The 144,179-nt window shown below is 43.6% G+C and overlaps 4 protein-coding genes across 4 annotated transcripts; all 4 read right to left on the bottom strand.

Moving 5' to 3' along the window:
* Positions 1-10,006: 10,006 nt before the first annotated feature.
* Positions 10,007-11,182, bottom strand: TENT5D (terminal nucleotidyltransferase 5D). The gene has a single exon (XM_070951831.1). It carries the CDS (start codon positions 11,180-11,182, stop codon positions 10,007-10,009), a length of 1,176 nt encoding a protein of 391 aa, XP_070807932.1.
* A 34,717-nt stretch (positions 11,183-45,899) lies between these two features.
* On the bottom strand, positions 45,900-51,677 carry LOC139322876 (DNA excision repair protein ERCC-6-like). Its single transcript, XM_070952123.1, has 2 exons — positions 48,928-51,677; positions 45,900-47,898 (listed from the first exon to the last, which is right to left on the bottom strand). The coding sequence occupies exons 1-2, from the start codon at positions 51,480-51,482 to the stop codon at positions 45,900-45,902; spliced, it is 4,554 nt and encodes a 1,517-aa protein (XP_070808224.1). The 5' UTR covers positions 51,483-51,677.
* Positions 51,678-63,615: 11,938 nt separating this feature from the next.
* On the bottom strand, positions 63,616-96,989 carry LOC139322875 (uncharacterized). Its single transcript, XM_070952122.1, has 7 exons — positions 96,940-96,989; positions 87,054-90,174; positions 81,762-86,306; positions 78,234-81,014; positions 74,706-77,486; positions 71,770-73,958; positions 63,616-64,009 (listed from the first exon to the last, which is right to left on the bottom strand). The coding sequence occupies exons 1-7, from the start codon at positions 96,987-96,989 to the stop codon at positions 63,616-63,618; spliced, it is 15,861 nt and encodes a 5,286-aa protein (XP_070808223.1).
* A 13,867-nt stretch (positions 96,990-110,856) lies between these two features.
* Positions 110,857-135,090, bottom strand: LOC139322873 (uncharacterized). The gene is made up of 8 exons (XM_070952121.1): positions 135,041-135,090; positions 125,094-127,969; positions 123,612-124,610; positions 122,860-123,128; positions 120,635-122,109; positions 115,093-115,519; positions 111,891-112,782; positions 110,857-111,485 (listed from the first exon to the last, which is right to left on the bottom strand). Exons 1-8 carry the CDS (start codon positions 135,088-135,090, stop codon positions 110,857-110,859), a joined length of 7,617 nt encoding a protein of 2,538 aa, XP_070808222.1.
* Positions 135,091-144,179: the final 9,089 nt, after the last annotated feature.

Below are 144,179 nucleotides of genomic sequence, written 5' to 3'. Positions count from 1 at the left end.
GAGGAAGTTTTGGAAAAAAATACAAAAATGGATCCAAGAAATATTAAATGAGGATATCAACTTTCTGCCTGAAATTTATCTCCTGGGAGTGCTAAAACAAACATTTGTTAAGGATAAGAAATATTTGATTATTCATATTGTCACAGCCGCTAGACTCTCCTATGCCAGATATTGGAAAGAGAAAAGAGGTCCAACTGAGGAACAGATAGTCAATAAGGTACTGGACTGCACAGAAATGTGCAGATTAACATATGTGTTAAACGGAAAGGAGGATTCAGAATTTTACACGATTTGGGATCTGTGGTATAGGTGGTTGGAAAAGAAATGCAAAAGTTAATACTCATGACGAACAATGTACAACTACTAATTAATCCTATATATTATTGTATCTTAATTTAACTGTAATTAATTTTATAAGAATTTTCGTATAAATTGTATAATATTTAGATAATTGATTAGATACCGCACTTGTAAATATATAATATGACTACACGTTGCCGAACCGTAAAGTTTGAATTGTAATATATTCTTTATTCAATAAAATTTCATTAAAAAAAAAAAGGAAGGAAGGAAGGAAGGAAGGAAGGAAGGAAGGAAGGAAGGAGCTAAGGGAAGAGAGGGGAAGGGGGAGGAGAGGAGAGGAAGCAATATTTAGAAACCAGAGGAAATGAGAAAATATAGCTAAAAGTCTACATTTAGAAAGAAAGAAGACACTTAGATTAAAAGCAGATCATTTATTTAATGAACGTTCCCCAAATACCCAAAGGCACTAGTCAACATGTAGACTAATGACCTACAAATAGACATGATCAATACAATTATTTTAGCATTGCCAGTTGTTGTTGGTTTGTTTTTTTTTTGCACAACTTGAGATGGCACATCAAGTGAATTACATCTTTACAAATACAATTCCATTCCCAGAACACCACCACACCAGTGTCTGATAGTAAGACTAGAAAACATGCTGATGAAACGAGAAATTCTGAGCAGGAGGTACAATTCTGGTCAGATTGAATATGCATCCAATGCTTTACAGTATTTCAGTGCATACTTTCTCAGCAATTCTTGATTTAGTACAGACTCTGGCCAAATTTAAGCAAGGACACATCTACACGGCAAGTTCTCAAGCTCTCTCACGCAATAAAAAAGCACAGTGATAGGATTTTCCAGCCTTCCAAATTAATGTTATAGCATTCAACTAGAGATTCCAGAAAAGAAGAAGCTAATTCTGTCAGCGTACTTCCCCATGCCCAATTTTTTTTTAAAAAAAATGTTCAAAATTCTTTCTAGAATGATTTCTAAGAAGCTATTTGGAAAAGGATTTGCATGTATATTCTCGTAATTTGATCCATTTCCTCTAGTGTGCCCAATTATGGATATAGACAGAATTACAAGGCATTCAAAAAAGAAACCAGTATCCTTACTCAAGGGTAAGCCTTATGGATATCCGTACAGTAATATTGTTAAGAAAGCTTTGGTCAGGCACGAAAAAACCAGGTTCACACATGAAGGTCCAATTAAACTGATTTACTGCTAAAACGCCTATGGATAGGAAACTTTTCAACTCACGGTTAGCACCTACTTGGAAGAGTCAGTGGAATTCAAGGGGGATTGGATTTAATTCACTTGTGGCTACGTAAGGATTCCAGGCTGGTGCCTCTTTTAACTCCACCCCCCCCCCAGGTTCTGCTACTCCTTCTCCTCGGCTTTGATAGTTTGATGTTTTTTTAAAAAAAAAATCAGGATCCTTTTGAGTCAAAAAGGATTTTTAAAAGATGAAATATTAAAACCAAAATTGAAATTTTGAAACCTTGACATTAAAAACCCTCCACAGCCAAAAACTCAGACATTAGATTTGGAATCATAGTCAGTTTTTTTTTTGCACGAGTTGTCCTGGAATATATATGGTTGCAGGTCATCCAAGCCTGGCCAGGATGGAAGAAAAGGGATCCTTCCTATTGCATTGGAAGAATTCAGTGAGTTGACGTGGAAGGACTATTACCTTAATGAGAGCCTTAAAGAAATGCTGATAAGATGGTTCCTAATTTCTATTTCCCAATGGAAAAATTATCCAATAACCTTTTATAAAATAAAAATCCCTGAATCATTTGCATTGCAAAACCTCTGTGAAATTTGCAAGGAAGCTCTACATTCCAATAGCTTCCAGAATGCATAGGAACTCATGTTTTACAAGAGTTGAAAAGTTTCTTCATTGACTTCAGGGTCAATCTCTGTTTCTCCTTGTGTCTATTAAGTTCTTCTCCATCACACTGAATGTGAAGCCCTTGAGTGTATAAGAAGCCACCTTATAATGCAAGACTGGCCCAAGCCCTACCTCATGGACTGCAGATGACACGGTATACTTCTGCAGTTCCCACAGTCCAAGTCCCAGAATTGCAACTTGGTGGTAAGTCACAGAATAAGGATGGCACAATTTTTTTAATTGATTTTCAATGGGAAATCAAACAAAATATATATATTTAAGCCATATCTTTCAAAAAGTGAAACGGGGAAAGCAGAACCAACATTCTGACCTTCCAGTCTCTAGCTGACATCACCTCATCACTGGTCCATCCTCTTTGGCCCTTAGCCACCAAGTACAGTATTCATTAAGTATTATGGACTCTGCTCACAAAAATGTTCTCTGCATTCCAGTGAAGAAGACCAGCATGTCCTCCAGGCTGTGCTGAATTATAACTCCAGCCGGTACATGCAATAATGCAGGACACAAGGAGATGTTTTTGCCATATCTGGAGGGACAAATGCTCTATCAACCCATGCTGTGCTCTAACCATAAGGTCTCAGGAAGAAGCCCTTCCCACCTTATGCTACCTGATCTCCAAAAAATAAAAAAAAAAAAAATAACTGGTGATGCTCAAATACCCTCCAGATGCAAATCAGGGACTTTTGAGCTATACACAAGAGCAATTTTTCTCAATCTCAGCAACTTGGAGATGTACGGACTTCAGTTCCCATAATTCCTACAACCTCTTGCCGGTTGGAGGAATTCTGGAAGTTGACTAAGGAATTCTGGAGGTTGCTAAGGTTGATCAACACTGCACAAAAGGGTTGCCTTGTTTGCATAACAGTTCCTTGAAAGTGCTTGTTGAACTTGAGACAAGGTAGGTGGTCCACAATGGCAGGATAGTTGTGTGCATGTAGCTTGTCTACTTTTATATTTAAAAACAGAAAACAAAAACAGCCCATTCTTTGTTGGGTCACTAGAACACAACAGACAAATCATTCTGATTGCGAACGACTCTACGACTTTTTAAAAACTCATTGTGTGATAAAACAATCAACATCTTAAATAGTATAAATGTCACAAAGTACATGAAAATACCATAAAATATCTGTCTCCAATCTCTGACAATTATAACAAAAGATCTTAATAAGGATTTCTATTTTTTTTAATATATTTATCCCTCTATATATTTATATTAAGAAAGCACTTAGACCTTTGCACGCATGACCTCACAACATTAGGTTACTTGAAGCTGTAAACTTTGTGAAAGTTTTCTGAAAACAGTGGATCAAAACCAGGCATTCTAAAAAAGGAGTCATTTAGACAGATTCCAACACCATTGACCGAATAAGAGTTTACATAAACATTTAACAAAACGTACAGATATTTGCAACAAAAAAAAAATAATAATCAACGAAATCTTGTAGATAAGATTTATATCTGGAGGTAATAACATCGGAATCTGGTTATTACATTCGTTGGGTGGGGTGTCCCTCCTCAGATATCAAAGAGAAAGCTGACACCAAGTCAATTCACCACACACATAATGTAATATTGTCAGAAAGGCGATCACAACAGTGCCATCAAATTAGGACTTGGAGACAGATGTCCAAGCAGAACATGCAAAGAGGAAACTGATGCACAACCACAGGATCACACAGATAATCTATACGGGTAAATTCCAAACTCAAGAATTAATCTAAGTGAGCCTCTGATCCTTCCCAAGAAGAGGTGCGAGTGACATCAATGATCCTCACACTTTAAAAAAGTCGATAGGTACTGTAGGATAGTCATGCACAGTAGCTTCACAGTATATATATATACATCTCTGGATGGAAACCCCGCCTCTAACATTACATTATATGGGTGGTGGAGGATAGAAAAGTCATTCAATGTTCTGCAACACAAACAGGTTTGTTAGTCTATGAATCAGGGGTGAAATCTCTGAAGTCTGCTACTGGTTCTGTGAATCTGCTACTGAGCGTGCTTTGCATGCATGCACGCCTGAGGTGCACCTGCGCAGTGCTAAAAAAGGAACATTTTGAAGCCTTCTGAGTCTGCAAAGGTAAATAGAACAGTGAGGGGGGGAAATCCCCTGTGCCACGCAATTTAGATTAGCTAGAAATCAGGAAATCCGATGATTCTAGCTAACATAAATCGCACGTCACAGCTGATCGTCACCCAGCTGATCATCGGAAATACCGGTTCGTCCGAACTGGTAGCATTTTTTACTACCGGTTCGGGAGAACTGGTCTGAACCGGTAGCATTTCACCCCTGCTATGAATGTATGAACCAAGAGATAGATAAGGTGCATCAGCTGGAATTTAGTGTAGAGAGCCATGGAGGCATTGAAGGCAAAGAGTGAGGGAAGGTAAAACACAAACAGACTTAGAAGTCTCTGTTCATATAGTCTCTCTGTTAAGTTAGTTTCTTGATCTGATCTTTCCCATAGGACTGACACACTTATATAGTGTATACTTCATAGCAGTGAAATATTATGCCCCTTTCTAGGCTTACACATAAGGTCCTTTATATCAAATCCAATTGTTTATTCGCCTAGTTTAGGACTATCTGACTAGGAACAACTGTCCAAGGTATCTTGCAGATGACTTTGCTACTTCTACTTCTTATTATTATCCAGTCTTGTTAACTTCTTTTGGGAGCGAGCGAATAAGTGCTGCATGATGAAACTCCATGTTTTGATACATGCAGAGGCTTCCTCAGTGCTTGAGTGTCTAGTTTGCAAGCATTAGATTCAACTCATGGCATCTCCTTAGCAGAAGACCTCCTATCCACCACTCGGGAAAGACTCTGCAGTCAATTTAGATAATGCCAAATTGAGCTGAATGGACCAATGATCTGATTCAGCATAAATCTTCTTTTCTTTGTTCCAATTTTAGGATGTTCTGTATACGCAATTAACTTGGGCACATGGAAAGACTGGTGATGTTCCATCCAGCATATGTCCTGGAACACATCTATCATGTACAGTAAGTTATTACTGAATATTTTTTTTTCTTTAACAGCAGCCACCGCACTCGGTATAATCTAAGTGTACAACTATGAGATTGTACAACTTTCATCGATTGGAATTGAGATTTTATAAGGGCTGTTCTCACCCTTATCTCTCCAAGACCAAAAGAGTCACATTTTTTTGCCTTGTATTTGACAAGCTCACAAGAGAAAATTGAACATGTACATTTCCTCTGGTGGCTGCATTTCAAAAATGAACAAAAACAAGAATCAACACTGCTGAAAGCATTCCTAAATCTATTGGAGCTTTTAATCAATAAAATCTTTTAGATATAAAAATATTCTGCTCAGTTTGATTTCTATATATATATACATCCCAAATAATTTCTCTCTGGAGACGGTCAACTGCTACCTTTATGTAAGAAATACAAGAATATATCAAGAGATTCAATTTATACCTGAGACTACTTTTTTTTTTGTTTTTTTGCATATTGATGTTCTTCAAACTCTTTAATGGTTCAAACCCATGTAGTGTAACTTCTCATCAAAATGAACTGAATCATTGTTTCCATTGGGTTCTATGGAGCGCAATTCAAAACCTGCTGGTACAGTTGGATAAACTAAAAACATAACGACAGTATAAAGATACAAAACGAAACCCAGTTAAAGGAATAACTGATAGAAAGCGAGGCAATGTGGTTTGGCAAACACCAGCAGGTCTTATGTTGTTGTTGACATACATACTGATTCTCAAAGACATAACAATGCATATACGTACACCGTAATACTAAAAGGCACACCTTGTCTTGGCTACGCTTTCTTTTCTAAGTCAAGTGTCAAAAAGCAAAAATGGAATATAGGACATCATCAGAATGTTACCCAGTAAAGTACATGTATTAGGAAGATGTATCAGCTGCAGCTGAGGAAAACCATCCAGATCGTTGATGTTTTGTTTGCCTCAACTTTACAAATTTAAGACTGGTTTAATACTTGTTCCTTTCTCCCAGGAGAATGGTCTTCTGATTTTGCAAGAACATTTAAAGAACAGGTGAAGATGTCAAATTATCAAGGGGTTTTAGTATTTTTTTGGTCCAGGGGGAAAAAGTCCCTTCCGATTTTCATATTTCTGGTGCATCCAAGCTAGCCAAAACTGATGGTGAAAAAAAAAAATGTAAAGGGATTATTAAGGGTTTTTCTCCGCTTGCTATTTCATGGAGAAAATTGCAATATGATCCTTCTGATTCGTATCACAGATACGAATATCACGAGTATCACAGAGAAGGAAAATAAAGGTAGTCCTTGACTTACAACCACTCATTTAGTGACTGTTCAAAGTTACAATGGCACTGACCAAAGTGACTTACAGCTGGTCCTCACCTTTGCAAGCCATACAACCTCCCCACGGTCAAGGGATCAAAATTCAGGCACTTGGCAATCGACACGTACCGTATTTGCGACGGTTGCAGCTTCCTGGGGGTCACGTGATTACTGTGTGATCATGTGATCACTGACTTTCCCAGTTGGCTTCTGACAAGCAGAGTCAATGGAGGGAGCCAGATTTCCTTAAAGCCTGTGTGATTCATTTAATTGCAGTGATTTGCTTAGTATCCATGGCAAAAAAGGTCATAAAATTGAGTGTGATTCACTTCAGCCACATTATTTAGCAACAGCAATGTTTATCTCAATTGTGGTCATAAGTCGAGGATGTACCTGTAGACCTTTAGTTTCAGGCAAAGTAACCTAACAAGACCAAGGACTAAAGGTAAATTTTGGGAGATTAAGAAATAGGATGTCCTTGCCTGTGTGTTTTTTTTTTCAAAATAAAACCATCTGCCTTCTGAAAATAAAGCTTTCATTACTGTACATTACTAGGTTTTGATAAACACCTCCTCCTTTTTTCTATAAAAGTTATTAAGGGATGGCGGTCATTGCAATTTGCGCCTGGGAAATCTGCAAATTGTTTTGGCAAGCAAGTTATTTCTAGGGCCCATCCTGAGTGATGCTATTGTTCTTCTTTTGAAACCACGGTCAATAAAATATTTAAACCAGGGTTCAGCTCAGTGTTATGGAAAACACACTGTGCAAATCAACTCTTGGCGTGTATTTAAATGTACCGAAAAAAAATATGGGGAACACATTTAAAAACCCAGAGTTGGCAATGATAGGCTTCCCCTAAAGTTGAATGACAGAATATATGATTTGCTGAAAATATCTACTGATTTTTTCTCTTTCCCGGTTAAGTTCCATGAAAATACGGTGGGAGCAGGCACTTTGGCACACGAAAACTCTTTTCTTGTCTCATTTGGAAAAAAGACATGTTTTTAAAACAATGACAAGAAAAATGTGACCAGACAGACAATATTTGGTGTGTCTGCCTTTACTGAATGCAGCTCTTGAGGAGAAGAGGAGATTCAAGGGATCAGCTGTTTCTTAAAAGGTTCTAATTCACCCACTATCGCTCCAGTTAATATTTGGTGTGAATTTCAGAATTAGGCATTATAAAAGCCCCACACTTTTTTTGAATTTTGGAAAGGGTGCCTCTATTTCTGATCAAAATCCGCTTCTGTGTCTTTTATCCAACATTCTATCCAGTGGTGGGATTCAGCCGGTTCGTACCATTTCGGGAGAACCGGTTGTTAACTTTCTGAGCAGTTTGGTGAACTGATTGTTGGAAGAAATCATTAGGGCAGAGAACCGGTTGTTAAATTATTTGAATCCCACCACTGATTCTATCCCATTCTGTGCCAGAATATACCTTTGAAAGTGTGTGTGCGCATATATTGTATATATACAAATACTTTGCTACTCCAAATACGAGGAGATGCTTCCTCCTAAATAAAATTCATGTGGCATATTTCAACTGCCAAGGACCGCATGATGGCCTATGGGTACCCACATAAATTCAAGTCGGAATCTAAATTACAATCAGTCTCAGAGAGGTGAAGTTTTTCTTCCTATAGAAACATTCTTCAAGTGGAGGGCGGGGGGGACATGATTTCATGGCCACTGCTGAAGACAAAGTAGGACAAGAATTGAACAGGACTATTCTCTTTCAGTGAAGAGTGTGCCTTCTATCTAAAACATCTTGCTCCATCCAACACACCAAAGGAAACATCAACATTCACCAATTGCATCCAGTCAAGGAGAAAACAAGGACTTGTTTTCTCTCTTAGCTTTACAAAATACAGAAGAAGAGATGGGGAAGTGACCTTGGAGATCTTCTAGCCCAAAGTCCTGCTCAAGCATGAGACCTTAAACCAAAGGTCTTCAAACTTGGCAGCTTTAAGACTTGTGGACTTCAACTCCCAGAATTCTCCATAGCATAGCTGGCTGGAGAATTCTGGGAGTTGAAGTCCACAAGTCTTAAAGCTGCCAAGTTTGAAGACCTCTGCCTTAAACCATTCCTGACCAATGGCCGTCCAATCTCTTCTTATAAACCTCCAGCCATGGACCACCTACAACTTCTGGAGACACGTTTTATACCTTTGGTGTCTGAAGTCTGTGCTTGGGAATAAACATGAAATGACTCTCATTCTGTCTAGCTCAGTGCTACGGTTGTCTCTTGGCCCTATCCTTCATTGCCACATGATTCTGAGGTATGCTTGTATCGAGGTCATACTTAAACATGGAATGTGCATAGGCTTATGTGCATGTGATGTGGTAGTTCTCATGCATGGTGTTGTTGGGGCAATGGATGCCACAAGCTGCAATTTTGTATGGGTGGCCTTTGAAAGGGAGAAATTGATAACTTAAATCTCAGTGAAATGGGTTGTGGAACCCCTAGTCCTCATCCAGCAGATACTTCAATTGAGCAATGCTAGACCTTTATCTAATTCAATTAACATCCTGACTTCCAATTACAATTAATATACGGAAGGGCAACTTCTATCTTCTCACAGTTTAGAATTAAAGAGCTGGAATTCCTTCCACAAACCATGGCAGAGGTTCTAAAAATGCTCAGAAGCATTCTTTCACTCTTCAAGTTTTGTTAGAAATCATGCTGGTCACCTAGTCTCTATGAAACATCTAGAATCTTTCCTAACCTGGGCATCGCCAGATATCTGAACCATCCCCCAAAATTCCCAGATAACATGATCATTGCTGAGAGAACTCTGGGAGTTGAAGTTCACAAATCTGGAGGCCACTTTGGAGAAAGCTATATCTATACCAGATTTCTCCAATTGGGTGCCTAGGAAAATTAAATCCAATGTTGGGCTTTAATTCACAAAAATCCCAACCAGAAATGTTTGACGTTCTGGGAAATGTAACCAAACATCATCAGAAAGGTACCAACTTGAAGAAAGCTGCTTCCATAGTGAACTCTCATGGATGTTGCACTTTTCTTCAGGCATAGCATCATCTCCCATCCCCTTGTGACACTTGTAATACCTTATCGCCGGCTACCCTTTTCTAGCCTTGGTCAACTATTGCAATAAAGAGAAAAGAACACAAATTGGTACATGGAAAAAAAACCAAAGAGAACATCATTTTACGGCACTAGCTGAGTATGCAACGTGTAGTTAATCAAAACGCAACATCCCTGATATACAAGTCAATCTTTCCCAAGCTGCCTGAAGGTTATTTCAAGATCTGGACCGATGAATAGATGTTTGCCATGACACACATGTACGGGTGGGTACACACCCCAAAAGATGTCCCGCTAATCAAAAGTGGTGGGAAAATTTGCTTTAACGAGGGCTTTATTTCGAAGAGAACTGTTGGGTGGAGCAAGGGCAAAGGAAGAGTTGATTGAGCAGTGATGTAAGGCAAGGAGGTTTCGTGAACGGCTACACCATACCACTTTGCATGTGTATGTGGAAGGAATAGGGCTGGTAGATAATAGACGGTTGTCCATGAGCGATATAGTAATTGCTGAAGTTCCTGTCGCTGATATAAGGGGCAGGCTGGTAGTAGCAGGTTACATTGGCTACATTGGGGATGATGTTCTGCTCTCCAAGTACTTTGAGAGCCAGGATTGTAATCATATTTAGTGTTTGCCTTCGTTCGTGGCCCATAAGGCAGACTGTGCTTTCGTTGACAACTCCACGCAAGGTCATCAGGTAGTCATACTTGCTCTTCTCTTCCCCAATGAAGTGATTGCGCAGGTAAGACTCAATCTTCCGCTGTTGCTCAGCTACATCTGGAAAGTCGATGAAGAACCGAGAACACATGTAACGTTCCAATGACTTAATCTCTACTTCATCCGCTGGCTTAAAGTCCCGGACCAGAAGATTGCTGTATTTCAAAAGACCTCCTCCACGGATCTCTTCCGGGTTCCTTGTAGCAATGAGTTTGTATTTCAAGTGGTCCATAGCTTCCTCAAAGTCTCCGTACATGCTCTCAGCAACGACAGACAGCTCTGCATCTTCCGTTAGTTTGCCATTCTCATCGCTGTAGACATCCAACACAGTGTCGAGGATGATCTGAAATGAATCTACGCTGAACTCAAACTGCCGCCGCAGAGAGTTGACGAACTTGAGCTCCACATTTTTGCCACTGTTGTTGGACAAGGAGATGAGGCTCCAGCGGTCATGATCTGTGGATACTTTCACCATCTTCTGAACATAAGCCTCCTTCATGGTCTGTGCTGTGATTTTTTCCTTGTTGACACCTTTCGGTAAAAAATCCAAGAGGCAATTCAAGACAGCTTCCTTCACAACTTGAAATTCATGCGCACTTGGAAGCTCCACGCCAAAAATGATGTCCAGGTCTTTGTAGCTGGTGCCATTTTGCTTAACTAGGATGTGACTAGCCGTGGATCCATTCAAGCGAATGTCATGGACAATGATCTGTTTCTTTATCAGTTGCTCTTTGACAACATGAATGATGTCTTTTGGCTTTACCTCTAAAGTTGGAAAATTCCCTCTTCCATGAATGGGGATCACCTCAGTCAGCACTTGATCCAGTATTTTAATCTGTTCCCAGGTGAGATAACTGAATCTGTGATCTAAACCCTCAGTCATCCTGAAATCAGGTGGTCAACTAAGAAGAAAGCACAAAAAGAGGAAGAATCAGGAACAGCTTAAAAGTTCATAAATTTGGCAGTGTGATTGCATGATAAAAACTCAAGTTAGAATTGATTGACTGATCAATTGATTGATCTGGAGCTGGGGAAGAATTTACAGCTTCAATAATTCCACTGGCCAAGGAGATATTGACTCCATGCACACCTTCAAGATTTGCATAGGGGCCATTCTCCTCAACTTCAAAACATTTATGAAGGGTTTTAATGCAAATTTGTATGTGCATGTAGCTTTTTGCTGGACCGAGAACCTTGAATGGTCACTGTTTTGAACCTGGCTTGAGAAAACTCTGTGTATAAAGTATAGACATAGATACCCAACTTAGACACCTGCGCTAGGCTACTAAATGTTGTCCTAGTGTGCCTTTTACCCAGAATGTGTGCAGAATTTTGAATAAACTATTCAAAAACTAAACTATTCCCTATTCCCTATCTCCTGATCTTCTTAGGACTAAAACTTTGTTGCTTGTATCTTACGATTGATTTACTTAGTATCCTAGTATGATTTATGGCCAGGGGGGCTTTTTAACAGGTTCGCCTGATATGCCAGTTGCGTCCCTTTCTAGATCGGGACTCCCTACGCATGGTCACTCAAGCACTCGTCACTTCCCGTCTGGACTACTGCAATGCTCTCTACATGGGGCTCCCCTTGGGGTGCACCCGGAGGCTCCAGTTGGTCCAGAATGCAGCCGCGCGGGGGATTATGGGAGTGACGGGGAGCTCCCATGTGACACCTCTCCTGAGCGAGCTGCACTGGCTTCCTGTGGTCTTCAGGGTGCGCTTCAAGGTGTTTGTGACCACCTTTAAAGTGCTCCATGCCTTAGGGCCGGGGTATTTACGAGACCACCTTCTGCCACCAATAGCCTCCCACTGGCCAGTACGCTCCCACAGAGAGGGACTCCTCAGGGTGCCGTCGGCCAGACAATGTTGGCTGGCGACCCCCAGGGGGAGGGCCTTCTCTGTGGCGGCACCGGCCCTCTGGAACGACCTACCCCCAGAGATACGCACGATACCAGACCTCCGGACTTTTCAGCGGACCCTGAAAACACATCTTTTTCACCTAGCCAGGCTGGCTTGATCCCATCCCTTCGATTTTAATTTGTAATTGGTTTTAACCCGGGTTGTTTTAAATGGATAGCCAAAATTATTTAATGTTTTTTAAATTGCTTTTAAATTTTATATGTTATGTTTTATCATGGCTGTTCACTGCTCTGAGTCCTGTTGGAGAAGGGCGGTATACAAATTAAATAAAAATAAAAAATAAATAAAATAAATAAATGTTGATTGCTTATTTAGTATCCACGACTAGCAGTAAGTGTTGTATCTAATGTTTTATGATGAATGTATTTTTACAATGACCATGATAATGATCTATCACTATTGTATGTACACTGAGAGCTTATGCACCGGAGATAAATTCCTGGTGTGTCTAATCACACTTAGCCAATAAAGAATTCTAATAATTCTAATTCTAATTCTACTAATTCTCATTCTCATAATTCTAATTCTAATAATTCTAATTCTAAATGTCCCAGGAGATGGTATGGCTCTTAGCTTTTTGTTGCAGTTTGAAGTAGAACAATTGCCTACCCACAAAAGCACACTGTTAATATATAGCATTTCTATTTTATTTTTTTCCCCCATCACCTGATTCAAGCAGCATACCAGTTGACGAGTTCTTGCATGCTCATTTATCTTAATTTGCTTGCTCCTATTAAATGTGTTGCTGGAGTGGGAATTTCAGATTCCTTTTTTTCCCCCCCTTGATAGCTTTACTGCTGTTTTTTGTGTGTGTTCTATTCTGAATCATACCATTAGCTCGGTTGGACTAATAAAAACACACAATTTACCACTTAGAGGAGCATTAAACCAAGCCAACCACAGGGTGTACTTAACAACCCCATGTTGACATAAGGCACTTCCACACTTACTCTGTGTGCTGCCAGTTTCACCACCCAAACACTCAACTGAGTTCTGCTACTGCAATTTGAAGCCTCGATAAATGCTGGTGGGGCCAGCTACTGCCCCCCACCCCACACAATTAGAACAGAAACAGAAGCCGACCCTAGTTGTGGGTTTTTTTTTTTCATTTTTGCAATGTTAGCTTTCCACAACAAGGGATAGAAACTTTCAGTAAAAAGAGGCAAACCAACCACTGTCAGAGTAACAGTAAAGAAATTCCTGTTTAGCTAGAAACAGCAGCAGAAGAAGAAGGAGGAGGAGGAGGAGGAGGAGGAGGAGGAGGAGGAGGAGGAGGAGGAGGAGGAGGAGAAGAAGAAGAAGAAGAAGAAGAAGAAGAAGAAGAAGAAGAAGAAGAAGAAGAAGAAGAAGAAGAAGAAGAAGAAGAAGAAGAAAACACACAGAGAGAAATCTCAGAAATAGATGCTTCAGATGGCCAAAATCGAGCCATCTCAATTTCAGAGAAGCACTGCGAAATTATCATGGTAATACTTTCTCTGGAGGAGAAAATGAGTTGATTGACTTTGAAATTAATCAAGTAACACCCCCCCCCCGAGACAGGGGTTTAATATACAGTAATACAAATATTAGAAAAAGAACCAAAGAAGAAAGAATAATGAATAAATAAGAAAGAAAATAGAAAATAATGAGGAGGAGGAGGAGGGAGGAGGAGGAGGAAAGAAAGAAGGAAGGTAGGAAGGAAAGGAGGGAGGGAGGGAAGGAGGGAGGGAAGGAAGAAGGGAGGGAAAGAGGGAAGGAAGGAATGAAAGAAGGAAGAAAGAAGGCAAGGAAGAAAGAAGAGAGGGAGGGAGAGAAGGTAGGAGGGAGGGAGGAAAGGAAGGAAGGAAGGAAGGAAAGAAGGAAAGAAGGACAGAGAGAGGGAGGGAGGGAAGGAAAGAAGGCAGGAGGGAAGGAAGAAAGGAAGGAAGGAAGGAAAGAAGGAAGAAAGACAGGGCAAGGAAGAAAGAAGAGAGGGAGGGATGGAAGGAAGGAAGGAAAGAAGGAAGGAAGGACAGAGAGAGGGAGGGAGGGAAGGAAAGAAGGAAGGAAGGAATATTATAAAAAAGCAATTTCCAGTTAATTAACATCAATTAGAAATGCATTTATATTTTACTTTTTCTTTTAAGGTGACATAGCAATTTCTTTCTTTCCATAACCTATTGTCTGTTTTCAAGGAAAAGAATATCATCAAAAATGCTCCTTTAGGCATAGCCAAGAGCTTCAACAGGTTATGGTATTTAAACCAGACTTTTCCTGCTTTGCAAAGGAAGATCCAAAGCAAGGAATTACTTTTTTCCCCTGAGAGATAAAAGCGTCAAGATGCTGTGAGAAGCCAGGCTACCTGAAAAGCAGATAGCTTCTGGGCTGAGGGTCTTCTGCCCTTTTAAGACCCCTCCCCAAACCGGTCTAGCTGCCCAGGACTGAGAAGCTATAAAAGCAGAGCAGAAAAACATCTGGGTGTTGTGGAGTAGAAGGGAAGTTGTTTCCATGACTATGAAAATAGAGAACTGGAAGCAACCTGGGGTTAAGAGACGGTGGTAGTTTACTACCAGTAGCAGCAAAAGCAGTGGTAGACCTGGGGAAAGGAACTGGGATTGCTACCCAAATCCTCTGGGGATTTGGGAGCTGAGAGTTCACTGAATTTGGATATTGACAAAGGAACCTGTGACAGATGCCTATCTCAACCTTCTATTACATTCTGATTTATGTCCATAAGAAACATGATTTTGAATGCACAGGCAGAGGCTCTTTGTTCTTAAGCCAAGCGATGAAGCTCCTACAACTTCTGATGATATGAGTCAGAAAGCATAATACACTTTCAGTACCAACTTTCTCTATTCCGATAGTCTCCCTTGTGTGTTTTAACTACAGTTCCCAGAATTCTTCTTTAACTATGCTGGTGTTGGGAAACTGACAGCTAGGTTGGAAGGAAGGGTCAAGTGAGGACCTAGCTTAGAACCTTGCACAGCCTCAAGAGGCATAAGCTTGACCTCCCCCAGGACCCATGAAGCCTATCTGCTTGTTGTCAGAGTTTGTTGCAGGACACACACAATCAGACACACAATTAAATGAACTGCAGGATTCATCTACGTAAGAAAATGCCTTTATATAAAATACCATTGTAGGTTTTCCCACATTGTGGGAAGAGAAGAGAAATAGAAAGCACAAACACAGCACAAAATGGAGAAGGCAAAATGGAGGAGAGAGAAGCTAGTCCCTTCCAGCTTATATACAGAACAGTTAAGCCATGCCCAGGCTCCAAACTGACTCTTATGGCCCCATACAACAAATGCTATGTTTCAGTTACCAAACAGCCCTCATTGGCTAACCTGTTACTATCCCTATTCCAGTTCATGAATATCCCAGGGGAAAGCAAGGAGTCTGGAAAAATCCTTGTAACTTAGGTAGAAGACAGTAAAATTGGGGTGCTTTAGGTCTTTATGAGTGCCTCTGTTTACTTGCATCTGCTGTAGAACCTTCTAAGTAGCCATCAATTTAATGGATGTTATGCTATGTAGTGGGAAGAATCTGAAATGGCTAGATATACATATCAACTGATCATTGATAATTTAGCTCAAATTATATTAGCCCCGCAGTACACTGAGTGAAAATTGAGGGAACAAATGAGCCAACAAGGGATCATTCCAGAGGGATTTATCTCTTGGTCGTCTTTCAAAGTTACTCCTGTGCTTTATTTACTCTTTGTATCCCTTGTTTTTTAAAAGGGATGCGGTGGCTCAGTGGCTAAGATGCTGAGTTTGTTGATCGAAAGCTTGGCAGTTCAGCGGTTCGAATCCCTAGTGCTGCGTAATGGGGTGAGCTCCCGTAACTTGTCCCAGCTTCTGCCAACCTATCAGTTCGAAAGCATGTAAAAAATACAAGTAGAAAAATAGGGACCACCTTTGGTGGGAAGGTAATAGCGTTCCGTGAGCCTTTGGCATTTAGTCATGCCAGCCACATGACCACAGAAACGTCTTTGGACAGTGTGGCTCTTTGGATTTGAAACGGAGATGAGCACTGCCCCCTAGAGTCGGGAACGACTAGCACATATGTGAGAGGGGAACCTTTACCTTTACCTATCCCTCGTTTTAGCAGTCATTTGAAGCAAAAGATTTAAGTTAACTAATCTGTCCTTCTCTCGAAGGAGGAGGAAAAAAAAGAAAAAATGGCAAAATAAAAATTAAAAATCAGTTTCTGAATGTTGCCAACAGAACATTTGGGAGGCATTGTTTTCCTGGACATTTATGATGGCTTGCTATAAAATTAAATGTTCCAATGTTGTGATTTTAAATCTGAACTCTATGAATGTAATTAAGTGAAAATTACACAGCTGTGTAATTAAAAGTAATTATATCAGTTAAATACACCATCAAACATGGCAGGCAAGCAGTTTTTAATTTTTTTAAAAAAAATCAGTTATGATTATAAGTTTGTTCATTTCTGCTCAAGAGATCATCTGACTAGTAACAGTGGGCAATTTTTGCTCATTTATCCAATAAAGAGCTTGTGATTTGGCAATGTTTGTTATACTTCTAAAAACGGATTTATTGCCTGGTCAGTTTTTCTAGGCTTGCCACCTCTCTGATCAAAAGACCATACCAAGTATGAACTGGTGCAGGGGTGAAATGTAAAATTAGTTACTACCGGTTCTGTGGGCATGGCTTGATAAGGTGTATGTGTGTGTGTGTGTGTGTAATGTGACTGGGTGGGCGTGGTCAACTTTTTAAAAAAAAACTTTTCAAAGCATTTTTTCTAATGCTTTGAAAAGCCTCTGCTGATCAGGCAACTCAGCTGGGATCATCAGAGAGGATTTTTAAAGCATTTTTTAAACTACCTCTTCGGCCAAGAGGTTGCAGGAAAAAATGCTTTGAAAAGCCTCTGACGATCCCAGCTGAGCCATGTGATCATCAGAGGCTTTTTTTTTTACTTTTAAAAGCATTTTTTCATCAGAAGAGGTTGTAGAAAAAATGCTTTTAAAAGTAAAATTAAAAAAAAAAAAGCCTCTGATGATAGTGCGGCTAAGCTGGGCATGTGGGGGGGGGGGCAGGGATTTTTGCTACCGGTTCTCCGAACCACCTGCCGCCATTGCTACCCGATTGGGCGATCCAGTCTGAACCGGGAGCATTTCATCCCTGAACTGGTGTTATAGTGTCTCGTTACATAAAATGAGGAATTTGTCATTCTTTGGGTGGAGTAACATAGTGGTGGCTGGAATTGTGGGACTGGGGAGAACAATGGAAGAATTAATGGACTCCTTTATTTATTTAGCGTATGGCATATCATACATGATATGCATGTATGATATGTATGATTTTTATTTTCCTGGCTCCAAGATCACCATAGATGGGGACTACAGCTAAGAAATTAAAAGATGCTTGCTCCTGGGGAGGAAAGCTATGGTAAATCTAAACAGCATACTAAAAGCAGAGATATCAACCTGTCAAGAAAAGTGTGTGTAGTCAAGGCTATGGTTTTCCTGGTTGCAATGTAGGACTGTGAAAGTTGGACCATAAGGAAGGCTGAGCATCAAAGAATTGAGGGCTTTGGTGCTGGAGAAGACTCCTGCGAGTCCCTTGGACTGCAAGGCGATCAAACCGGTCAGTCCTAGAGGAGATCAACCCTGACTGCTCTTTAGAAGGCCAGATCCTGAAGATGAAACTCAAAAACTTTGGCCACCTAATGAGAAGGATGGACTCACTGGAGAAGAGCCTAATGCTGGGAACGATTGAGGGCAAAAGAAGAAGGGGACGACAGAGAACGAGGTGGCTGGATGGAGTCACTGAAGCAGTCGGCGTGAGCTTAAATGGACTCCAGAGGATGGTAGAGGACAGGAAGGCCTGGAAGAACATTGTCCATGGTGTCGCAATGGGTCAGACACGACTTCGCAACTAACAACAACAACAACAACATATCATACATGAACTGGCTATCTATCTATCTATCTATCTATCTATCTATCTATCTATCTATCCATCCATCCATCCATCCATCCATCCATCCATCCATCCATCCATCCATCTATCTATCTATCTATCTATCTATCGTATCTATCTATCTATTTAGCTATCTATCATCTATCGAGAGATGGGGCCACGGCCATCTGGGAGTGATGTGCGGACTTCGGAACCTCCAGAGTCGGACAACAGAGAGGCAGAGGAATAGGAGGAGCCTGTTCCTAGTGCACGCATGCAAAGAACTGCCAGAAGGCAAGAGCAGCTAAAGCAAAAAGGATGACTCGGGAATAAGGCCAGGAGATGATTGGCCCCTCCCATAAGGCTTAAAAGAGCAGCAAAGGCACTTGGGCTCTTTGTAGGAAAGCAATGTTGCTAAATCTGTTTTCCAGTCGGCGTCTCTTGTTTCTGAACTTCGTGGGGCTTTGCCAAGAAAGGCCTTTGCAGGGTGCCAAAGAAGATAAAGATTTGTGATAAGCCCGAAGGACTTTTTCTGAAGGTCTTGTTTTGGAATTAATTTGGACTAAGCTGGGAATGGCACTTCATTTATATGTCTTCCTATGTCTGGGCGTTCAGCAACTCATTTGGCTTTCCGTTGGGAATTGGGCAGATGTTGTGTTAGTGGGAACTCCTTTGATTATCTGAGATACTTTGATGGATTCCAGAATTTGGCATTTAGCCTTAGAACAAGAAATACATCTCAATGAATCTAACGTCCTGCCCAGTGGTGAAATCTGAAACTGGTTTGCTACCAGTTCGCTGGACGCACATGCGCACCAACCACATGCTGCATCCACATGTGCAGTGTGCACCAAAAGGAGGCTTGGGAAGGTAAGTAGAACAGTGGGGGGGGAGATCAGCTGTGCAGCTGTGCAACGCAGGATTTCCTACTTTCTAGCAAAACTAAACCCCACTGCACAGCTGATTGTCGGAAATACCGGTTCAGAGGAGTAGCATTTCACCCCCTGCCCCTGCCCCATGTGGGACTCTGAATTAAAATAGCCCCATCAAATAAGAGCATAGACTTGACTGGAACGCATAACATTTCTCTGGGAAATTGAAATGGAAAATCTTGATTGTATTCGTCAACCGGTTCAATTTGCAAAATGGACGGCACTCTGAAATCGAACACCTCCCAGTTATGGGAGGCAAGGTCTGCAGCCTTGCCTCCCACAACCGAGGCCCACATCTGCCTTGTCCTACAGTCTAGGATGACTGAAAAAACAGCTTTTGATTTTCTACCACATGGTGCCTCCTGTGGACTCGAAGGCTATGATCATCTCTACCTTCACTTATCTTTTCTCAAGGTTAGCATATCCAGTTCTTTTGGTCTCATGGTTTCCTGTCTCCTTATCATCCTTTTTGCCCTTCTTTTGCCTTCTGGTTTTTCTCCATCTGTGGTGCTCAGCATTGGTGAAATGCAGGTAGGATTTGATCAATGCAGAACAAAATGGAATTATTACTTCTCAACGGTGAAGCTTAAAATTATATTCACCCTTTTCTGCAGCCATGTTCCATTGTTGATACTCATTTAATCTGATCAGCAAATTCACACACACACATACACACACCTACAGAGAGAGATATCAGCAAGTTCAGAGAGAGAGAGAGAGGGAGAGAAAGAGAGAGAGAGGGAAGAGAGGGAGGAGAGAGAGAGAGAAAGAGAGAGAGAGGGAAGAGAGAAAGAGACAGGGGGAGAAAGAAAGAGAGAGAGAGAGAGAATGTAAGCAAAAATGTTATGGCGAATACTGGCATTATTTTCAATATTAACTGTTGTGGAACACATATTTTTTTTGTTGAATGTGATATAGATAGATAGATAGATAGATAGATAGATAGATAGATAGATATAGACACACACACACACACACACACACACATATATATATATATATGCATCCTGCCTTTATTATTTATACAAATAACTCAAGGTAGTGAATACACACAATATTCCTTCCTCTTCCCTACAACAACAGCCTAATGAAGTGAGTTGGGGTGAGAAAGAAGGACTGATGCAAAGTCAGCCAGGCCAACTTTCATGCCTAAGGCAGAACTAGAACTCACAGTCTCCTGGTGATTGGCCCAAAGTCACCCAGCTAGTTTTCATGCCTAAGGCAAGATATAACTCACAATCTCCTGGCTTCTAGTTGCTGCCTTAACCACTAGATCACACTGACTCATGCCCTGTTTGAGGACTTTTTAAGGGCTATTACAGGTCAAAGATGCTTGTAGCTGGCTGAGGAGAAGCCAAAGCTTAGAAGTAGAAGGCTGCTTGGTATACAGAACTTTATATACAGTGATCCAGCTTAGATTCCTGGCATCTCCAAGCATCTGGAAAAACTGCAGCCTGGAACCTCATCCTTCAAAATATCTGATGAATTGTCGTGCACATTAAAATATCTCTTTCCCCAGACATTGACTCATTCATCAATCTGTCTTTTACACTCACGCACCTTGTTCAAATTTTGCTTCTAAAATTAAGTTAAAGCTTAGATTGGTTCCTAGCTGACAGAAAACAGAGATGAAGAAAAGGGTAGATGACTTATAGAGAAACCCCTGGAAGGAGATGCAGCTGCCATGGAAACCAGAGATAATGGAGCAAATTCTGAAGCCTTAGATAGGCATAGATGTAATCAAAGGGCTGCCTGCCTTATGAGTCACAAAATAGAAGAACATCGGACTGCATGCTGGAGGATTTTAGGGAAAAAAATTGATCCTCTGTTTGCTAAAATTCAGGATACACAAAGCAAAAGAGAAAAGACCCACACTGACTTTTAAAAAATAGTGACAGATATTTCATTTAAAATATGGCAGACCAAATCAAAATTTGATCAAACCCAGTCCTACTGGAGGAATTCTAAACATCCACTCTGGAGACCGAGAAAAACAAACTTGATGGGACTTAGTTGATTTAGGATAATGCTGATGTCTATCATAGCATCCATTTGGAAATATTATTGCTCTGGGTTGAATAGTCTGATTACATTCCATCCAGCTATTTCTTCTACTTACTTACTTACTTACAAGAAAACCACCTTCAAAATCAAGTTAAACCAGTCTTCAAATGAAATGGGTGAATATTGTATGTAAAATTGCAACATCCCCCAAAACCTCTGGGTAATTGTCAGTAAAAATGCCCAGGAATATGTATGCAATCTGTGATTGATATAGTTTCGTATAAAGGTAAAGGTTCCCCTCACATATATTTGCTAGTCGTTCCCGACTCTAGGGGGCAGTGCTCATCTCTGTTTCAAAGCCGAAGAGCCAGCGCTGTCCAAAGACGTTTCCATGATCATGTGGCTGGCATGACTAAACCGCAAAGGCACACGGAACACTGTTACCTTCCCACCAAAGATGGTCTCTATTTTTCTACTTGCATTTTTTAAGTGCTTTCGAACTGCTAGGTTGGCAGAAGCTGGGACAAGTAACGGGTGCTCACGCCATTAAGCGGCACTAGGGGTTCGAACCGCTGAACTGCCGATCTTTCGATCGACAAGCTCAGCGTCTTAGCCACTGAGCCACTGCATCCCTTACAAAATTTTCGTATAAGCATTGATAAGAGCCATGGTGGTGCAGTGGTTAGAATGCAGAATTGCAGGCTAATTTTGCCGACTGCCAGCAGTTCGATTCTGACCAGCCCAAGGTTGATTCAGCCTTCCATCCTTCCGAGGTTGGTAAAATGAAGACCCAGATGGTTGAAGGCAATATGCTGACTCTGTAAACCGCTTAGAGAGTGTTGTAAAGCACTATGAAGTGGTATACAAATCTAAGTGCTATTGCTATTGCTATTGTCATTGCTATTCCGCTCAAAGACTCATCAAGAGTCAGAGAATGCAAGCCGTCAATTTGCATGTAAAAGACTCTAGCTGGGGAAAAAAATGCAGGTTTTTGAAAAAAAAAAAATCTAATTTGCTTGAAAAATCTAATTTGTTTAGTTTATTTGATTTGATTCGTATACCGCCCTACTCCCGAAGGACTCAGGGCGGTGAACAGCCAAACAATAAAATACATAGATACAAAAAATTTAAAAAACCAGATTTTGTTTGAAAAAAAATAAACAAATTCATTTGCACATTGGAATGTGAATCAATGAATTATTGCCCTTTGGCCACTAAACAAAAATGCAATCACATCACAATTGGAGCATCATACTTAAAATAAAAGTCAGCTTAATGCACTCAGCTGAGATGCATCTACAATAATTGGGCGCTTATCTTAATAACAACATAAAAGAACTTGGCAGCCATTTTACTTACATCCGAAGTCATATCTGCAAGACAGTTGAATTACATAAAATACTGTAAATAATTTCTTCCTGGGAACCTCAAAAGTAGCTGAACTATATATTCCTTTGATGTGGCTATATAAAGGACATGGGATAGGAGAACTCATGTCACAGTTTCGATGACACTCCAAAACTGTGAAAAGATCTGATGGTGATATGCAACTTTGTGAACGGAGCTCCTCACATCATCGCATCACACGAGTAAGAAATGGAAAAAATAGAAGGAGCTAAGAGGAAGAGGACATGCAATAAAAATGAGCCAATCTCTTCTAATAGGGACTCTCAAGAACTGCTCCCATTAAGCTAATGTCAACAACTACAATGACAGCCTTTATAATGCTACCTTATCTCAAGATAATGCATGGTTTGCTACTGTAATCTTTTCATGCTATTAGCATTCTAGTCATCTCATCAAACACTTAATAAGTAACCCATAACCATATGCTACTTTTACTTTTAGTAAAATCTGGGGGAAATGAGAGGAGGTATACAACGCCCCAACTTTCAGCTTAAAAACAATTCTATTTTCTAAGGATTGACCAGGAAAGATTCCCCACCCTGTCCCTCAATCTCTGTACATTAGTTGGTATGCTGGTGCAAACAATTGGCTCACAGGGAACCAAGTCTTTAATCTTGTCATTGATTTTTTTTAAAATTTGGAGCTTTAGCAGGGATATTGTTCTGTCTGTTGTGATGCCTTGATTGTGGAATGCTCCTTCCATCTTTTTCCACTTAATTGGGAGTCACTTTTAACGGCTTTAGATGCCAGAAGAGAAAGGCTGAACTGTATATGTTAGATGCTATATTGGCTAGAGAGAGAACACAAATATTTAGTGTTCAGGACCTTGGACAGTTCCACACAGGTAAGTGGGGAGCTCTGTCTGATGCTACCCAGGTTAGGAAGGGCAGAGATGGGAATATTCTAGAATCTAATATATCATAATCATAATCATAAGTTTATTTTGTCAAGCATATATAAGATAACAGGTAAAAGTATAAACATAATTTGAATACATGAAAAGAGTAAGTAAAAAGGAATATTAGGACAGGGACGGTAGGCACACTGGTGCACTTATGCACGCCCCTTATAGACCTCTTAGGAATGGGGTGAGGGTAGAGTGTCTCACAAGGCCCCACTCTCTCGGGCAGATAGAGCTGGAAGATATCTAATGAGGAAATCCATCTCTTGCTGCATCAGCTTAATGGCTTCTCCTATGTGTGATAGATTGATCGATCGATTGATCAATTGAAATCAATTGATTAAATCTGGTGTGGTTCTTTAGGGTATTTCACAGTGCTAGTTCAGAATATAAGATTTATTATTTTTTTTTGATAGATCATTAATGGCTCAGAATGCAGGATTGTTTTTCTTGATAGACTATTGAGACTATAAGATAAGAGTTAAGGCTGTTATGACTGTTGTTCTAAATCATCTGTAAATAAATCCATGAGCTACATTGCTCTGGTGAATTCTTCATTTTTTTTCTTTTGCTTTCCAAATGACAGACAATGATGATTTTATGAAATGCAAATACAGTACTTTTGTTTTTCTCAATTATTTGGTATGATTCTGGGCTGATGGCCAAGGCATATTGGTATAGAAAAAGGCATACCTAGTTGTGATAGTTTAATTCATCTTTAGAGTAGAGTAGAGTAGAGTAGAGTAGAGTAGAGTAGAGTAGAGTAGAATAGAATAGAATAGAATAGAATAGAATAGAATAGAATAGAATAGAATAGAATAGAATAGATTAGAACAGAACAGAACAGAACAGAACAGAATGGAATAGAACAGGAATAAGAATAGAATAGAATAGAACAGGAATAAGAATAGAATAGAATAGAAATAATAATAAGAATAGGATAGGATAGGATAGGATAGATAGGATAGAATTCTTTATTGGCCAAGTATGATTGGACACACAAGAAATTTGTCTCTGGTGCATAAGCTCTCAGAGTACATACAAACAACAAAGTGATATAATCATATCGGAGAAGGTAATAGAAAAGATGAGAAGGATAATAGTAATACAGCCCTACTACATGGGTAAATATCCTTAGGCATAAGACAGTACTGTGGTAATTAGGTATTCAGCAGAATGATGGCATGGGGGGAAAATTGTCTCTGTATATAGTTTGTTTTGGCATGCAGTGTCCTATAGCGCCATCCCGAGAGGCAGAGTTGAAATAATTTCCAGGATATGAGAGGGTCCTGTACGGGGGTGAAATGCTCCCGGTTCAGACCGGATCGCCTGATCCGGTAGCGATGGAGGCCGGTGGTTCGGAGAACTGGTAGCAAAAATTCTACTCATTGCCCAGCTGAATTCCCCCCATTGCCCAGCTGAGCCACGCAATCATCAGAGGCTTTTTTTTATTTTTAAAAGCATTTTTTCTACAACCTCTTCGGCCGAAGAGGTTATAGGAAAAATGCTTTTAAAAGTAAAAACAAAGCCTCTGCCAATCAGGCAAGTCAGCTGGGATCGTCAGAGGCTTTAAAAGCATTTTTTAACAACCTCTTCAGCTGAAGAGGTTGTAGAAAAAATGGTTTTAAAAGTTTTTTTTTTTTTAAAAAAAAAAAGTTGGCCACGCTAATTCAGTCATATTACCCCCACCACCACCAAGCCACGCCCACAGAACCGGTAGTAACAAAATTTACATTTCACCACTGGTTCTGTAGATATTTTCTTAGTCTTCTTTCTGACTTGTGCAGTGTACAGGTCCTCAATGGAAGGCAGTCAAAGAGTCATTTGCTTTTACCCAAGTGAAATGACTCTTTCCCACTTTTAATAAGATTAGTTCAGTAGAAAATCTGGTTTATGAGACACCACGAGAAGGGGATGGACTGTGTTTGATTGTTCAGCTCTGTCTCATAGGTCAGGAATCTATAAGGAACGATGTTCTTTATTGGACCTGATAGATAGGTTGCTGTGGAATACACTTGTAATTTTTTTCCCTAGATTAAAAAAAATCTCATGTCCCTTGAACGTTTGCACTCTCTCACTTGTTGCAAGATAATATCACCCATTACTCTTACTACTACAGGTGATCCACTTTGTCAATATATAATTTCTAGGAAGAAGAGAGCATTTGAAAAAACTTACGAAGGTTGGATTCTTGCCAAGCATGCACTTCTGCAGAATTAATGTGATGATTCACTGGATTTGTTGGCAAAAATACAAATGGTCATCTTGCCACAGATAAACCTCCCATGAACCTCCCAAGGAAATGCTGTGGAATAAAAACAGACAAATAATAGAGAACTTTGTTATATAATGTCAGCCGGGTCACAGAATAAATCTAATGTTAGAATTATTAAATCCTGTATTCACAACATCTCCTTAAGAGACAAGAACTTAGGACAGTCATGATTCGTTAAACTTATATCCAGGGGTGGGCTTCAAAAATGTTAGCAAGGGGTTCTCTGCCTGGTTGCTGGGTGGGCGTGGCCATGGTGGGCGTGGCCTAGTCAGCCTCCTGCACCATGCGGGGGAGGGCTTTTTGCCCTCCCTGGGCTCCGGAGGCTTTCTTTGAGCCTCCGGGAGGGCAAAAACGGCCTCCCCAGGCACCGGAGGCCATCTGGAGACCAGAAACGGGCCTGTTTCCAGCCTTCCCAAACTTCCGGTAGGCCCATTTTTCACCCTCCCTGAGTCTCTGTGCGTGCTCTGCACTTATGTATCCAAAACAGGCTGCATGGGGACTCCTGGGAGGGGTGTGGTGGGCGGGGCTAACCAGGAGTGGGATTTGGGGATTCTCCGAACTGCACAGAATCTTAGCTAGAGGTTCTCCTGAAACCCTGCGAGCCCCCAGCAGCCCACCCCTGCTTATATCCATTTCCTTCAGCAGCTCAGGGTAATGAAAATTACATTCCCTGCTCCACATTTTCCCCACAACAGCCCATGAGGCAAGTTGGGCTGAGAGAGAGTGTGATCGGTCCAAAGTGTTTAAGGATCAAAAATCAGAATTGCTGAAACCAAATATGTTGTCAACCCCAAGACAGAAACAGGTATAATTAAAGCTTAAGATGGAAGACCAGAACAATCATATTCAAGAGCTTTACAGACTGGGTGGGGAAGACTGGTGGGCAATATTAACCCATGAGCTGGGCTACTATATCTGCAGTAGACAGAGTTCATATACCCAGTTGGACCATTGGCATACCATCCTATCAAAAAAAAATGTTCTCTACCTTTGCTTGAAAAGTTATACAAAGAAACCCCAGTAACTTTGTTTCCAGTTTTGACTGGAGCTGGTAAGTCATTTGGATGCTGCACTTCTTAAAGGAAATCCAAGGAAAATAATATGGATAACAGATAAAAGGTAAAGGTAAAGGTTCCCCTCGCACATATGTGCTAGTCGTTCCTGATTCTAGGGGGCAGTGCTCATCTCCGTTTCAAAGCCGAAGAGCCAGCGCTGTCCAATGACATCTCCATGGTCATGTGGCCGGCATGACTCAACGCCAAAGGCGCACGGAACGCTGTTACCTTCCCACCAAAGTGGTCCCTATTTTTTCTACTTGCATTTTTGACGTGCTTTCGAACTGCTAGGTTGGCAGAAGCTGGGACAAGTAATGGGAGCTCACCCTGTTACGCAGCACTAGGGATTCGAACCACTGAACTGCCAACCTTTCGATCGACAAGCTCAGCGTCTTAGCCACTGAGCCACTGCATTCCCTGACAGATAGTCATGACTAACTCAAATTTCACTACTTTTGATGAGTCTACTTATTCCAGACTAAGGCTGGCTTCAATACTATTGGTCAAAACCCAACGTTTTGGATTGTTTAGACTAATGTTTCGATGTTGCAAGGATGCCAATGTGCACCCTTGCCAGTAGAGACATGAATGACCCCATCCCAACCAATTGGCCAGTTTAGGAAAATCTTTCTTGACAAAAACCTCTTCATTTAATAGAGTTTAACAACTCTAGAAAGTGCTGGGAGCCGAACAAATAAAAAGCAAAATGACAAGATGTTCATAAATGAAGCTATCAGGGCCGAGGCGGGTGGCCAGGAAGGAACAAAGCATCCAATTTTTCTAAGTTAATGAGAGGAAAGGATATGGGGAAGGAAGTTTGCTTCAATTACATCCAGAAAAATATGAAAGGAAGGAGGCTTTCTTGACAGAAAGCCTTGGTCTGAGGCCATTCATAAAACTGCAGTCATTCATTACATGTAATAGTTGAGTTTGAAAGAACTGGACAAGTCCTTAAAATTGAATTAAGAAGGTTCAGGATGACATCTGCAAGCTTTTCTTATGTTCCTAACAATAGACCAATGATATGTTTTCTAACGATGCACTGTTTAATTTCCTTCTTTCTGCAAAACGAGCTCTTGCATTGTGAAAAGAAATGGGGGAAAAGGGGGAAAAAAAACAACCAATCCACAGGTCTGATTCACAGAATAGATTAAACCTCAGTGGCTTAAATGAAAGTGATTAAACAAACATCCACCAGAACAAAAAGGTTTCATAACCTGCTTTCTAAAACTATGTAGATGTGGTCAATCAAGATATTTATTTACAATAAAGGTATTTAAGAAGAAGGCAAGGGCAAAACACTTCTGAAATCTTGCCAAGAGAACTGCAGGAACTTGTCCTGGCAGTCATCAACAACACTGACTTAAAGGCACACACAATAATATTGAAGCCAGCCTTACCCTGGAGTAAGTCGACTCCTCAACAGTAGTGACATTTGAGTTAGTCACGACTATCTGTTACCATTATTATTTTCCTTGGATTTCCTTTAAAAAGTGCAAGACGGCATCCAAATGATTTATCAGCTCCAGTCAAAACTGGAAACAAAGCTATTGGTTTTTGCAGTATAACTTTTCAACACAACACAACACAAACATACACAGACACACACACACACACACACATGAGACCCCAAATTGAAACGAATTTCATCTGGATAGTTTTTGATTCATGTAGAAAAGCAGTTTTTACACAGCCCCCTCGCCTCCCAGAATACACCCTGTTCTCCTACATTTGCGTTATTGCCCAAGATCTAAAACTGAGTTTGTTTGTAAAAACAAACCCTAGATTGGCATTTGAGGTTTGCTTTCAAGCCAACTTGGTACACAGAGATAAAACAAAGGATGCTGGGTTGCACCCCAACTTTGTGTTCTACTACTGCTCCAGCATGCTGTTGCCCAACTCCAGCTGTGATAGAAAATACAGGAGCTTAAGAGAATCCGATGGCTTCTTCCAAAGGATAGCTCTCGTGCTGATTCATTGCAGCTTTGGGCTACCGACTCCTTGGGGAGAAAAAATGTACATGTACAAAGGTACAAAGAACAAACCCAGGGAATAAATGGAAAAGGATTGTGTTAGAGAGACAGGCTGTAATAGTTACCCCTGCTTTTGACCTCCTGAAGTTCTAAGCTCCGGACTGCAAATGGTTAGACAACTACAATCAATCAGTGACCGGGCAGGTGGAATGAATAATACATCTGATCCAGCTCAAACTGCTTCTGATTGCTTGAAGGGGGTGGGTGGGTGGGCGGAGAGCAAATCCCTCAGACCAATGATTCATTCAGGAAATTCTCCTGTCACCAGAGTGTCATTGAGACAGTTGGCTGGGATCATTAGGAGGTGAAATTTGAAAGGAAAATCATCTCGCGGTGACAGCAAAGTTAATCATCCAAGTTTTTTTTAAAAAGGAGGAAAGGGGATAAGAGGAGGAGGAGGAGGAGGACAGATCCATAACTGGATATTCAGTGGTTCCCAGTCATACTTTCCCATTGCTTTGTTGCCTCTCCCAGCCCAACCAATTCCTCTTGTGGAGTAAGGTAAAAGGTAAAGGTTCCCCTTGCACATATGTGCTACTCGTTCCTGACTCTAGGGGGCGGTGCTCATCTCCGTTTCAAAGCTGAAGAGCCAACGCTGTCCAAAGACGTCTCCGTGGTCATGTGGCCGGCATGACTCAATGCCAAAGGCGCACGGAACGCTGTTACCTTCCCACCAAAGGTGGTCCCTATTTTTCTACTTGCATTTTTTACATGCTTTCGAACTGCTAGGTTGGCAGAAGTTGGAACAAGTAACAGGAGCTCACCCCGTTACATGGCACTAGGGATTCGAACCGCTGAACTGCCGACCTTTCGATCAACAAGCTCAGCGTCTTAGCCACTGAGCCACCGCATCCCTGTCTTGTGGAGTAGAACTTCTCAATGTGAGCCTCTCCACCAGACACGAGGGGGGTTAGCTGAATGAAATCACAGGAGTTCTCTCCCTCACTGCTCTTCCCCTCTCACGTGGGCAGACACTCGCCTCTGGGGGGGAAAATGAGCTGTGGATCATATATACATGATCCTAGAGAAGAAAGAAAGCACACCATTTATTGACAGCATCCCATAATAGTCAGATATTGGGAATGTGACTGAAAATGGTCTGGACCCTCGAGGGGTTTTGGGGATTGGTAGAAACTTGTCTAGCCCAGGTTTTGTTCTCCACTAAGAGGAAAGTAAATGAATTTTACTAACAGGACACAAATACTACATTCAGTCTTTGGGGCCTCTGAAGAAATGATCTTCTCATCAAACGTGGGGATTTTTCCTGTCGGACCAGGCTGAAACAAATCAGAGCAGATGGCATACACACCCCCTATGCCTCACATGGTTTTATGATTTTTTTAAAAAACTGAGACACTCGTTAATCCACGGATGACACCGAAGGAATCCAACAAGGTTCACAATAATAAAATAAGAAAAACTCAACAAGTTCCCATAGAATCCTGGAAATTCAGAGAGCTGCGTTGCTTCGTTGAGCCCCCAAATGGCTTTTAAAGGAAAGACAGCTGAAGACTTTGAGTGCTCTATCGATTATAGAGCAGTAAAGAGTATATTTGTACCTACTTTTAACGACTGACATTCTACAATGGGATTGTAGAATACTAAGGGATTATATTCAGAGATTAAAACTTGTAAGCAGAAAAATTGCTATTGCCTCCAACCAAGTTGTAGTTCTCATACAGAGTCTAACTTCAAGGAATTCATAAAGGCAGGATGCTTAATAGAAAATAGTTGTCTGGATACCCTACAAACAGGAGCACAAAGCCTACACCACCTACACAAGGCCACAGACACTGGTTAGATCCTCTCATGTCTTTCCCCAGTTTGTGAGTTCCATGGAATTCAGTTCCCACTAATATCCATCAGTATAACCAATGGTTAGGATACTAAGAGATAAATACATTCTTAGAGCAATAAGTAAACAACGCCTGTTGTAACCTAGAGAAAACTCAGGCTTTCCATAGGTTGCAACTGGCTTTGTGTACTTATTAACTGGCTTTGTGTACTTATAACTCAGGTTTTCTCTAGCAGTTAAAGAGGTTTTTATTTTAAAAAATAACAATCATCTAAAATGCCACCATTTAATGACTTCTATAATCAGGACAGCTTGCTTGACCTAAAGCAAAGCAATAATAGGAACAACAATAGACACATATTGTTCTATCTGAATGGAAATTCTTATCAGGATGATTTTCCTCATCATGTATGGGTATTATAATGAACCTGTAGCACATATAAGAAAGTCACAGAAATGGAAGACATAAATCTAAAATATTTCTATTTGGTGGTGTAAAAGTTCCAACCCCCAACCTCCATTTAGTATAACAACATGCTTTGGTTTTAACTTCTGTTCTTCCCCTTCCCCAATCTCACTCATTTTAGTGAATCTCTAGAAAACTAGAAGTCTCTAGATCAGTGTTTCTCAACCTTGGTAGCTTGAAGATGGGTGGACTTCAACTCCCAGAATCCCCCAGCTGGCTGGGGGATTCTGGGAGTTGAAGTCCACCCATCTTCAAGCTACCAAGGTTGAGAAACACTGATCTAGAGACTTTTGTGAGATTACAACATTCAGAGTTTAGCAAGGCAGGCCTTTCCTGCTAGTAGTATATTGCATTTTTCCGCCAAATTCAGATTCAGATTAACAGAGTTGGAAGGGACCTTGTAGGTCATCTAGTCCAACCTTCCACCCAAGCAAGAGATCCTACATCATTTCTGACAGATGGCTGTCCAGTCTCTTCTTGAAAGCTTCCAGTGCTTTCATGGATATTGGATATCTATGGATAAATATTGAAGGCAAGGCTCTGGGGAGGTCCAGAAATAATAGTAACAATATCCACGGATGGAAACCATACCAGGAAATGTTCCTGAGCTCCATCACACTCTAGTTGCACTGTTCCCTCCGGATCAAGAGAATTTCCAACAATGTCTTGCATGGATTTCAAATTAGGCTGTTCAACCTAACAATTTGCTGACCTCGGGTTCAAAGCCTGAAGGCAAAGTGGGGCGGGGGGGGGGGGTGTAGAGAGAAAACCAAATACTTCTCAACCAATAAAGTTGGCTATAGAAAGGGGTCTTGAAGTTTCAGCTGGGACCTAAGGGAGATAAACCTTCTTGGCCAAGATCTGGAGAAGACTAGACTCAAAACTCTTGAGTTTCATGCGAGGGGTCCTTATATTTGATCGTGAAGCGTCGGACCACTATGTTGAACTTCATCTTGGTCAATCTCCCTGGTCTCCAGAATGCCATCCCAATACAAGGACCCCTTACTCAAGAGTTTTGAATGTCGTCTTCTCTACCAACCACGTAGATCGCAATAATAATAACAACAACAGCAGGAATTCTCATAGCAAAAAACAAAAAATCGATGCTGCGAAATGCTGGAGATGTTCTCTCACTCCAAGGTCTCCTGTCTCTCCCGCCTGCTCCTCTGCCCGAAGAGCAAAGTACTCACCGGGACGGCCTCGTAGAAGCGTCAGCTTAAGGTCCCCCCTCTCCCCGCTGGCGTCCCCCAAGCCTGCCGGCGAGGGGGTGGGGAGACGCGCCCCTCACTGCCCTTCTCTTCCCTCCGTTTCCTCCCAGAAATGGATGGCTCAGCCCCGAGCTGGTAAGGACGCCGTGGGGAGAGCAACGATCGCAAGGTACCCCAGGACCCGCCAGTCCCCCCCCCAAGAGACGAGGGGGAAATGGGGGCCAGGAAGGGAGACCCGACAGCCGGGATCGGGAAGGGAGGGAGGGGGAAGAGAAGCGCGGAGTGGCGGCGGCGCTGAGGCTGCTGTCCTCCTCCACGGTGGTGCTGAAATGCGCCCCGACCCTCCCGCTGGCTCGCCCGCTCGCCCGCCTCCCCGCGGCTCAGCCCTTGTAGCGTAAAAGAGTGCCCATGGCAACCCCGCGTCACACAGTTTGAGGTGGGGCTGCCGGACAGGGCTTCCACGCCGCCCTGCGCCCCGGCGGAGAGGGGCGCAGGCGTGGGGTGGGGTGGGGTGAGGGTAACCTCTCCCCACGCGTCCCGGCCGGCAGCCCTTCGCCCGTCCTGGGGTTCAAAAGCGCCAGCGCCCTTCCCAAACACGATCGCAGGCAACTTTCTTTCAGGGGGAGGGGTGGGTGGGTGGGTGGCTGGGAATCTCCCCCTTCCCCCCTTCAAAGTCGGCTTGTTTGAAGCCAGCTGGTAGGGCACGTTGTTTACCAAGCCTGGCTTTTTTTTTTAAAAAAATTAAATTATTTTTATTTATTTTTATATGCCGCCCTTCTCCGGAGACTCAGGGCGGCTTACAATGCGTTAAGCAATAGCCTTCATACTTTTGTATATTTTATACAAAGTCGGCTTATTGCCCCCACAAACCGGGTCCTCATTTTACCCACCTTAGAAAGGATGGAAGGCTGAGTCGACCTTGAGCCTGGTGAGAATTGAACTCGCAGTAATTGCAGGCAGCTGGATGTTAAATGCTGCCTTAGTAGGAGGCATTAGCCTCCTACGCCACTCAGGCTTTGCGGGAGGCGCTCCCACTCCCCTATTTTAAATGAAAGGTAGGCTTGGAGTCTCCGACCGTCTGGCCCGATTGAGCCCCCCGGAGCCATCCAAGCCGACCCCGTTCCCATCACAGCCGGGGGGGGGGGTTCGATGGAGAAACCAACGCTGGGAAGAAACGACGTTTGATAAATATAGGTGACACCCTCAGCGCTGTGGAGAGAGAACGACGCCTTAATAAGCAGGCTTAGAGGAGGATTGTCAGTTCCAGAAATTGACAAATCACGCGGGGTAAACATGCCAGATAGCTCAGTCTTTCCTTTTTCTGCTTTGCATATTCGGGGACTTTTCCCCTGTACTTTATTATTATGCCAGCAGAGGCTGCTTGCCGCCTTGCCAAGATTCAATTTTGAGAATGAAGTCTGAGAATGCAGCCCTAAGCAGAGAATCGCTCAATTCACATTCGCTTGTAGTGCTCTGAGATTTAGACCAGGTTCACACATGACACCAGTGTATATAGTATGCTTAACTATGGTTTGGACTAAAGTAAACCACTGCATTGCACAACATATTAACCTGTGAAAACATGGTTTGCAAATTACAGTGGCTGGCTCCCCATAGCTAGTAAGGGAAAGTCAAATGAACCATATCCTTACTCAGTGGTGAAATGCAAATTTTTTTACTACCGGTTTTGTGGACGTGGCTTGATGGGTGTGACTTGACTTGGTGTGGAGGACGTGGCAGGGGAAGGATACTGCAAAATCTCCATTCCCACCCCACTCCAGAGGAAGGATACTGCAAAATCTCCATTCCCACCCCACTACTGGGGCCACCCAAAGGTGGTATTTGCCGGTTCGCCGAACTGCTCAAAATTTCTGCTACCGGTTCTCCAGAACCTGTCAGAACCTGTCAGAACCTGCTGGATTCCCCCCCATCCCGGTCCTTGCTTAATGCAGTGTGTGAATCTACAGCCTCAAATTTAAATTCAGGAGAAATATCTCTTTTATTAGGCCTGTTTTGTGTCTTCAGGGAACTTAAGCAGAACAAATGAACCATGTGTATTGGTGGTATTTCAAACCCCACCCCCCAAAGTTTTTGGTATCAATAACATAATACTCAGGTTGCTAACTTGTTTAAGGAGAATTGGACAATGGGTCAACTCTAACATGAATGGTTCAATGACAAGGCACACAGGAGCCTTGTCTCACTCAGCCCTTGAATTCTTCAGTTGTCTCTAAGGCCACAAGGGCATCTCACAATGCCTTGGCCCACCTGCTCCTGAAGAGCTGCCATCAATTCTAAGAGAGGAAAAACAATGATGTATTCAATGTATTGGGAATAATAGTATGAACTGTGCCAAATTAATTTTTAATTTAAAATTAATTCTAGGTTCTACCATATCTCACGACCTAAAATGGACACCCAACATCAAAAATGTCATCAAAAAAGCAGGAAGCTCAAACTGCCCAAGGAGCTGCTGATCCAGTTCTACAGAGGAATGATTGAGTCTGTCATCTGCACCTCCATAACTGTCTGGCTTGGTTCTGCAACCCAACAGGACAGACACAGACTTCAGAGAATAATTGGAACTGCAGAAAAAACAATTACTACCAACCTGCCTTCCATGGAGGACCTGTGTACTGCACGAGTCAAAAAGAGGGCTGTAAAAATATTTACAGACCCCTCGCATCCTGGACATAAACTGTTTCAACTCCTACACTCAAAATGATGCTATAGAGAACTGCATACCAGAACAACTAGACACAAGGACAGTTTTTTCCTGAACACTATTACTCTGCCAAACAAATAATTCCCTCAACACTGTCAAACTATTCATTAAATCTGCATTACTATTAATCTTCTCATTGTTCCTATCACCCATCTCCTCCCACTTATGATTGAATGACTGTAACTTTGTTGCTGGTATCCTTACGATTTATATTGACTGTTTCCCTATGATTATCATTAAGTGTTGTATCCTTTTATTCTTGATGAATGTATTTTATTCTCCTTATGTAGACTGAGAGCATATGCACCAAGACAAATTCCTTGTGTGTCCAATCACACTTGACCAATAAATAATTCTATTCTATTCTATTCTATTCTATTCTATTCTATTCTATTCTATTCTATTCTATTCTATTCTATTCTATTCTAATTTGTAATTCAGTGTTTGCCAGACCCATTTTTTTTGCAAGTTTTGTCCCTGATGGCACCATTTAAAGGCCAGCCATGGCTCTTTGCTCAGGAACTCTAGGCTTGAAAAAACTGGGATACAGGAACCAATTCGGGTATTTTTAAGAACAACAAAATAAACACGAGCAATTTAGATTCTAGGTTTAACAAACAGAAAGGCAACTCCACCCAATTTGGTAATTCCCATTTTGCGACTAATAATAGATATTGACTAAGTAGAAAATGATAGTATTTCAGCTCTTAACACATCCAGAGACCAGAAAGAGGAAGCTTGAGCTGTAGGATAAATTTTGAAGCTGTCCTGAAGACATACAGGTTTATCTGGGAAGGGATCACAGCTCTGAGTTAAGATAGAGTCCATATGACTTATTATTACAGCAAGAAACCTCTGTGCATCTCTATGTATTCAATGAATCTTCTAGAGTAGGGGTCTCCAACCTTGGCAACTTTAAGACTTGTGGACTTCAACTCTCAGAATTCCTCAGCCAGCTTTGCTTGAAGTCCACAAGTCTTAAAGTTGCCAAGGTTGGAGACCCCTGTTCTATGGAGTTCAGCTCCATAAAGAGGCACACATCAAATAAAATCTTAAAATTGTAAGTACCATATTTTTCAGAGTATAAGATGCACCTTAGTTTTGGGGGAGGAAAATAAGAAAAAAGCTGATTGGTGGGTGGATCGGCCTCTCAGAATACCCTCAATCAGCTGTTCCCAGAGGTGAATTTTAGCAACAGGTTTATTGGTTGTGAGCTCTGTGCCTTGCTTTTTTTTCTGCCTCTGAAACTTCTGAAACAGAGGTTCAGAAAAAAAAGGCTTTTTTCCTAAAGCTTCTTTCAGAGGGTTTTATTCTGAAGGATTATCTGTACTCTGTTCAATCTCCTTTCTTTGGTATTGGTATGTAGATTAACCTCTTCAGTTGGTTATTGTGTCATTCTCCAGATTTCTTAGCATAGTTTGGTTAGAACCTTTACTGATTCTTCTTTTGTTGCTTGCCATATTATTTTAGATAAAAGCCTTTCAGAGGCTTTTTTTCCTGAAGCTTCGTTTCTGGGGCTTTTTTTCTGAAGCTTCTTTCAGAGGCTTCTTTCAGCCTCTGAAATCTCCGTTTGTGAGGCTGGGCGGGGCTGCATTCAGAATATAAGACACACCCAGATTTTCACCCTCTTTTTTGGGGGAAAAAGGTTCGTCTTATACTCCAAAAAATATGGTCTCTCTTAAGGTCAGCTAATCTTACTCACTGCTCAATGCAGGACTCCAAATTAAAAGGAAGTGATTGTCCAATCTTCACTTAAACGTATTTCAAGAAAGGGGAGTCCACCACCTCTCTGGGAATTACATTTCACTGTCAAATGGTCCTTACTGTTCAAAATATTTTTTTTTCTCAATGCAGGGAGTTCTTGACTTAACGCCCATTCGGTTAGTGACCATTGGAAGTTACAACACTGAAAAAAGTGACGTATGACCATTTTTCACACTTATGACCATTGCAGCCTCCTCATGGTCAACTGATAGAAAATCGGATGCTTAGGGGCAACTGGCATATATTTATGACAGTTGCAGTGTCCGAGGGTCATGGGATCAACTTTTGCAACCTTCTGACAAGCAAAGTTAATGGGGAAGACAGATTCACTTATCAGCCAGGTTACAAACTTAACAGCTGCAGTGATTCACTGAACAACTGTGTAGCACAATAGGTTATAAAATGGGGCAAAATTCACTTAATCACTGTTTTGCTTAGCAACAGAAATTTTGGGCCGAGTTGTGGTCATAAGTCAAGAACTATCAGTATTCATCTGTCCTATAGCTTTTGTTCCAATATAGGAATCTATCCTATATCTTGAGATCATTATTCTCTATCTATCCTGTTCTCTGGGATGACAAAGAATAAGCATCATTCCCCACCTGCCTCTTTGTGGTGAACTTTTAAGAATCTCAAGTGCTACAATATTTTATTTCAGGTTTTTGCTTCTCAAGGCTAGGCATTTGCCTTCTTCAGTGTCTTCACAGGAGTTCCTGGTGATCCCCTGCTGGGGATCGCTGAACCTATTGGTTTGTGATCTAATAATGCTTGAAATGAAAGATGCAAACTTTTAAGTTAGAAATTTCTTTAAGGCATTGGATGGCTCAAAGAAGAAAAAAAAGAGAACTACTTGGTCTGAAACAGTGGTTCCCAACGTGGGGCCCAATTTGATTTTTAATGGGGGCAATTCGAAAATGAGCTATTATCTGAATTTTTGAAAGCCTGCTAATCGTTCTTATATATTTCTGATGAAACAGCTGTGTTTCATTTACCTATTGTTGTCTTTGTTAAAGTGCATTTTCTAGGGCCTTGTCTGAAAAAGATATCCCAGCTGGGGAAAGGGGGAGCAACTGCCAGTCAATCAGATGTGTTCCCACTAAGGATCAAGGGACTGGCTGAGTTTCTCTCGCTCTTTCCTGTGGGCTTTCCTGCTGGGTGGTTGTAGGGACAGTTGCTCGGGGGGTGGGGGGGAAGATGGGGATGGGGACGGGACAGAGTGGGTGGCTGCTAGAGGAAGCCCAGCAGTGAGGATACAGAACCTGGACCCAAGTTTAAGTAAGAAATTGTTATTTATTTATTTATTTAATTCATTCATTCATTCATTCATTCATTCATTCATTCATTCATTCATTTATCAAATTTCTATACCGCCTTACTCCCGGAGGACTCAGGGTGGTGAACAGCCAAGATAAAATACAGATAATACAAACATTCAAAGTCCATTAAAATTATTAAATATTTTGGCCAAAAAACAAATTTAAAACACCCAATTTATAAAACAAATTAAAATATTTAAAAATTTAAAAGAGGAGAGTTAGGCCAGGCTAGCCTGCTGAAATAAAAATGTTTTGAGAGCACAACGAAACGTGCGCAGATCCGGGATCCTCCGTATCTCTTGGGGGAGCTCGTTCCAGATGGTAGGTGCCCCCACAGAGAAGGCTCTCCCCCTGGGGGCTACCAGTCGACACTGTTTGGCCGACGGCACCCTGAGAAGCCCCTCTCTATGGGAGCATACTGGTCGGTGAGAGGCTACTGGTGGCAGAAGGCGGTATCGTAAATACCCCGGTCCGATGGCATGGAGCGCTCTAAAGGTGGTAACCAAAACCTTGATTACCTTGAGTTAGATTTACAGTTATTTTTAGTCTGTGTTTTCCCAGGCTGTGTTTTACAAGACTTTTCCTCTCAGAGAAATCTGGGGCTGGGCCACGCATGCGTAGGCCTTGCCAGGCCTATGTGATTCACCTCCACCTACTGAACTACCAAAGCACTAAACTGCAGTTTCAAACCGAGTGGGTGAGTGGGGGGGGGGGTGTCATAGGTTACAACCCCCCTTTCGTTCATGACAATCTTATTATTCATAAATTAGTTCACTTTTTGAATAGTAAGAATTATACGTCACGAGGGGAGGGCATCAGGATTTTAGAGATGTTTAGGTGGGGCATGGCCAAAAAAGGGTTGGGAACCACTGGTCTAAAACCAGTGGTGGGATTCAGCCAGTTCGCACCAATTCGGGAGAACCGGTTGTTAACTTTCTGTGCAGTTTGGCAAACTGGTTATTGGAAGAAATCATTAGGGCAGAGAACCGGTTGTTAAATTACTTGAATCCCACCACTGTCTAAAACTAGGGTCATTCCAAGCTTTAAGAAAAAAATGAGCAGGATGCTGTTTTCCCCAATTCACTGAAGTAGGATTCACACAGCATTAAAGATGTGATGTAGCAGTTCATAAACCGCTAAAATTCCAGAAGGCATAGCAAGGCATATTTTAATGTTAATATTTCTTGTTAAAAAGCTTTCACCTTTTTGCTTTTCCGTCTCAGTAATAAAAGGAAAATGAATGAGCCAATAACAGAATAAATAGTTGAAAGTCCCTGTCGGGGTTCCAAGTAACACTCCCAACGAAAGAAGACTCCGAGGCTTGAAGTTCCTCAAAGTTCCATTTTATTAGAGATGTCCTATTGGCACATCTGGGAAAACCCGAATCTGAAAGCTTCCAGGTTTCCCCCCCTCCCCAAAGAAAAGTCCAAGTCCCTGCCCAACACCCACAAGTCCATCACATGGTCCAATCAAAACACCGTCCCAACTGGAGATGCCTCCCAGTTCCATCCTTCCAGATGCAGGGCAAGATGTCCTTGACTCTCTGAGAAAGGAATGCTATTATGACTACATATCACCCTGGCTCCATACAATCCCCCCTCCCAGTTTCCCACAGTAGTAAATGAGGCAGGCATGAAGATCCAACAAAAAAACAAACTCTGAATTATAGCTTGACAAACTCTGAATTATAGCTTGATAAACTCCAAATTATAGCTTGATAAACAAACTCTGAATTATAGCTTGATAAACTCCAAATTATAGCTTGATAAACAAACTCTGAATTATAGCTTGATAAACTCCAAATTACATCTTGATAAAGAAAATCTGAATTATCGCTTGATAAGCAAACACTGAATTATAGCTTGATTAACAAACTCCAACATTGGAATGTAGTTTTTGAATGGAAATTGAATTTTTAGGTTCCATCTATCAAACTAAGAGAAAAAAAAAAGACTTACTTAAGATGTAAGTTTCAATCCACTTGCTCTTTGCTGCCCTATGAAGTAATTTACTTTTTTACTTTTGGATACTGGCTTCATATCCAAAATATTAGTCAGCAATGAATCAACCGCTTGGACCAATGATGAGTAACTACTCTTACAACAATCCATTTTGTAAGACAAATGCCATGCCTTCTGTTTGGGCTGAATAATTCAATTAGTTTTTACTTTCCTGTTCACATCCTTCCCTGCAAAGTTGGGTTAAAGTGCAGTAAACCAGAAAATACTTGATGATAACTCAGGTAAGGATAAAGGAACACAACCTAAGGCCCCCCCAATTTTGGGTGAGATAACAAAGCCCCTTTAAGCATTACTTGACAGAACTGAGAGAACTCATAGGTGCCTTGGGATCAGCCATAACAACTTATTTAATTCAATTTAAACTAAATTATATAAAAAGTTAGATTTCTCATGTCTGCTTCTAGGGAGAGGTGCTCATCTCCATTTCTTGGCCGAGGGAGCTAGCAGTCTGAAGACATTTTCTGTGATCACGTGGCCAGCATCACCACATCTTGTTACCTTCCCACCAAAGGAGTACCTTTTGATCTACTCGCATTTGCATGTTTTCGAACTGCTAGGTGGGCAGGAGCTGAGGCAGGCAATGGGAGCTCACCCCATTGTGTGACGCACAGGTCTCGAACCTGGGCTGCCCGCTTCCCAGCCGACAAACTTGGCGTCTTTAACCGCTGAGCCATCGCACCCTCTCAAATTATGTAAAGCATTCATTAAATCCAAATTAGCTTTTGTCCTGACTTTACCCATTTCTGGAAATGAAGGCATGAGCATGCCAATCAAAAGCCAAAAAAAATTGGACTAAAAAGAAGTTGCACACTTTTGAATTAAAGCCTGGTCATATCATATATAATATATTATATATGAGATTTTGGATGGATGGATGGATGGATGGATGGATGGATGGATGGATGGATAGATAGATAGATAGATAGATAGATAGATAGATAGATAGATAGATAAATAGATAGACAGACAGACAGACATTGAGCATTGAGGGAAGGGGAACAGATTGCCTTCAGAAGTTGTGGGAGCTTCATCACTGGAAGCTTTCAAGAAAAGACTGGACTGCCATCTGTCAGAAATGGTGTAGGGTCTCCTGCTTGAGTGGGTCAGTTGGACTAGATGATCTACAAGGTCCCTTCCAACTCTGTTATTCTATTATTATAGGAATTAAGCCCTTGAAGACATGCTTTGTATTTTGGCTAATGGAGTGTGCTATTCTCTACCATTAAGAATTGCCTGGAGCATGTCCAACCTCAAGAATCTTGATGAAGATGGAACTGCAGACAAGCAAGGTTACCTGAGCCATGCCTCTTGTGGCCAGAAATGTGGAAGGCTGAATCACCTGGCTAGATACCCTCTTCTGATAGGGGACTTGAATTGTTTCCCAGACTGGAACAGACAAACCAACAAGCCAAGTCCAATAAATATCCTTCATTTTCTGGATGAGAACTGTGGAGAATACAACATTGAGTGGGAAGATGAAAAGTCTGGATTTGCAGAGATCTCTAGGGTGCTGAATTAACACACTTCAAAGACTTCAAGTAATAGAATCAAGTGTGGTTCTATGTAGCTTTGCCCAAAACCAACCTCAGCTGTGTCCAAAAGTCCTTTCGTGGATCACTCTGAAAGAGTTTTGTTCTTCTCCAGCTACTCTCTGTATGCTAGAGTTGCATAACTAACGTTCAGTTGCAAAATTCACTGAACAAACGTCTTGCTGAGCAACATAAATTTTGGGCTCAACGGCAGTCGTATGTTGAGGACTACCCTTACTGAAATAGGAGGATCTCTGCATAACTCTCTTGTTGTGTTCCCTTGAATTTGGAGCCAGTCTAGTGTGCAAGACAAACATGCTTTGTCAGAGTCTGGAGAACCTCCAAAGGGAATTCACAGATGGTTCTCTAAGAATCAGGTCAAGGATAAAACAGGCCGTGTGTGTTGGGAAGGGAGGGAGATTGGCCAAGGGATGGGAGATGGCAGCCAGCCTGAGAAAGGCATAAAGCAGTAGACATAAAGTATCAAGGTGAACATCTCATAACTGGCAACCCAGCCCAGGAGGCAAGAAACATGGAGAAAAGCATTAACCCAGGAGCTTAATGAATGGATGATAAATGAGAACATTCCTCTTGATTTCCAAGATTCTGTATTTAATATCGGAGAGCAATATTATACATACTGTATTTTTCGGAGTTATAAGACGCACCTTCCCCCCCCCCTAAAAGGGGGTGAAAATTTAGATGCGTCTTATACACTGAATGTAGCCCCACCCACCCACTGGCCCCTACCCTTTGGCCTCTGCCTCACAGCAGTTACCTCCTTGCAAGCAAACAGCAAGAAAAAACAGCTCCTTTCAGCTTCAGCACAGCCTAATTAGCACAAGTTGATTGGATCGGCCTCTGGCTCTCAGCGGTTTTGCTCTCAGCTGTTTTGTGCGGGCCTCTGCTGCTTGCTGCAAGGAGGTAAATGGCTGGAGCAGATTATTTTTTTTCCTTGTGCTAATCAAGCTATGCTGAAAACGAAACTGAAAGTAAAGCAGGCTGTTTGCTGCAATGAGGCAAAATTGCTCAGAGGCAGAGGCAGAGGGAGATTTCTTTTTCTTCTTTTCCTCACCAAAAAAGGTAGGTGCGTCTTATAGTCTGGTGCGTCTTATACTCTGAAAAATACGGTACTTGACCGAAGTCTATATTGTATAGTGCTTCCTTCTTTGATCACAGCTGGCTGGGTGAGTCTTGGTATAAGGTAAGTTCAAAGGGATAGGGAAGTGGGGACCAAGTCTACAAAATTAATATTCATTCTCACCAGATTTTTTTAATTGGCTGCAGTTAGTGACCCACTGAGCCAGCAACTAACCAACCCCATATTTCCTATCTTTGCTAACCCGATGAACTTAGTCCCAAAGGTGCTTTTTCAAAGGGCAACTGGACTTCCTTGTTTTTTCTTTGAAGACATTTCGCTTCTCATCCAAGAAGCTTCTTCAGCTCTGACAGGATAGTGGGGAATGGAAGGGTTTATATTCCTTGCAGACAGCTGGTCATTTGCATCCTTTTAGGGGGTCAATGATGTAAGGTATATCTTACCAATGAAGTTAGCTAGTCTTTGACTTACAACAGTTCATTAATGGCTGCTCAATGTTACATCACTGGAAAAAGGTGACCGATGACCATTTTTCACACTTACAATGGTTGCAACTCCACCCTGTGGTCACGCAATCAAAATTCAGACTTGACAACTGACTTATATTCACAACGGAGGTAGGATGTCATACGATCCCTTTTGCAACCTTCTGACCAGCAAACTCAATGGGGAAACCAGATTCACTTAACAACCGTGTTACTAACTTAACAACTGTGGTGATTCACTTAACAGCGGTTGCAAAAGACAGGTCCGAAAACGGGGCGAATTCGCTTAACTGTCTCACTTAGCAAATTTTGGGCCCGATCGTTGTCGTAAGTCTAGGGTTACCTGTAGATTGGTATCTCCTAGGTACAGAACTGGGTTAAGTAAACCTCATCCAAGGGTAAGCGTGTTGAGTACAGTCATAAGCAGCAGATTAATGACTAAGATCCCACCCCAATTTAAGGACAATTCAGGATGATTCCAGTCGTGCAAGACAAAAAAGGATTTGAAGAGCTGCTCCTTCGGTGCCGGCTGGAAAGGAAGGTCAACCCTGGTTTTGGATCCCAACCAGCCCCCCTGTCTTAGCTTGGCAGTATGAAGACAAAACTGGTGACATCAATGGAGACCAGAAAGACACGGAGACGGAGCACCAAACTTTCTCTCTCTCTGATGGAATGGCATATCAATAGGAAATGACAAGGCTGCAGCTGCCACCTCCAATGACGTCGAAGCACCCTTGCCTTTTCTGAGACATGACATCAAGGAGAGGTGACTCATTCTAGATAGAAGGAAAGCAGGAACCTTAGTTGGTTCTATATTTAAACACTCAAAAGGAAGGAAATGTACCTTGGGCAGAATTGGACGTTTCCTTTCTGAAAGAGTATATTGTTGGGAGATGGATGCGGACCACCCACCAGCTCTTTTGATAGAAAGGAAATGGAATGAATTATGGCCACAAGCTCTCCGACAGTTTCATGCTACATAAATGCTCCCCAGGAATAGCATGGCCTCACAGGCAGCTCAAAATAGATGAAACCTGTAACAAGAATTCTAAAAGAAATATTGGGCCAGGAGGAGGAGGAAGAGGAGGATGGACTTAAGGTTGTTGAGTTATTACACTGGACAGTATCGCTGGCAAATCCTAACGTCATTGTGGGTTGGTGCAAACTTCTCTGCTGAAAAAATGTAGAGTTGACCTTGGGTAGTGATGGCTAACCTTTTGCGGATCGAGTGCCCAAAGCATGCGGGCGCGCGAACCCCCCAAATGCAAGGCACGCACGGCCCCCACACATGCGCCCTGCCCTCTGCACATGTCCGTGCACTCCACGCATGCACCCCACCTCCTCACGCATGCACGCACATCCCCCCCCCAGACCTGACCCCCCCCATGCATGCACAGCAGAGACCCAAAGACAAGCTGGCCATCGGGAGACGCGCACAAATGCGCGATGGAGCTGAACTGGGGTGATAGCTTGCGTACCCACAGAGTGGGGGCTGCGTGTCACCTCTGGCACACCTGCCATAGGTTCACCATCACGGACCTTGGGAATAAAGAAAGAACGAACAAACCATGAAGGAGGGCTGTGCAGAAAAAATTATATAGTCCCAAGGAGCCTGAGTGGCGTAGGAGGCTAATGCCTCCTAAGGCAGCATTTAACATCCAGCTGCCTGCAATTACTGCGAGTTCAATTCTCACCAGGCTCAAGGTCGACTCAGCCTTCCATCCTTTCTAAGGTGGTTAAATTGAGAACCCAGTTTGTGGGGGCAATAAGCTGACTTTGTATAAATATACAAAAGTATGAAGGCTATTGCTTAACGCACTGTAAGCCGCCCTGAGTCTCCGGAGAAGGGCGGCATATAAATCAAATTAAAAAAAAAAAAAAAAGAGGGAAACGTGAGGAATGTAAAATAACTGTGCCTTGATTTTGTTTAGTAGAAAATGGGACAGAAAGAGAGTTGGAAAGGGCTTTCAAGATTGTTTTTCTACCTTACTACAATAGAGAATCCATTCCATGCCTTACTTGTTTCTTGACCCCACCTTAGCATTGAAACATCTTGTTTAATTCAAGACATGAATAAATCACAAGTGGAACATTTATTTAGCACAGGGGTCAGCAACCTGTGTCTCTGGAGTCACATGTGGCTCTTTCATCCCTCTGCTGAAGCTCTCTGTCATCGGTCAGCTCAATTGATAGGCCTTCAAATCCCGGAATTCCCCTCTCAAGTTGGGTGAAGAATTCTGGGACTTAAAATCCAAAAATCTTAAAGTTGCCAAGATTGGAAAACACTGGTCTAAGCATTTTCTATGTGCTAGAAGTCATTACTACCGGATCATATGAGTCAAATTGTCATTGCTAGATGTTATTAAAAGCCTTCTCTGGTATGTCATTCCTGCATCATTGGGATTGATTGATTGATTGATTGAGACCCAGGCCTCATTGTTGGAATAAAAGTCTCAAGTGATACAGCCCAATCAAAGATTAGCTAACTCAAGGGGAATTAAGTCTCCAAATTCCAGCACGTTGGCCGTACCCAAGAAGGTGATTGATAAAAATTGAACTCCCTTTGAAACGAAAGGCAGCAAAGCATAATAAAGAACTAAGAGTCTGCTAAGATAGACCAAAATATACTGTATATTTAATTTTCAGCAGCTGGCTCTCCAAAACAAAATCCAACCGTAGGAACAAGTCTTCAGAGCAAACATTCAACTCAAGCACAGTAACCTAAGGGCTTTCTTTTTTCAGAAGGATCAGATTCCCTCTATATTGCAACTTCAGGGAAAAGATTCTCCTCTTGAAGAGTCTGTATCCTGAAAATGGCTAGGCTCTCTCTCAGAATCCAGCGTTTCACCCGATGGCTCCGCTTCCTCTGACATTTGCTCAATGTAATTTTGGGTTAGCTCTTCTTCAAACTCATGCTGAACGTCATTAGATACATTGCTGGCAGTTCCTGCTTCTTCGGCTGCACCCTCCACTTCTTCCAAGACCAGATCGAAGAGGGATCGACGAGAAGCTGTTGATCTTCTTCCACTCAATTTGATTCTTGGAGAAAAACAAATCGGCCTGTTGGTCTTTGGCGTGGACATACAAATTCCCTCTGGCTTGTCCTCATCCAGTTCATCTATTAATTCATCATTTTCCTCTTCCTCATCCGACACAATAATTGCAGGACGCTTCTTTTTCCCCAGCCCAAAACTGTCTCTACTATCACATGGACCGTTGGAATCGTCCATGACCACAGAGCCCTCTGCACCATTGCCAGTCTGGAGGCCTCTGTGACTCCCATGTTCTCTCCCAACTGATTCAGTTCCAGAGCTACAGTAGCTATCTAACCTCAGCTGGAATCCTACATTTTCTGTCTCCTCTAATGACATGTGTTCTTCTGCGAAGGTTTGTGGTCCATTCTCAGAATCCTCCAGGGCAAGGTTGAAATTGACCTGATAGTGAGAGGAAATATAAAGAGACTTGAACTGTGCAGTTTCTTTTCTGTCAGAGTTCTGCAGCAAGCTGCTTTCTGTCATTTTGTTAAGCATGGTCTCCTGTGGTGCCACAGCATCTGGTTCCTTAATTTCGCAGGCATCTCCATGAAGAACATCAAGTGACATGTCAGCCTCAGTTTGGTACATGCCACCATCTGAAGGGTACACAATGGAGTCCTGCAGCAGTTTCATCTGGACATCTTTAAGCTCATTTCTTGCTTCTGGAGATGGATTGCAAGAGATCATTTTGGATTCAGAGTTGACACTGCCTTCGATAGATAATGAAGTAGCTTGGAGAAGAGAAGATACAACATTTAGACTCTTGTTTTGCTCATCTGCTTGCAGTCTGGTTGATTGATACTCTTTGTTTTTGAAGTGCAGAACTTCCGTATTGATTGTATGCAAAACCAGTTGCTCATCATCCTTATCCTGGGCAGGCAGTTCAGAGATTGCGCTGGATTCAGGACTGTAGTTCTCCTTGTTAGATACTGAATGAGTCTGAAAAGGGGACACAGGCACTGTCCCAGGCTTTAGTTCACACACTTGGAAGCTGGGAAATTGTTCTTTCTCCTCAGAAGGCAAAGCATCTTCCGTATTAGAAATAATCTGAAGCATTTGCTCATCATCCACGTCTTCAACAACCAGACTGGTCATTTTAGAGCTCAAATTGACCATATCATCAACAACATCATTGTCATCATGGCTTACAAGTTCAATCACTTTGTTACTGAGGGCAGGACTAATAAATACAGGTGGGGTAACCACAGGAGTTGGAGGAGGGGTTGGTGATTTCTTCATGGATGGAATGGGTGATTCCATGACTATCGGGTTTGTCCTTTCGGACATAGATGGCCCAAGAGTTTCACTTGGTGAAGACTTGGATGGTTTTGTTTTTGGCTGGGTGGATGAGTCTATATCTCTCAGCCATGCTCCTTCAGACGTGTTTGTGATATTTCTCCTGTGCTGATAGTGAGAGGAAATATCAAGAGACTTGAATTGCGTAGGTTCTCTCGTGTCAGATTTTTGCAATGTGATGCTTTCTGTCATTTTGCTAACTATGGTCTCAAGTGGTGCCACAGCATCTGGTTCCTTAATTTCGCAGGCATCTCCATGAAGAACATCAAGTGACATGTCAGCCTGAGCTTGGTGCATGCCACCATCTGAAGGGTACACAATGGAGTCCTGCAGCAGTTTCATCTGGACATCTTTAAGCTCATTTCTTGTTTCTAGAGATGGATCGCAAGAGATCATTTTGGATTCAGAGTTGACACTGCCTTCGATAGATAATGAAGTAGCTTGGAGAAGAGAAGATACAACATTTAGACTCTCATTTTGCTCATCTGCTTGCAGTCTGGTTGGTTGATACTCTTTGTTTTTGAAGTGCAGAACTTCCGTATTGATTGTATGGAAAACCAGTTGCTCATCCTTATCCTGGGCAGGCAGTTCAGAGATTGCACTGGATTCAGGACTGAAGTTCTCCTTGTTAGATACTGAATGATTCTGAAAAGGGGACACAGGCCCTGTCCCAGGCTTTAGTTCACACGCTTGGAAGCTGGGAAATTGCTGTTCTTTCTCCTCAGAAGGCAAAGCATCTTCCGTATTAGAAATAATCTGAAGCATTTGCTCATCACCCATGTCATCAACAACCAGACTGGTCATTTTAGAGCTCAAATTGAACATATCATCAACAACATCATTGTCATCATGGCTTACAAGTTCAATCACTTTGTTACTGAGGGCAGGACTAATAAATACAGGTGGGGTAACCACAGGAGTTGGAGGAGGGGTTGGTGATTTCTTCATGGATGGAATGGGTGATGCCACAACTATTGGGTTTGTCCTTTCAGACATGGATGGCCCAAGAGTGTCACCTGGTGAAGACTTGGATGGTTTTGTTTTTGGCTGGGTGGATGAGTCTATATCTCTCAGCCATGCTCCTTCAGACGTGTTTGTGATATTTCTCCTGTGCTGATAGTGAGAGGAAATATCAAGAGACTTGAATTGCGTAGGTTCTCTCGTGTCAGATTTTTGCAATGTGATGCTTTCTGTCATTTTGCTAACTATGGTCTCAAGTGGTGCCACAGCATCTGGTTCCTTAATTTCGCAGGCATCTCCATGAAGAACATCAAGTGACATGTCAGCCTGAGTTTGGTGCATGCCACCATCTGAAGGGTACACAATGGAGTCCTGCAGCAGTTTCATCTGGACATCTTTAAGCTCCTTTCTTGCTTCTGGAGATGGCTCGCAAAAGATCATTTTGGATTCAGAGTTGACACTGCCTTCGATAGATAATGAAATAGCTTGGAGAAGAGGAGATACAACATTTAGACTCTCGTTTTGCTCATCTGCTTGCAGTCTGGTTGGTTGATACTCTTTGTTTTTGAAGTGCAGAACTTCCGTATTGATTGTATGGAAAACCAGTTGCTCATCATCCTTATCCTGGGCAGGCAGTTCAGAGATTGCGCTGGATTCAGGACTGTAGTCCTCCTTGTTAGATACTGGATGAGTCTGAAAAGGGGACACAAGACCTGTCCCAGGCTTTAGTTCACACACTTGGAAGCTGGGAAATTGTTCTTTCTCCTCAGAAGGCAAAGCATCTTCCGTATTAGAAATAATCTGAAGCATTTGCTCATCATCCATGTCTTCAACAACCAGACTGGTCATTTTAGAGCTCAAATTGACCATATCACTAACAACATCGTTGTCATCGTCGCTTGTAAGATCAATCACTTTGTTACTGAGGGCAGGACTAATAAATACAGGCGGGATAACCATGGGAGTTGGAGGAGGAGTTGGTGATTTCTTCATGGATGGAATGGGTGATTCCATGACTATCGGGTTTGTCCTTTCGGACATAGATGGCCCAAGAGTTTCACTTGGTGAAGACTTGGATGGTTTTGTTTTTGGCTGGGTGGATGAGTCTATATCTCTCAGCCATGCTCCTTCAGTCGTGTTTCTGATATTTCTCATGTGCTGGTCATTCAACTGAGATTCTAGTTGTACCAACTCTTGGGCTTTTTGGACTCTGTGTTCAATGTACCTATGGGCTTCTTCATTTTCGGCTTCATCATCATGTGCTGTGTCACGTGTGTACATCAAATCATGGTCAGAAATGCCAAATATATCTAGCGCATGGAGGTATGCAATGTGTTCATCCAGCTTAGTATCTGTTTTTCTTTGGGTGGCATGCAAGGACTGCAGTTGTAACTGTGTGGCCGAGCTTCGCGTGTCTTCCAATATGAACAACTCCTTTAGCTCTTGCACAGTGAAATAGCGATAGGGATTTTTCTTATCGCCCGTGCTTTGACGTATTAAGGAATCCTTGAAGACTTGTCTTCTATAAATCTTCTCTTCTACTGTCCCACAGGTAATCAGACGGTAGATTATGACATTCTCTTTTTGGCCAATCCTGTAAGCTCGGTCCACAGCTTGGGCATCTGTAGCTGGATTCCAGCTAGGATCAAAAATCACCACACGACTAGCAGCTGTTAAGGTTAAACCAACCCCACCAACTTGAGTAGTAAGCAAAAAGACAGAGTAGTCTCCATCTTTCTGAAACATGCCAATTCTCTTCTCTCGTTCTGCCAACTGGGTCACTGTCCCATCAACGCGCATGAGCTTAAATCCCCTGTGAGTTAAGACACGCTCTATAATGTCCAACATTTTTCGCGATAGGGAGAACACCAGAGTTCTATGTCCCTCGTCTTGCAGTCTTTCCAGCAGCGCCACAAGGAAGCTCAACTTTCCAGACTCCTGAATCAGCATCTCATCAGAAACATGCCCAATACTCCTCTTCATGTCTGGGAGCTCACTAAGGTCATTTTCACCAACATCTTGTTCGCTATAATCGGATGCTTCCAGGCCTAGTTGACTACATGCTCGATTTGACAAGAGCCTTGGGTGATCACAGAGCTTCTTCAGGACAGTCAACTCAGCCAGTGGAGACCTGGTAGACAACAACAGCTCCTTGATATGATCCAAAGATATAAAATTTCTATATATTTCCTCTTGTATGGGTGATAAGAATGCCCATATAATGAACTCGTTCTTTCGAGGAAGTGAAGGCATGGTGGGAGCAAGATCTTTGCTTTGGTTTCCAGGAAGATGGTTTGGAAGTTCAGCCTTTTTCTTCTTCTGGAGCTCATCTTTAGTCCGTCTCAGAAAATATGGCTTTATGATGGACATCAGATTTTCTGAGATTTTAAGTCCCAGAGCTTTCTCTCCAGGAGTGGCGTCTTTTGCCCTGGCTCTTGTGATGGGGTTCTCATATTCCATCCGAAAGGTTTTGCTGGTACCCAAAAGTGAGCCTTGACAAGCAAAATCAAAAAGAGCCCAAAGTTCTTTGAGATTGTTTTGAACTGGAGTCCCTGTGAGAAGGATGCGGTTTTTGGAAGGAATGGCATACACAGATTTTGTCGTTTTGGCAGATGGAGTTTTGATTTTATGGGCTTCATCCAGAATGATATAGTCCCAAACAAACTCTTTCCCACCAAAGCTAGAAAGCTGCGGCCAGCTGTTGAGGAGCATCTGGTAGGTTGTGAGCAAGATGCCCCTTCTCCTCTGGATCCGCTCCAGAGACCTGTTACGTTCAGCTTTGTTGGTCCCATGAAAAACTTTCACTCGCAGGCCTGGGGTCCACTTGGCAAACTCTTTCACCCAATTGTTAAGAAGGGTGGCTGGGAGAATCAGCAACACGGAACGGATGAGTTCTGCGTCAAACATTCCGGAGAGGAAGGTAATGATTTGAATGGTCTTCCCAAGTCCCATGTCATCTGCCAGGATGCCGCCCTTCCTTCTGTCTCGATATAACTTGTACAAAAAAGCAACGCCTTCTCTCTGATAGTCAAAAAGCTTATCGTGCATTTCTCCATACAGCATGAGTCCACTCTGACACACATCCACAAAGCCATCATCGTCCTCCTCCTCCTCCACAGCCAGAGAAGCTAGGGCTTCCTCCAACTTTTTAATGTTCGCGGTCAGCTTTTCACTGAAATGGATTTCAAGAGCCTGTTGGAACAAGTGGATAGATGCTTTCAGGTTCCCATTTCGGGCCTCCTCCTTGGCTTGGGACACAGATCTGTAAAATCAAGAGACAGTTCTGTAGTCAGAAACACACCAGAAAGAAACCCCACTCAAGGGCAGAAAAATAAAGAACACGGAAGAGATTTTAGCGCTTTCTGCCTATGCAGCATAAGTGCCTTGGATTCAGAGGTGGGTGATAGTAGTAGCGCTTACTTCTACAGGTAGTCCTCAACTTACAACAGTTCATTTAGTGACCATTTAAAGTCACAACGGCACTGAAAAAAATGACTTATGACGTTCTTCACACGACTGTTGCAGTATCCCTGTGGTCAAAATTTGGACAGTTGGCAACTGATAACTCATATTTATGACGCTTGTAGTGTCCCAGGGTCACATTATCCCCATTTGCAACCTTCTGACCAGCAAAGTTAATTTAGGGAAGCCAGATTCACTTAACAACTATGCTACTAACTTAACTGCAGTGATTCACTTAACAAATGCAGCAAGAAAAGTCGTAAAATGGAGCATAATTCACTTAACAATTGTCTCATTTAGCAACAGAAATGTTGGGCTCAATTGTGGTCATAAATCGAGGGCTACCTGTATTAAAGCCATGCGAGCCTGCAAATCTGAAAATCCACAAATTCTCCTTTCGTATTATATATTATCTTCTTTCTCCTTCCTCCTCCTAGACATGGGAGTTCTACTATCAGAGGTGGGCTGATTGCAAATGTATTCCACAGCCTCAAGAAGACAGCCTGGCAAAATTACCGTATTTTTCGGAGTATAAGACGCACCCTTTTCCCCTCTAAAAGGGGGTAAAAATTTAGGTGTGTCTTATACACTGAATGTAGTCCCTCCCACCCACTAGCCTCCACCCTTTGGCCTCTGCTTCCCAGCAGTTACCTCCTTGCAGCAAACAGCAAGAAAAAACAGCTCCTTTCAGCTTCAGTACAGCCTAATTAGCACAAGTTGATTGGATCGGCCTCCTGACACTCAGCTGATTTGCTCTCAGAGGTTTTGCGCAGGGCTCTGCTGCTTGCTCCAAGGAGCTAAATTGCTGCAGTTTTTTTCCCTTTGTGCTAATCAAGCTATGCTGAAAACGAAAATGAAAGTAAAGCAGGCTGTTTGCTGCAATGAGACAAAATTGCTCAGAGGCAGAGGCAGAGGGAGATTTCCTTTTCTTCTTTTCCTCACCAAAAAAGGTAGATGCGTCTTATAGTCCGGTGCGTCTTATACTCCAAAAAATACGGTATTCTTTACCTTCAGCAAAAGCTTTCAACAAGGCTTACTTCCAAATAATTGAGGATGCAGTTCCAAACATAGCCTCCCTCTCACTCTAGATTTTTTTTTAAAGCAATAGATGCAGTCAAGGTTCTTCGCTGACCTTATTAGCAAACAGGACTTTGTGTCAGATTATTCATGAACTGGCAGAGACATGGTAACAAGGTCAGCCAATGAATAGGCATATCAACTAAGTCAGCCAATAGGAGCTGAAACAGTTTGGAGGCTGGGCATGGCTCAGCTCTGTGCTGTGCTGAGAATTGAAACTGAAACCAGTGTGAACTTGTCTGCTGATTTGAGCTGAAATGAAACTTCTCTGCTTTTGGTATTGTATATATATTTTTATATATAAAGAAGTTTCTTATTTAAATCAATCCTGCTGAATCATTTTACCTATGTGCATTTTCTGGATTTAATTTCTGCAACAAACTCTGATAGGTTATGGGCCCAGAGCACACAGAAAGACTAAACTGTAATTAAACTGAGAGACTGCCTGTGTTAAATAAGAGAACAAGGCAGAGAAAGCTTGCAGGATGGCTGCTGTTGAATTTAAAGAGAGCTCTCTGCTTCGTTTGGGATAGAAGAACAACAGAAGCAACAGAGGCTGTGCTTCATTTGTGGTGAAACAACACATTTAAAGGACTGTTTGCAAAAGAAAAGCTGTTTGCAAGGAAGACAATTGCAAGATGGACAGGTTGCTGTTGCCAAAGTTAGCTATTGCATAGCAGAGACAACTGGTTGATAGACAGTGGGGCAAGTCGAACAATTGTTAACAATTCTAAATTGTTTTTCAAAATGGATCCAGCTACTGGAAATGCAGTAGCCTTGGCAAATGGTCAAAGGCTAAAGTAATTGGAAGCGGCAGTGTGCAAATTCCATATCTGGAAATGAGGTTTAATGATATATTATGTGTGCCTGAAATGGAGCATAATTTGCTGAGTGTCTCTAGTTTAGACAAGCAAGGATTTGAGACCATATTTGCAAAGGGCATAAAAAAGGATAATCTTTATGTGTTGCAAGACAAAAGGTGGACAAACATTTGGAAATGTACCACAACACGATTCATGTGTTCATCTCTTGCACAGAAAGCTTGGCCATGCTAGCTTCCGAGTTTTGCAAAAGATGGACCAGAGTTTGGAGAATGATTACATTTAAAGGGATGTAAAGCATACTTGGCAGTGGTGAAATCTAAAATTTGTTACTACCGGTTCTGTGGGCGTGGCTTGATGGGGGGGTAATGTGACTGGGTGGGCGTGGCCAACTTTTTTTTTTTTTTTACTTTTAAAACCATTTTTTCTACAACCTCTTCGGCGAAGAGGTTGTAAAAAAATGCTTTCAAAAGGCTCTGACGATCCCAGCTGAGTTGTCTGATCAGCAGAGGCTTTTTTCTTTTAAAAGCCTCTGCCAATCAGGCAACTCAGCTGGGATTGTCAGAGGCTTTTAAAAGCATTTTTACTACAACCTCTTCGCCGAAGAGGTTGTAGAAAAAATGGTTTAAAAAGCCTTTGAAGATCCCAGCTGAGTTGCCTGATCGGCAGAGGCTTTTTTTTTAACTTTTAAAAGCATTTTTTCGGCCGAAGAGGTTGTAGAAAAAATACTTTTAAAAATTGGGGGGGAAAAAAGCCTCTGATGATTGCATGGCTTAGCTGGGAATGGGGGGGGGCAGGGATTTTTGCTATCGGTTCTCCAAACCACCCGCCTCCATCGCTACCGGATTGGGCGATCCTGTCCGAACCAGGAGCATTTCACCCCTGATACTTGGACTGTGCAGTATGCAAATCATCAAAGTCCAAAGCATTTCCAGTAAGCAAGTGTAGCACAAGGCAGGCAACAAGAGCTCTAGAGCTGGTACATGCAGATTTGACTGGACCAGTTTGGGAGGAGCAAAGTATGTGCTGGTCATTATAGATGACTACAGCAAGTTTGGGTTCTGCTATTTACTAAAGAGGAAAATGGAGGTGCTACAGAAATTGAAGCAATGGGTAAGCTTCCTAGAAAGAAGATATAAACAACAGGTAAGTAAGCTGCAGACTGACAGAGGTTCAGAATTCATGTCAACAAGTTTTCACCAATGGTTGGCACAGTTAGGAATAAAACACAGACACACAAATCCGTATGCAGCAGCTGAGAATGGTGTAGTTGAGAGGCAGAATGGAGTCTTACAAACCATGAAGGAATCACTGCTGGAGGACTCTGGTTTGATCAGGTCATATTGGGGGTGAAGCTATGTTGACTGCTAATTCTTTTATTAATAGGCTGTGGAGTTCATCCATTAATGATACTCCATATGCAGTGTTATATGGGAGAAAACCATCTCTGGCACATTTAAGGGTTTTTGGTAGTAATGCATGGGTCCATATTCCAAAAGCAATTAGAAGAAAGGGACAACCAAAAGCTAGAAAGCTCAAGTTTATGGGCTATGAGCCAGGTTCTAGAAGCTATCACTTTAGTGATGGGAGCAAAAGAATAGTGATTTCCAGGTCTGCTAGCTTTGCAGAGCAAAACTGGAAAAGAATTGATGCAAATTTATGGAATGATTCACTTAGTGACAGTGATCCACTTAGTGATGATGTCAGCGTTCAGGGAGGAGAAGCTGAAAAAGATTTGAAGCAAGAGAGGGTTGAAACACAAGAGCAGTCAATGCTATGCAGGTCAGAGCGATGGAACAAAGGGATTCCACTTGACAGGTATTCTGCTAGTAAAGGTGTGTAATGTATGGTATGAGCCAAGAAATTATAAGGAAGTATTGGCATTACCTAGAATTGAACAAGTAAAGTGGAAAGAAGCCATGGACAAGGAAATGAAATCCATGGATGAACATAACGTGTTCACATCTATGACTTTGCCACAGGGTAGCAAAGCTGTAGGATCCAAGTGGGTATACAAGAGGAATGTACTACCTAATAATGAGGTATAGTATAAAGCAGTGATGGCGAACCTATGGCACACGTGCCACAGATGGCACACAGAGCCATATCTGTGGGCATGCGAACGTTGCCCTAGCTCAGCTCCAGCGCGCATGCGTGCGCCAGCTAGCTGATTTTTGGGCCTTCTGGGCCCATCGGAAGTTGGGAAACTGCCATTTCTGGCCTCCGGAGGGCCTCCGGGAGGGTGGGGGAGGCTGTTTTTGCCCTCCACAGGCTCCAAGAAAGCCTCTAGGGCCTGGGGAGGGCAAAAAAAACGTGCCTACCAGGCCCACTAGTAACCTTTTTACCGTTGTGTGCCAAAAGCGGGGGGAGTGTGTGTGGGGGGTCATGCAACATGCACAGGGGCATTGAATTATGGGTGTGGGCATGCACGCACGCGACCTCCCCGCGCTTTTGGCGCGCAACGGCAAAAAGATTAGCCATCACTGGTATAAAGCAAGGTTAGTGGCACAAGGTTTTTCACATATGAAAAATGTACACTATGATGAGGTATTTGCGCCAACTGTAAAGAGCGAACGCATCAGGCTGGCACTAGAGTTGGCAGCAGCACATGGCCATAAAATTTGGCATTTTGACATAACCACTGCATTCTTCAATGCAGAATTAAGAGGAGGAAATTTACATGGTTCAAGCACCACGGTAAAGTAAAAAGTAAAAAGCCTAACACAGTGTATAAATTGAACAAGGCCATTTATGGGCTGAAGCAGTCAGCCAGGAATTGGAACATATGTTTAGATACTGCATTGAAGGGTCTTGGGTTCAAGAGTTGCAAGGCTGATGGTTGTATATACACTGGAAAGTTACAAGGTGGAGATTGTAAACTATTAGAATTTGTGGATGATCTTTGTTTCATTGCAAAGGATGTATCACAGGTAAAAGAATTTGCTAATAAGTTAGAAAAGAAATTTGAACTAAAGAATTTCGGAGAAACGCAAAATTATCTCGGTGTAGAGATACAAAAAACTAAGAAAGGTGGTTATGTTCTCAGTCAAAAAAGAAAAATTGAACAGTTGTTGGAAATATAACATGAAAGATGGTAATACTGCTCCAACACCTATGAGCACAGATTTTCATAACAGTTTGGGTGAGGACGAAATTGAAGCCTGTGATCAAGAGATGTATCAGTCAGCAATAGGGAGCCTGTTATATCTGTCACAGTGGTCCAGACTTGTGCAGTAAGCATCTTGAGTCGCTTTACTGCTGCACCAACGCAATTGCATTGGATAGGTGTAAAAAGGATTCTCAGGTATTTGAAGGGAACTGTGAATTTGCGTCTTCAAATACAGGTCTCTGAAGAATTAAAACTGAAATGCTATGTTGATAGTGATTATGCAACTGATGTAAAAACCAGAAAGTCCAATTCTGGGATTGTAGTATTATTTGGAGGGGCTTTAATTGGTTTGAAGTCCAGGAAGCAAACAACTGTCAACATTTCTACTGCGGAGGCAGAATTTATTGCTTTATCTGAACTCTGTTCAGAGGTAACCTGATATATACAGCTGTTACAGGATTTAAATGTAAAGGTAAATGAAGCTGTGTATGAAGATAATGTTGCCTGCTTTAAAATGGCAACAGGTGACGGAGTAAAGAATAGAAGCAAGCATGTGGACCTAAGATTGTAATGTCAGGGAAGCCATAAAATGTTAATTGATTAGCTTGCTTCACTGTTCTTCAGAGGACAATTCGGCAGGCATAATGACCAAGCCATTGGGTGGAGTGCACCATGGAAAGAATATTAAGTTAATTGGATTTATGTCTCTTCCAGTCATGAAGGGAGGAGTGTCAGATTATTCATGAACTAGCAGAGACATGGTAACAAGGTCAGCCAATGAACAGTCATAGCAACTAAATCAGCCAATAGGAGCTGAAGCAGTTTGGAGGCTGGGCGTGGCTCAGCTCCATGCTGTGCTGAGAACTGAAACTGAAACCAGTGTGAACTTGTCTACTGATCTGAGCTGAAATGAAATGAAACTGTTCTCTGCTGTTGGTATTGTATATATATTCTTGTATATAAAGAAGTTTCTTATTTAAATCAATCCTGCTGAATCAGTTTACCTGTGTATGTTTTCTGGATTTAATTTCTGCAACAAACTCTGATACTTTCTCCATAGAATGGCTAAATTCCCATCTTGTTTTAAGCGAGAGATGCCCAGAACTGGATGGGGAATTGGAGATCATTATTCCAAGCTGTGCTTTGCTTAGCCAAATTTTGCAGAATAAATCACAGTTGGCTTGGTTCACCACACAAGACACTTAGTGGTTAAGGCACTGGCCTAGAAACCAGGAGACTGCCTTAGACATAAAAACCGAATGGGTGACTTTGGGCCAATTCCTCTTCAGCCCAACCCACCTCACAGTTGTTGTGGAAAAAATAGGAGGGGGTGCGCCTACATGGAAAAGGGAAAGCTAAGAGAGTGTGGGGGCAGAGTAGAGCTGGCCTATAGGAAGAATGTAGCTGCAGTTCCCAAAACAACTTATTCAAAACCGATTGGACAAAGGGGGAGGGCGGGCAACAATGGGGAAGCCTTAAAGGGGTGGGGGAGGGAGCTTTATCGGAATTTTGACATGCAAACTCCAGTTCTGGCTTTGCTTTACTGTATTCTGCTTAACCTTTAAGTAAACTATACAGTGGGGCAAAAAAGTATTTAGTCAGCCACCAATTGTGCAAGTTCTCCCACTTAAAAAGATGAAAGAGGCCTGTAATTGTCATCATAGGTGGACCTCAACTATGAGAGACAAAATGAGAAAACAAATCCAGACAATCACATTGTCTGATTTGGAAAGAATTTGCAAATTATGGTGGAAAATAAGTATTTGGTCACCTACAAACAAGCAAGATTTCTGGCTTTCAGAGACCTGTAACTTCTTCTTTAAGAGGCTCCTCCGTCCTCCACTCATTACCTGTATTAATGGCACCTGTTTGAACTTGTTATCAGTATAAAAGACACCTGTCCACAACCTCAGTCACACTCCAAATTCCACTATGGTGAAGACCAAAGAGCTGTCGAAGGACACCAGAAACAAAATTGTAGACCTGCACCAGGCTGGGAAGACTGAATCTGCAATAGGCAAGCAGCTTGGTGTGAAGAAATCAACTGTGGGAGCAATAATTAGAAAATAGAAGACATACAAGATCACTGATAATCTGGGGCTCCACGCAAGATCTCACCCTGTGGGATCAAAATGATCACAAAATGGTGAGCAAAAATCCCAGAACCACATGGGGGAACCTAGTGAATGACCCGCAGAGAGCTGGGACCAACGTAACGAAGGCTACCACCAGTAACACACTACGCCGCCAGGGACTCAGATCCTGCAGTGCCAGACGTGTCCCCCTGCTTAAGCCAGTACATGTCCGGGCCCATCTGAAGTTTGCTAGTGAGCATTTGGATGATCCAGAAGAGGATTGGGAGAATGTCATATGGTCAGATGAAACCAAAGTAGAACTGTTTGGTAGAAACACAACTCGTCGTGTTTGGAGAAGAGAGAATGCTGAGTTGCATCCAAAGAACATCATACCTACTGTGAAGCATGGGGGTGGCAACATCATGCTTTGGGTCTGTTTCTTTGCAAAGGGACCAGGACGACTGATCCGTGTACAGGAAAGAATGAATGAGGCCATGTATCATGAGATTTTGAGTGCAAACCTCCTTCCATCAGCAAGGGCATTGAAGATGAAACGTGGCTGGGTCTTTCAGCATGACAATGATCCCAAACACACCACCCGGGCAATGAAGGAGTGGCTTCGTAAGAAGCATTTCAAGGTCCTGGAGTGGCCTAGCCACAGGGTGGATTTGATTTAAATCAAGTTGATTTAAATCACAATTTAAATCATGATTTAAATCACTAGTAAAAAGGCTTGATTTAAATCAACTCAACTCGATTTAAATCATAATTTTTAAAGAGCAACTGTCATCTCTGCTACTTCTTTGACCCACTGTTGACTCACCGATAGTCCCAGTGTTGCAGAATATACAGCCTCATGCTACATAACTAAGCTCCATTTCATGCTGAATAAATTAAATTATTTATGTATCTTAAATAGAAAGCTATCTTACGATAGATTTTTACTCCAAAAGTTTTTTATTAAAATAAATTCGATAAAAATCAAAAAAATCCGATTTAAATCAAAAAAATCCATTTTTTTTATTTTTTTTAAAAAAATCATTGATTTTTATCCACCCTGCCTAGCCAGTCTCCAGATCTCAACCCCATAGAAAACCTTTGGAGGGAGTTGAAAGTCCATGTTGCCCAGCGACAGCCCCAAAACATCACTGCTCTAGAGGAGATCTGCATGGAGGAATGGGCCAACATACCAGCAACAGTGTGTGCCAACCTTGTGAAGACTTACAGAAAACGTTTGACCTCTGTCATTGCCAACAAAGGATATATAAAAAAGTATTGAGATGAACATCCATGGCATAGGACCCGGGTACCTTCGAGACCGTCTTCTGCCACCAATAGCCTCCCACCGACCAGTCCGCTCCCACAGAGAGGGTCTCCTCAGGGTGCCATCAACCAAGTTATGTCGGCTGGCGACACCAAGGGGGAGGGCCTTCTCTGTGGGAGCCCCAGCCCTGTGGAATGAACTGCCCCCGGAAATACGCAAGATCTCCGACCTCCGGGTGTTTCGTTGCGCATTGAAGACCCTGTTGTTCCGCCAGGCCGGGCTATCGACTTAATAATTTTAAATTGGGGTATTTTAAATTTTTGGGGTTTTAAATCGGCCAAATTTATTTAATTATTTTAATTTTTAATTATTGTTGTGTCTTGTGTTTTTAAATTGGCTGTACACCGCCCTGAGTCCTTCGGGAGAAGGGCGGTATAGAAATAAAATTATTATTATTATTATTATTATTATTATTATTATTATTATTATTATTATTATTATTATTATTATTATTATTATTATTTGATATTGACCAAATACTTATTTTCCACCATAATTTGCAAATAAATTCTTTCCAAATCAGACAATGTGATTGTCTGGATTTGTTTTCTCATTTTGTCTCTCATAGTTGAGGTCTACCTATGATGACAATTACAGGCCTCTCTCATCTTTTTAAGTGGGAGAACTTGCACAATTGGTGGCTGACTAAATACTTTTTTGCCCCACTATACCTTTCTCACCAACTGGAGTCTGTACAAGATCAGGGTGTTGAATTATCATGGTGGCCACAAATGGAAATGCAACTGAGATATGATAAAGACGCTAAGATGAGAGTTCTACTATCAGAGAAGAGCTGATTGCAAAAGTGTTCCACAGCCTCAAGAAGACAGCTTGGCAAAATTATTCTCTACCTTCAGCAAAAGCTTTCAACAAGGCTTCATTTCAAATGATTGAGGATGCAGTTCCAAACCTAACCTCCTTCTCACTCTAGATGCTTTTTTAAAGTAACAGATGCAGTCAGGGTTCTTCCCTGACATCATGAGCCAACAGGACTTTTGTCCTCAGAGTGCCTAAATTCCCGTCTTGTTTTAAGCCAGAGATGCCCAGAACTGGATGGGGAATTGGAGATCACTATTCCAAGCTGTGCTTTGCTTAGCCATATCTTGCAGAATAAATCACAGTTGGCTTGGTTCACCAAACACCAAAGGCAGTCAGTGGTTCAGGCACACTGGTCTAGGAACTTTGTCCATATAGGGGCTAAATTCACATCTTGTTCGAAGCGAGGGGTGCCCAGACCTGGATGGGGAATTCTGGCAGTTGAAGTCCACACGACTTAAAAAGTTCCCAAGGTTGGACCCGAATGTTATAAGCTGTGCTTTGCTTAGTTCTCTCTCTCTCTCTGAGCCCAAAACACCTCACACAATTGGTGTGGGGAAAATAGGAGGGGGAGCGCCTATGATGGAAAATGAATGCTAAGAGAGTGAGGGCAGGGTAGAACTGGCATGCCAAGGTCCAATAGGAAGAATGTAGCTGCATGCCAGTCTATAAGCAGAGCGTCCATTTCCAGTATTCAAAACCAATTGCACAAAGGGAGGTGGAGAACAGTGGGGAAGCCTTAAAGTGGGGGAAAGCTTTACTCGGAATTTTGACATGCAAACTCCAGTTCTGGCTTTGCTTTATTGTATTCTGCTTAACCTTTAAGTAAACTATACTTTCCTCACCAACCGGAGTCAAGGATCGTTCTTACTTAAAAGCCAGGAGCGGAGGCAGGACCGACATTCTCATTCTTTTCCCCCCAAATAATTCTGCTGGCTTAAATCTTAGCCAGCTCCCATTGATAAAGGACCCCCTTAGTATTTATGGAGATTCTCAATCATTTGGTCACGGTTGTCCCAAAGCTGCTTTTCGTTTTCAAAGGAAAAAAATAAGAAAGTCTAATTGCCTTTTGAAGAAAAGCATCTTTCGGGAGACTCTCTTAGCAGGAAAAAAAAGGAAGATGAATATAGGGATGTGGGATCCCCCACTCCTGCCAAGCCCCTGCACAAAGAAACGGCTTGCCAGGAGCAAATCAGGAGGCGCCCCTTCCCCAAAGCTGCACCCCTCGGGAAATACCTGCGGAACTCTTCTATTTGCTCCGGGTTCAAATCTCCAAGCTCCGCCATGATTTCACCCAAACGCGTCCAAAACTATACGCGGCTTTCTGAATAGTTCAAATTTAAATCTGCGCGCTAATACGCCAGCCTAACCAACCTATCACCGAGAGGCATGCAAATAAACTGGAGGCGGGTTAGCCGTTCAGGTCGTTCCAAACACGACCGCCCCTGGGCGGGGCCGAAGAAAAGAGGCTGAGTCGAGCTTCATTCATTCATTCATTCATTCATGGCTTGCTCGATTGAGACAAATGGGCACGTTGGTTGCTATATCGATTTGTTTATTTACAGAAAAATCGGGGCAACCAAAGCGTGTGTTTCCCCCCCCCTCCAAAATAAGGCAGGGCGTCCAAGAAAAATGCATATCCCTTTTAAACCCGTTGCTTTTACTTCGTTGGGAAAAAGACAATTCGTTGTGCAAGAGCTACGTGGAAGTAACCTCCATAAATAAAATTAGGGGAAACCCCATTGTGTCCAGTCGAGCTAAAGTCAGGCAGAACGGTCTCTAGCGATGCGGGGTCTGTATCGGCGCTTCTCCACCTCGAGAATTTAAAGAGAGGTGGGCTTCAACGTCCAGAATTCTGGGCAATCCTGGGAGTTGAAGTCCCCCCAGCTTAAACCCGCCGAGGTTTGAGAGACACCGGTGTACGATCTGCTCCAGGACCCTGCAGACCAATCTGGGGGCAGCGATGAAGTGGGTCGCTTGCTTTCCTCCAAATGGGCTACAGATGCAGATTTCAAAACTCCCCAAATCCCCACGGGGGGGGCAGGTGGGGGATGGCGCTGAAGTCCGATGTGGTGCAGCCTCCTCTGTAAGACCGAGCACTAAAAATCCCCTTCTCTGATTAACCAAATGGCCATTGATCAGTGGACTCCCCTAAATCTGGAAGGACCAGTCCCTGGGATTTAGGGGAACCAGACCTGCCTCGCTCGCCCAAGGCTCCTTCCCTGTAGCAGAGAAACACTACATATCCCATCTTGATCCTCCTTGGCAGGGGATGATGGGAACTCGCTCGTCTCTAAGTTATACCCGGTTGAGAAGCGCCCAAGCCCTGCAGTTGCCTCTTCTTCCCGATAGGGCGCAGCCTCCTCCTTTGCCGGTGACGTCATCAAGGAAAACGAAACTTGGCTGGGAGGAGGAGCCTCGCGCCGTGCCCGCCTCCGTAGCTGCCAAAGACGGCGCTCCCATTGTGCGCATGCGCCTCGGCCAATCCCCTCAACCGCCTCTTCTCTGCTCGTCAAGCTCCGCGTGACGTGATGTTGACGGAAGAGGCGGGGAGTGGAGCTCGCCGGGCGGAGGCGGAAGCAGGAAGCCCGCTGCTGACAGAAGGGCGAGAAGCCCAACAGGTCGCCGGCACCGAGCCGCCTCGCTCTGTTTTCCGCCGTCGTTCGACCCAGGCCCGCACCTGAAGCGCCGCCATGTCCAACATGGAGAGTATCCTGGGTGACGCCCGTCGGGAAAACACGGCCGGGCTCCGATTGGTGGTGGGGGCAAGAAACTCCCGCCTCTTGGCGAGATTGATGGAACGGGGGGCGTGGCTAGTGGAAGACCCTTTCGGCAGGAGGCGCCCTTGAGAGGGGTCATTCTTGTGGGAGGAGCTTCGGCGCTGAACGCTTTTCCTATTGGCGTTTCTGGATGGGAGTGACAGCGGGAGTAGCCCGTGGGGTCGGGTGAGGGCGTTTTCCTCTCTTCCTTCCAAAGTGGAAGCTTATTTCTCTCTCCTTTTTCACCCCAAGGGAGGAATCTCCCCCCCCCTTCCAAGAAAATTCTCAGGATCCCCAAAAGTGCTGGGGTATCCCTATTTTTTTCCCTTGGAGGATTGGACCAGTGTTTCTGAAACTTGGAAACTTTGAGACAGGTGGACTTCAACTCCCAGGATTCCCCAGCTGTTCAGAAACACATGGACTACAACTACCATCATGCCCAGCCCAGGCATCATAGGACAGCTGTGGATGACCCCTGGGGATCAGAGGCTGATGAAGCCTCCCCACACTGGACAGAGCAAAACCTCTACTGAGGCCCTTCCAAGCTTTTCTGGAGTTATTCTAATAGTAGTGAATCTAGATAATGGCCATTATTTGCATTATTTATTTAAATTGGTTATAGCTTCCCTCTCTGGGAGTCTCGGGGGCTTATGTAATGCAAACATAATAAAAGTGATTCAAAACATATATAGACATAGATATAGGAGAGCCCCAAACTGCAGACTGGGAGTTTCTATAGAATTCTATGTGTGGAACAAGTGTAAGAAGAGCTTGGTGTTGTTATGGTATTTTTCTGACATTAGCATACAAGTAGTCCTCAACTTACGACCACAATTGAGCCCAAAATTTATGTTGTTCCTAAGTGAGAAATTGCTTAAATGAGTTTTGCCCCATTTTTCGATTTGTCTTGCCACATTTGTTAAGTGAATCTGCAGTGATTAATCACATGGTTGTTAAGTGAATCTGGCATCCCCATTGACTTTGCTTGTCAGAAGGTCACAAAAGGCAATTATATGACTCCTGGACATTGCAACCGTCATAAATGTGAGTCAGTTGTCAAGCGTCCAAATGTAAATCCCATGACCATGGGGATGCTACAACATTTGTAAGTGTGAAAAATGGTCATAAGTCAGTTTTTTCACTGATGTAACTTTGAACGGTCACTAAATGTACTCTAGTAAGTCGAGGACTACCTGTATCCGGATAACAGACATTAATTGCATTATTTATTTAAACTGGTTAGACCTTCCCTCTGTGGGAGTCTCCGGCTTATGTAATGCAAAAACAATAAAAGTGATTAAAATATAAATACATAGACAGCCTGGCTACGAGATGGTTATTTTCTGTAGAATTCTGTGTGTGAGGGAAGTGTGTAAATTATTCTATTCTATTCTATTCTATTCTATTCTATTCTATTCTATTCTATTCTATTATTCTATTCTAAATTATTCTATTTTAAATTTTTGTATTTATGTTTAGTTTATTTAGTTTATTTGATTTGTATACCGCCCTACTCCCGAAGGACTCAGGGCGGTGAACAGCCAAGCAATAAAATACATAAATCCACAAAATTTAAAAACCAGATAAAATCAAATTAAATCATTTTGGTCCAGACAGATTAAAACACCCCAATAATTTAAAAACAGATTAAAATTTACATATTAAAAGAGGGAGGAGATTAGGCCAAGACCGCTTGATGGAATAAAAAGGTCTTCACAGCGCGGCGGAAGGTGCGCAGATCCAGGATCCTCCGTATCTCTGGGGGGAGCCCATTCCAGACGGTAGGTGCCCCCACAGAGAAGGCTCTCCCCCTAGGGGCCGCCAGCTGACACTGTTTGGCTGACGGCACCCGGAGGAGTCCCTCTCTATGAGAGCATACTGGCCGGTGGGAGGCTATTGGTGGTAGTAGGCGGTCCCGTAGATAACCAGGTCCTAAGCCATGGAGCGCTTTAAAGGTGGTAACCAAAACCTTGAAGCGCACCCGGAAGACCACCGGGAGCCAGTGCAGCTCGCGTAGGAGAGGTGTCACATGGGAGCACCATGACACTCCCATTGCCACCCGCGCGGCCGCACTGTGCGCCAGTTGGAGCCTTCGGGTGCTCCTCAAGGGGAGCCCCATGTAGAGAGCATTACAATAGTCCAGGCGGGAGGTGACGAGGGCATGAGTGACCGTGCGTAACGAGTCCCGATCAAGAAAGGGACGCAACTGGCGAATCAGGCGAACCTGATAAAAAATCCTCCCGGTCACGGCCGTCAGGTGCTCTTCTAAAGACAGCCGTGAATCCAGGAGGATGCCCAAGTTGCGAGCCCTCTCCGTGGGGGCCAATGATTCGCCCCCAATAGTCAGTGATGGCATCAACTGACTCTATCGGGACGTCGGAAACCACAGCCACTCGGTCTTGGATGGGTTGAGCCTGAGCCAGTTCCTCCCCATCCAGATCCGTACGGCCTCCAGGCACCGGGACATCACTTCAAGGGCATCGTTGGGGTGATCCGGGGTGGAGATGTACAGCTGGGTGTCGTCAGCGTACTGATGGTACTCCACCCCGAAACCACAGATCTCGCCCAGCGGCTTCACATAAATGTTGAACAGGAGAGGCGAGAGGACCGACCCCTGCGGCACCCCACATATGAGGGGCCTTGGGGTCGACCTCTGTCCCCCTGTCAACATAGACTGCGACCGGTCAGAGAGAAAGGAGGAGAACCACCGCAACACAGTGCCTCCCACCCCTAACTCTTCTAACCGGTGCAGCATGATACCATGGTCGATGGTATCAAAAGCCGCTGAGAGATCTAACAGAACCAGGACAGAGGAGCACCCCCTGTCCCGAGCCCTCCAGAGATCATCAACCAACGCGACCAATGCCGTTTCCGTGCTGTACCCGGGCCTGAAACCCGACTGGAACGGATCCAGATACGTCGTTTCATCCAGGTTCTGGGGGAGCTGTTGCACGACCACACTCTCAACAACCTTCGCCACAAAACGAAGGTTGGAGACCGGACGATAATTTATCAACATTGCCAGGGAAGGCTTCTAGAGGAGAGGCCTCACCACCGCCTCTTTCAGGGCGGCAGGAAAGACACCCTCACCCAACGAAGCATTTATAATCCCCTGGAACCAGCCTCGTGTCACCTCCCGAGAAGCCAGCACTAACCAGGAGGGACATGGGTCCAATAAACAAGTGGTCGCGTTCAGTCTACCCAGAATCCTGTCCACGTCCTCAGGGGTCACATGATCAAACTCATCCCAGATAACATTCTCAAGACCTGCCTCAGTCCCTCCCCCTGAGACTGCCCAGTCAGAGTCCAGATCTTCCCGAATCTGAGTGATTTTGTCATATAGATATTGAACAAAATCCTCGGCTCTACCCTCCAAGGGGTCCTCCCGCGCTTCCTGGTGGAGCAGGGAGCGGGTCACCCTAAACAGGGCGGCCGGATGATTATCTGATGACGCAATAAGAGCAGCAAAGTAATTATATTTCGCTGCTTTTATCACCACTAGGTAATTCCTAATATGAGATCTTACCAGTGTCCGGTCAGATTCAGAACGACTGGCCCTCCAACTGCTCTCTAGGTGTCTTTTCTGGCGCTTCAACTCCCTCAGCTCCTCAGTAAACCAAGGAGCTAAATGAGATCGGCGCCGGGTCAGAGGCCGCAAAGGCACAACCCGGTCCAGAGCTCCAGCGGCTGCCCTATCCCAGGCGGCCACTAGGTCTCCAGTAGAGGCATGTGCCAGAGCCTCAGGGAATGGCCCAAGCTCCATCTGGAACCTATCAGGTTCCATAAGGCGCTTGGGGTGGAATCATCTTACTGGCTCCGCCTCCCTGCGGCAGGGTGTAGCGGTTCGAAGGTCGAGACGAAGGAGAGAGTGATCAGACCATGACAAGGGCTCGGTGACTATATCCCCTATCTCGAGATCACTCAACCACTGTCCAGAGACAAAAACCAGATCCAGCGTGTTTCCCCCCGTGTGGGTAGGGCCATGAATTAACTGGGTCAGGTCCATAGCTGTCATGGAAGCCATGAACTCCCGAGCCACGTCAGACGCCTCGCCCACGGACGGTAGGTTGAAATCCCCCATGACCATAAGCCTAGGGATATCAACCGCCACCGCGGTTGGCTGTTCACCGCCCTGAGTCCTTCGGGAGTAGGGAGGTATATAAATCAAATAAAACAAATAAATAATAAATAAATTGTTCAATTGCTAAATCATGTCTGACTTAGCAATTGAACCCCATGGACAGTAGCACACCAGGCCCTGTCCTCCACTGTACATAGCAGAAATAACCAGGTATAAAGTACTAAGAACTAAATAACTTTCCTGACTTCTAGGCATCTGTTCACTTTCATGTGCCTGTCAAAATGGACTAGTCCAGGAAACGGTGTATCCCAATAAATCTGTTAGAATGGAAAGACGCACACCCCCATCTCCGTTTTGCAGTTTCAGAGTTGCCGTTTACAGATTTGTTATGGCTGTGATTGACGAGAACATATGCCTGTTCTAAGGTTTCTCTGATGAAGCGCTGAATATGTTCTTTTTCAGCTTCTGGCTGGGCTTCCAGACCAGCCGGTTAAGACTTTTTTGGTGTGTTTTTGTCTGACATGACACACCGCAGTGTCATGCTTGGATGTTTCTGGTTTTTATCAGCTGATTCAGTTTTTCTGGTTTTTTTTCCCTTTTGCTTTAGTTTTATATTTTTAAAATCTGAGAAAAGAATATAAATGTTGTTTTCTCTCCTGCCTTCATTCTAAATCCTACTTCTGTTCTTCCGGTTGGTTATGAAGTGCATGGACCATAAGCCTTGGTTTCCACATCTTGACAGCTGACTTAGATAAATCACTTAATGATAGCTGTAAGAAATGTGAATCCTAGTCATTTAATCACTCTTTTATCATATTTGCTTTAGGTCAGGACATATCCTAACCATTTTTAATGACAGCTACTAGATGTGTGCTGTGGAAATCAGATAATTAATAGGTGGTAAACAGCAACAATAAGTTAACATAGTGTGTACCTAATTTCTATCACCTAGTGGTTGTATGAATGTTTGCAAATCTGATATCCCTACCATTATGAATGTTGAATTTTATGATCTTTTTAAAAGAGTTTGAACTGGTTATTTTGATCTTTGGTTTGGTGGCTGAAAGAAATACAAGCTTTCTGTATACGGGCAATAGTTCCTATCGGTAGAGAATTGTTTCAGTTTAATGATTCCAATAGTTGAAAAGAATTCTGTTCTTGATAAACTGAGCTTTGAAAATCAGATGAGGAAGTGCTTACTTGATTATAATATGATTCCCAATCTGGTAGCGCCAGGCCTCCTTTTTCTCTTGTATCCTGTAAATGTTTTAATTCTTGCTTTCTTGCTCTGCCAAATATAATCCGATATTAATTTATTAAAGTCCTTGAAAAAATTCTTCCCCGGTTTTATTGGGATTACTTGGAATAAATATAGAATTCGGGGTAGGACATTCATTTTAATTGAGGCGATCTTTCCCAAGAATGACAATTGTAGTTTTTTCCAAGTTTCTAAATCTTCCTTAATTTGTTTTGTTAATTTGTCATAGTTATCTTCTCTAATTGATGAACTTTTATTGGTAAGCCATATTCCTAAATATTTTACTTTCTTTGTCGTCTGTATGCCTAATTCGTCTTCTTGATCCTTTTCTTGTTCGCTGGTAAGGTTTTTGGTTAGTATCTTTGTTTTTTGTTTGTTGATTTTAAGTCCGGCTACTCTCCCATATTTTTCTACTTGGTCTAATAGTTTAATGCCGGTTGTTATTGGTTGTTCTGTAATGAATACGATATCATCGGCGACAGGGTGGATTTGATTTAAATCGAGTTGATTTAAATCATGATTTAAATCACGATTTAAATCACTAGTAAAAAGACTTGATTTAAATCAACTCGATTTAAATCATAATTTTTAAAGAGCAACTGTCATCTCTGCTACTCCTTTGACCCACTGTTGACTCACCGATAGTCCCAGTGTTGCAGAATATACAGCCTTGTGCTACATAACTAAGCTCCATTTCATGCTGAATAAACTAAATTATTTATGTACCTTAAATAGAAAACTATCTTACGATAGATTTTTACCCCAAAAGTTTTTTATTAAAATAAATTCAATAAAAATAAAAAAAAATCTGATTTAAATAAAAAAATCCAATTTAAATCAAAAAAATCTGATTTTTTTTATTTTTTTAAAAAAATCATTGATTTTTATCCACCCTAATCGGCGAAAGCCTGTAGTTTGTACTCCTCCCTCTTAATTTTTAGGCCTTTTATTTCGTTATCTCTTCTAATTTCTTTCAGGAGGGTTTCCAGAGCTACCGGTAGTATAAATAAAGGGGGCAGAGAGCACCCCTGTCTCACCCCTTTTGATATTTGAAATTGTTCTGTCAAATCGCCATTTATTGCTATTTTTGCTGTTTGTGAAGAATATGTTTTTTTTTATCATATTTATAAATTTATCGCCAAATTTCATAGCTTCCAGTTGGAGTATGAGAAATTTCCAATTTAAGTTATCGAAGGCTCTTTGCGCATCTAAAAAAATTAAGGCCGATTGTTTATCTACAGTCATTTCATAGTATTCTAGTATGTCGATTATTAGTCTCATATTGTTTCTTATCTGTCTCTTTGGGATAAAACCATTTTGATCTGAATGAATGTATTTGCTAATTATTGTTTTGTGATAATTATTGTCTTCCTGTGATAATTTTTTTTTTATTGAAAAAGTTTTTCAAATACAGATTTTTCCCCCTTTCCCCCCCCTCCTCCCTAACCCTCCCTCACACTCCCCTCCCCCTGTGGCTTCTCCAGAATAAAACCCAAATTAATAACAGATTATATAATACTTTACCATCCTTTTTGCTCCACCCCCCATATGCTGACCCTTTCTTTCTAACAATATTATTATATCCCCCTTATACTATACATTACATTCCAAAGCAACATTCAGCTGTAAAATTATATAACAAATCCTAATTTAGCAATTTCTACTCATAATCTATCCATTTCCTCCTCCCCCATGCATATATCTCTTGATTCAAATCTTTTACGTATATTAATATAACATAAAATCCCTTTACCTAAACTAAACAATCAGTAAGCTAACCTATCTCCACCCACTTTCCTACAGGTCTACCATACATAATATTTTCGATATCTTTGTTCTTCTGCCCACACCACTAAAAAAATATTTCCATATATAAATAAAATTCTCAAATGACTTTAAGCTTGTAATCCATATAATATCTTCTGTGATGTCTTTCAACTGGATTGTTAATTTCATCACCCATGTTAGGGTAACATCAAATTCTAGTTCCAACAGTATGTTCAGTATCTTCAATTACCATCTGCCCCCATCAATAGTAAGTATTTTCGTATAGCAAACAACCACCCGAGTGACTTTATATTTGCATTCCATATAGTGTCTTTTGTAATGTCTTTCATCTAGATTATTCATTCCAACCACCGTGTTAGGGTAACAACCAGATCTTCTGCATGCCCCGATCCCATAATTCTCTTGCCTTGTAGCTCATTCAGAGGTTATAGTTGGATTACCTATAAATACAAGAGAGGCGGCTTTGGATTCTAATGTGATGACTTATCAAGCTTCCTGTGATAATTGATGTAAATAATTTATAATCCACATTTAAGAGTGAAATTGGTCTATAATTTTTAATATGTATGTGGTCGGTCTCTTCTTTTGGTATCAATGTAATGATGGCCTCGGTCCAGAAGTTAGGAATTGTGGCTTCCAGTATTGCATCATTGAATACTCCAAGTAAGATTTCGTCTATTGCGCATTGGCAGTTTTTATAGAACTCTGCAGATATTCCGTCTGGATACTGAATCAGTCTCAAAAGGGGACACAGGCCCTGTCCCAGGCTTTAGTTCACACGCTTGGAAGCTGGGAAATTGCTGTTCTTTCTCCTCAGAAGGCAAAGCATCTTCCGTATTAGAAATAGTCTGAAGCATTTGCTCATCACCCATGTCATCAACAACCAGACTGGTCATTTTAGAGCTCAAATTGACCATATCACTAAGAACATCATTGTCATCATCGCTTGTAAAATCAATAACTTTGTTACTGTGTACAGGACTAATAAATACAGGTGGGAAAACCACAGGCGTTGGAAGAGGAATTGGTGATTTCTTCATGGATGGAATGGGTGATGCCACAACTGTTGGGTTTGTCCTTTCGGACGTGGATGGCCCAAGAGGGCTATCTGATGAAGACTTGGATGGTTTTGTTTTTGGCTGGGTGGATGAGTCTATATCTCTTACCCATGGTCCTTCAGTCGTGTTTCTGATGTTTCTCATCTGCTGAGAGAAAATACCAAGAGACTTGAACTGCGCAGTTTCTCTCAAGTCAGATTTCTGCAGCGTGCTGTTTTCTGACATTTTGCTAACCATGGTCTCCTGTGGTGCCACAGCATCTAGTTCCTTAAATTTGCAGGCATCTCCATGAGTGATTGGAAGAACTTCAAGTGACATGTCAGCCTGAGTTTGGTGCATGTCATCATCAGGATACGCAGTTGAGTCTTGCAGCAGTTTCATCTGGTCATCTTTACTTCCTGCTTCTTCGGTTACATCCTCCACTTCTTCCAAGACCAAATCGAAGAGGGATCGACGAGAAGCTGTTGATCTTCTTCCACTCAATTTGACCCTTGGAGAAAAATAAATTGCAGCCATTGGCCTGTTGGTCGTTGGTGTGGACATACAAATCCCCTCTGGTTTGTCCTCATCCAGTTCATCTATTAATTCATCATTTTCCTTTTCCTCATCCGAAACAATAATTGCAGGATGCTTCTTTTTCCCCAGCCCAAAACTGTTTCTACTATCACATGGACCGTTGGAATCGTCCATCACCACAGAGCCCTCTGCACCATTGCTAGTCTGGAGGCTTCTGTGACTCCCATGTTCTCTCCCAATTGATTCAGTTGCAGAGCTACAGTAGCTATCCAAACTCAGCTGGAATCCTACATTTTCTGTCTCCTCTAATGACATGTCTTTTTCTGCGAAGGTTTGTGGTCCATTCTCAGAATCCTCCAAGGCAAGGTTGAAATTGACCTGATAGTGAGAGGAAATACCAAGAGCCTGGAACTGCACAGTTTCTCTCGTGTCAGGTTTCTGTAGTGCACTGCTTTCTGTCATTTCGCTAAGCATGGTCTTCTGTGGTGCCACAGCATCTAGTTCCTTAATTTTGCAGGCATCTCCATGAGTGATTGGAAGAACATCAAGTGACATGTCAGCCTGAGTTTGGTGCATGTCATCATCAGAAGGATACGCAATTGAGTCCTGCAGCAGTTTCATGTGGACATCTTTAAGCTCATTTCTTGCTTCTGGAGATGGATCGCAAGAGATCATTTTGGATTCAGAGTTGACGCTGCCTTCGATAGATAATGAAGTACCTTGGAGAAGAGAAGATACAACATTTAGACTCTCATTTTGCTCATCTGCTTGCAGTCTGGTTGGTTGATACTCTTTGTTTTTGAAATGCAGAACATCCGTATTGATTGTATGCAAAACCAGTTTCTCACCATCCTTATCCTGGGCAGGCAGTGCAGAGATTGCGCTGGATTCAGGACTGTAGTCCTCCTTGTTAGATACTGGATGAGTCTGAAAAGGGGACACAGGCCCTGTCCCAGGCTTTAGTTCACACGCTTGGAAGCTGGGAAATTGCTGTTCTTTCTCCTCAGAAGGCATAGCATCTTCCGTATTAAAAATAGTCTGAAGCATTTGCTCATCACCCATGTCATCAACAACCAGACTGGTCATTTTAGAGCTCAAATTGACCATATCACTAAGAACATCATTGTCATCATCGCTTGTAAAATCAATAACTTTGTTACTGTGTACAGGACTAATAAATACAGGTGGGAAAACCACAGGCGTTGGAAGAGGAATTGGTGATTTCTTCATGGATGGAATGGGTGATGCCACAACTGTTGGGTTTGTCCTTTCGGACGTGGATGGCCCAAGAGGGCTATCTGATGAAGACTTGGATGGTTTTGTTTTTGGCTGGGTGGATGAGTCTATATCTCTTACCCATGGTCCTTCAGTCGTGTTTCTGATGTTTCTCATCTGCTGAGAGAAAATACCAAGAGACTTGAACTGCGCAGTTTCTCTCAAGTCAGATTTCTGCAGCGTGCTGTTTTCTGACATTTTGCTAACCATGGTCTCCTGTGGTGCCACAGCATCTAGTTCCTTAAATTTGCAGGCATCTCCATGAGTGATTGGAAGAACTTCAAGTGACATGTCAGCCTGAGTTTGGTGCATGTCATCATCAGGATACGCAGTTGAGTCTTGCAGCAGTTTCATCTGGTCATCTTTACTTCCTGCTTCTTCGGTTACATCCTCCACTTCTTCCAAGACCAAATCGAAGAGGGATCGACGAGAAGCTGTTGATCTTCTTCCACTCAATTTGACCCTTGGAGAAAAATAAATTGCAGCCATTGGCCTGTTGGTCGTTGGTGTGGACATACAAATCCCCTCTGGTTTGTCCTCATCCAGTTCATCTATTAATTCATCATTTTCCTTTTCCTCATCCGAAACAATAATTGCAGGATGCTTCTTTTTCCCCAGCCCAAAACTGTTTCTACTATCACATGGACCGTTGGAATCGTCCATCACCACAGAGCCCTCTGCACCATTGCTAGTCTGGAGGCTTCTGTGACTCCCATGTTCTCTCCCAATTGATTCAGTTGCAGAGCTACAGTAGCTATCCAAACTCAGCTGGAATCCTACATTTTCTGTCTCCTCTAATGACATGTCTTTTTCTGCGAAGGTTTGTGGTCCATTCTCAGAATCCTCCAAGGCAAGGTTGAAATTGACCTGATAGTGAGAGGAAATACCAAGAGCCTGGAACTGCACAGTTTCTCTCGTGTCAGGTTTCTGTAGTGCACTGCTTTCTGTCATTTCGCTAAGCATGGTCTTCTGTGGTGCCACAGCATCTAGTTCCTTAATTTTGCAGGCATCTCCATGAGTGATTGGAAGAACATCAAGTGACATGTCAGCCTGAGTTTGGTGCATGTCATCATCAGAAGGATACGCAATTGAGTCCTGCAGCAGTTTCATGTGGACATCTTTAAGCTCATTTCTTGCTTCTGGAGATGGATCGCAAGAGATCATTTTGGATTCAGAGTTGACGCTGCCTTCGATAGATAATGAAGTACCTTGGAGAAGAGAAGATACAACATTTAGACTCTCATTTTGCTCATCTGCTTGCAGTCTGGTTGGTTGATACTCTTTGTTTTTGAAATGCAGAACATCCGTATTGATTGTATGCAAAACCAGTTTCTCACCATCCTTATCCTGGGCAGGCAGTGCAGAGATTGCGCTGGATTCAGGACTGTAGTCCTCCTTGTTAGATACTGGATGAGTCTGAAAAGGGGACACAGGCCCTGTCCCAGGCTTTAGTTCACACGCTTGGAAGCTGGGAAATTGCTGTTCTTTCTCCTCAGAAGGCATAGCATCTTCCGTATTAAAAATAGTCTGAAGCATTTGCTCATCACCCATGTCATCAACAACCAGACTGGTCATTTTAGAGCTCAAATTGACCATATCACTAAGAACATCATTGTCATCATCGCTTGTAAAATCAATAACTTCGTTACTGTGTACAGGACTAATAAATACAGGTGGGAAAACCACAGACGTTGGAAGAGGAATTGGTGATTTCTTCATGGATGGAATGGGTGATGCCACAACTGTTGGGTTTGTCCTTTCGGACGTGGATGGCCCAAGAGGGCTATCTGATGAAGACTTGGATGGTTTTGTTTTTGGCTGGGTGGATGAGTCTATATCTCTTACCCATGGTCCTTCAGTCGTGTTTCTGATGTTTCTCATGTGCTGAGAGAAAATACCAAGACACTTGAACTGCGCAGTTTCTCTCAAGTCAGATTTCTGCAGCGTGCTGTTTTCTGACATTTTGCTAACCATGGTCTCCTGTGGTGCCACAGCATCTAGTTCCTTAATTTTGCAGGCATCTCCATGAGTGATTGGAAGAACTTCAAGTGACATGTCAGCCTGAGTTTTGTGCATGTCATCATCAGGATACGCAGTTGAGTCTTGCAGCAGTTTCATCTGGTCATCTTTACTTCCTGCTTCTTCGGTTACACCCTCCACTTCTTCCAAGACCAAATCGAAGAGGGATCGACGAGAAGCTGTTGATCTTCTTCCACTCAATTTGACCCTTGGAGAAAAATAAATTGCAGCCATTGGCCTGTTGGTCGTTGGTGTGGACATACAAATCCCCTCTGGTTTGTCCTCATCCAGTTCATCTATTAATTCATCATTTTCCTTTTCCTCATCCGAAACAATAATTGCAGGATGCTTCTTTTTCCCCAGCCCAAAACTGTCTCTACTATCACATGGACCGTTGGAATCGTCCATCACCACAGAGCCCTCTGCACCATTGCTAGTCTGGAGGCTTCTGTGACTCCCATGTTCTCTCCCAATTGATTCAGTTGCGGAGCTACAGTAGCTATCCAAACTCAGCTGGAATCCTACATTTTCTGTCTCCTCTAATGACATGTCTTTTTCTGCAAAGGTTTGTGGTCCATTCTCAGAATCCTCCAAGGCAAGGTTGAAATTGACCTGATAGTGAGAGGAAATACCAAGAGCCTGGAACTGCACAGTTTCTCTCGTGTCAGGTTTCTGTAGTGCACTGCTTTCTGTCATTTCGCTAAGCATGGTCTTCTGTGGTGCCACAGCATCTAGTTCCTTAATTTTGCAGGCATCTCCATGAGTGATTGGAAGAACATCAAGTGACATGTCAGCCTGAGTTTGGTGCATGTCATCATCAGAAGGATACGCAATTGAGTCCTGCAGCAGTTTCATGTGGACATCTTTAAGCTCATTTCTTGCTTCTGGAGATGGATCGCAGGAGATCATTTTGGATTTAGAGTTGATGCTGCCTTCGATAGATAATGAAGTACCTTGGAGAAGAGAAGATACAACATTTAGACTCTCATTTTGCTCATCTGCTTGCAGTCTGGTTGGTTGATACTCTTTGTTTTTGAAATGCAGAACATCCGTATTGATTGTATGCAAAACCAGTTGCTCACCATCCTTATCCTGGGCAGGCAGTGCAGAGATTGCGCTGGATTCAGGACTGTAGTCCTCCTTGTTAGATACTGGATGAGTCTGAAAAGGGGACACAGGCCCTGTCCCAGGCTTTAGTTCACACGCTTGGAAGCTGGGAAATTGCTGTTCTTTCTCCTCAGAAGGCAAAGCATCTTCCGTATTAGAAATAGTCTGAAGCATTTGCTCATCACCCATGTCATCAACAACCAGACTGGTCATTTTAGAGCTGAAATTGACCATATCACTAAGAACATCATTGTCATCATCGCTTGTAAAATCAATAACTTCGTTACTGTGTACAGGACTAATAAATACAGGTGGGAAAACCACAGACGTTGGAAGAGGAATTGGTGATTTCTTCATGGATGGAATGGGTGATGCCACAACTGTTGGGTTTGTCCTTTCGGACGTGGATGGCCCAAGAGGGCTATCTGATGAAGACTTGGATGGTTTTGTTTTTGGCTGGGTGGATGAGTCTATATCTCTTACCCATGGTCCTTCAGTCGTGTTTCTGATGTTTCTCATGTGCTGAGAGAAAATACCAAGACACTTGAACTGCGCAGTTTCTCTCAAGTCAGATTTCTGCAGCGTGCTGTTTTCTGACATTTTGCTAACCATGGTCTCCTGTGGTGCCACAGCATCTAGTTCCTTAATTTTGCAGGCATCTCCATGAGTGATTGGAAGAACTTCAAGTGACATGTCAGCCTGAGTTTTGTGCATGTCATCATCAGGATACGCAGTTGAGTCTTGCAGCAGTTTCATCTGGTCATCTTTACTTCCTGCTTCTTCGGTTACACCCTCCACTTCTTCCAAGACCAAATCGAAGAGGGATCGACGAGAAGCTGTTGATCTTCTTCCACTCAATTTGACCCTTGGAGAAAAATAAATTGCAGCCATTGGCCTGTTGGTCGTTGGTGTGGACATACAAATCCCCTCTGGTTTGTCCTCATCCAGTTCATCTATTAATTCATCATTTTCCTTTTCCTCATCCGAAACAATAATTGCAGGATGCTTCTTTTTCCCCAGCCCAAAACTGTCTCTACTATCACATGGACCGTTGGAATCGTCCATCACCACAGAGCCCTCTGCACCATTGCTAGTCTGGAGGCTTCTGTGACTCCCATGTTCTCTCCCAATTGATTCAGTTGCGGAGCTACAGTAGCTATCCAAACTCAGCTGGAATCCTACATTTTCTGTCTCCTCTAATGACATGTCTTTTTCTGCAAAGGTTTGTGGTCCATTCTCAGAATCCTCCAAGGCAAGGTTGAAATTGACCTGATAGTGAGAGGAAATACCAAGAGCCTGGAACTGCACAGTTTCTCTCGTGTCAGGTTTCTGTAGTGCACTGCTTTCTGTCATTTCGCTAAGCATGGTCTTCTGTGGTGCCACAGCATCTAGTTCCTTAATTTTGCAGGCATCTCCATGAGTGATTGGAAGAACATCAAGTGACATGTCAGCCTGAGTTTGGTGCATGTCATCATCAGAAGGATACGCAATTGAGTCCTGCAGCAGTTTCATGTGGACATCTTTAAGCTCATTTCTTGCTTCTGGAGATGGATCGCAGGAGATCATTTTGGATTTAGAGTTGATGCTGCCTTCGATAGATAATGAAGTACCTTGGAGAAGAGAAGATACAACATTTAGACTCTCATTTTGCTCATCTGCTTGCAGTCTGGTTGGTTGATACTCTTTGTTTTTGAAATGCAGAACATCCGTATTGATTGTATGCAAAACCAGTTGCTCACCATCCTTATCCTGGGCAGGCAGTGCAGAGATTGCGCTGGATTCAGGACTGTAGTCCTCCTTGTTAGATACTGGATGAGTCTGAAAAGGGGACACAGGCCCTGTCCCAGGCTTTAGTTCACACGCTTGGAAGCTGGGAAATTGCTGTTCTTTCTCCTCAGAAGGCAAAGCATCTTCCGTATTAGAAATAGTCTGAAGCATTTGCTCATCACCCATGTCATCAACAACCAGACTGGTCATTTTAGAGCTCAAATTGACCATATCACTAAGAACATCATTGTCATCATCGCTTGTAAAATCAATAACTTCGTTACTGTGTACAGGACTAATAAATACAGGTGGGAAAACCACAGGCGTTGGAAGAGGAATTGGTGATTTCTTCATGGATGGAATGGGTGATGCCACAACTGTTGGGTTTGTCCTTTCGGACGTGGATGGCCCAAGAGGGCTATCTGATGAAGACTTGGATGGTTTTGTTTTTGGCTGGGTGGATGAGTCTATATCTCTTACCCATGGTCCTTCAGTCGTGTTTCTGATGTTTCTCATGTGCTGAGAGAAAATACCAAGACACTTGAACTGCGCAGTTTCTCTCAAGTCAGATTTCTGCAGCGTGCTGTTTTCTGACATTTTGCTAACCATGGTCTCCTGTGGTGCCACAGCATCTAGTTCCTTAATTTTGCAGGCATCTCCATGAGTGATTGGAAGAACTTCAAGTGACATGTCAGCCTGAGTTTTGTGCATGTCATCATCAGGATACGCAGTTGAGTCTTGCAGCAGTTTCATCTGGTCATCTTTACTTCCTGCTTCTTTGGTTACACCCTCCACTTCTTCCAAGACCAAATCGAAGAGGGATCGACGAGAAGCTGTTGATCTTCTTCCACTCAATTTGACCCTTGGAGAAAAATAAATTGCAGCCATTGGCCTGTTGGTCGTTGGTGTGGACATACAAATCCCCTCTGGTTTGTCCTCATCCAGTTCATCTATTAATTCATCATTTTCCTTTTCCTCATCCGAAACAATAATTGCAGGATGCTTCTTTTTCCCCAGCCCAAAACTGTCTCTACTATCACATGGACCGTTGGAATCGTCCATCACCACAGAGCCCTCTGCACCATTGCTAGTCTGGAGGCTTCTGTGACTCCCATGTTCTCTCCCAATTGATTCAGTTGCGGAGCTACAGTAGCTATCCAAACTCAGCTGGAATCCTACATTTTCTGTCTCCTCTAATGACATGTCTTTTTCTGCGAAGGTTTGTGGTCCATTCTCAGAATCCTCCAAGGCAAGGTTGAAATTGACCTGATAGTGAGAGGAAATACCAAGAGCCTGGAACTGCACAGTTTCTCTCGTGTCAGGTTTCTGTAGTGCACTGCTTTCTGTCATTTCGCTAAGCATGGTCTTCTGTGGTGCCACAGCATCTAGTTCCTTAATTTTGCAGGCATCTCCATGAGTGATTGGAAGAACATCAAGTGACATGTCAGCCTGAGTTTGGTGCATGTCATCATCAGAAGGATACGCAATTGAGTCCTGCAGCAGTTTCATGTGGACATCTTTAAGCTCATTTCTTGCTTCTGGAGATGGATCGCAGGAGATCATTTTGGATTTAGAGTTGACGCTGCCTTCGATAGATAATGAAGTACCTTGGAGAAGAGAAGATACAACATTTAGACTCTTATTTTGCTCATCTGCTTGCAGTCTGGTTGGTTGATACTCTTTGTTTTTGAAATGCAGAACATCCGTATTGATTGTATGCAAAACCAGTTGCTCACCATCCTTATCCTGGGCAGGCAGTGCAGAGATTGCGCTGGATTCAGGACTGTAGTCCTCCTTGTTAGATACTGGATGAGTCTGAAAAGGGGACACAGGCCCTGTCCCAGGCTTTAGTTCACACGCTTGGAAGCTGGGAAATTGCTGTTCTTTCTCCTCAGAAGGCAAAGCATCTTCCGTATTAGAAATAGTCTGAAGCATTTGCTCATCACCCATGTCATCAACAACCAGACTGGTCATTTTAGAGCTCAAATTGACCATATCACTAAGAACATCATTGTCATCATCGCTTGTAAAATCAATAACTTCGTTACTGTGTACAGGACTAATAAATACAGGTGGGAAAACCACAGACGTTGGAAGAGGAATTGGTGATTTCTTCATGGATGGAATGGGTGATGCCACAACTGTTGGGTTTGTCCTTTCGGACGTGGATGGCCCAAGAGGGCTATCTGATGAAGACTTGGATGGTTTTGTTTTTGGCTGGGTGGATGAGTCTATATCTCTTACCCATGGTCCTTCAGTCGTGTTTCTGATGTTTCTCATGTGCTGAGAGAAAATACCAAGACACTTGAACTGCGCAGTTTCTCTCAAGTCAGATTTCTGCAGCGTGCTGTTTTCTGACATTTTGCTAACCATGGTCTCCTGTGGTGCCACAGCATCTAGTTCCTTAATTTTGCAGGCATCTCCATGAGTGATTGGAAGAACTTCAAGTGACATGTCAGCCTGAGTTTTGTGCATGTCATCATCAGGATACGCAGTTGAGTCTTGCAGCAGTTTCATCTGGTCATCTTTACTTCCTGTTTCTTCGGTTACACCCTCCACTTCTTCCAAGACCAAATCGAAGAGGGATCGACGAGAAGCTGTTGATCTTCTTCCACTCAATTTGACCCTTGGAGAAAAATAAATTGCAGCCATTGGCCTGTTGGTCGTTGGTGTGGACATACAAATCCCCTCTGGTTTGTCCTCATCCAGTTCATCTATTAATTCATCATTTTCCTTTTCCTCATCCGAAACAATAATTGCAGGATGCTTCTTTTTCCCCAGCCCAAAACTGTCTCTACTATCACATGGACCGTTGGAATCGTCCATCACCACAGAGCCCTCTGCACCATTGCTAGTCTGGAGGCTTCTGTGACTCCCATGTTCTCTCCCAATTGATTCAGTTGCGGAGCTACAGTAGCTATCCAAACTCAGCTGGAATCCTACATTTTCTGTCTCCTCTAATGACATGTCTTTTTCTGCAAAGGTTTGTGGTCCATTCTCAGAATCCTCCAAGGCAAGGTTGAAATTGACCTGATAGTGAGAGGAAATACCAAGAGCCTGGAACTGCACAGTTTCTCTCGTGTCAGGTTTCTGTAGTGCACTGCTTTCTGTCATTTCGCTAAGCATGGTCTTCTGTGGTGCCACAGCATCTAGTTCCTTAATTTTGCAGGCATCTCCATGAGTGATTGGAAGAACATCAAGTGACATGTCAGCCTGAGTTTGGTGCATGTCATCATCAGAAGGATACGCAATTGAGTCCTGCAGCAGTTTCATGTGGACATCTTTAAGCTCATTTCTTGCTTCTGGAGATGGATCGCAGGAGATCATTTTGGATTTAGAGTTGATGCTGCCTTCGATAGATAATGAAGTACCTTGGAGAAGAGAAGATACAACATTTAGACTCTCATTTTGCTCATCTGCTTGCAGTCTGGTTGGTTGATACTCTTTGTTTTTGAAATGCAGAACATCCGTATTGATTGTATGCAAAACCAGTTGCTCACCATCCTTATCCTGGGCAGGCAGTGCAGAGATTGCGCTGGATTCAGGACTGTAGTCCTCCTTGTTAGATACTGGATGAGTCTGAAAAGGGGACACAGGCCCTGTCCCAGGCTTTAGTTCACACGCTTGGAAGCTGGGAAATTGCTGTTCTTTCTCCTCAGAAGGCAAAGCATCTTCCGTATTAGAAATAGTCTGAAGCATTTGCTCATCACCCATGTCATCAACAACCAGACTGGTCATTTTAGAGCTCAAATTGACCATATCACTAAGAACATCATTGTCATCATCGCTTGTAAAATCAATAACTTCGTTACTGTGTACAGGACTAATAAATACAGGTGGGAAAACCACAGGCGTTGGAAGAGGAATTGGTGATTTCTTCATGGATGGAATGGGTGATGCCACAACTGTTGGGTTTGTCCTTTCGGACGTGGATGGCCCAAGAGGGCTATCTGATGAAGACTTGGATGGTTTTGTTTTTGGCTGGGTGGATGAGTCTATATCTCTTACCCATGGTCCTTCAGTCGTGTTTCTGATGTTTCTCATGTGCTGAGAGAAAATACCAAGACACTTGAACTGCGCAGTTTCTCTCAAGTCAGATTTCTGCAGCGTGCTGTTTTCTGACATTTTGCTAACCATGGTCTCCTGTGGTGCCACAGCATCTAGTTCCTTAATTTTGCAGGCATCTCCATGAGTGATTGGAAGAACTTCAAGTGACATGTCAGCCTGAGTTTTGTGCATGTCATCATCAGGATACGCAGTTGAGTCTTGCAGCAGTTTCATCTGGTCATCTTTACTTCCTGCTTCTTTGGTTACACCCTCCACTTCTTCCAAGACCAAATCGAAGAGGGATCGACGAGAAGCTGTTGATCTTCTTCCACTCAATTTGACCCTTGGAGAAAAATAAATTGCAGCCATTGGCCTGTTGGTCGTTGGTGTGGACATACAAATCCCCTCTGGTTTGTCCTCATCCAGTTCATCTATTAATTCATCATTTTCCTTTTCCTCATCCGAAACAATAATTGCAGGATGCTTCTTTTTCCCCAGCCCAAAACTGTCTCTACTATCACATGGACCGTTGGAATCGTCCATCACCACAGAGCCCTCTGCACCATTGCTAGTCTGGAGGCTTCTGTGACTCCCATGTTCTCTCCCAATTGATTCAGTTGCGGAGCTACAGTAGCTATCCAAACTCAGCTGGAATCCTACATTTTCTGTCTCCTCTAATGACATGTCTTTTTCTGCGAAGGTTTGTGGTCCATTCTCAGAATCCTCCAAGGCAAGGTTGAAATTGACCTGATAGTGAGAGGAAATACCAAGAGCCTGGAACTGCACAGTTTCTCTCGTGTCAGGTTTCTGTAGTGCACTGCTTTCTGTCATTTCGCTAAGCATGGTCTTCTGTGGTGCCACAGCATCTAGTTCCTTAATTTTGCAGGCATCTCCATGAGTGATTGGAAGAACATCAAGTGACATGTCAGCCTGAGTTTGGTGCATGTCATCATCAGAAGGATACGCAATTGAGTCCTGCAGCAGTTTCATGTGGACATCTTTAAGCTCATTTCTTGCTTCTGGAGATGGATCGCAGGAGATCATTTTGGATTTAGAGTTGACGCTGCCTTCGATAGATAATGAAGTACCTTGGAGAAGAGAAGATACAACATTTAGACTCTTATTTTGCTCATCTGCTTGCAGTCTGGTTGGTTGATACTCTTTGTTTTTGAAATGCAGAACATCCGTATTGATTGTATGCAAAACCAGTTGCTCACCATCCTTATCCTGGGCAGGCAGTGCAGAGATTGCGCTGGATTCAGGACTGTAGTCCTCCTTGTTAGATACTGGATGAGTCTGAAAAGGGGACACAGGCCCTGTCCCAGGCTTTAGTTCACACGCTTGGAAGCTGGGAAATTGCTGTTCTTTCTCCTCAGAAGGCAAAGCATCTTCCGTATTAGAAATAGTCTGAAGCATTTGCTCATCACCCATGTCATCAACAACCAGACTGGTCATTTTAGAGCTCAAATTGACCATATCACTAAGAACATCATTGTCATCATCGCTTGTAAAATCAATAACTTCGTTACTGTGTACAGGACTAATAAATACAGGTGGGAAAACCACAGGCGTTGGAAGAGGAATTGGTGATTTCTTCATGGATGGAATGGGTGATGCCACAACTGTTGGGTTTGTCCTTTCGGACGTGGATGGCCCAAGAGGGCTATCTGATGAAGACTTGGATGGTTTTGTTTTTGGCTGGGTGGATGAGTCTATATCTCTTACCCATGGTCCTTCAGTCGTGTTTCTGATGTTTCTCATGTGCTGAGAGAAAATACCAAGACACTTGAACTGCACAGTTTCTCTCAAGTCAGATTTCTGCAGCGTGCTGTTTTCTGACATTTTGCTAACCATGGTCTCCTGTGGTGCCACAGCATCTAGTTCCTTAATTTTGCAGGCATCTCCATGAGTGATTGGAAGAACTTCAAGTGACATGTCAGCCTGAGTTTGGTGCATGTCATCATCAGGATACGCAGTTGAGTCTTGCAGCAGTTTCATCTGGACATCTTTACTTCCTGCTTCTTCGGTTACACCCTCCACTTCTTCCAAGACCAAATCGAAGAGGGATCGACGAGAAGCTGTTGATCTTCTTCCACTCAATTTGACCCTTGGAGAAAAATAAATTGCAGCCATTGGCCTGTTGGTCGTTGGTGTGGACATACAAATCCCCTCTGGTTTGTCCTCATCCAGTTCATCTATTAATTCATCATTTTCCTTTTCCTCATCCGAAACAATAATTGCAGGATGCTTCTTTTTCCCCAGCCCAAAACTGTCTCTACTATCACATGGACCGTTGGAATCGTCCATCACCACAGAGCCCTCTGCACCATTGCTAGTCTGGAGGCTTCTGTGACTCCCATGTTCTCTCCCAATTGATTCAGTTGCGGAGCTACAGTAGCTATCCAAACTCAGCTGGAATCCTACATTTTCTGTCTCCTCTAATGACATGTCTTTTTCTGCGAAGGTTTGTGGTCCATTCTCAGAATCCTCCAAGGCAAGGTTGAAATTGACCTGATAGTGAGAGGAAATACCAAGAGCCTGGAACTGCACAGTTTCTCTCGTGTCAGGTTTCTGTAGTGCACTGCTTTCTGTCATTTCGCTAAGCATGGTCTTCTGTGGTGCCACAGCATCTAGTTCCTTAATTTTGCAGGCATCTCCATGAGTGATTGGAAGAACATCAAGTGACATGTCAGCCTGAGTTTGGTGCATGTCATCATCAGAAGGATACGCAATTGAGTCCTGCAGCAGTTTCATGTGGACATCTTTAAGCTCATTTCTTGCTTCTGGAGATGGATCGCAGGAGATCATTTTGGATTTAGAGTTGACGCTGCCTTTGATAGATAATGAAGTACCTTGGAGAAGAGAAGATACAACATTTAGACTCTCATTTTGCTCATCTGCTTGCAGTCTGGTTGGTTGATACTCTTTGTTTTTGAAATGCAGAACATCCGTATTGATTGTATGCAAAACCAGTTGCTCACCATCCTTATCCTGGGCAGGCAGTGCAGAGATTGCGCTGGATTCAGGACTGTAGTCCTCCTTGTTAGATACTGGATGAGTCTGAAAAGGGGACACAGGCCCTGTCCCAGGCTTTAGTTCACACGCTTGGAAGCTGGGAAATTGCTGTTCTTTCTCCTCAGAAGGCAAAGCATCTTCCGTATTAGAAATAGTCTGAAGCATTTGCTCATCACCCATGTCATCAACAACCAGACTGGTCATTTTAGAGCTCAAATTGACCATATCACTAAGAACATCATTGTCATCATCGCTTGTAAAATCAATAACTTCGTTACTGTGTACAGGACTAATAAATACAGGTGGGAAAACCACAGGCGTTGGAAGAGGAATTGGTGATTTCTTCATGGATGGAATGGGTGATGCCACAACTGTTGGGTTTGTCCTTTCGGACGTGGATGGCCCAAGAGGGCTATCTGATGAAGACTTGGATGGTTTTGTTTTTGGCTGGGTGGATGAGTCTATATCTCTTACCCATGGTCCTTCAGTCGTGTTTCTGATGTTTCTCATCTGCTGAGAGAAAATACCAAGAGACTTGAACTGCGCAGTTTCTCTCAAGTCAGATTTCTGCAGCGTGCTGTTTTCTGACATTTTGCTAACCATGGTCTCCTGTGGTGCCACAGCATCTAGTTCCTTAATTTTGCAGGCATCTCCATGAGTGATTGGAAGAACTTCAAGTGACATGTCAGCCTGAGTTTGGTGCATGTCATCATCAGGATACGCAGTTGAGTCTTGCAGCAGTTTCATCTGGACATCTTTACTTCCTGCTTCTTCGGTTACACCCTCCACTTCTTCCAAGACCAAATCGAAGAGGGATCGACGAGAAGCTGTTGATCTTCTTCCACTCAATTTGACCCTTGGAGAAAAATAAATTGCAGCCATTGGCCTGTTGGTCGTTGGTGTGGACATACAAATCCCCTCTGGTTTGTCCTCATCCAGTTCATCTATTAATTCATCATTTTCCTTTTCCTCATCCGAAACAATAATTGCAGGATGCTTCTTTTTCCCCAGCCCAAAACTGTCTCTACTATCACATGGACCGTTGGAATCGTCCATCACCACAGAGCCCTCTGCACCATTGCTAGTCTGGAGGCTTCTGTGACTCCCATGTTCTCTCCCAATTGATTCAGTTGCGGAGCTACAGTAGCTATCCAAACTCAGCTGGAATCCTACATTTTCTGTCTCCTCTAATGACATGTCTTTTTCTGCAAAGGTTTGTGGTCCATTCTCAGAATCCTCCAAGGCAAGGTTGAAATTGACCTGATAGTGAGAGGAAATACCAAGAGCCTGGAACTGCACAGTTTCTCTCGTGTCAGGTTTCTGTAGTGCACTGCTTTCTGTCATTTCGCTAAGCATGGTCTTCTGTGGTGCCACAGCATCTAGTTCCTTAATTTTGCAGGCATCTCCATGAGTGATTGGAAGAACATCAAGTGACATGTCAGCCTGAGTTTGGTGCATGTCATCATCAGAAGGATACGCAATTGAGTCCTGCAGCAGTTTCATGTGGACATCTTTAAGCTCATTTCTTGCTTCTGGAGATGGATCGCAAGAGATCATTTTGGATTTAGAGTTGACGCTGCCTTCGATAGATAATGAAGTACCTTGGAGAAGAGAAGATACAACATTTAGACTCACATTTTGCTCATCTGCTTGCAGTCTGGTTGGTTGATACTCTTTGTTTTTGAAATGCAGAACATCCGTATTGATTGTATGCAAAACCAGTTGCTCACCATCCTTATCCTGGGCAGGCAGTGCAGAGATTGCGCTGGATTCAGGACTGTAGTCCTCCTTGTTAGATACTGGATGAGTCTGAAAAGGGGACACAGGCCCTGTCCCAGGCTTTAGTTCACACGCTTGGAAGCTGGGAAATTGCTGTTCTTTCTCCTCAGAAGGCAAAGCATCTTCCGTATTAGAAATAGTCTGAAGCATTTGCTCATCACCCATGTCATCAACAACCAGACTGGTCATTTTAGAGCTCAAATTGACCATATCACTAAGAACATCATTGTCATCATCGTTTGTAAGATCAATAACTTCGTTACTGTGTACAGGACTAATAAATACAGGTGGGATAGCCACAGGCATTGGAAGAGGAGTTGGTGATTTCTTCATGGATGGAATGGGTGATGCCACAACTGTTGGGTTTGTCCTTTCGGACATGGATGGCCCAAGAGAGCCACTTGATGAAGACCTGGATGGTTTTGTTTTTGGCTGGGTAAATGAGTCTACATTTCTTACCCATGTTCCTTCAGTCGTGTTTCTGATATTTCTTTTGTGCTGGTCATTCAACTGAGATTCTCGTTGTACCAACTCTTGGGCTATTTGGACTCTGTGTACAACGTACCTATGGTCGTCTTCATTTTCGGCTTCATCATGTGCTGTGTCACATGTGTACATCAAATCATGGTCAGAAATGCCAAATATATCTAGCGCGTGGAGGTATGCAGTGTGTTCATCCAGCTTAGTATCTGTTTTTCTTTGGGTGGCATGCAAGGACTGCAGTTGTAACTGTGTGGCCGAGCTTCGCGTGTCTTCCAATATGAACAACTCCTTTAGCTCTTGCACAGTGAAATAGCGATAGGGATTTTTTTTATCACCTGTACTTTGACGCATTAAGGAATCCTTGAAGACTTGCCTTCTATAAATCTTCTCTTCTACTGTCCCACAGGTAATCAGCCGGTAGATTATGACATTCTCTTTTTGGCCAATCCTGTAAGCCCGGTCCACAGCTTGGGCATCTATAGCTGGATTCCAGCTAGGATCAAAAATCACCACCCGGCTAGCAGCTGTTAAGGTTAAACCAACCCCACCAACTTGAGTAGTAAGCAAAAACACAGAGTAGTCTCCATCTTTCTGAAACATGCCAATTCTCTTCTCTCGTTCTGCCAACTGGGTCACTGTCCCATCAATGCGCATGAGCTTAAATCCTCTGTGAGTTAAGACGTGCTCTATAATGTCCAACGTTTTTCGTGATAGGGAGAACACCAGAGTTCTATGTCCCTCGTCTTGCAGTCTTTCCAGCAGCGCCACAAGGAAGCTCAACTTTCCAGACTCCTGAATCAGCATCTCATCAGAAACATGCCCAATACTCCTCTTCATGTCTGGGAGCTCACTAAGGTCATTTTCACCAACATCTTGTTCGCTATAATCGGATGCTTCCAGGCCTAGCTGACTACATGCTCGATTTGACAAGAGCCTTGGGTGATCACAGAGCTGCTTCAGGACAGTCAGTTCAGCCAGTGGAGACCTGGTAGACAACAACAGCTCCTTGATATGATCCAAAGATATAAAATTTCTATATATTTCCTCTTGTATGGGTGATAAGAATGCCCATATAATGAACTCATTCTTTCGAGGAAGTGAAGGCATGGTGGGAGCAAGATCTTTGCTTTGGTTTCCAGGAAGATGGTTTGGAAGTTCAGCCTTTTTCTTCTTCTGGAGCTCATCTTTAGTCCGTCTCAGAAAATATGGCTTTATGATGGACATCAGGTTTTCTGAGATTTTAAGTCCCAGAGCTTTCTCTCCAGGAGTAGCATCTTTTGCCCTGGCTCTAGTGATGGGGTTCTCATATTCCATCCGAAAGGTTTTGCTGGTACCCAAAAGCGAGCCTTGACAAGCAAAATCAAAAAGAGCCCAAAGTTCTTTGAGATTGTTTTGAACCGGAGTCCCTGTGAGAAGGATGCGGTTTTTGGAAGAAATGGCATTCACAGATTTTGTTGTTTTGGCAGATGGAGTTTTGATTTTATGGGCTTCATCCAGAATGATATAGTCCCAAACAAACTCTTTCCCACCAAAGCTAGAAAGCTGCGGCCAGCTGTTAAGGAGCATCTGGTAGGTTGTGAGCAAGATGCCCTTTCTCCTCTGGATCCGCTCCAGAGACCTGTTACGTTCAGCTTTGTTGCTCCCATGAAAAACTTTCACTCGCAGGCCTGGGGTCCACTTGGCAAACTCTTTCACCCAGTTGTTAAGAAGGCTGGCTGGGAGAATCAGCAACACGGAACGGATGAGTTTTGCATCAAACATTCCGGAGAGGAACGCAATGACCTGAATGGTCTTCCCGAGTCCCATGTCATCTGCCAGGATGCCGCCCTTCCTTCTGTTTCGATATAACTGGTACAAAAAAGCAACCCCTTCTCTCTGATAGTCAAAAAGCTTATCGTGCATTTCTCCGTACAGCATGAGTCCGCTCTGACACACATCCACAAAAATGTCATCGTCGTCCTCTTCCTCCTCCACAGCCAGAGAAGCTAGGGCTTCCTCCAACTTTTTAATGTTCGCGGTCAGCTTTTCACTGGAATGGATTTCAAGAGCCTGTTGGAACAATTGGATAGATTCTTCCAAGTTCCCACTTCGGGCCTCCTGCTTGGCTTGGGACACATATCTGTAAAATCAAAGAAATAAAGGGACAGTGGTACAGATCTATTCAAGCTATTTAGCTCTTGATCAGGTAGCCATGCAGTTCTGGGATTTGAAACTGGGCTGCTTACATATTGGTAGATGTATTTACCTTTAAATCACAGGCTCTCCTCGCTTTGTTGGCTATACCAGAGGAGAGATTGTGTTTAAGATTAAGGTTAACTGTCCTATTTTGGGTAGACCAGGCTGCCATGATTAAAAAACCCACTCTTTCTGCAACATAAATGCCTTAGATTTGGAGGTGCGTAGTAGTAGTAGTAGTAGTAGTGCTTATTTCTAGGCTAGTACAGGTAGTCCTTGACTTACATCAGTTGATTTACTGACTTAAAGTTACAATGGCATTGGAAAAAGTGACATGAACGTTTTTCAGACTTATAACCATTGCAGCTGTACCCATGATCATGTGATCGAAATTCGGATGCTTTTCAACTGATTCCTCTTTATGATGGCTCAGGGTGGATTTGATTTAAATCGAGTTGATTTAAATCACAATTTAAATCATGATTTAAATCACTAGTAAAAAGGCTTGATTTAAATCAACTCGATTTAAATTATAATTTTTAAAAAGCAACTGTCATCTCTGCTACTTCTTTGACCCATTGTTGACTCACCGATAGTCCCAGTGTTGCAGAATATACAGCCTCATGCTACATAACTTAGCTCCATTTCATGCTGAATAAACTAAATTATTTATGTATCTTAAATAGAAAACTATCTTACGATAGATTTTTACCCCAAGTGTTTTATTTAAATAAATTCAATATAAATAAAAAAATACGATTTAAATCAAAAAAATACGATTTAAATAAAAAAAATCTAATTTTTTTGATTTTTTAAAAAAAATTATTGATTTTTATCCACCGTGTCTGCAGTTTCTCAGGTTTACGTTATCCCAGTTTGCGACCTTCTGATCAGCAAAGTCAATGGGGAAGCCAGATTCACTTAACAACCATGCTACTAACTAAACAACTGCAGTGATTCACTTAACAGTCATAAAATGGGGCAAAATTCATTTAACAACTGTCTTGTTTAGCAACAGAAATTTTGGGCTCAACTGTGGTCATAAATTGAGGACTACCTGTATTAAAGCCATGTGAGCCTGCAAATCTGAAAAGTCCACACCTCCTCCTGGATTTTATATTATTCTCTTTCTCCTTCCTCCTCCTGGACATGGGAGTTCTACTATCAGCGAAATGCTGGTTGCAAAAGTGTTCCACTGCCTGAAGAAGACAGTTTGGCAAAATTATTCTCTACCTTCAGCAAAAGCTTTCAATAAGGCTTACTTCCAAATGATTGAGGATGCAGTTCCAAACGTAGCCTCCCTCTCGCTCTGTTTGTTTTTTTTTTTGTTTAAAGCAATAGATGCAGTCAAAGAAAACGACAATGAAAGAAATAGCAGGTTGAGGAGAAAAAAGTGGAGGGGTGGAACCAAAATGAGCAATTCAAATGTAACTAAAATTGGGAAAAGACCATCCTCCACACCAAAATCTGCAGCATCCATTCCATCGAATCAGAGATCAATAGAAGCAATGTTGCATCAAGAAAAAAACTAATACTTTGCAAAAAGAAATACAATCTGTGCTACAATCAATCCAAGAAGCAATTACGTCACATAAAGAGGAAACAAAAAGAAATCACAATGAGACGAAAGGCAACTGGGAGAAGATGAAGGAGCAAATCCACAATATGGATGCGAGATTAGGAAATTTTCAGCAAATGATAATAAAAAATGAGCAAAGAATACAGAAAAGAGAGGACAAATCAGAAGAAGCAGAACAAAAGATGGGAGAAATAAACTGAAGACTGATACAAGCAAATAAAAATCTGGATGATACAGTCATTGTTTTAGTGATGGAAAAAGCAGCACATTTTTTAAAATTTCAGAACATACCGATATAATGAAGATCTCCCAGAATTGATTATAAAGGTGTTAGCTGGTGCCCAGAGATAGGGAAACAAGAGATGGGGGTGGGGGGAATAGATAAAATATTCTGTCCAATCAACTTTCCTCTTGCGTTTTCTTTGTTGTGTTAACTATAAAAAGGAATGAATATGGGGCTCAAGGTTCTCTCTTCCTTTTTTTTCATAGAGAGATCCTAATAAACTACTTATAAGTGATCTTCCGACTCAGTTGCTTATTGGGAAGATAAACTGAGGCAGAATCTAGAGCCAGATTTGGCTTTCAGGAGGTACATGTGAGATTTGTGAAAAAAATGAAGAGATGAAATATTGGGAAGGGTAAGAGATGGCCCATTACAATATCGAGGAAAAGAGATTGTGCTTCTGAAACAGATCCCTAGAAGGATAAGAGACTCACAGAAGCAATATCAATTTTTGACTACTAAATTGATTGAAAGAGAAGATGGCTGATCCCAGAGAGAATTTTAGTGAATTGGGATGGTAAAAGATGCAGATTAGATTCTATAAATAAGGCAACAGAATTTTATGATAGCTATATAACCTTGCCTGAGGAGAAAGAAGCAAGGGCAAAAGAACTGGGACAGACAAGAACAACTAGAAGAATAAAACCAATATATAAATAAAAGAGATAGAGAAGGAAAGTGAAATGCTGCCAATGAACATAAACGGATTGAATTCTCCCCTCAAAAGGAAAAAAAATACACGATTACAAAAATTGAAAGTAGTGTTGGAAGAAATGTCTATCTGGGTTCGGCTCCAAGTGGGGAGAAAGACACTGGAAACATGGAGGCTCCTTGGAAAGCTGGTTTAATGGAGCAGAACCATGAAGCACATGGTCCTGGTGAGGCTGAACACATGGAGTGGAGAGAGAATGTTATTCATATCCTCTAAATTGGGGCTGAGTTTCTGTCTCCAAGAGCATCTTTCTCAATTTCTCATCCAGGGAAATATAATATTCTGTCTTTTTAATATTTCCTAAAATATTTCATTCTTCTAAGAGGGGTGGGTGCTAACTTTCTTCAGTAGACATAATTTGCCTCCAAGAAACCCATATAAAAAAAACAGCATTCTAAACTACTGGAATATCCAAAAATTGGGAAATTATATTTTTCATCAGTACAACAAAAAAAAGAGGGGCAGCTTTTTATATTAAGGAAACAATAAATTCCAAACAAATTTATGGAGATGAAGGAGGATTTTAATGGTGGAAATAGTAATGAACCAAAAACAGATACTCATGGTAGTAATATACGCCCCCAATAAGAAGAAGAATTTACCAAAAACTACATAAGATGATACTGGAAATGGAATATCAAAATATTTCCTAGTAGGAGATTTTAATGCAATCGTAGATGCAAAGAAATAGTAAGAAGGGGGAAAAGGAAAGGAAGATACTTCCTAAGATTTTTTAACATGATAGAAGAAACTTGTATACAGGATGAGGAGAGAAATGAATGCCCTTCCATCCCAAAAAAAATCAATATACATTTTATTCAAACAGGCATAAATCATGGTCCAGAATTGATATGATATGGATGTTACCCGAATTCAGAACAAATTTATAGGAGATTGAGATAGAAACCAATATTTGGGCTGACTATAACCCCGATAAAATTAAGATGGAAAGGAGTAAAAAAAAACCTGACATGGACATTGAATCAATCTATATTAAAAGAGAAAGAATTTATACAAGCAATAGCAAAAGGAATGAATTTTTTCTTTAAAGAAAATAAGACACATCACAGCAAAATGTATGGGACACTGTGAAGGCATATATCAGGGCATTAGCTCTAACCTACATACTGAGAAAGAACAAGGAAAAAAAAAACAAAATCAAATGACGTTGAGAGAAGAATTCAAAAAACTTGAGCTAGAAGTACAGAGATCCACAAAAGAAAACTCTTAAAAATCAAATGGAAATAATAAAACATAAACTGAACTTGATAGAAAAGGAAGAATTGGCAGAACTAATCAAAAGAACAAAACAAAACAAACTGAAAAAAGAAAGAGATAAGAAATTGATTAGTAAACTATAAGACGAGAAAGGATGTATAATTTCAAAATGAAATTTAAAAAAAAATAATTGAAGAATTTTATGAAAAATTATATGATACAGAAAAAAATTCAGAGAAAATAATAACACAATACCTGGAAAGAGCTGAACTACCAAAAGTATGACAACATTAAAAATCTTAAATGAAAAGATAATGATGGAGTTGACGGAGCCGATAAAAAGACAAAAAAAAAAGAGGTTTATAAACACCTACAAGATAAATGTATGCTAGAGGTTTGTAATGAGGTAATGTCAGAGGCCGAAATATCAAACACTTGGACACAAGCAAATATTACCCTAATTCCAAAAGAAGACTCAGATCGGACACATGTAAAGAATTATAGACCAATATCAATGCTGAATGCAGACTATAAAATATTCACATCAATAATGGCAGAGAGACTAAAAAGATTTTTAAATGAATTTATTCATTCGGATCAAAATGGATTTCTACCAAAAAGACAAATAAAAAACAATGTAAGGATTATCTTAGATACATTGGAATATTAAGAAATACATTCAGAAAAACACATGGCACTGGTCTTCTCAGATGACAAAGCGTTCGATAACCTAAATTGGCAATTTATGATGCAACAGTTAGATCGTATGGACTTTGGAGAGACATTTATAAAAATGATTACGACAATATATTATAGACAAACAGCAAAAGTTAATGGGGACTTTACAGAAAATTTTAATATAAAAAAAGGCACAAGACAAGGATGTCCATTATCCCCATTGTTATTTATATTAACATTGGAAGTATTAAACAAAAATATTAGAGAGGACTCAGAAATAAAAGGCATGGAAAAAAGAAGGAAAAATATAAATTACAAGCATTTGCGGACAACTTGATATTCATCATAGAAGAACCATTGCAAACTGGTCCTAAACTAATAAAAAGAAGAGAATAATATGGGGAAGTAGCAAGATTGAAAACAAATAAAGAAAAATTAAAATAATAGGTAAAATAGGTAAAATCTTACAGATAAACAAAAAATGAATTAGCAAAAAAGACAGATCTCCAGATAGTTGAAAAAGTTAAATATTTGGGAATATATCGAACAGGAAGATGTGCAACAATAAAAGAGGGTAACTATATTAAGCTATTGAATAAACAAAATGACTTGGAAAAATAAAAATTTGCAACCATCAAGGTTAGGAAGAACAGCAACTATAAAAAGGAATATTTTACAAGGAATTGTTTTTCTTGTTTCAAACCATTCCTTTTTGATGAGCCAAACACAATAAATTTTGAAATTTCTTTCAAAAACGCTAGAAAGAAAGCTAGAATTAGACTGAAAATGTTGCAATAATGGAGGTTTTGGACTACCAGATTGGGAGTTATATTATCAAGCACGTGTACTGTACAAGATCAGGGTGTTGAATTATCATGGTGGCCACAAATGGAAACGCAACTGAGATATGATAAAGACGCTAAGATGGGAGTTCTACTATCAGAGAAGGGCTGATTGAAGTGTTCCACCGCCTCAAGAAGACAGCTTGGCAAAATTATTCTCTACCTTCAGCAAAAGCTTTCAACAAGGCTTACTTCCAAATGATTGAGGATGCAGTTCCAAACCTAACCTCCTTCTCACTCTAGATGCTTTTTTAAAGTAACAGATGCAGTCAGGGTTCTTCCCTGACATCATGAGCCAACAGGACTTTTGTCCTCAGAGTGCCTAAATTGCCATCTTGTTTTAAGCCAGAGATGCCCAGAACTGGATGGGGAATTGGAGATCACTATTCCAAGCTGTGCTTTGCTTAGCCATATCTTGCAGAATAAATCACAGTTGGCTTGGTTCACCAAACACCAAAGGCAGTCAGTGGTTAAGGCACACTGGTCTAGGAACTTTGTCCATATAGGGGCTAAATTCACATCTTGTTCGAAGCGAGGGGTGCCCAGACCTGGATGGGGAATTCTGGCAGTTGAAGTCCACACGACTTAAAAAGTTCCCAAGGTTGGACCCGAATGTTATAAGCTGTGCTTTGCTTAGTTCTCTCTCTCTCTCTGAGCCCAAAACACCTCACACAATTGGTGTGGGGAAAATAGGAGGGGGAGCGCCTACGATGGGAAACGAAAGCTAAGAGATGGGGGGGAAACGAAAGCTAAGAGAGTGAGCGCAGAGTAGAGCTGGCATCCCAAGGTCCGATAGGAAGAATGTAACTGCATGCCAGACTATAAGCAGAGCGTCCATTTCCAAAAAAAACTTTGTCCAAAATTGGACAAAGGGGGGTGGAGAACAGTGGAGAAGCCTTAAAGCGGGGGAAAGCTTTACTCGGAATTTTGACATGCAAACTCCAGTTCCGGCTTTGCTTTATTGTATTCTGCTTAACCTTTAAGTAAACTATACTTTCCTCACCAACCGGAGTCAAGGATCGTTCTTACTTAAAAGCCAGGAGCGGAGGCAGGACCGACATTCTCATTCTTTTCCCCCAAATAATTCTGCTGGTTTAAATCTTAGCCAGCTCCCATTGATAAAGGACCCCCTTAGTATTTATGGAGATTCTCAATCATTAGGTCACGGTTGTCCCAAAGCTGCTTTTCGTTTTCAAAGGAAAAAAATAAGAAAGTCTAGTTGCCTTTTGAAGAAAAGCACCTTTCGGGAGACTCTCTTAGCAGGGAAAAAAAAAAGGAAGATGAATATAGGGATGTGGGATCCCCCCACACCTGCTAAGCCCCTCCACAAAGAAACGGCTTGCCAGGAGCAAATCAGGAGGCGCCCCTTCCCCACACCTGCACCCCTCGGGAAATACCTGCGGAACTCTTCTATTTGCTCCGGGTTCAAATCTGCAAGCTCCGCCATGCTTTCGCCCAAACGCGCCCAAAACTATACGCGGCTTTCTGAATAGTTCAAATTTAAATCTGCGGGTGGAAGAAAAGAGGCGGAGTCCCCGAGTTTCATTCAGTCATTCTTCGGGACGGGTTGTTCGCTTGACACAAACAGATAGGCACCCTGGTTGCTATTGATTCGTTTATTTACAGAAAAGTCGGGGCCACCAAAATAAGGCAGGGCGTCCAAGAAAAATGCATATCCCTTTTAAACCCGTTGCTTTTACTTCGTTGGGAAAAAGACAATTCGTTGTGCAAGAGCTACGTGGAAGTAACCTCCATAAATAAAATTAGGGGAAACCCCATTGTGTCCAGTCGAGCTAAAGTCAGGCAGAACGGTCTCTAGCGATGCGGGGTCTGTATCGGCGCTTCTCCACCTCGAGAATTTAAAGAGAGGTGGGCTTCAACGTCCAGAATTCTGGGCAATCCTGGGAGTTGAAGTCCCCCCAGCTTAAACCCGCCGAGGTTTGAGAGACACCGGTGTACGATCTGCTCCAGGACCCTGCAGACCAATCTGGGGGCAGCGATGAAGTGGGTCGCTTGCTTTCCTCCAAATGGGCTACAGATGCAGATTTCAAAACTCCCCAAATCCCCACGGGGGGGGCAGGTGGGGGATGGCGCTGAAGTCCGATGTGGTGCAGCCTCCTCTGTAAGACCGAGCACTAAAAATCCCCTTCTCTGATTAACCAAATGGCCATTGATCAGTGGACTCCCCTAAATCTGGAAGGACCAGTCCCTGGGATTTAGGGGAACCAGACCTGCCTCGCTCGCCCAAGGCTCCTTCCCTGTAGCAGAGAAACACTACATATCCCATCTTGATCCTCCTTGGCAGGGGATGATGGGAACTCGCTCGTCTCTAGGTTATACCCGGCTGAGAAGCGCCCAAGCCTGCAGTTGCCTCTTCTTCCCGATAGGGCGCAGCCTCCTCCTTTGCCGGTGACGTCATCAAGGAAAACGAAACTTGGCTGGGAGGATGAGCCTCGCGCCGTGGCCGCCTCCGTAGCTGCCAAAGACGGCACTCCCATTGTGCGCATGCGCCTCGGCCAATCCCCTCAACCGCCTCTTCTCTGCTCGTCAAGCTCCGCGTGACGTGATGTTGACAGAAGAGGCGGGGAGTGGAGCTCGCCGGGCGGAGGCGGAAGCAGGAAGCCCGCTGCTGACAGAAAGACGAGGAGCCCAACAGGTCGCCGGCACCGAGCCGCCTCGCTTTGTTTTCCGCCGTCGTTCGACCCAGGCCCGCACCTGAAGCGCCGCCATGTCCAACATGGAGAGTATCCTGAGTGACGCCCGTCGGGAAAACACGGCCGGGCTCCGATTGGTGGTGGGGGCAAGAAACTCCCGCCTCTTGGCGAGATTGATGGAACGGGGGGCGTGGCTAGTGGGGGACCCTTACGGCAGGAGGCGCCCTTGAGAGGGGGTGATTCTTGTGGGAGGAGCTTCGGCGCTGAACGCTTTTCCTATTGGCGTTCCTGGATGGGAGTGACAGCGGGAGTAGCCCGTGGGGTGGGGTGAGGGCGTTTTCCTCTTTTCCTTCCAAAGTGAAAGCTTATTTCTCTGTCCATTTTCACCCCAAGGGAGGAATCTCCCCTCCGTTCCAAGAAAATTTTCAGGATCCCCAAAAGTGTTGGGGTATCCCCATTTTTCTCCCTTGGAGGATTGGACCAGTGTTTCTGAAACTTGGAAACTTTAAGACAGGTGGACTTCAACTCCCAAAGTTTCAGAAACACATGGACTACAACTACCATCGTGCCCAGCCCAGGCAACATAGGGCACCTGTGGATGACCCCTGAGGATGAGAGGCTGATCAAGCCTCCCCACACTGGACAGAACAAAACCTCTACTGAGACCCTTCAAAGCTTTTCTGGAGTTATTCTAATAATAGTGAATCTAGATAATGGGCATTATTTGCATTATTTATTTAAATTGGTTATAGCTTCCCTCTCGGAGTCTCAGGGGCTTATTTATTTATTACATGTATTTATATACCACCCTTCTCCTGAAGGACTCAGGGCGGCGAACATAAGTTAAGAAACATGTACAATAAAATCCCATTTTAAACCAAATAACTAATTAATAATAAATAATAAAACCCGGAATCAGAGTCAGCTTATTTACTTGAACAGCCAAGTCTTCAGGTCCCGACGGAAGGAGCAGAGATCAGGAGCGTCCAGAGCTTGGTAGGTAACTCATTCCAGAGGGTGGGAGCACCCACAGAGAACGTCCTACCCCTGGGCACCGCTAGACGACATTGGCTCGCCGTCGGAACCCTGAGGAGAGCGGCCCCATGTGAGCGAACAGGACAGTGAGAGGCAGGCAGGAGAAGATCCTGCAAATATCCCAGACCTAAGTCGTGTAGGGCCTTATAGGTGAGAACCAGCACCCTGAAGCGGACCCGCAGAACCACTGGTAACCAATGCCGCTCACACAGGAGGGGTTTTATACGGGAGTAATGAGGGGTTCCCGTAACAACCCGTGCGGCTGCATTCTGGATCAGGTGGAGTCTCTGGGTGCATCTCAGGGGCAGGCCCATGTAGAGGGAATTGCAGTAATCCAAGCGGGAAGTAACCAGGACATGAGTGACTGTGCGAAGGTCATCTCGGTCCAGGAAAGGGCGCAACTGGCGCACCAGGCAAACCTGTGCGAAAGCCCCCCTGGTCACGGCTGTTAGATGGTCTTCTAGGGACAGCCGAGCATCCAGGAGGACACCCAAGTTGCGAGCCCTATCAATGGGGGCAAGTTTTTCCCCATCCATCAAAAGGGATGGGGCCTCTGAAACCCGAGATGCTGGCATCCACAGCCACTCAGTCTTGGAGGGATTGAGTTTGAGTCTGTTTCTGCCCATCCAGGCCCATAATTGGGTATCATCAGCATATTGATGATATCTCACCCCAAAGCCACGAATGATCTCCCCCAGTGGCTTCATATAGATGTTAAAGAGTAGGGGGGAGAGAACCGACCCCTGAGGCACCCCACAATTTAGGGGCCACGGGGTGGACCTCTGCCCTCCTGCCCATACAAACTGAAAGCGACCCGAGAGGTAGCAGGAGAACCACTGTAAGACAGTGCCTCCCACCCCCAACCCCACAAGTCGCTGCAGTAGGATATCATGGTCGATGGTATCAAAAGCCGCTGAGAGGTCAAGTAGGACAAGGATGGAGGAACAACCACTATCCCGAGCCCACCAGAGATCATTCACCAGAGCAACCAATGCCATTTCCATGCTGTGTCCGCGTCGGAAGCCCAATTGGTATGGGTCAAGGTATTCCGTTTCCTCCAGGAATTGTGGGAGTTGTTGCGCCACTACAGTCTCAACAACCTTCGCGATGAAGCGAAGGTTGGAGATGGGACGATAGTTATTAAGTGAGTCTGGATCCAGGGAAGGCTTCTTGAGGAGAGGTCGAACCACCGCCTCCTTAAGAGAGGCGGGGAAGTTCCCCTCCCTCAACGAAGCATTGACAATTGCCTGGATCCAGTTTCTAGTCACCTCCCCGGCAGCCGAAACCAACCAGGAGGGATAAGGGTCCAATAAGCACGTGGAGGAACTAAGTTTGCCCATAATCCTGTCCACTTCCTTGACAGAAACAGGGTCAAACTCAATCCAGATATTATTCTCAAGACCCACCCTAGTCTCCCGGTTGGATTCTGCCCAGTCAGAGTCCAATCCGATCCAGATCTGAGCGATTTTATCATGCAGAAATTGTACAAAATCCTCAGCTCTGCCCTGTAAAGGGTCTTCCCTCGCTCCCTGATTGAGGAGGGAGCGGGTCACACGAAACAGGGCCGCTGGGTGGTTTTCTGCAGATGCAATGAGGGCGGCAAAGTAATCTCATTTTGTCGCTTCCATCGCCATTAGATAAGACCTAATATGGGTTCTTAACTGTGTTCGGTCAGATTCAGATCGGGAGGACCTCCAACTCTCCTCTAGGCGTCTTTTCCGACGTTTCATTTCCCAGAGCTCCATGGAAAACCAAGGGGCGATCTGGGATCTGCATCGGGTTAGAGGCCGCAAAGGTGCAATTCTGTCCAAGGCGACGGTAGCCGCCCGTTCCCAGGATGCCACGAGAGCCTCAGCTGAATCGCAGGATTGAGGGGTGGGGAATGTCCCAAGCTCCTTCAAGAACTTTTCTGGGTCCATCAGGCGCCTGGGGCGGAACCATTTTATGGGTCCCGTCTCCCAGCGGCAAGGGTTGGCAGATTGAAAGTCCAGTTTAAGGAGGGAATGGTCAGTCCATGACGGGAGTGATGGAAAGTTCCCCCTTACCATGACCATTTATCCACTGCCCAGAGAAAAAAACCAGGTCGAGTGTGTGTGCTCCCCTATGAGTTGGGCCCTGAATAACCTGAGTCAGGTCCATGGCTGTCATGGAGGCCATGAACTCCTGGACTGTCTCAGATGACTCGCCGATCGAAGGCAGATTAAAGTCTCCCACAACCAAAAGGCTGGGGAGTTCAAGTGCCACTTCAGTCAAGACATCGAGCATTGCGGGCAGGGCTGTGGCAACATAGCTGGGAGATAGATATGTGACCAACAAGCCCGACTAAACTCCAGGGTCCCACTTCAATAGAAGAGACTCATACCCGCCTATCTGAGGGACAGTGACCTCCTTAGGAGTCAGACTTTCTCTAACAACCACTGCCACCCCCCCGCCCCTTCCCTGGTGTCGCGGCTGGTGCAGGACACGAAAGCCTGGAGGGCATAAATCAGAGAGAGGGATTCCCCCCTCTTGCCCCAACCAGGTCTCTGTGATACAGGCCAGGTCCGCACCCTCCTCATCAATAAGATCTCGTATGAGGAGGGCCTTATTCATCACGGACGTGGCATTCACATATACCAGACGGAGACCAGGGTCCCTCGCTCTCAAATCCCCAGGAATGCAGGGTGAGCAGGAGGTATGGGAGCAAGCCACCATCCGAATGCATCTGGTGTGATGCTCCCCACCCCTACTTCGATTTCTTCTGCCCCTTCCCACCATCACAGGTATAGAATGTCCCACCCACTTCCGAGCATCCCCTACGACTCCCAACCCCCCCAATCCGCCGGGACTGTCAGAATGGCATGGCTGCTGATCCTTAAGAGACCCCCCCAGTCTCATTTTTGTTATTAAAAACCACCCTCCTCCTGGATCCCCTTAAAATTGGATCTAAAAATCTATTTAAAAAAACCCCAGAGCTTCCGTTTTTTAGTGTACCACCTCTCAGGGTTCCAAAACCCGTCATCAAGGGCGGCCCTCGATAGTTGAGAGGGCCAAACCTCTGAGAGGGGGGAGTCTCGCAGTGCAAGAGTTCCGCAGTTGAATACATTAAAGAATAGCAATGAGCTGAGAGTGATGAAGGATCATTTTCTACTAAAGGGTGTTAGAGATGGTTAAAAACAGGTATATTAAATAAGGGAGGAAAAGATGTTAAAGAGAAGGTAATATGTTAAAAACATCAGAACATCGGAACAACATCGCCCTCTCACGATGATGGGAAGTCTTGCGATTATAATAAGTCTATTCAATGGTGGGAGAAAGTCTCAAAGGCCACCCTCTCACAGTGACCAAACCAGAGTCATAAGGTCAAATGAGAAGATGGTCTGTCCCACCATACTCCCAAGACTCTCGGTGTCTGTGCCTCCTCCCATCCTGACACCAGCGATAGCCGGGCTTAGTTCAGAAGAAAGCAAGGTTTAGTCATAGGATGGAATAAATGATTGAATAATCTGGGTAACCCAGGGAGGACAAGATGGTCAAGTAATGGTCAAATAAGGCTGCAGATCAATCAAAAGCTGTAAATTTATGCTGAGTGGCCATATTAGGCCTAAGTCTAAGAAGGGGGGGAGGAACAGTTAAGGGAGAGACCAACCGTCATCCCCCAGCTAACAATCCTCAGTCCCTTTCCCATAACCTTGATCTTCAGGCCATTCAGCCCATTAAGTTGTTAAGCCCCCTCTCATGCTTCAGAAAAAGGGGGAAGTGTCCAGATCCCTCAAAAACTGAGGGATCCTAATGTTTGTAATGCTGCCCTCTTCTTCACCAACAACAGGGGCGTCTTTGCAGCCACGCCTCCAGGTACTGCCGCCGCCCCCAGCACCAATGCCTTTGCCACTGCTGTCACCTCCGCCACCATAGCCATCGCCACCGTAGCCATTGCCTCCGCGCTGCCGCCCGTGGAGCCCAAGCCTGCCTCCGAACCGTGGTTCTCTAGCTGCCCTGGTACTCCTGCCAGCATCATTGTTGTCATGGCGGCCGCCTAGGCCCCAACAGTCAGGCCCGATCGTTCTCCGTGCCGTCCTTTAACCTCCTCCTTGACAGTCAGCTGTTCCTCGGGCTCCATCCACGGCTCTATCGAGCCGGCAGCACCTCGGCTCGCTGGGAGAGGGTCAGAAGATGGTTAACTGACCCCCAACACCCATGAAAATGCCAAACATAGCCTCCCTAAGCTCGGGGTTCACTGCGGAGCCGCCGTTTTGGTCTGCTCCTCCAACGGAATTTTTGTAATGCAAACATAATAAAAGTAATTAAAAACATATATAGACATAGATATAGGAGAGCCCCAAACTGCAGACTGGGAGTTTCTATAGAATTCTATGTGTGGAACAAGTGTAAGAAGAGCTTGTTGTTGTTACGGTATTTTTCTGACAGTAGCATACAGGTAGTGCTCAACTTACGACCACAATTGAGCCCAAAATTTATGTTGTTCCTAAGTGAGAAATTGCTTAAGTGAGTTTTGCCCCATTTTATGATTTGTCTTGCCACATTTGTTAAGTGAATCTGTGCAGTGATTAATCACATGATTGTTAAGTGAATCTGGCATCCCCATTGACTTTGCTTGTCAGAAGGTCACAAAAGGCAATTATATGACTCCTGGACACTGCAACCGTCATAAATGTGAGTCAGTTGTCAAGCGTCCGAATGTCAATCCCATGACCATGGGGATGCTACAACATTTGTAAGTGTGAAAAATGGTCATGTCAGTTTTTTCACTGATGTAACTTTGAACGGTCACTAAATGTACTGTAGTAAGTCGAGGACTACCTGTATCCGGATAACGGACATTAATTGCATTATTTATTTAAACTAGTTAGACCTTCCCTCTGTGGGAGTCTCAGGGGCTTATGTAATGCAAAAACAATAAAAGTGATTAAAAATATAAATACATAGACAGCCTGGCTACGAGATTGTTATTTTCTGTAGAACTCTGTGTGTGAGGGAAGTGTGTAAATTGTTCAATTGCTAAATCATGTCTGACTTAGCAATTGAACCCCATAGACAGTAGCACACCAGGCCCCGTCCTCCACTATACATAGCAGAAATAACCAGGTATAAAGTACTAAGAACTAAATAACTTTCCTGACTTCTAGGCATCTGTTCACTTTCACGTGCCTGTCAAAATGGACTAGTCCATGAAACGGTGTATCCCAATAAATCTGTTAGAATGGAAAGATGCACACCCCCATCTCCGTTTTGCAGTTTCAGAGTTGCCGTTTACAGATTTGTTATGGCTGTGATTGACGAGAACATATGCCTGTTCTAAGGTTTCTCTGATGAAGCGCTGAATATGTTTTTTTGCAGCTTCTGGCTGGGCTTCCAGACCAGCCGGTTAAGACTTTTTTGGTGTGTTTTTGTCTGACATGACACACCGCAGTGTCATGCTTGGATGTTTCTGGTTTTTATCAGCTGATTCAGTTTTTCTAGGTTTTTTTTCCTTTTGCTTTAGTCTTATGATTTAAAAATATGAGAAAAGAATATAAAATTTGTTTTCTCTGCTGCCTTCATTCTAAATCCTACTTCTGTTCATCTAGTTGGCTATAAAGTGCATGGACCATAAACCTTGGTTTCCACATCTTGACAGCTGACTTAGATAAATCATTTAATGATAGCTGTAAGAAATGTGAATCCTAGTCATTTAATCACTCTTTTATCATATTTGCTTTAGGTCAGGTCAGGAAGATGGCGGTGTCGGGTTAGCTCCCGGTCTGACGATGGGGGTCTGTTTGGTCTCTTCGGGGGGTGCAGGGTCGTTAAATCCATCTGCGACCCCGAGCCCCAGCGAGGAGAGCCCCTGCCCAACCTGGGGAGGATTCTTACTCCCTCTGTGACATCGTGGTTGGAGCGAGGGGCTAGCGTTTTGGGAGAGGCCCTGGAAGCGCTGAGGACGCTGTGGAATGCCGCAGAGCGCCGCAGAGTTGATAGCGGCGGCGGCGACGCTGTGGAACCACCCTGGGCGCTGCGGAACTGCCTTGGAGCTCTGCGAGGATGGCGGCGCCGTAGAATATCAGAGAGCGGCGAGAAGGCAATGGCGGCAGTGGCGGTGGCAGCAGCGGCAGCGGCGGTAGCAGCGATGGTGGTAGCAGCTTGGTGTGGCCGCAGGGAATCATCTGGCTGCGGTCCTTATTTTCCATCAAAGAAGAGGGGTTGGAGGGGGATGGCAGCTTCGGCGGTAGTACGAACTGCCGTGGGGTGATGCCCCCCCTCCTCCCCCCCCCACTCAAAGCAACAGAGCCAAGGCGGTGCTGGCGATGGAGGCTAGTTAGTGGCACTGGTTGGCCCCCCCCTCACAGATGCATCTGTTTATGGTGCTGGGGTGGGGGGTGGCACTGGTGCCGGTGGTGGCGTCTGCCGCAGAATACTGCAATGGTAGTTTGCTGAGGGTGAAGAGAAGAAACTGTGGCGAGGAGGCCTGGACTTATAGATCGGCAGAGAGGAGATGTTACCCTCCTCTGGGGATACTGTTTGCCCCCTCCCTCTCCCTGCCTCCCCCCTCCTTTACGGGGGAGGGGTTTACGAACTGCTACACTCTGGACACTTTGGACCCCTTACCATGTTCCACTCACACCCTTGCTGGTAGGAGAGACTAAGCACCATTTGAAAGAGCTGAGGGATTCTCTATATCCCAACGGAGAGGACAGAACATTGTTCCCGATAACTTTCTGTAACGGGACCGGCCGTCGTGAGAGGATGGTTGGCTATTAGCCTCCGTTGGAGAAAAAGAACATTGGACCTTCTCCCTGTCGTGAGAGGACAGTGGAGTCCAGCCCTATAAATGGATTTTTGTGACCTTTTATGCTCAGTTATCCCTTTGGACTATGATAGACTCCCGGACTGGCCTTCCTTTCCCATCTTTGGTTCGGTTGATGCTCCAAAAAGCCAACCTTCTCGCACTGCGAGACTCCCCCCTCTCGCAGGCCTAGCCCTCCACATTATCGAGGCCCTACCTTGATGACGGGCTTTGGAACCCCGAGAGATGGCATGCAGCGAAGAGGGGGTTGAGGGGTTTTTTAGCTAATTTTTTAAGGAAAACTTTAAGGGGACCCGGGGTTGTAAAAGCGGACCTGGGGGGGTCCAGATAGCGACTGAGTGGGATGATGGGTCGATTAGCTGCAGCGGAGGGGTCGCGAAAGGAAATTTAACCAGGGAGCAGGGGGACGATAGGAAGGGCTGTGTGATTGAAATAATGAGTGGGAGGGGTAGGTATGACGGGCGCAGGGGGTCATATCAAGTGTTGGGGTGCGCACGCGCTGTCTCCGAGCGATTGCGCACTCCGGCCCCCAATGCGTGACTCGTGTCCTGGGCTGTGCAGAGTCTCAGGCCCAGGGTCCGCGGCTGATGTTGTGTAATGCCAGGTCAGTGGTTAATAAAGCCCCCCTCATTTGTGATCTTATTTTGGAGGGGGGTGCGGACCTGGCAGGTATTACGGAGACCTGGTTGGGCCAAGAGGGGGGGGTCCCCCTCGTCGAGATGTGCCTGCCAGGTTTCCATGCATTTCATCAGCCAAGGGCCCAGGGGAGGGGTGGGGGAGGGGCGGTGATTATTAGGGAAAGTCTTTGTCCGAGGGAGACCACTGTTCCCCAGATGTAGCCGGATGTAGCCGGATGTGAGTCCCTTTGTGTGAAGTGGGGCCGTGGGGTGCAGATGGGTTTGCTGACTACGTACCTGGCTCCCTGCCACATGGCAGTGACCCTGCCCGAGCTACTCGACGTCATTGCCGGGGTGGCGGTTAATACCCCCAGACTTATTGTCATGGGGGATTTCAACCTTCCATCTGCGGGTGAGGCGTCTGAGGTGGCTCGGGAGTTCATGGCTTCCATGATGGCCATGGACCTGACCCAGTTAGTTCAAGGCCCCACTCACATAGGGGGACACACTCTGGACTTGATTTTTGTCTCTGGTCAGTGGTTGAATGATCTTGGTAGAGGGGACCTAGACATCAAACCCTTGTCATGGACAGATCATTCGCTCCTCCAATTAGACTTTCCTACCGCCTTCCCCCGCCACAGGGAGACGGAACCGACCAGATGGTTCCGTCCCAGGCGCCTGATGGACCCCGAAAGGTTCCTGACGGAGCTTGGGCCGTTTCCTGAGACTCTAACACATGACTTGACTGAAGAGCTGGTGGCCGCCTGGGAAAGGGCGGCCGCTGGAGCTTTGGACCGCATCGTGCCTTTGCGGCCTCTGACCCGATGCCGATCTCAATTGGCTCCTTGGTTCTCTGAGGAGCTGAGAGAGATGAAGCGTCGGAAAAGACGCCTAGAGAGCATTTGGAGGACTAGTCAATCCGATTCCAATCAGACACAGGTGAGGTCTTATATCAAGACCTACCTAGTGGCGATAAAAGCGGCAAAATCTAACCATTTTTCCGCTCTTATCACATCTGCAGAGAACCGCCCAGCCGCCCTGTTTAGGGTGACCCACTCCCTTCTTCGGGGGGGAGTGCGGGAAGATCCCTTGCAGGGTCGTGCTGAGGATTTTGTGCAATTCCTGCACGATAAAGTCGCTCGGATTCGGGATGGGTTGGACTCCGATTGGATGGGTCCATGGGAGGAGACGAGGGCAGGTCTTGAGAATGTTATCTGGGAGGAGTTTGATCCTGTGACTCCCGAGGATGTGGACAGGGTTCTGGGTAAGATTAGTGCCGCCACGTGTTTATTGGACCTGTGTCCCTCCTGGTTGGTACTGGCCTCCCAGGAGGTTACACGAGGCTGGCTCCAGGGGATCATAAGTGCTTCTCTGAGTGAGGGTGCCTTTCCTGCCGCCTTGAAAGAGGCGGTAGTGAGGCCCCTTCTCAAGAAGCCTTTCCTGGACCCGGCTGAATTAGCCAACTATCGTCCAGTCTCCAACCTTCATTTTGTGGCGAAGGTTGTTGAGAGCATGGTAGCACGACAACTTCCCCGGCACCTGGATGAAGCTATCTATCTAGACCCGTACCAGTCGGGCTTCAGGCGGGGGTACAGCACAGAAACGGCATTGGTCGCGTTGGTGGATGATCTCTGGAGGGCTCGGGACAGGGGTTGCTCCTCTGTCCTAGTCCTATTAGATCTCTCAGCGGCTTTTGATACCATCGACCATGGTATCATGCTGCAGCGGTTGAGGGGGTTAGGAATAGGGGGCACCGTTCTGCAGTGGTTCTCCTCCTTCCTCTCCGACCACTTGCAGTTTGTGTTGGCAGGGGGACAGAGGTCGACCTCGAGGCGTCTTGCATGGGGAGTGCCGCAAGGGTCGGTCCTCTTGCCCCTCCTGTTCAACATTTATGTGAAACCGCTGGGTGAGATCATCCGTGGTTTTGGGGTGAAGTGTCATCTGTACGCTGATGATACACAGCTGTACATCTCCACCCCAGACCACCCCAACAATGCCCTTGATGTGATGTCTCGCTGCCTGGAGGCCGTGCGGGTCTGGATGGGGAGGAACAGGCTCAGACTCAAACCCTCCAAGACCAAGTGGCTATGGCTTCTGGCACCCCGATATAGTCAGCAGGTGCCATCGCTGACTATTGGGGGGTGAATCTTTGCCCCCCACAGAGAGGGCTCGCAATCTGGGTGTCCTCCTGGACGCACGGCTGTCTTTAGAAGAGCATATGACGGCCATGGCCAGGGGGGCCTTTTATCAGGTTCGCCTGATTCGCCAGCTTCAGCCCTTTCTGGACCAGGACGCTCTGCGCACGGTCACTCACGCCCTTGTTACCTCCCAGTTGGACTATTGTAATGCTCTCTACATGGGGCTCCCCTTGAAAAGCACTTGGAGGCTCCAACTGGTCCAGAATGCGGCCGCGCGGGTGGTTATGGGCGCAACTCGTTGTGCCCACGTGACACCCCTCCTGCGCGAGCTGCACTGGCTCCGAGTGGTCTTCCGGGTGCAATTCAAGGTGTTGGTTACCACCTTTAAAGTGCTCCATGGCATAGGACCCGGGTACCTTCGAGACCGTCTTCTGCCACCAATAGCCTCCCACCAGCCAGTCCGCTCCCACAGAGAGGGTCTCCTCAGGGTGCCATTGGCCAAGTTATGTTGGCTGGCGACACCCAGGGGGAGGGCCTTCTCTGTGGGAACCCCAACCCTGTGGAATGAACTGCCCCCGGAAATACGTAAGATCTCCGACCTCCAGGTGTTTCGCTGCGCACTGAAGACCCTGTTGTTCCGCCAGGCCAGGCTATCAACATAATAATTTTAAATTGGGGTATTTTAAATTTCTGGGGTTTTAAATTGAGCCAAATTTATTTAATTATTTTAAATTTCAATTGTTGTTTTGTCTTGTGTTTTTTAAATAGGCTGTACTCCGCCCTGAGTCCTTCGGGAGAAGGGCGGTATAGAAATAAAATTATTATTATTATTATTATTATTATTATTATTATTATTATTATTATTATTATTATTATTATTATTATTATTATTTCCTAACCATTTTTAATGACAGCTACGAGATGTGTGCTGTGGAAATCAGATAATTAATTGGTGGTAAACAGCAACAATAAATTAACATAGTGTGTACCTAATTTCTATCACCTAGTGGTTGTATGAATGTTTGCAGCACAAATCTGATATCCCTACCATTATGAATGTTGAACTTTATGATCTTTTCAAAAGAGTTTGAACTGGTTATTTTGATCTTTGGTTTGGTGGCTGAAAGAAATACAAGCTTTCTGTATACGGGCAATAGTTCCTATCGGTAGAGAATTGTTTCAGTTTAATGATTCCAATAGTTGAAAAGAATTCTGTTCTTGATAAACTGAGCTTTGAAAATCAGATGAGGAAGTGCTTACTTGATTATATGGAATGTATGGATAATGTTTTCACTAAATATGAATTTTAATTATTGTTATGCATTTAGACAATACTACATTTCTCTGCCAGTAATATCTAATCACAAATTGGAATTAATGGAGGTATCCATTAGTGGCTGGAATATTGCAAAAAGGACCTGGAAAGCATCCTGCACCAACCTGCAACCCTCGTGCATGTGCCCAGTCCTCCCTGCTAATGTGCGTGTGTGTGCCCCGCATGCGCCCCTCCCCCTGCGCGGCAGAGACTCAAAGACCAGCTGGCCAGCAGGAGCTTGGCTGGGGCAACGGCTGGCATGCCCGCAGAGAGGTCCCTGCGTGCCACAGGTCATCATCACGGCCTTAAGATAATGTGCATAATAATCTGGGCCTCGTGGCTCAGCAGACTAATAGCATTGTGATTAACACCAGCTGTCTGCAATTACTATAAGTTCGAATCTCCTCAGGCTCAAGGTTGACTAAGCCTTCCATCCTTTCTAAGGTAGGTAAATTGAGGACCCAGTTTGTAGGGGCAATAAGCTGACTTTGTATAAATATACTAAAGTATGAAGGCTATTGCTTAACGCATTGTAAGCCGCCCTGAGTCTCCGGAGAAGGGCGGCATATAAATCAAATTAAAAAAAAAAAAAAACTAAAAGAGTCTGCTAAAATAGACCGGAATATATTGTATATTTAATTTTCAGTAGTTGGCTCTCCAAAACAAAATCCAACCGTAGCAATAAGTCTTCAGAGCAAACATTCAACTCAAGCACAGTAACCTAAGGGCTTTCTTTTTTCAGAAAGATCAGATTTCCCCTATATTGCGACTTCAGGGAAAAGATTCATCTCTTGAAGAGTCTGTATCATGAAAATGGCTAGATTCTCTCGCAGAATCCAGTGTTTCTCCTGATGGCTCCTCTTCCGCTTCCTCTGACATTTGCTCAATGTAACTTTGGGTTAGCTCGTCTTCAAACTCATGATGAGCATCATTAGATACATTGCTGGCAGTTCCTGATTCTTCGGCTGCACCCTCCACTTCTTCTAAGACCAGATCGAAGAGGGATCGACGAGAAGCTGTTGATCTTCTTCCTCTCAATTTGACCCTTGGAGAAAAATAAATCGCAGCCATTGGCCTGTTGGTCTTTGGCGTGGACATACAAATTCCCTCTGGTTTGTCCTCATCCAGTTCATCTATTAATTCATCATTTTCCTCTTCCTCATCCAAAACAATAATTGCACGACGCTTCTTTTTCCACAGCCCAAAACTGTCTCTACTATCACATGGACCGTTGGAATCGTCCATGACCACAGAGCCCTCTGCACCATTGCTAGTCTGGAGGCTTCTGTGACTCCCATGTTCTCTCCCAATTGATTCAGTTGCAGAGCTACAGTAGCTATCCAAACTCAGCTGAAATCCTACATTTTCTGTCTCCTTTAATGAAATGTCTTTTTCTGCGAAGTCCTGCAGCAGTTTCATGTGGACATCTTTAAGCTCATTTCTTGCTTCTGGAGATGGATCACAAAAGGTCATTTTGGATTCAGAGTTTACACTGCCTTCGATAGATAATGAAATAGCTTGGAGAAGAGGAGATACAACATTTAGACTCTTGTTTTGCTCATCTGCTCGCAGTCTGATTGGTTGATATTCTTTGTTTTTGAAGTGCAGAACATCGTTGTCATCGTCGCTTGTAAGATCAATAACTTCATTAATGACGACAGGACTAATAAATACAGGTGGGGTAACCATGGGAGTTGGAGATTTCTTCATGGATGGAATGGGTGATGCCACAACTGTTGGGTTTGTCCTTTCAGACATGGATGGCCCAAGAGTGTCACCTGGTGAAGACTTGGATGGTTTTGTTTTTGGCTGGGTGGATGATTCTATATCTCTTAGCGATGCTCCTTCAGATGTGTTTGTGATATTTCTCCTGTGCTGATAGTGAGAGGAAATATCAAGAGACTTGAATTGCGTAGTTTCTCTCGTGTCAGATTTTTGCAATGTGATGCTTTCTGTCATTTTGCTAACTATGGTCTCAAGTGGTGCCACAGCATCTAGTTCCTTAATTTCGCAGGCATCTCCATGAAGAACATCAAGTGACATGTCAGCCTGAGTTTGGTGCATGCCACCATCTGAAGGGTACACAATGGAGTCCTGCAGCAGTTTCATCTGGACATCTTTAAGCTCATTTCTTGTTTCTGGAGATGGATTGCAAGAGATCATTTTGGATTCAGAGTTGACACTGCCTTCGATAGATAATGAAATAGCTTGGAGAAGGGAACATACAACATTTAGACTCTCGTTTTGCTCATCTGCTTGCAGTCTGGTTGATTGATACTCTTTGTTTTTGAAGTGCAGAACTTCCGTATTGATTGTATGCAAAACCAGTTGCTCATCATCCTTATCCTGGGCAGGCAGTTCAGAGATTGCACTGGATTCAGGACTGTAGTCCTCCTTGTTAGATATTGAATAAGTCTGAAAAGGGGACACAAGACCTGTCCCGGGCTTTAGTTCACACGCTTGGAAGCTGGGAAATTGCTGTTCTTTCTCCTCAGAAGGCAAAGCATCTTCCGTATTAGAAATAATCTGAAGTATTTGCTCATCCACGTCTTCAAGAACCAGACTGGTTATTATAGAGTTCAAATTGGCCATATCACTAACAACATCATTGTCATCGTCGCTTGTAAGATCAATAACTTCATTACTGACGACAGGACTAATAAATACAGGTGGGATAACCATGGGAGTTGGAGATGTCTTCATGGATGGAATGGGTGATGCCACAACTGTTGGGTTTGTCCTTTCGGACATGGATGGCCCCAGAGGGCCACCTGATGAAGACCTGGATGGTTTTGTTTTTGGCTGGGTAGATGAGTCTATATCTCTTACCCATGTTCCTTCAGTCGTGTTTCTGGTATTTCTCATCTGCTGAGAGGAAATATCAAGAGACTTGAACTGTGCAGTTTCTTTCACATCAGACTTCCGCAATGTGATGCCTTCTGTCATTTTGCTAAGCATGGTCTCCTGTGGTGCCACAGCATCTAGTTCCTTAATTTCGCAGGCATCTGCATAAAGCCAATCAAGTGACATGTCAGCCTGAGTTTGGTGCATGTCATCATCAGGATACGCAATTGAGTCTTGCAGCAGTTTCATCTGGAGATCTTTACTTCCTGCTTCTTCGGCTGCACCCTCCACTTCTTCCAAGACCAGATCGAAGAGGGATCGACGAGAAGCTGTTGATCTTCTTCCACTCAATTTGACCCTTGGAGAAAAATAAATCGCAGCCATTGGCCTGTTGGTCTTTGGCATGGACATACAAATTCCCTCTGGCTTGTCCTCATCCAGTTCATCTATTAATTCATCATTTTTCTCTTCCTCATCCGAAACAATAATTGCAGGACGCTTTTTTTTCCACAGCCCAAAACTGTCTCTAGTATCACATGGACCGTTGGAATCATCCATGACCACAGAGCCCTCTGCACCATTGCTAGTCTGGAGGCTTCTGTGACTCCCATGTTCTCTCCCAATTGATTCAGTTGCAGAGCTACAATAGCTAACCAATCTCAGCTGGAATCCTTCATTTACTGTCTTCTTTAATGACATGTCTTTTTCTGCAAAGTCCTGCAGCAGTTTCATGTGGACATCTTTAAGCTCATTTCTTGCTTCTGGAGATGGATCACAAAAGATCATTTTGGATTCAGAGTTTACACTGCCTTCGATAGATAATGAAATAGCTTGGAGAAGAGGAGATACCACATTTAGACTCTCGTTTTGCTCATCTGCTCGCAGTCTGATTGGTTGATATTCTTTGTTTTTGAAGTGCAGAACATCGTTGTCATCGTCGCTTGTAAGATCAATAACTTCATTATTGACGACAGGACTAATAAATACAGGTGGGGTAACCATGGGAGTTGGAGATTTCTTCATGGATGGAATGGGTGATGCCACAACTGTTGGGTTTGTCCTTTCGGACATGGATGGCCCCAGAGGACCACCTGATGAATACCTGGATGGTTTTGTTTTTGGCTGGGTGGATGATTCTATATCTCTTACCCATGTTCCTTCAGTCGTGTTTCTGGTATTTCTCATCTGCTGAGAGGAAATATCAAGAGACTTGAACTGTGCAGTTTCTCTCACATCAGACTTCTGCAATGTGATGCTTCCTGTCATTTTGCTAAGCATGGTCTCCTGTGGTGCCACAGCATCTAGTTCCTTAATTTCGCAGGCATCTGCATAAAGCCAATCAAGTGACATGTCAGCCTGAGTTTGGTGCATGTCATCATCAGGATACGCAATTGAGTCTTGCAGCAGTTTCATCTGGAGATCTTTACTTCCTGCTTCTTCGGCTGCACCCTCCACTTCTTCCAAGACCAGATCGAAGAGGGATCGATGAGAAGCTGTTGATCTTCTTCCACTCAGTTTGACCCTTGGAGAAAAATAAATCGCAGCCATTGGCCTGTTGGTCTTTGGCGTGGACATACAAATTCCCTTTGGCTTGTCCTCATCCAGTTCATCTATTAATTCATCATTTTCCTCTTCCTCATCCGAAACAATAATTGCAGGACGCTTCTTTTTCCACAGCCCAAAACTGTCTCTACTATCACATGGACCGTTGGAATCGTCCATGACCACAGAGCCCTCTGCACCATTGCTAGTCTGGAGGCTTCTGTGACTCCCATGTTCTCTCCCAATTGATTTAGTTGCAGAGCTACAATAGCTAACCAACCTCAGCTGGAATCCTTCATTTACTGTCTTCTTTAATGACATGTCTTTTTCTGCGAAGTCCTGCAGCAGTTTCATGTGGACATCTTTAAGCTCATTTCTTGCTTCTGGAGATGGATCACAAAAGATCATTTTGGATTCAGAGTTTACACTGCCTTCGATAGATAATGAAATAGCTTGGAGAAGAGGAGATACCACATTTAGACTCTCGTTTTGCTCATCTGCTCGCAGTCTGATTGGTTGATATTCTTTGTTTTTGAAGTGCAGAACATCGTTGTCATCGTCGCTTGTAAGATCAATAACTTCATTATTGACGACAGGACTAATAAATACAGGTGGGGTAACCATGGGAGTTGGAGATTTCTTCATGGATGGAATGGGTGATGCCACAACTGTTGGGTTTGTCCTTTCAGAAATGGATGGCCCAAGAGTGTCACCTGGTGAAGACTTGGATGGTTTTGTTTTTGGCTGGGTGGATGATTCTATATCTCTTACCCATGTTCCTTCAGTCGTGTTTCTGGTATTTCTCATCTGCTGAGAGGAAATATCAAGAGACTTGAACTGTGCAGTTTCTCTCACATCAGACTTCTGCAATGTGATGCTTCCTGTCATTTTGCTAAGCATGGTCTCCTGTGGTGCCACAGCATCTAGTTCCTTAATTTCGCAGGCATCTGCATAAAGCCAATCAAGTGACATGTCAGCCTGAGTTTGGTGCATGTCATCATCAGGATACACAATTGAGTCTTGCAGCAGTTTCATCTGGAGATCTTTACTTCCTGCTTCTTCGGCTGCACCCTCCACTTCTTCCAAGACCAGATCGAAGAGGGATCGATGAGAAGCTGTTGATCTTCTTCCACTCAGTTTGACCCTTGGAGAAAAATAAATCGCAGCCATTGGCCTGTTGGTCTTTGGCGTGGACATACAAATTCCCTTTGGCTTGTCCTCATCCAGTTAATCTATTAATTCATCATTTTCCTCTTCCTCATCCGAAACAATAATTGCAGGACGCTTCTTTTTCCACAGCCCAAAACTGTCTCTACTATCACATGGACCGTTGGAATCGTCCATGACCACAGAGCCCTCTGCACCATTGCTAGTCTGGAGGCTTCTGTGACTCCCATGTTCTCTCCCAATTGATTTAGTTGCAGAGCTACAATAGCTAACCAACCTCAGCTGGAATCCTTCATTTACTGTCTTCTTTAATGACATGTCTTTTTCTGCAAAGTCCTGCAGCAGTTTCATGTGGACATCTTTAAGCTCATTTCTTGCTTCTGGAGATGGATCACAAAAGATCATTTTGGATTCAGAGTTTACACTGCCTTCGATAGATAATGAAATAGCTTGGAGAAGAGGAGATACCACATTTAGACTCTCGTTTTGCTCATCTGCTCGCAGTCTGATTGGTTGATATTCTTTGTTTTTGAAGTGCAGAACATCGTTGTCATCGTCGCTTGTAAGATCAATAACTTCATTATTGACGACAGGACTAATAAATACAGGTGGGGTAACCATGGGAGTTGGAGATTTCTTCATGGATGGAATGGGTGATGCCACAACTGTTGGGTTTGTCCTTTCAGAAATGGATGGCCCAAGAGTGTCACCTGGTGAAGACTTGGATGGTTTTGTTTTTGGCTGGGTGGATGATTCTATATCTCTTACCCATGTTCCTTCAGTCGTGTTTCTGGTATTTCTCATCTGCTGAGAGGAAATATCAAGAGACTTGAACTGTGCAGTTTCTCTCACATCAGACTTCTGCAATGTGATGCTTCCTGTCATTTTGCTAAGCATGGTCTCCTGTGGTGCCACAGCATCTAGTTCCTTAATTTCGCAGGCATCTGCATAAAGCCAATCAAGTGACATGTCAGCCTGAGTTTGGTGCATGTCATCATCAGGATACGCAATTGAGTCTTGCAGCAGTTTCATCTGGAGATCTTTACTTCCTGCTTCTTCGGCTGCACCCTCCACTTCTTCCAAGACCAGATCGAAGAGGGATCGAGGAGAAGCTGTTGATCTTCTTCCACTCAGTTTGACCCTTGGAGAAAAATAAATCGCAGCCATTGGCCTGTTGGTCTTTGGCGTAGACATACAAATTCCCTCTGGCTTGTCCTCATCCAGTTCATCTATTAATTCATCATTTTCCTCTTCCTCATCCGAAACAATAATTGCAGGACGCTTCTTTTTCCACAGCCCAAAACTGTCTCTACTATCACATGGACCGTTGGAATCGTCCATGACCACAGAGCCCTCTGCACCATTGCTAGTCTGGAGGCTTCTGTGACTCCCATGTTCTCTCCCAATTGATTCAGTTGCAGAGCTACAGTAGCTAACCAACCTCAGCTGGAATCCTTCATTTACTGTCTTCTTTAACGACATGTCTTTTTCTGCAAAGTCCTGCAGCAGTTTCATGTGGACATCTTTAAGCTCATTTCTTGCTTCTGGAGATGGATCACAAAAGATCATTTTGGATTCAGAGTTTACACTGCCTTCGATAGATAATGAAATAGCTTGGAGAAGAGGAGATACCACATTTAGACTCTCGTTTTGCTCATCTGCTCGCAGTCTGATTGGTTGATATTCTTTGTTTTTGAAGTGCAGAACATCGTTGTCATCGTCGCTTGTAAGATCAATAACTTCATTATTGACGACAGGACTAATAAATACAGGTGGGGTAACCATGGGAGTTGGAGATTTCTTCATGGATGGAATGGGTGATGCCACAACTGTTGGGTTTGTCCTTTCGGACATGGATGGCCCCAGAGGACCACCTGATGAATACCTGGATGGTTTTGTTTTTGGCTGGGTAGATGAGTCTATATCTCTTACCCATGTTCCTTCAGTCGTGTTTCTGGTATTTCTCATCTGCTGAGAGGAAATATCAAGAGACTTGAACTGTGCAGTTTCTCTCACATCAGACTTCTGCAATGTGATGCTTCCTGTCATTTTGCTAAGCATGGTCTCCTGTGGTGCAACAGCATCTAGTTCCTTAATTTCGCAGGCATCTGCATAAAGCCAATCAAGTGACATGTCAGCCTGAGTTTGGTGCATGTCATCATCAGGATACGCAATTGAGTCTTGCAGCAGTTTCATCTGGAGATCTTTACTTCCTGCTTCTTCGGCTGCACCCTCCACTTCTTCCAAGACCAGATCGAAGAGGGATCGAGAAGCTGTTGATCTTCTTCCACTCAGTTTGACCCTTGGAGAAAAATAAATCGCAGCCATTGGCCTGTTGGTCTTTGGCGTAGACATACAAATTCCCTCTGGCTTGTCCTCATCCAGTTCATCTATTAATTCATCATTTTCCTCTTCCTCATCCGAAACAATAATTGCAGGACGCTTCTTTTTCCACAGCCCAAAACTGTCTCTACTATCACATGGACCGTTGGAATCGTCCATGACCACAGAGCCCTCTGCACCATTGCTAGTCTGGAGGCTTCTGTGACTCCCATGTTCTCTCCCAATTGATTCAGTTGCAGAGCTACAGTAGCTAACCAACCTCAGCTGGAATCCTTCATTTACTGTCTTCTTTAACGACATGTCTTTTTCTGCAAAGTCCTGCAGCAGTTTCATGTGGACATCTTTAAGCTCATTTCTTGCTTCTGGAGATGGCTCACAAAAGATCATTTTGGATTCAGAGTTTACACTGCCTTCGATAGATAATGAAATAGCTTGGAGAAGAGGAGATACCACATTTAGACTCTCGTTTTGCTCATCTGCTCGCAGTCTGATTGGTTGATATTCTTTGTTTTTGAAGTGCAGAACATCGTTGTCATCGTCGCTTGTAAGATCAATAACTTCATTATTGACGACAGGACTAATAAATACAGGTGGGGTAACCATGGGAGTTGGAGATTTCTTCATGGATGGAATGGGTGATGCCACAACTGTTGGGTTTGTCCTTTCGGACATGGATGGCCCCAGAGGACCACCTGATGAATACCTGGATGGTTTTGTTTTTGGCTGGGTAGATGAGTCTATATCTCTTACCCATGTTCCTTCAGTCGTGTTTCTGGTATTTCTCATCTGCTGAGAGGAAATATCAAGAGACTTGAACTGTGCAGTTTCTCTCACATCAGACTTCTGCAATGTGATGCTTCCTGTCATTTTGCTAAGCATGGTCTCCTGTGGTACCACAGCATCTAGTTCCTTAATTTCGCAGGCATATACAGGAAGACAATCAAGTGACATGTCAGCCTGAGTTTGGGGCATGTCATCATCAGGATACGCAATTGAGTCTTGCAGCAGTTTCATCTGGAGATCTTTACTTCCTGCTTCTTCGGCTGCACCCTCCACTTCTTCCAAAACCAGATCGAAGAGGGATCGACGAGAAGCTGTTGATCTTCTTCCACTCAGTTTGACCCTTGGAGAAAAATAAATCGCAGCCATTGGCCTGTTGGTCTTTGGCGTGGACATACAAATTCCCTTTGGCTTGTCCTCATCCAGTTCATCTATTAATTCATCATTTTCCTCTTCCTCATCCGAAACAATAATTGCAGGACGCTTCTTTTTCCACAGCCCAAAACTGTCTCTAATATCACATGGACCGTTGGAATCGTCCATGACCACAGAGCCCTCTGCACCATTGCTAGTCTGGAGGCTTCTGTGACTCCCATGTTCTCTCCCAATTGATTCAGTTGCAGAGCTACAGTAGCTAACCAACCTCAGCTGGAATCCTTCATTTACTGTCTTCTTTAATGACATGTCTTTTTCTGCGAAGTCCTGCAACAGTTTCATGTGGACATCTTTAAGCTCATTTCTTGCTTCTGGAGATGGCTCACAAAAGATCATTTTGGATTCAGAGTTGACACTGCCTTCGATAGATAATGAAATAGCTTGGAGAAGAGGAGATACCACATTTAGACTCTCGTTTTGCTCATCTGCTCGCAGTCTGATTGGTTGATATTCTTTGTTTTTGAAGTGCAGAACATCGTTGTCATCATCGCTTGTAAGATCAATAACTTCATTATTGACGACAGGACTAATAAATACAGGTGGGGTAACCATGGGAGTTGGAGATTTCTTCATGGATGGAATGGGTGATGCCACAACTGTTGGGTTTGTCCTTTCGGACATGGATGGCCCCAGAGGACCACCTGATGAATACCTGGATGGTTTTGTTTTTGGCTGGGTAGATGAGTCTATATCTCTTACCCATGTTCCTTCAGTCGTGTTTCTGGTATTTCTCATCTGCTGAGAGGAAATATCAAGAGACTTGAACTGTGCAGTTTCTCTCACATCAGACTTCTGCAATGTGATGCTTCCTGTCATTTTGCTAAGCATGGTCTCCTGTGGTACCACAGCATCTAGTTCCTTAATTTCGCAGGCATATACAGGAAGACAATCAAGTGACATGTCAGCCTGAGTTTGGGGCATGTCATCATCAGGATACGCAATTGAGTCTTGCAGCAGTTTCATCTGGAGATCTTTACTTCCTGCTTCTTCGGCTGCACCCTCCACTTCTTCCAAAACCAGATCGAAGAGGGATCGACGAGAAGCTGTTGATCTTCTTCCACTCAGTTTGACCCTTGGAGAAAAATAAATCGCAGCCATTGGCCTGTTGGTCTTTGGCGTGGACATACAAATTCCCTTTGGCTTGTCCTCATCCAGTTCATCTATTAATTCATCATTTTCCTCTTCCTCATCCGAAACAATAATTGCAGGACGCTTCTTTTTCCACAGCCCAAAACTGTCTCTACTATCACATGGACCGTTGGAATCGTCCATGACCACAGAGCCCTCTGCACCATTGCTAGTCTGGAGGCTTCTGTGACTCCCATGTTCTCTCCCAATTGATTCAGTTGCAGAGCTACAGTAGCTAACCAACCTCAGCTGGAATCCTTCATTTACTGTCTTCTTTAATGACATGTCTTTTTCTGCGAAGTCCTGCAACAGTTTCATGTGGACATCTTTAAGCTCATTTCTTGCTTCTGGAGATGGCTCACAAAAGATCATTTTGGATTCAGAGTTGACACTGCCTTCGATAGATAATGAAATAGCTTGGAGAAGAGGAGATACTACATTTAGACTCTCGTTTTGCTCATCTGCTTGCAGTCTGATTGGTTGATATTCTTTGTTTTTGAAGTGCAGAACTTCCGTATTGATTGTATGGAAAACCAGTTGCTCATCATCCTTATCCTGGGCAGGCAGTTCAGAGATTGCACTCGATTCAGGACTGTAGTTCTCCTTGTTAGATACTGGATGAGTCTGAAAAGGGGACACAGGCCCTGTCCCAGGCTTTAGTTCACACGCTTGGAAGCTGGGAAATTGCTGTTGTTTCTCCTCAGAAGGCAAAGTATCTTCCATATTAGAAATAATCTGAAGTATTTGCTCAACATCCACGTCTTCAAGAACCAGACTGGTCATTATAGAGCTCAAATTGACCATATCACTAACAACATCGTTGTCATCGTCGCTTGTAAGATCAATAACTTTGTTACTGAGTACAGGACTAATAAATACAGGTGGGATAGCCACAGGCATTGGAAGAGGAGTTGGTGATTTAATCATGGATGGAATGGGTGATGCCACAACTGTTGGGTTTGTCCTTTCGGACATGGATGGCCCCAGAGGGCCACCTGATGAAGACCTGGATGGTTTTGTTTTTGGCTGGGTAGATGAGTCTATATCTCTTACCCATGTTCCTTCAGTCGTGTTTCTGGTATTCCTCATCTGCTGAGAGGAAATATCTTGAGATTTGAACTGTGCAGTTTTTCTCACATCAGACTTCCGCAATGTGATGCTTTCTGTCATTTTGCTAAGCATGGTCTCCTGTGGTGCCACAGCATCTAGTTCCTTAATAGCGCAGGCATCTGCATGAAGACAACCAAGTGACATGTCAGCCTGAGTTTGGTGCATGTCATCATCAGGATACACAATTGAGTCTTGCAGCAGTTTCATCTGGAGATCTTTACTTCCTGCTTCTTCGGCTGCCCCCTCCACTTTTTCCAAGACCAGATCGAAGAGGGATCGACGAGAAGCTGTTGATCTTCTTCCACTCAGTTTGACCCTTGGAGAAAAATAAATCGCAGCCATTGGCCTGTTGGTCTTTGGCGTGGACATACAAATTCCCTTTGGCTTGTCCTCATCCAGTTCATCTATTAATTCATCATTTTCCTCTTCCACATCCGAAACAATAATTGCAGGACGCTTCTTTTTCCACAGCCCAAAACTGTCTCTACTATCACATGGACCGTTGGAATCGTCCATGACCACAGAGCCCTCTGCACCATTGCTAGTCTGGAGGCTTCTGTGACTCCCATGTTCTCTCCCAATTGATTCAGTTGCAGAGCTACAGTAGCTAACCAACTTCAGCTGGAATCCTTCATTTACTGTCTTCTTTAATGACATGTCTTTTTCTGCGAAGTCCTGCAGCAGTTTCATGTGGACATCTTTAAGCTCATTTCTTGCTTCTGGAGATAGCTCACAAAAGATCATTTTGGATTCAGAGTTGACACTGCCTTCGATAGATAATGAAATAGCTTGGAGAAGAGGAGATACTACATTTAGACTCTCGTTTTGCTCATCTGCTTGCAGTCTGATTGGTTGATATTCTTTGTTTTTGAAGTGCAGAACTTCCGTATTGATTGTATGGAAAACCAGTTGCTCATCATCCTTATCCTGGGCATGCAGTTCAGAGATTGCGCTGAATTCAGGACTGTAGTTCTCCTTGTTAGATACTGGATGAGTCTGAAAAGGGGAAACAGGCCCTGTCCCAGGCTTTAGTTCACACGCTTGGAAGCTGGGAAATTGCTGTTCTTTCTCCTCAGAAGGCAAAGCATCTTCCATATTAGAAATAATCTGAAGTATTTGCTCAACATCCATGTCTTCAAGAACCAGACTGGTCATTATAGAGCTCAAATTGACCATATCACTAACAACATCGTTGTCATCGTCGCTTGTAAGATCAATAACTTTGTTATTGAGTACAGGACTAATAAATACAGGTGGGATAGCCACAGGCATTGGAAGAGGAGTTGGTGATTTAATCATGGATGGAATGGGTGATGCCACAACTGTTGGGTTTGTCCTTTCGGACATGGATGGCCCCAGAGGGCCACCTGATGAAGACCTGGATGGTTTTGTTTTTGGCTGGGTAGATGAGTCTATATCTCTTACCCATGTTCCTTCAGTCGTGTTTCTGGTATTCCTCATCTGCTGAGAGGAAATATCAAGAGACTTGAACTGTGCAGTTTCTCTCACATCAGACTTCCGCAATGTGATGCTTTCTGTCATTTTGCTAAGCATGGTCTCCTGTGGTGCCACAGCATCTAGTTCCTTAATTGCACAGGCATCTGCATGAAGACAACCAAGTGACATGTCAGCCTGAGTTTGGTGCATGTCATCATCAGGATACACAATTGAGTCTTGCAGCAGTTTCATCTGGAGATCTTTACTTCCTGCTTCTTCGGCTGCCCCCTCCACTTTTTCCAAGACCAGATCGAAGAGGGATCGACGAGAAGCTGTTGATCTTCTTCCTCTCAATTTGACCCTTGGAGAAAAATACATTGCAGCCATTGGCCTGTTGGTCTTTGGCGTGGACATACAAATTCCCTCTGGCTTGTCCTCATCCAGTTCATCTATTAATTCATCATTTTCCTCTTCCTCATCCGAAACAATAATTGCAGGACGCTTCTTTTTCCACAGCCCAAAACTGTCTCTAGTATCACATGGACCGTTGGAATCGTCCATGACCACAGAGCCCTCTGCACCATTGCTAGTCTGGAGGCTTCTGTGACTCCCATGTTCTCTCCCAATTGATTCAGTTGCAGAGCTACAGTAGCTAACCAACTTCAGCTGGAATCCTTCGTTTACTGTCTTCTTTAATGACATGTCTTTTTCTGCAAAGTCCTGCAGCAGTTTCATGTGGACATCTTTAAGCTCATTTCTTGCTTCTGGAGATGGCTCACAAAAGATCATTTTGGATTCAGAGTTGACACTGCCTTCGATAGATAATGAAATAGCTTGGAGAAGAGGAGATACAACATTTACACTCTCGTTTTGCTCATCTGCTTGCAGTCTGATTGGTTGATATTCTTTGTTTTTGAAGTGCAGAACTTCCGTATTGATTGTATGGAAAACCAGTTGCTCATCATCCTTATCCTGGGCAGGCAGTTCAGAGATTGCACTGGATTGAGGACTGTAGTTCTCCTTGTTAGATATTGAATGAGTCTGAAAAGGGGACACAGGCCCTGTCCCAGGCTTTAGTTCACACGCTTGGAAGCTGGGAAATTGCTGTTGTTTCTCCTCAGAAGGCAAAGCATCTTCCATATTAGAAATAATCTGAAGTATTTGCTCAACATCCACGTCTTCAAGAACCAGACTGGTCATTATAGAGCTCAAATTGACCATATCACTAACAACATCGTTGTCATCGTCGCTTGTAAGATCAATAACTTTGTTACTGAGTACAGGACTAATAAATACAGGTGGGTTAAACACAGGCGTTGGAAGAGGAGTTGGTGATTTCTTCATGGATGGAATGGGTGATGCCACAACTGTTGGGTTTGTCCTTTCGGACATGGATGGCCCCAGAGGGCCACCTGATGAAGACCTGGATGGTTTTGTTTTTGGCTGGGTAGATGAGTCTATATCTCTTACCCATGTTCCTTCAGTCGTGTTTCTGGTATTTCTCATCTGTTGAGAGGAAATATCAAGAGACTTGAACTGTGCAGTTTCTCTCACATCAGACTTCTGCAATGTGATGCTTTCTGTCATTTTGCTAAGCATGGTCTCCTGTGGTGCCACAGCATCTAGTTCCTTAATTGCGCAGGCATCTGCATGAAGACAACCAAGTGACATGTCAGCCTGAGTTTGGTGCATGTCATCATCAGGATACACAATTGAGTCTTGCAGCAGTTTCATCTGGAGATCTTTACTTCCTGCTTCTTCGGCTGCACCCTCCACTTTTTCCAAGACCAGATCGAAGAGGGATCGTTGAGAAGCTGTTGATCTTCTTCCACTCAGTTTGACCCTTGGAGAAAAATAAATCGCAGCCATTGGCCTGTTGGTCTTTGGCGTGGACATACAAATTCCCTCTGGCTTGTCGTCATCCAGTTCATCTATTAATTCATCATTTTCCTCTTCCTCATCCGAAACAATAATTGCAGGACGCTTCTTTTTCCACAGCCCAAAACTGTCTCTACTATCACATGGACCGTTGGAATCGTCCATGACCACAGAGCCCTCTGCACCATTGCTAGTCTGGAGGCTTCTGTGACTCCCATGTTCTCTCCCAATTGATTCAGTTGCAGAGCTACAGTAGCTAACCAACCTCAGCTGGAATCCTTTGTTTACTGTCTCCTTTAATGACATGTCTTTTTCTGCAAAGTCCTGCAGCAGTTTCATGTGGACATCTTTAAGCTCATTTCTTGCTTCTGGAGATGGCTCACAAAAGATCATTTTGGATTCAGAGTTGACACTGCCTTTGATAGATAATGAAATAGCTTGGAGAAGAGGAGATACAAGATTTAGACTCTCGTTTTGCTCATCTGCTTGCAGTCTGATTGGTTGATATTCTTTGTTTTTGAAGTGCAGAACTTCCGTATTGATTGTATGGAAAACCAGTTGCTCATCATCCTTATCCTGGGCAGGCAGTTCAGAGATTGCACTGGATTCAGGACCGTAGTCCTCCTTGTTAGATATTGAATGAGTCTGAAAAGGGGACACAAGACTTGTCCCAGGCTTTAGTTCACACGCTTGGTAGCTGGGAAATTGCTGTTCTTTCTCCTCAGAAGGCAAAGCATCTTCCATATTAGAAATAATCTGAAGTATTTGCTCATCATCCACGTCTTCAACAACCAGACTGGTCATTTTAGAGCTCAAATTGACCATATCACTAACAACATCGTTGTCATCGTCGCTTGTAAGATCAATAACTTCATTACTGTGTACAGGACTAATAAATACAGGTGGGTTAAACACAGGCGTTGGAAGAGGAGTTGGTGATTTCTTCATGGATGGAATGGGTGATGCCACAACTGTTGGGTTTGTCCTTTCGGACATAGATGGTCCAAGAGTTTCACTTGGTGAAGACTTGGATGGTTTTGTTTTTGGCTGGGTGGATGAGTCTATATCTCTCAGCCATGCTCCTTCAGTCGTGTTTCTGATATTTCTCATGTGCTGGTCATTCAACTGAGATTCTAGTTGTACCAACTCTTGGGCTTTTTGGACTCTGTGTTCAATGTACCTGTGGGCTTCTTCATTTTCGGCTTCATCATCATGTGCTGTGTCACGTGTGTACATCAAATCATGGTCAGAAATGCCAAATATATCTAGCGCGTGGAGGTATGCAATGTGTTCATCCAACTCAGTGTCTGTTTTTCTTTGGGTGGCATGCAAGGACTGCAGTTGTAACTGTGTGGCCGAGCTTCGTGTGTCTTCCAATATGAACAACTCCTTTACCTCTTGCATAGTGAAATAGCGATAGGGATTTTTCTTATCGCCCGTACTTTGACGCATTAAGGAATCCTTGAAGACTTGCCTTCTATAAATCTTCTCTTCTACTGTCCCACAGGTAATCAGACGGTAGATTATGACATTCTCTTTTTGGCCAATCCTGTAAGCTCGGTCCACAGCTTGGGCATCTGTAGCTGGATTCCAGCTAGGATCAAAGATCACCACCCGGCTAGCAGCTGTTAAGGTTAAACCAACCCCACCAACTTGAGTAGTAAGCAAAAAGACAGAGTAGTCTCCATCTTTTTGAAACATGCCAATTCTCTTCTCTCGTTCTGCCAACTGAGTCACTGTCCCATCAACGCGCATGACCTTAAATCCCCTGTGAGTTAAGACGCGCTCTATAATGTCCAACATTTTTCGTGATAGGGAAAACACCAGAGTTCTATGTCCCTCATCTTGCAGTCTTTCCAGCAGCGCCACAAGGAAGCTCAACTTTCCAGACTGCTGAATCAGCATCTCATCAGAAACATGCCCAATGCTCCACTTCATGTCTGGGAGCTCACTGGGGTTTTTTTCAACAACATCTTGTTTACTATAATTGGATGCTTCCAGGCCTAGTTGACTACATGTTCGATTTGACAAGAGCCTTGGGTGATCACAGAGCTGCTTCAGGATATTCAGTTGAGCCAGTGGGGACCTTTTAGATGTCAACAGCTCCTTGATATGATCCAGAGATATAAAATTTCTATATATTTCCTCTTGTATGGGTGATAAGAATGCCCATATAATGAACTCGTTCTTTCGAGGAAGTGAAGGCATGGTGGGAGCAAGATCTTTGCTTTGATTTTCAGGAAGATGGTTTGGAAGTTCAGCCTTTTTCTTCTTCTGGAGCTCATCTTTAGTCCGTCTCAGAAAATATGGCTTTATGATGGACATCAGGTTTTCTGAGATTTTAAGTCCCAGAGCTTTCTCTCCAGGAGTGGCGTCTTTTGCCCTGGCTCTTGTGATGGGGTTCTCATATTCCATCCGAAAGGTCTTGCTGGTACCCAAAAGCGAGCCTTGACAAGCAAAATCAAAAAGAGCCCAAAGTTCTTTGAGATTGTTTTGAACCGGAGTCCCTGTGAGAAGGATGCGGTTTTTGGAAGAAATGGCATTCACAAATTTTGTCGTTTTGGCAGATGGAGTTTTGATTTTATGGGCTTCATCCAGAATGATATAGTCCCAAACAAACTCTTTCCCACCAAAGCTAGAAAGCTGCGGCCGGCTGTTGAGGAGCATCTGGTAGGTTGTGAGCAAGATGCCCTTTCTCCTCTGGATCCGCTCCAGAGACCTGTTACGTTCAGCTTTGTTGGTTCCATGAAAAACTTTCACTCGCAGGCCTGGGGTCCACTTGGCAAACTCTTTCACCCAGTTGTTAAGAAGGCTGGCTGGGAGAATCAGCAACACGGAACGGATGAGTTTTGCATCAAACATTCCGGAGAGGAACGTAATGACCTGAATGGTCTTCCCGAGTCCCATGTCATCTGCCAGGATGCCACCCTTCCTTCTGTCTCGATATAACTGGTACAAAAAAGCAACCCCTTCTCTCTGATAGTCAAAAAGCTTATCGTGCATTTCTCCGTACAGCATGAGTCCGCTCTGACACACATCCACAAAAATGCCATCGTCGTCCTCTTCCTCCTCCACAGCCAGAGAAGCTAGGGCTTCCTCCAACTTTTTAATGTTCGCGGTCAGCTTTTCACTGGAATGGATTTCAAGAGCCTGTTGGAACAATTGGATAGATGCTTCCAAGTTCCCACTTCGGGCCTCCTGCTTGGCTTGGGACACATATCTGTAAAATCAAAGAAATAAAGGGACAGTGGTACAGATCTATTCAAGCTATTTAGCTCTTGATCAGGTAGCCATACAATTCTGGGATTTGAAACTGGGCTGCTTACATATTGGTAGATGTATTTACCTTTAAACCACAGGCTCTCCTCGCTTTATTGGTTATACCAGAGGAGAGATTGTGTTTAAGATTAAGGTTAACTGTCCCATTTTGGGTAGACCAGGCTGCCATGATTAAAAAACCCACTCTTTCTGCAACATAAATGCCTTAGATTCGGAGGTGGGTAGTAGCAGTAGTAGTAGTGCTTATTTCTAGGCTAGTACAGGTAGTCCTTGACTTACATCAGTTGATTTACTGACTTAAAGTTACAATGGCATTGGAAAAAGTGACATGAACGTTTTTCAGACTTATGACCATTGCAGCTGTTCCCATGATCATGTGATTGAAATTCGGACGCTTTTCAACTGATTCCTCTTTATGATGGCTCAGGGTGGATTTGATTTAAATCGAGTTGATTTAAATCACAATTTAAATCATGATTTAAATCACTAGTAAAAAGGCTTGATTTAAATCAACTCGATTTAAATTATAATTTTTAAAGAGCAACTGTCATCTCTGCTACTTCTTTGACCTACTGTTGACTCACCGATAGTCCCAGTGTTGCAGAATATACAGCCTCATGCTACATAACTAAGCTCCATTTCATGCTGAATAAACTAAATTATTTATGTATCTTAAATAGAAAACTATCTTACGATAGATTTTTACCCCAAAAGTGTTTTATTTAAATAAATTAGATATAAATCAAAAAAATACGATTTAAATCAAAAAAATACGATTTAAATAAAAAAAATCTGATTTTTTTTATTTTTTTTAAAAAATTATTGATTTTTATCCACCCTGTGATGGCTGCAGTTTCTCGGATTTACGTTATCCCAGTTTGCGACCTTCTGATCAGCAAAGTCAATGGGGAAGCCAGATTCACTTAACAACCATGCTACTAACTAAACAACTGCAGTGATTCACTTAACAAATGTGGCAAGAAAAGTCATAAAATGGGGCAAAATTCATTTAACAACTGTCTTGTTTAGCAACAGAAATTTTGGGTTCAGCTGTGGTCATAAATTGAGGACTACCTGTATTAAAGCCATGTGAGCCTGCAAATCTGAAAAGTCCACACCTCCTCCTGGATTTTATATTATTCTCTTTCTCCTTCCTCCTGGACATGGGAGTTCTACTATCAGAGAAGTGCTGGTTGCAAAAGTGTTTCACTGTCTGAAGAAGACAGCTTGGCAAAATTATTCTCTACCTTCAGCAAAAGCTTTCAATAAGGCTTACTTCCAAATGATTGAGGATGCAGTTCCAAACGTAGCCTCCCTCTCGCTCTTTTTTTTTTTTTAAAGCAATAGATGCAGTCAAAGAAAACAGCAATGAAAGAAATAGGTTGAGGAGAAAAAAGTGGAGGAGTGGAACAAAAATGAGCAATTCAAATGTAACTAAAATTGGGAAAAGACCATCTTCCACACCAAAATCTGCAGCATCCATTCCATCGAATCAGAGATCAATACAAGAAATGTGGCATCAAGAAAAAATAATACTTTGCAAAAAGAAGTACAATCTGTGCTACAATCAATCCAAGAAGCAATTACGTCACATAAAGAGGAAACAAAAAGAAATCACAATGAGACGAAAGGCAACTGGGAGGAGATGAAGGAGCAAATCCACAATATGGATGCAAGATTAGGAAATTTTCAGCAAATGATAATAAAAAATGAGCAAAGAATACAGAAACGAGAGGACAAATCAGAAGAAGCAGAACAAAAGATGGGAGAAATAAACTGAAGACTGATACAAGCAAATAAAAATCTGGATGATACAGTCATTGTTTTAGTGATGGAAAAAGCAGCACATTTTTTAAAATTTCAGAACATACCGATATAATGAAGATCTCCCAGAACTGATTATAAAGGTGTTAGCTGGTGCCCAGAGATAGGGAAACAAGAGATTGGGGGGGGGGGAAGATAGATAAAATATTTAGAATCAACTCAAACTATGCAAGAAGACACAAGGTCCCTAGGGAGTGAGGGGCAAATGACATGGGTTTTGTTATTTGTTAACATAGTTCCTTTGTATTTTAATTTGATTTATTTTCTCTCTTTTAAAATAATGTTCAGATTAATTAGCTTTTAATATTCTTAAAGTGATAACAAGCTGGAGACTACCTCCAGATAAGAAAAGTTTGTTAGTACAACTTGGGGTCTAGCTTATGTCTTTCATGAACTCTAAACAACCTTTTCCCTTACAATTACACCCCTTGTGATGTCAGACTTCATTTTAATGAACATGTGTGATATTATGGATGCAAATATTTAACATGTTTGTTTACATGTAACTGATTTTCTATGCAAAGGGGAGGTTACTTTTATTCTGTCCAATCAACTTTCCTCTTGCGTTTTCTTTGTTGTGTTAACTATAAAAAGGAGTGAATATGGGGCTCAAGGTTCTCTCTTCCTTTTTTTTCATAGAGAGATCCTAATAAACTACTTATAAGTGATCTTCCGACTCAGTTGCTTATTGGGAAGGTAAACTGAGGCAGAAACTAGAGCCAGATTTGGCTTTCAGGAGGTACATGTGAGATTTGTGAAAAAATGAAGAGATGAAATATTGAGAAGTGTAAGAGATGACCCATTACAATATCAAGGAAAAGAGATTGTGCTTCTGAAACAGATCCCTAGAAGGATAAGAGACTCACAGAAGCAATATCAATTTTTGACTACTAAATTGATTGAAAGAGAAGATGGCTGATCCCAGAGAGAATTTTAGTGAATTGGGATGGTAAAAGATGCAGATTAGATTCTATAAATAAGGCAACAGAATTTTATGATAGCTATATAACCTTGCCTGAGGAGAAAGAAGCAAGGGCAAAAGAACAGGGACAGACAAGAACAACTAGAAGAATAAAACCAATATATAAATAAAAGAGATGGAGAAGGAAAGTGAAATGCTGCCAATGAACATAAACGGATTGAATTCTCCCCTCAAAAGGAAAAAAAATACACGATTACAAAAATTGAAAGTAGTGTTGGAAGAAATGTCTATCTGGGTTTGGTTCCAAGTGGGGAGAAAGACACTGGAAACATGGAGGCTCCTTGGAAAGCTGGTTTAATGGAGCAGAACCATGAAGCACATGGTCCTGGTGCAGCTGAACACATGGAGTGGAGAGAGAATGTTATTCATACCCTCTAAATTGGGGCTGAGTTTCTGTCTCCAAGAGCATGTTTCTCAATTTCTCATCCAGAGAAATATAATATTCTGTCTTTTTAATATTTCCTAAAATATTTCATTCTTCTAAGAGGGGTGGGTGCTAACTTTCTTCAGTAGACATAATTTGCCTCCAAGAAACCCATATAAAAAAAACAGCATTCTAAACTACTGGAATATCCAAAAATTGGGAAATTATATTTTTCATCAGTACAACAAAAGAAAAGGGGGGCAGCTTTTTATATTAAGGAAACAATAAATTCCAGACAAATTTATGGAGACGAAGGAGGATTTTAATGGTGGAAATAGTAATGAACCACAAACAGATACTCATGGTAGTAATATACACCCCAAATAAGAATTCTACCAAAAACTACATAAGATGATACTGGAAATGGAATATCAAAATATTTCCTAGGAGATTTTAATGCAATCGTAGATGCAAAACTAGACTACAGAAATAGTAAGAAGGGGGAAAAGGAAAGGAAAATACTTCCTAAGATTTTTTAACATGATAGAAGAAACTTGTATACAGGATGAGGAGAGAAATGAATGCCCTCCCACCCCAAAAAAAATCAATATACATTTTATTCAAACAGGCATAAATCATGGTCCAGAATTGATATGATATGGATGTTACGCGAATTCAGAACAAATTTATAGGAGATTGAGATAGAAACCAATATTTGGGCTGACCATAACCCCGATAAAATTAAGATGGAAAGGAGTAAAAAAAAACCTGACATGGACATTGAATCAATCTATATTAAAAGAGAAAGAATTTATACAAGCAATAGCAAAAGGAATGAATTTTTTCTTTAAAGAAAATAAGACACATCACAGCAAAATGTATGGGACACTGTGAAGGCATATATCAGGGCATTAGCTCTAACCTACATACTGAGAAAGAACAAGGAAAAAAAAACCAAAATCAAATGACGTTGAGAGAAGAATTCAAAAAACTTGAGCTAGAAGTACAGAGATCCACAAAAGAAAACTCTTAAAAATCAAATGGAAATAATAAAACATAAACTGAACTTGATAGAAAAGGAAGAATTGGCAGAACTAATCAAAAGAACAAAACAAAACAAACTGAAAAAAGAAAGAGATAAGAAATTGATTAGTAAACTATAAGACGAGAAAGGATGTATAATTTCAAAATGAAATTTAAAAAAAAATAATTGAAGAATTTTATGAAAAATTATATGATACAGAAAAAAATTCAGAGAAAATAATAACACAATACCTGGAAAGAGCTGAACTACCAAAAGTATGACAACATTAAAAATCTTAAATGAAAAGATAATGATGGAGTTGACGGAGCCGATAAAAAGACAAAAAAAAAAGAGGTTTATAAACACCTACAAGATAAATGTATGCTAGAGGTTTGTAATGAGGTAATGTCAGAGGCCAAAATATCAAACACTTGGACACAAGCAAATATTACCCTAATTCCAAAAGAAGACTCAGATCGGACACATGTAAAGAATTCTAGACCAATATCAATGCTGAATGCAGACTATAAAATATTCACATCAATAATGGCAGAGAGACTAAAAAGATTTTTAAATGAATTTATTCATTCGGATCAAAATGGATTTCTACCAAAAAGACAAATAAAAAACAATGTAAGGATTATCTTAGATACATTGGAATATTAAGAAATACATTCAGAAAAACACATGGCACTGGTCTTCTCAGATGACAAAGCGTTCGATAACCTAAATTGGCAATTTATGATGCAACAGTTAGATCGTATGGACTTTGGAGAGACATTTATAAAAATGATTACGACAATATATTATAGACAAACAGCAAAAGTTAATGGGGACTTTACAGAAAATTTTAATATAAAAAAAGGCACAAGACAAGGATGTCCATTATCCCCATTGTTATTTATATTAACATTGGAAGTATTAAACAAAAATATTAGAGAAGACTCAGAAATAAAAGGCATGGAAATAAAGAAGGAAAAATATAAATTACAAGCATTTGCGGACAACTTGATATTCATCATAGAAGAACCATTGCAAACTGGTCCTAAACTAATAAAAAGAAGAGAATAATATGGGGAAGTAGCAAGATTGAAAACAAATAAAGAAAAATTAAAATAATAGGTAAAATAGGTAAAATCTTACAGATAAACAAAAAATGAATTGGCAAAAAAGACAGATCTCCAGATAGTTGAAAAAGTTAAATATTTGGGAATATATCGAACAGGAAGATGTGCAACAATAAAAGAGGGTAACTATATTAAGCTATTGAATAAACAAAATGACTTGGAAAAAGAAAAATTTGCAACCATCAAGGTTAGGAAGAACAGCAACTATAAAAAGGAATATTTTACAAGGAATTGTTTTTCTTGTTTCAAACCATTCCTTTTTGATGAGCCAAACACAATAAATTTTGAAATTTCTTTCAAAAACGCTAGAAAGAAAGCTAGAATTAGACTGAAAATGTTGCAATAATGGAGGTTTTGGACTACCAGATTGGGAGTTATATTATCAAGCACGTGTACTGTACAAGATCAGGGTGTTGAATTATCATGGTGGCCACAAATGGAAACGCAACTGAGATATGATAAAGACGCTAAGATGGGAGTTCTACTATCAGAGAAGGGCTGATTGAAGTGTTCCACCGCCTCAAGAAGACAGCTTGGCAAAATTATTCTCTACCTTCAGCAAAAGCTTTCAACAAGGCTTACTTCCAAATGATTGAGGATGCAGTTCCAAACCTAACCTCCTTCTCACTCTAGATGCTTTTTTAAAGTAACAGATGCAGTCAGGGTTCTTCCCTGACATCATGAGCCAACAGGACTTTTGTCCTCAGAGTGCCTAAATTCCCGTCTTTTTTTAAGCCAGAGATGCCCAGAACTGGATGGGGAATTGGAGATCACTATTCCAAGCTGTGCTTTGCTTAGCCATATCTTGCAGAATAAATCACAGTTGGCTTGGTTCACCAAACACCAAAGGCAGTCAGTGGTTAAGGCACACTGGTCTAGGAACTTTGTCCATATAGGGGCTAAATTCACATCTTGTTCGAAGCGAGGGGTGCCCAGACCTGGATGGGGAATTCTGGCAGTTGAAGTCCACACGACTTAAAAAGTTCCCAAGGTTGGACCCGAATGTTATAAGCTGTGCTTTGCTTAGTTCTCTCTCTCTCTCTGAGCCCAAAACACCTCACACAATTGGTGTGGGGAAAATAGGAGGGGGAGCGCCTACGATGGGAAACGAAAGCTAAGAGATGGGGGGGAAACGAAAGCTAAGAGAGTGAGCGCAGAGTAGAGCTGGCATCCCAAGGTCCGATAGGAAGAATGTAACTGCATGCCAGACTATAAGCAGAGCGTCCATTTCCAAAAAAAACTTTATTGCTTTATTGTATTCTGCTTAACCTTTAAGTAAACTATACTTTCCTCACCAACCGGAGTCAAGGATCGTTCTTACTTAAAAGCCAGGAGCGGAGGCAGGACCGACATTCTCATTCTTTTCCCCCAAATAATTCTGCTGGTTTAAATCTTAGCCAGCTCCCATTGATAAAGGACCCCCTTAGTATTTATGGAGATTCTCAATCATTTGGTCACGGTTGTCCCAAAGCTGCTTTTCGTTTTCAAAGGAAAAAAATAAGAAAGTCTAGTTGCCTTTTGAAGAAAAGCACCTTTCGGGAGACTCTCTTAGCAGGGAAAAAAAAAAAAAGGAAGATGAATATAGGGATGTGGGATCCCCCACTCCTGCCAAGCCCCTGCACAAAGAAACGGCTTGCCAGGAGCAAATCAGGAGGCGCCCCTTCCCCACACCTGCACCCCTCGGGAAATACCTGCGGAACTCTTCTATTTGCTCCGGGTTCAAATCTGCAAGCTCCGCCATGCTTTCGCCCAAAGGCGCCCAAAACTATACGCGGCTTTCTGAATAGTTCAAATTTAAATCTGCGGGTGGAAGAAAAGAGGCGGAGTCCCCGAGTCTCATTCAGTCATTCTTCGGGACGGGTTGTTCGCTTGACACAAACAGATAGGCACCCTGGTTGCTATTGATTCGTTTATTTACAGAAAAATCGGGGCCACCAAAATAAGGCAGGGCGTCCAAGAAAAATGCATATCCCTTTTAAACCCGATGCTTTTACTTCGTTGGGAAAAAGACAATTCGTTGTGCAGGAGCTACGTGGAAGTAACCTCCATAAATAAAATTAGGGGAAACCCAATTGTGTCCAGTCGAGCTAAAGTCAGGCAGAACGGTCTCTAGCGATGCGGGGTCTGTATCGGCGCTTCTCCACCTCGAGAATTTAAAGAGAGGTGGGCTTCAACGTCCAGAATTCTGGGCAATCCTGGGAGTTGAAGTCCCCCCAGCTTAAACCCGCCGAGGTTTGAGAGACACCGGTGTACGATCTGCTCCAGGACCCTGCAGACCAATCTGGGGGCAGCGATGAAGTGGGTCGCTTGCTTTCCTCCAAATGGGCTACAGATGCAGATTTCAAAACTCCCCAAATCCCCACGGGGGGGGGCAGGTGGGGGATGGCGCTGAAGTCCGATGTGGTGCAGCCTCCTCTGTAAGACCGAGCACTAAAAATCCCCTTCTCTGATTAACCAAATGGCCATTGATCAGTGGACTCCCCTAAATCTGGAAGGACCAGTCCCTGGGATTTAGGGGAACCAGACCTGCCTCGCTCGCCCAAGGCTCCTTCCCTGTAGCAGAGAAACACTACATATCCCATCTTGATCCTCCTTGGCAGGGGATGATGGGAACTCTCGCCCGTCTCTAAGTTATACCCGGTTGAGAAGCGCCCAAGCCTGCAGTTGCCTCTTCTTCCCGATAGGGCGCAGCCTCCTCCTTTCCCGGTGACGTCATCAGGGAAAACGAAACTTGACTGGGAGGAGGAGCCTCGCGCCGTGGCCGCCTCCGTAGCTGCCAAAGACGGCACTCCCATTGTGCGCATGCGCCTCGGCCAATCCCCTCAACCGCCTCTTCTCTGCTCGTCAAGCTCCGCGTGACGTGATGTTGACAGAAGAGGCGGGGAGTGGAGCTCGCCGGGCGGAGGCGGAAGCAGGAAGCCCGCTGCTGACAAAAAGACGAGGAGCCCAACAGGTCGCCGGCATCGAGCCGCTGTGTTTTCCGCCGTCGTTCGACCCAGGCCCACATCTGAAGCGCAGCCATGTCGAACATGGAGAGTATCCTGGGTGACGCCCGTCGGGAAAACACGGCCGGGCTCCGATTGGTGGTGGGGGCAAGAAACTCCCGCCTCTTGGCGAAATTGATGGAACGGGGGGCGTGGCTAGTGGGGGACCCTTACGGCAGGAGGCGCCCTTGAGAGGGGGTGATTCTTGTGGGAGGAGCTTCGGCGCTGAACGCTTTTCCTATTGGCGTTCCTGGATGGGAGTGACAGCGGGAGTAGCCCGTGGGGTGGGGTGAGGGCGTTTTCCTCTCTTCCTTCCAAAGTGGAAGCTTATTTTTCTCTCCTTTTTCACCCCAAGGGAGGAATCTCCCCCCCCTTCCAAGAAAATTCTCAGGATCCCCAAAAGTGTTGGGGTATCCCCATTTTTCTCCCTTGGAGGATTGGACCAGTGTCTCTGAATCTTGCAAACTTTAAGACAGGTGGACTTCAACTCCCAAAGTTTCAGAAACACATGGACTACAACTACCATCGTGCCCAGCCCAGGCAACATAGGGCAGCTGTGGATGACCCCTGAGGATGAGAGGCTGATCAAGCCTCCCCACACTGGACAGAACAAAATCTCTACTGAGGCCCTTCAAAGCTTTTCTGGAGTTATTCTAATAATAGTGAATCTAGATAATGGGCATTATTTGAATTATTTATTTAAATTGGTTATAGCTTCCCTCTCTGGGAGTCTCAGGGGCTTATTTATTTATTTATTTATTACATGTATTTATATGCCACCCTTCTCCCGAAGGACTCAGGGCGGCGAACATAAGTTAAGAAACATGTACAATAAAATCCCATTTTAAACCAAATAACTAATTAATAATAAATAATAAAACCCGGAATCAGAGTCAGCTTATTTGCTTGAACAGCCAAGTCTTCAGGTCCCAATGGAAAGAGCAGAGATCAGGAGCGTCCGGAGCTTGGTAGGTAACTCATTCCAGAGGGTGGGAGCACCCACAGAGAACGTCCTACCCCTGGGCACCGCTAGACGACATTGGCTCGCCGTCGGAACCCTGAGGAGAGCGGCCCCATGTGAGCGAACAGGACAGTGAGAGGCAGGCAGGAGAAGATCCTGCAAATATCCCGGACCTAAGTCATGTAGGGCCTTATAGGTGAGAACCAGCACCTTGAAGCGGACCCGGAGAACCACTGGTAACCAGTGCCGCTCACGCAGGAGGGGTTTTATACGGGAGTAATGAGGGGTTCCCGTAACAACCCGTGCGGCTGCATTCTGGATCAGCTGGAGTCTCTGGGTGCATCTCAGGGGCAGGCCCATGTAGAGGGAATTGCAGTAATCCAAGCGGGAAGTAACCAGGGCATGAGTGACTGTGCGAAGGTCATCTCGGTCCAGGAAAGGGCGCAACTGGCGCACCAGGCGAACCTGTGCGAAAGCCCCCCTGGTCACGGCTGTTAGATGGTCTTCTAGGGACAGCCGAGCATCCAGGAGGACACCCAAGTTGTTGACCATTTATCCACTGCCCAGAGAAAAAAACCAGGCCGAGTGTGTGTCCTCCCCTATGAGTTGGGCCCTGAATAACCTGAGTCAGGTCCATGGCTGTCATGGAGGCCATGAACTACCGGACTGTCTCAGATGACTCGCCGATCGAAGGCAGATTAAAGTCTCCCACAACCAAAAGGCTGAGGAGTTCGAGTGCCACTTCACTCAAGACATCGAGCACTGTGGGCAGGGCTGTGGCAACATAGCTGGGAGATAGATATGTGACCAACAAGCCCGACTGAACTTCCAGGGTCCCACTTCAATAGAAGAGACTCACACCCACCTATCTGAGGGACAGTGACCTCCTTAGGAGTCAGACTTTCTCTAACAACCACTGCCACCCCCCCGCCCCTTCCCTGGTGTCGCGGCTGGTGCAGGACACGAAAGCCTGAAGGGCATAAATCAGAGAGAGGGATTCCCCCCTCTTGCCCCAACCAGGTCTCTGTGATACAGGCCAGGTCCGCACCCTCCTCATCAATAAGATCTTGTATGAAGAGGGCCTTTTTCATCACGGACGTGGCATTCACATATACCAGACGGAGACCAGGGTCCCTCGCTCTCAAATCCCCAGGAATGCAGGGTGAGCAGGAGGTATGGGAGCAAGCCACCATCCGAATGCATCTGGTGTGATGCTCCCCACCCCTACTTCGATTTCTTCTGCCCCTTCCCACCATCACAGGTATAGAATGTCCCACCCACTTCCGAGCATCCCCTACCACTCCCAACCCCCCCAATCCGCCGGGACTGTCAGAATGGCATGACTGCTGATCCTTAAGAGATCCCCCCAGTCTCATTTTTGTTATTAAAAAACACCCTCCTCCTGGATCCCCTTAAAATTGGATCTAAAAATCTATTTAAAAAACCCCAGAGCTTCCGTTTTTTAGCGTACCACCTCTCAGGGTTCCAAAACCCGTCATCAAGGGAGGCCCTCGATAGTTGAGAGGGCCAAACCTCTGAGAGGGGGGAGTCTCGCAGTGCAAGAGTTCTGCAGTTGAATACATTAAAGAATAGCAACGAGCTGAGAGTGATGAAGGATCATTTTCTACTAAAGGGTGTTAGAGATGGTTAAAAACAGGTATATTAAATAAGGGAGGAAAAGATGTTAAAGAGAAGACAATATGTTAAAAACATCAGAACATCGGAACAACATCGCCCTCTCATGACGATGGGAAGTCTTGCGATTATAATAAGTCTATTCAGTGGTGGGAGAAAGTCTCAAAGGCCACCCTCTCACAGTGACCAAACCAGAGTCATAAGGTCAAATGAGAAGATGGTCTGTCCCACCATACTCCCATGACTCTCGGTGTCTGTGCCTCCTCCCATCCTGACACCAGCGATAGCTGCGCTTAGTTCAGAAGAAAGCAAGGTTTAGTCATAGGATGGAATAAATGATTGAATAATCTGGGTAACCCAGGGAGGACAAGATGGTCAAGTAATGGTCAAATAAGGCTGCAGATCAATCAAAAGCTGTAAATTTAGGCTGAGTGGCCATATTAGGCCTAAGTCTAATAAGGGGGGGAGGAACAGTTAAGGGAGAGACCAACCGTCATCCCCCAGCTAACAATCCTCAGTCCCTTCCCCATAACCTTGATCTTCAGGCCATTCAGCCCATTAAATTGTTAAGCCCCCTCTCATGCTTCAGAAAAAGGGGGAAGTGTCCAGATCCCTCAAAAACTGAGGGATCCTAATGTTTGTAATGCTGCCCTCTTCTTCACCAACAACGGGGGCATCTTTGCAGCCAAGCCTCCAGATACTGCCGCCGCCCCCAGCGCCAATGCCTTCGCCACTGCAGTCACCTCCGCCACCGTAGCCATCGCCGCCGCGCTGCCGCCCGTGGAGCCCAAGCCTGCCTCCGAACCGTGGTTCTCTAGCTTCCCCGGTACTCCTGCCAGCATCATTGTTGTCATGGCGGCCGCCTAGGCCCCAACAGTCAGGCCCGATCATTCTCCGTGCCGTCCTTTAACCTCCTCCTTGACAGTCAGCTTTTCCTCGGGCTCCAACCACGGCTCTATCGAGCTGGCAGCACCTCGGCTCGCTGGGAGAGGGTCAGAAGATGGTTAACTGACCCCCAACACCCATGAAAATGCCAAACATCGCCTCCCTAAGCTCGGGGTTCACTGCGGAGCCGCCGTTTTGGTCTGCTCCTCCAACGGAATTTTTGTAATGCAAACATAATAAAAGTAATTAAAAACATATATAGACATAGATATAGGAGAGCCCCAAACTGCAGACTGGGAGTTTCTATAGAATTCTATGTGTGGAACAAGTGTAAGAAGAGCTTGTTGTCGTTACGGTATTTTTCTGACAGTAGCATACAGGTAGTCCTCAACTTACGACCACAATTGAGCCCAAAATTTATGTTGTTCCTAAGTGAGAAATTGCTTAAGTGAGTTTTGCCCCATTTTATGATTTGTCTTGCCACATTTGTTAAGTGAATCTGTGCAGTGATTAATCACATGATTGTTAAGTGAATCTGGCATCCCCATTGACTTTGCTTGTCAGAAGGTCACAAAAGGCAATTATATGACTCCTGGACACTGCAACCGTCATAAATGTGAGTCAGTTGTGAAGCGTCCGAATGTCAATCCCATGACCATGGGGATGCTACAACATTTGTAAGTGTGAAAAATGGTCATAAGTCAGTTTTTTCACTGATGTAATTTTGAACGGTCACTAAATGTACTGTAGTAAGTCGAGGACTACCTGTATCCGGATAACGGACATTAATTGCATTATTTATTTAAACTAGTTAGACCTTCCCTGTGGGAGTCTCAGGGGCTTATGTAATGCAAAAACAATAAAAGTGATTAAAAATATAAATACATAGACAGCCTGGCTACGAGATTGTTATTTTCTGTAGAACTCTGTGTGTGAGGGAAGTGTGTAAATTGTTCAATTGCTAAATCATGTCTGACTTAGCAATTGAACCCCATAGACAGTAGCACACCAGGCCCCGTCCTCCACTGTACATAGCAGAAATAACCAGGTATAAAGTACTAAGAACTAAATAACTTTCCTGACTTCTAGGCATCTGTTCACTTTCACGTGCCTGTCAAAATGGACTAGTCCATGAAACAGTGTATCCCAATAAATCTGTTAGAATGGAAAGATGCACACCCCCATCTCCGTTTTGCAGTTTCAGAGTTGCCGTTTACAGATTTGTTATGGCTGTGATTGACGAGAACATATGCCTGTTCTAAGGTTTCTCTGATGAAGCGCTGAATATGTTTTTTTGCAGCTTCTGGCTGGGTGTGTTTTTGTCTGACATGACACACCGCAGTGTCATGCTTGGATGTTTCTGGTTTTTATCAGCTGATTCAGTTTTTCTAGGTTTTTTTTCCTTTTGCTTTAGTCTTATGATTTAAAAATATGAGAAAAGAATATAAAATTTGTTTTCTCTGCTGCCTTCATTCTAAATCCTACTTCTGTTCATCTAGTTGGCTATAAAGTGCATGGACCATAAACCTTGGTTTCCACATCTTGACAGCTGACTTAGATAAATCATTTAATGATAGCTGTAAGAAATGTGAATCCTAGTCATTTAATCACTCTTTTATCATATTTGCTTTAGGTCAGGTCAGGAAGATGGTGGTGTCGGGTTAGCTCCCGGTTTGACGATGGGGGTCTGTTTGGTCTCTTCGGGGGGTGCAGGGTCGTTAAATCCATCTGCGACCCCGAGCCCCAGTGAGGAGAGCCCCTGCCCAACCTGGGGAGGATTCTTACTCCCTCTGTGACATCGTGGTTGGAGCGAGGGGCTAGCGTTTTGGGAGAGGCCCTGGAAGCGCTGAGGAATGCCGCGGAGCGCCGCAGAGTTGATAGCGGCGGCGGCGACGCTGTGGAACCACCCTGGGCGCTGCGGAACTGCCTTGGAGCTCTGCGAGGATGGCGGCGCCATAGAACATCAGAGAGCGGCGAGAAGGCAATGGCGGCAGTGGCGGTGGCAGCAGCGGCAGCGGCGGGTAGCAGCGATGGTGGTAGCAGCTTGGTGTGGCCGCAGGGAATCATCTGGCTGCGGTCCTTATTTTCCATCAAAGAAGAGGGGTTGGAGGGGGATGGCGGCTTCGGCGGTAGTATGAACTGCCGTGGGGTGATGCCCCCCTCCTCCCCCCCCACTCAAAGCAACAGAGCCAAGGCGGTGCTGGCGATGGAGGCTAGTTAGTGGCACTGGTTGCCCCCCCCTCACAGATGCATCTGTTTATGGTGCTGGGGTGGGGGGTGGCACTGGTGCCGGTGGTGGCGTCTGCCGCAGAATACTGCAATGGTAGTTTGCTGAGGGTGAAGAGAAGAAACTGTGGCGAGGAGGCCTGGACTTATAGATCGGCAGAGAGGAGATGTTACCCTCCTCTGGGGATACTGTTTGCCCCCTCCCTCTCCCCGCCTCCCCCCCTCCTTTACGGGGGGAGGGGTTTACGAACTGCTACACTCTGGACACTTTGGACCCCTTACCATGTTCCACTCACACCCTCGCTGGTAGGAGAGACTGAGCACCATTTGAAAGAGCTGAGGGATTCTCTATATCCCAACGGAGAGGACAGAACATTGTTCCCGATAACTTTCTGTAACGGGACCGGCCGTCGTGAGAGGATGGTTGGCTATTAGCCTCCGTTGGAGAAAAAGAACATTGGACCTTCTCCCTGTCGTGAGAGGACAGTGGAGTCCAGCCCTATAAATGGATTTTTGTGACCTTTTATGCTCAGTTATCCCTTTGGACTATGATAGACTCCCGGACTGGCCTTCCTTTCCCATCTTTGGTTCGGTTGATGCTCCAAAAAGCCAACCTTCTCACACTGCGAGACTCCCCCCTCTCGCAGGCCTGGCCCTCCACATTATCAAGGCCCTATCTTGATGACGGGCTTTGGAACCCCGAGAGATGGCATTCAGTGAAGAGGGGGTTGAGGGGTTTTTTAGCTAATTTTTTAAGGAAAACTTTAAGGGGACCTGGGAGGGAGGGAGGGGGTTGTAAAAGCGGACCTGGGGGGGTCCAGATAGCGACTGAGCGGGATGATGGGTCGATTAGCTGCAGCGGAGGGGTCGCGAAAGGAAATTTAACCAGGGAGCAGGGGGACGATAGGAAGGGCTGTGTGATTGAAATAATGAGTGGGAGGGGTAGGTATGACGGGCGCAGGGGGTCATATCAAGTGTCGGGGTGCGCACGCGCTGTCTCCGAGCGATTGCGCACTCCGGCCCCCAATGCGTGACTCGTGTCCTGGGCTGTGCAGAGTCTCAGGCCCAGGGTCCGCGGCTGATGTTGTGTAATGCCAGGTCAGTGGTTAATAAAGCCCCCCTCATTTGTGATCTTATTTTGGAGGGGGGTGCGGACCTGGCAGGTATTACGGAGACCTGGTTGGGCCAAGAGGGGGGGGGGTCCCCCTCGTCGAGATGTGCCTGCCAGGTTTCCATGCATTTCATCAGCCAAGGGCCCAGGGGAGGGGTGGGGGAGGGGCGGTGATTATTAGGGAAAGTCTTTGTCCGAGGGAGACCACTGTTCCCCGGATGTAGCCGGATGTAGCCGGATGTGAGTCCCTTTGTGTGAAGTGGGGCCGTGGGGTGCAGATGGGTTTGCTGACTACGTACCTGGCTCCCTGCCACATGGCAGTGACCCTGCCCGAGCTACTCGACGTCATTGCCGGGGGTGGCGGTTAATACCCCCAGACTTATTGTCATGGGGGATTTCAACCTTCCATCTGCGGGTGAGGCGTCTGAGGTGGCTCGGGAGTTCATGGCTTCCATGATGGCCATGGACCTGACCCAGTTAGTTCAAGGCCCCACTCACATAGGGGGACACACTCTGGACTTGATTTTTGTCTCTGGTCAGTGGTTGAATGATCTTGGTAGAGGGGACCTAGACATCAAACCCTTGTCATGGACAGATCATTCGCTCCTCCAATTAGACTTTCCTACCGCCTTCCCCCGCCACAGAGAGACGGAACCGACCAGATGGTTCCGTCCCAGGCGCCGGAAGGACCCCGAAAGGTTCCTGACGGAGCTTGGGCCGTTTCCTGAGACTCTAACACATGACTCGACTGAAGAGCTGGTGGCCGCCTGGGAAAGGGCGGCCGCTGGAGCTTTGGACCGCATCGTGCCTTTGCGGCCTCTGACCCGATGCCGATCTCAATTGGCTCCTTGGTTCTCTGAGGAGCTGAGAGAGATGAAGCGTCGGAAAAGACGCCTAGAGAGCATTTGGAGGACTAGTCAATCCGATTCCAATCGGATACAGGTGAGGTCTTATATCAAGACCTACCTAGTGGCGATAAAAGCGGCAAAATCTAACCATTTTTCCGCTCTTATCACATCTGTAGAGAA

Source organism: Pituophis catenifer, unplaced genomic scaffold, assembly GCF_029215685.1.
Source record: "Pituophis catenifer annectens isolate HBS135680 unplaced genomic scaffold, rPitCat1.0.hap2 SCAF_11, whole genome shotgun sequence".
NCBI lineage: Eukaryota > Metazoa > Chordata > Lepidosauria > Squamata > Colubridae > Pituophis > Pituophis catenifer.
Note: the sequence above shows the minus strand (reverse complement) of the source record. Positions and strands in the feature narration are given on the sequence as shown.

Excerpts from the sequence above, each read along its gene's own strand:
- TENT5D (XM_070951831.1), bottom strand. The coding sequence starts at position 11,182 with ATGACTGAGGGTTTAGATCACAGATTCAGTTATCTCACCTGGGAACAG.
- LOC139322876 (XM_070952123.1), bottom strand. The coding sequence starts at position 51,482 with ATGCTGTATGGAGAAATGCACGATAAGCTTTTTGACTATCAGAGAGAA. Across the intron at positions 47,899-48,927 it reads GAGCAAAACGAGAGTCTAAA|TACTTCATTATCTATCGAAG; the intron begins TGTTGTATCTCC and ends TCTTCTCCAAGC.
- LOC139322875 (XM_070952122.1), bottom strand. The coding sequence starts at position 96,989 with ATGGCGGAGCTTGCAGATTTGAACCCGGAGCAAATAGAAGAGTTCCGC. Across the intron at positions 86,307-87,053 it reads GTATTTCCTCTCACTATCAG|CAGATGAGAAACATCAGAAA; the intron begins GTCAATTTCAAC and ends ATTTTCTCTCAG. Across the intron at positions 81,015-81,761 it reads GTATTTCCTCTCACTATCAG|CACATGAGAAACATCAGAAA; the intron begins GTCAATTTCAAC and ends ATTTTCTCTCAG.
- LOC139322873 (XM_070952121.1), bottom strand. The coding sequence starts at position 135,090 with ATGGCGGAGCTTGCAGATTTGAACCCGGAGCAAATAGAAGAGTTCCGC. Across the intron at positions 123,129-123,611 it reads AAGAAATGAGCTTAAAGATG|TCCAGATGAAACTGCTGCAA; the intron begins TCCACATGAAAC and ends GAAGTAAAGATC. Across the intron at positions 122,110-122,859 it reads ACACGACTGAAGGAACATGG|GACTTCGCAGAAAAAGACAT; the intron begins GTAAGAGATATA and ends AAACTGCTGCAG.